Source organism: Pongo pygmaeus, chromosome 22 (genome assembly GCF_028885625.2).
Source record: "Pongo pygmaeus isolate AG05252 chromosome 22, NHGRI_mPonPyg2-v2.0_pri, whole genome shotgun sequence".
Taxonomy (NCBI): Eukaryota; Metazoa; Chordata; class Mammalia; order Primates; family Hominidae; genus Pongo; species Pongo pygmaeus.
The window spans coordinates 6,487,124-6,631,302 of record NC_072395.2 but is presented as its reverse complement, the minus strand read 5'-3'; positions in this window follow the sequence as shown (position 1 = coordinate 6,631,302).

The following is a 144,179-nucleotide window of genomic DNA, read 5'->3' as shown; positions in this document are numbered from 1 at the left end:
AATGGAATGTGGAATAGTATGGAATGGAATGGAATGTGGAATGTATTGGAATGAATGGAATGTGGAATGCAATGGAATGGAATGGAATGGAATGCGTAATGGAACGTGGAATGGAAAGTGCAACGGAATGTGGAACGGAATGTGGAATGAAGTGTGGCATGGAATGGAATGGAATGTGGAATGGAAGATGGAAAGGAACGTGGAATGGAATGGACTGACACGTCGAATGGAAGGTGGAATGGAAAGTGGAATGAAAGGTGGCATGAAATGTGGAAAGGAATGGAATAGAAGTTGGAAAGGAATGTGGAATGGAATGTGGAAAGGAATGCACTGGAATGTGCAAAGTATTGTAATCGAATGTTGAAAGAATTATGGAATGGAATGTGGAATGGAATGTGGAATGGAATGGAATGGAATGGAATGGAATGTGGAATGCAGTGGAATGGAATGTGGAATGGAATGGAATGGAATGTGGAATGGAATGTGGATTGTAATGCAATGTGTAATGGAATGTGGAATGGAGTGGAATGGAATGTGGAATGGAATGTGTAATGCAATGTGGAATGGAATGTGGAATGGAATGGAATGGAATGTGGAATGGAAAATGGAATGGAATGGAATGGAATGTGGAAGGGAATGTGGTATGGAATGTGGAATGAAATGGAATGGAATGTGGAATGGAATGTGGAATGGAATGTGGAATGGAATGAAATGGAATGTGGCCTGGAATGTGGAATAGAATGTGGAATGGAAGGTGGAATGCAATGTGGAGTGGCATGTGGAATTCAACGGAATGGATCATGGAATGGAATGTGGAATGGAATATGGAATGAAACGTGTTATATAACGGAATGGAATGTGGAATGGAACGTGGAATGGAATGAAATTGAATGTGGAATGGAACGTGGAGTGGAAAGTGGAATGAAACTTGGAATGGAATGGAATGGAATGGAATGTGGAATGGAATATGGAAAGGAACATGTTATGGAATATGGAATAGAACGGAATGGAAAGTAGAATGGAATGTGAAATGGAATGTGGAATGGAATGGAATGGAATGTGTAATGGAACGTGAAATGGAATGTGGAATGGAATGGAATGGAATGTGGCATGGAATGTTGAATGGAATGGAATGGAATGTGGAGTAAAATGTGGAATGGAATGGAATGGATTGCGGAGTGGAATGAATGCAATGGTAAGGAATAAGGAATGAAATGGAATGGAACAGGAAATGGAATGTGGAATGGAATGTGGAATAGAACTTTTAATTTAAGGTGGAATGGAATGGAATGGAAAGTGTAATGGAAAATGGAATGGAATGGGGAATCGATTGTGGAATGGAATGTGGTAGGGAAAAGAATGGAATGTTGAATGGAATGGAAAGGAATGTTGAATGGAACGGAATGGAATGTGTAATTGAATGTGGAATGGAATGGAATGGAATGAGGAATAAAATGTGTAATGAAATGGAATGGAATACGGAATGGAATGGAATGGAGAGAAATGCGGAATTTAATGGAATGGAACATGGAATGGAATGTGGAATTGAATGTGGAATGGAATATGGAATGAAATGCAATGGATTGTGGAATGGAATGGAATGGTATGAAATGTGGAATGGAATCGATTGGAATGAGGAATGGAATGGGATGGAATGTGGAATGTAAAGGAATGGATTGTGGAATGGAATGGAATGGAATGTGGAATGGAATGGAATGGAATGGAGTGGAATGTGAAATGGAATGCCACAGAATGTGGAATGAAATGGAAAGTGGAATGGAATGTGGAATGGAATGGAATAGAATGTGGAATGGAATGTGGAATGGAACGGAATGGAATGTGGAATGGAACATGAAATGGAATGTGGAATCTAAAGTGAAATTGTATGTGGAATATAATGGATTGTAATGTGGAAAGCATTGTGGAATGGATTGTGGAATGGAGTGGAATGGAACGTGGAATGGAATGTGGAATGGAACGTGGAATGGAATGTGAAAAATAATTTGGCATGTAAAAGAATGGAATGTGGAAAGGAATGGAATGGAACGTGGAATGGAATGGAATGGAATGTGGAAAGGAAAGTGGAATAGAATGGAATGGAATCTGGAATAGAATCTGGTATGGAATGGAATGAACTACGGAATGGAATGGAATGGTATGTATGCAATGAGGAATGGAATGCAATGGAATAAGGCATGGAATGTGGATTTCAATAGACTGGAACGTGGAATGGATGGTGGAATGGAATGTGGAAGGGAACGGAAAGGAATATGGAATGGAAGGGAATGGCTGCGGAATGGAATGTGGCATGGAATGGAATTGAATATGGCATGAAATTCAATGGAAAGTGGAATGCAAAATAATGGTGTGTGGAATGGAAGAGAATGGTATGGAATGTGGAATGTAGTTAAATAGAAAGGAAAGGAATGTGGAATGGAATGGAATATAATGAGGAATGGAATATGGAATGGAATGGAATGTGGAATGTTTTGGAATGGAAAGTGGAATGGAATGGAATGGAATGTGGAAGGGTTTGGAATGGAAAGTGGAATGGAATGGATTGGAATGTGGAATGGAATGTGGAATGGAGTGGAATGGAATGTTGAGTGGAATGTGGAATGGAATGGATTAGAATGCGGAATGGAATGTGGAATGGAATGTGGAATTGAGTGGAATGGAAAGTGGAAAGGACTGTGCAAAGGAATGTGGAATGGAAGGTGGAATGCAACTTGAAATGGAATGGAAAGTAATGTGGAATGCAAAGTGGAATGGAATGCGGAATGGAACGTTTAATGGAATGTGGAATGTAGCGTGCAATGGAAAGGAATGGAATGCGGAATGGAATGAAATGGAATGTGGAATGGAATGGAATGGAATGTGGAATGGAATGGAACGGAATAAGGAATACAATCTGGAATGGAATGGAATGGAACACGGAATGGAATGGAATGGTATGGAATGTGGAATGGAATGGAATGGAATCTGGAATGGAATGTGGTTTGGAATGTGATAGAACATGTAATGGAATGGAATGGAATGGTATGGAATGTGGAATGGAATGGAGTGGAATGAGGAATGGAATGGAATATGGAATGGAATGGAATGTGTAAGGGAATGGAATGGAATTTGAAATGGAAGGGAATGGATATGGAATGGAATGTGGAATAGAATGGATTGGAATGTGGAATGAAATTCAATAGACTATGGAATGGAAAGGAATGGAATGTGGATTGGAAGGGATTAGTATGGAATGTGGAATGGAATGCAATTTAATTGAATGAAATGTGGAATGGAATGGAATGGAATGCAGAATGGAATGGAATGTGGAATGGAATGGAATGGATTGTGGAATGGAATGTGGAATGGAATGGAATGCTATGTGGAATCGAATGTGGAAGGGAACGAGGAAAGGAATGGAGTGGAATGTAGAATGGAATGTGGAATGGAATGGAATGCTATGTGGAATCGAATGTGGAATGCAATGAGGAAAGGAATGGAGTGGAATGTAGAATGGAATGTGGAATGGAATGGAATGGAAAGTGGACTAGAATGAAATGGAATGTGAAATGGAATGTGGAATCGAATGTGGAATGGAATGGAATGGAATGGAATGCAATGGAATGCGAAATGGAATGCAAAATGGAATGCGAAATGGATCGTGAAAAGGAATGGAATGGAAGGTGGAATGGAAGTTGGAATGCAATGTGGAATAGAAGTTGGAAAGTAATGTGTAATCGAATGGAAAGGAATGTGGAATGGAATGAGGAATGGAATGGAATGGAACATTGAATTGAACGTGGAATGGAATGGAATGGAAGTTGGAATGGAAGGGAATGAAACGTAAAACGGAATGTGGAATGGAACGTGGAGTGCAATGTGGAATGGAATGTGGAATGGAAAGGAATCGAATGTGTAATTGAATGGAATGGAATTTGGAATGCAATGTGGAACGGAACGTGCAATGGCAAGTGGAATGGAACATGGAATGGAACGTTCAATGGAACGTGGAATGGAATGGGCACTGAAATGTGGTGTGGAATGCAATTGAATGTGGAATGGACTGTGGAATGGAATGGAATGGAATGTGGAATGGAATAGAATCGAGTGTGGAATGTAAAGGTATGGAATGCTTAATTTAATAGAATAGTATGGAATTTGGAATTAAATGGAATGGAATGTGGAAGGGAATGTGGAATGGAATGCAATCTGTAATGGAATGGAATGGAATGTGGAATGGAATGGAATGTTGAATGCGGAATGTAATGCAATGGAAAGTGGAATGGAATGGAAAGGAATGCAAAGTGGAATGGAATATAGAATGGAATGTGGAATGGAATGTGGAATAGAATGTGGAATGGAATGGAATTGAATGTGGAATAGAATGGAATGCAATGGTATGTGGAATGGAATGTGGAATGGAGTGGAAAGGAATGTGGAATGGAATGGAATGGGAAGTGGAATGCATTGAAATCGAATGGAATACGAAAAGGAATGTGAAATGGAATGTGAAATGGAATGTGGAATGGAATGTGGAATGGATTGAAATGCAATGTGGAAAGCAAAGGAGTGGAATGTGGAATGGAATGGAGTGGAACCTGGAATGGTATGGAATGGAACGTCAATAGGAAAGTGGAATGGAATGTGGAATGGAACGTGGACAGGAATGTGGAATGGAATGGAATGGAACGTGGAATGGAAAGGAAGGGAATGGGGAGTGGAAAGGAAATGAAGGGAATATGGAATGTAATGTGGAATAAAATGGTATGGAATGTGGAATGGAAAGGAAAGGAATGTTGAATAGAAAAGAAGGGAAAATGGATCAGAATGCGGAATGGAATGGAATGGAAAGTGGAATGGAAAAGAAGGCAATGTGGAATGGAATGTGGAGTGGAATGGAATTTATTGTGGTATGGAAAGGAACATGGAATGGAATGGAATGGATTCTGGTATGGAAAGGAAAGGGGAATGGAATGGAATGGAATGTGGATTGGAATGGAATGGAATGTGGAATGGAATGGAATGGAATGGAATCCGAAATAGAATGCGAAGTGGAATGCGGAATGGAATGTGGAATCCAATGTGGAATGGAATGGAATGGAATGCAATGGAATGCGAAATGTAATGCAAAATGGAATGCGAAATGGAACATGAAAAGGAATGGAATGCAAGGTGGAATGGAAGTTGGAATGCAAGGTGGAATAGAACGTGGAAAGTAATGTGTAATGGAATGGAATGGAATGTGGAATGGAATGAGGAATGGAATGGAGTGGAACATTGAATTGAACGTGGAATGGAATGGAATGGAAGTTGGAATGGAAGGGAATGAAACGTAAAACGGGATGTGGAATGGAACGTGGAGTGCAATGTGGAAGGGAATGTGGAATGGAAAGGAATGGAATGTGGAATGGAATGGAATGGAATTTGGAATGCAATGTGGAACAGAACGTGGAATGACAAATGGAATGGAACATGGAATGGAATGTGCAATGGAACGTGGAATGGAATGTGCACTGAAATGTGGTGTGGAATGCAATTGAATGTGGAATGGAATGTGCAATGGAATGGAATGGAATGTGGAATGGAATAGAATGGAGTGTGGAATGTAAAAGAATGGAACGCTTAATGAAATAGAATAGTATGGAATTTGGAATGGAATGGAATGGAATGTGGAAGGGAATGTGGAATGGAATGCAATCTGTAATGGAATGGAATGGAATGTGGAATGGAATGGAATGTTGAATGCGGAATGTAATGCAATGGAAAGTGGAATGGAGTGGAAAGGAATGCAAAGTGGAATGGAATATAGAATGGAATGTGGAATGGAATGTGGAATAGAATGTGGAATGGAATGGAATGGAATGGAATGTGGAATGGAATGTGGAATGGAATGGAATTGAATGTGGAATGGAATGGAATTGAATGTGGAATAGAATGGAATGGATTGGTATGTGGAATGGAATGAGGAATGGAGTGGAAAGGAATGTGGAATGGAATGGAATGGGAAGAGGAATGCATTGAAATGGAATGGAATACGAAAAGAAATGTGAAATGGAATGTGAAATGGAATGTGGAATGGAATGTGGAATGGAATGAAATGGAATGTGGAAAGCAAAGTAGTGGAATGTGGAAAGGAATGGAGTGGAACATGGAATGGTATGGAATGGAATGTCAAAAGGAAAGTGGAATGTAATGTGAAATGGAACGTGGACAGGAATGTGGAATGGAATGGAATGGAACGTGGAATGGAAAGGAAGGGAATGGGGAGTGGAATGGAAATGAAGGGAATGTGGAATGGAATGTGGAATAAAATGGAATGGAATGTGGAATGGAAAGGAAGGGAATGTTGAATAGAAAGGAAGGGAATATGGATCAGAATGCGGAATGGAATGGAACGGAAAGGGAATGGAAAAGAAGGGAATGTGGAATGGATTGTGGAATAGAATGGAATGCATTGTGGTATGGAAAGGAACGTGGAATGTAATAGAATGGATTGTGGTATGGAAAGGAAAGTGGAATGGAATGTAATGGAATGTGGATTGGAATGGAATGGAATGTGGAATGGAATGGAATGCAATCCGAAATAGAATGCGAAGTGGAATGCGGAATGGAATGTGGAATCAAACGTGGAATGGAATGGAATGGAATGCAACGGAATGCGAAATGGAATGCGAATTGGAATGTGGAATGGAATGGAATGGAATGTGGAATGCAATGGAATGGAACGTGGAAAGGAATGTGGAATGGAAAGTGGCATGGAATCTGGAATGGAATGGAAAGAAATGTAGAATGGAATGGAATGGAATGAGGAATAGAATGCAATGGAATGGAATGTGGAATGGAATGGAATGGAATTTTGAATGGAATGTGGAATGGAATGGAATGGAATATGGAATGGAATGTGTAATTGAATGGACTGGAATGTGGAAAGGAATGTAATGTAATATGTAATGGAATGTGGAATGGAATGTAGAATGGAACGTGGAAAGGAACGTGGAATGGAACATGGAATGGAATGTGGAAAGAAATGGAAAGGGATGTGCAATATAACGTGGAATGCAATGGAAAGTAATGCAGAACGGAAATTAATAGAATTTGGAAATGAATGGAATGCTACAGAATGTGGAATGGAATGGGATGGAATGACATGGAATGTGGAATGGAATGGAATGGAATATGGAATGGAACGGAATGGAATGTGGAATGGAATGAAATTCAATGTGGAATAGAATGGAATGGAATGGAATGTGGAATGAAATGGAATGGAATGCAATGGAATGCGGTATTGAATGGAATGAAATATGGAATGCAATGGAATGCAATGGAACGTGGAATTGAATGGAATGGAATGTGGAATAGAATTGAATGGAATGTGAATTGGAATGTGGAATGCAATGGAATGGAATGTGGAATGGAAGCTGGAATGCAACAGAACGGAATGTGGAATGGAATGTGTAATGGAATGTGGAATGGAATGGAATGGAATGTGGAATGGATTGTGGAATGCAATGTGGAATGTGACGGAATGTAATGTGGAATGGAGCGTGGAATGGAAAGAGGAAAGGAATGGAATGGAATGTGGAATGGAATGTGTAATGGAATGGAATGTAACGGGGAATGGAAAGTGGAATGTAAAGTGGAACGGAATATGGAATGGAAAGGAAATGAATGGAATGGAATGGACAATGGAAGGGAATGGAACATGGAATGGAATGAGGAATGGAATGGAATGCAATGGATTGTGGAATGTGATAGAATGCAATGTGGAATGGAAAGAATGGAAAGCGGAATGGAATGGAATGATATGGAATGTCGAATGGAATGGAATGGTATGGAATGTGGAATGGAATGGAATGGAATGGAATGGAATGGAATGGAATGGAATGGAAAGGAATGTGGAAAGGAATGGAATGGAATGTGGAATGAAATGGAATGGAATGTGGAATGGAATGGAATGGAATGTGGAATGGAATGGAATGCAAAGGAATCTATGGAATGGAATGTGAAATGAAATGTGGAATGGAATGGAATTTTGAATGGAATGTGAAAGGGAATGTGAAATTCAATGTATAATGGAATGTGAAACGGAGTGAAAATAACCTGGAATGGAATGGAATGGAACACGGAATGCAATGGAATGGAACGCGGAATGGAACGTAGAATGGATCATGGACTGGAACGAGGAATGGAATGTGGAGTGAATGTGGAATGGAAAGGAATTGAATGTGGAATGAAATATGGAATGTAATGTAATAGACTGTGGAATGGAAAGAGGAATGGAACGGAATGGAACGGAATGGAATGTGGAATGGTATGTGGAATGGAATTCGGAATGGAATGTGGAATAGAACGGAATGGAATGGGGAATGGAATGTGGAATTTAGCGTTGAATTGAAAGTGGAGTTGAATGGAATGGAATGTGGAATGGAATGCAGAACGGAATGGAATGGAATGTGGAATGGAATGAAATGGAATGAGGAATGGAATGTGGAACGGAATAGAATGGAATGTGAAATGCAATGTGGAATGTAATGTGTAATGGAATGGAATGTGCATTAAAAAGTGGAATGGAACGCAGAATGGAACGTGGAATGGAATGTGGAATGGAATGGAATGGAATGGAAAGTAAAATGGAATGTGGAATGGAATGTGAAACGAAATGTGGAATGGAATGTGAAACGGAGTGAAAAGGAACGTGGACTGGAATGGAATGGAACATGGAATGCAATAGAATGGAGAGTGGAATGGAAGAGGGAATGTAACATTTGACGTAATGTGGAATGCAATCTGGAGGGAATATGGAATGGAATGGAATGGAATGTGGAATGGAATGTGGAATGGAATAGAAAGGAATGTGGAATGGATTGAGGAATGGAACGGAAAGGAATGTGGAATGACATGTGGAATGGAATGTGGAATGTAATGTGGAATAGAACAAAACCGAATGTGGAAGGGAACGTGGAGGGGAATGGAATGGAACGTTGAAGGGAATGGGAAATGGAATGGAATGGAATGTGGGATGGAATTTGGAATGGAATGTGGAATGGAATGGAAAGGAATGTGGAGTGGAATGTGGATTGGAATGGAATGGAATGTGGAATGGAATGAAATGGAATGAGGAATGGAATCGGGAACAGAATGCCATGGATTATGGAATGTAATGTGGAATTGAAGGTGGAATGGAATGTGAAAAGAATGTGGGATGGAATGGAATGGAATGTTAAATGGAGTGGAATGCAATGTGGAATGATATGTGGAATGGAAAGGAATGGAATGTGGAACTGAAAGTGGAAAGGAATGGAATAGAATGTGGAATGGAATGACGAATGGAGTGTGGAATGCAATATGGAACAGAATGTGCTATGGAATGAGCAATGGAATGTGAAATGGAATGGAATGGAATATGGAATGGAATGTGGAAATGAATGTGGAATGGAATGGAATATACTGTGGAGTGGAATGGAATGGAATATAGGGTGGTATGTAATCGAATAGAATATGGAATGGAATTGAATCGAACGTGGAAGAGAATGTGAAATGGAATGTAGAAAGTAATTGAATGGAATGTGGAATGGAATGGAATGGAATGTGGAATAAAATGAAATGGAATGGAATGTGGAATAGAATGGAATGGAATTGAATGCAATGTTGAATCTAAAGGAATGGAATGTGTAATGCAATGTAATGGAATGGAATGTGAAATTGAATGGAATGTAATGCGCAATGGTATGGAATGGAAAGTGGAATGGAATGGAATGAAATGTGGAATGGAATGGAATGGAATGGAATGTGAAACGGAATGAAACGTGGAATGGAATGGAATTTTGATTGCAATGGAATGGAATGCGTAATGGAATGGAATGGAATGGAATGGAAAGTGAAACAGAATGTGGAATGGAATGTGAAATGGATTGTGGAATGGAATGGAAAGTGAAACGGAATGTGGAATGGAATGTGAAATGGATTGTGGAAAGGAATGTGAAATTGAAAGTGGATTGCAATGAAATGGAAGGTGGAATGGAATGGAATAGAATGTGGAATGGAATGAGGAAAGGAATGGAATGGAATGTCGTTGGAATGTGGAATGGAATGTGGAATGGATAGTGGAATGAAATGAGGAATGTAATGCGTAATGGAACGTAATGGAATGTGGAATAGAATGTGGAATGTATTGTGGAACGGAAAGTGGAATGGAAAATGGAAGGGAATGGAATGGAACGTAGAATGGAATGTGAAATGGAATGGAACGTGGAATGGAATGGAATGGAATATGGAGTGGAATGGAATGGAATGTGGAATGGAGTGCAATGGAATGTGGAATGGAATGAGGAATTGAATGGAATGTGGAATGGAATGGAGCGGAACGTAGAAAGGAATTTTGAGTGGAATGTTGAATGGAATGTGGATAGAAACGGAATGGTATGCGGAATGGAATGTAGAGTGGAATGGAATGGAATGTGGCATGGAATGCATTGGAATGTGGAATGGAATGGAATGGAATAGAATGGAATATGGAATGGAAAGGAATGTAATGTGGAATGGAATGTGGAATGTAAAGTTTAATGGAATGGAATGGAATGTGGAATAGAACGTGGAATGGAATGGAATGGAACATGGAGTGGAACGTGGAATGGAACGTGGATGGGAACGTGGAATGAAATGAAAAGAGAAATGGAATGTATGGGAATATGGAATGGAATGTGAAATGGAATGTGGAATGGAATGTTGAATGGAATGGAAAGGAATGTGGAATGGAATGTGGAATGGATTGTGGAATGGAATGTGGAATGCAATGTGGAAGGGAACATGGAATGGAAAGGAACAGGAGGTGGAATGGATCATGGAATGGAATGGAACGGAAGGTGGAATGGAATGGGGAATAGAATGTGGAATGGAATGGAATGGAATGTGGAATTTAATGTGGAATGGAATGGAATGGAATGTGGAATGTAATATGGAATAGAATGTGGAATCGAATGTGGAATGGAATAGAAGGGAATGTGGAATGGGATTGATTGGATTGTGGAAAGGAACGTGGAATAGAATTTGAAATGGAATGTGGAGTGGAACGTGGATTGGAACTTGGAATTGAATGTAGAATAGAAGGTGGAATGGAACGTGCAATGCCATGGAATGGAATGTGGAATGTAATGTGCAATGGAATGAATAGGAATGTAGAACGGAATGTGTAATAGAATGGGCAATAGAATGGAATGGAATGTGGAATGGAATGGGGATTGCAATGTAATGGAACATGGAATGGAATCGAAGGTGGAATGGAATGCAGACTGGAATTCAATAGGATGGGGAATGGAATGTGGACTGGAATGTAATGGAATCTGGAATGGAATGCTATGGAATGTGGAATGGAATTGAATGAAATGGAATGGAACGTGGAATGGAATGTGAAATGGAATGTAGAATGGAACGTGGAATGGAATGTGGAATGGAATGTTGAATGGAAAGTTATGGGATGTGGAAAGGAATATAAAGGAATGTGGAATAGAATGGAATGGAATGCGGAATGGAATGTGGAATGGAATGCAACGGAATGTGGAATGGATTGCGGAAAGGAATGTGGAATGGAATGTTTAAGGGAATGGAATGCAATATGGAATGGAATGGAATTTACTGGTATGGAATGCGGAATAGAATGAAATGTAATGTGGAATGGAATGTGGAATGGAATGCAATGGAACGTAGAATGGAATGTGGAATTGAACGTGGAATGGAACATGGAAGGCAACGAAGAATGGAACTTGGAATGATATGTGGAATGGAATGTAATGGAATGTGGAATGGAAGTGAATGGAATGGAATGGAATGTGGAATGGAATGTAATGGACTGTGTAATGGAATTAATGGAATATGGAATGGAATGCAAAGGTATGGAAACTGGAATTGAATGGATTGCAATGGAATGTCAAATGGAATGTACTGGAATATGTAATAGAATGGAAAGGAATGTGAAGTGGAATTGAAAGGAATGTGGAATGGAATGGAATGAAATGTGGATTTGAATTTAATAGAATCTGGAATGAAATGGAAGGGAATGGAATGGAATGTGGAATTAAATGGAATGGAATTTGGAATGGAATGCAACAGAATGTGGAATCGAATGGCACGGAACGTGGAATGGAATGTGGAATGCAATGGAATGTTAAGAAAAAAGCAATTGAAAAGAATGGAATGTCGAATGGAATGGAATGGAATGTGGAATGGATTGGAATAGAACGTGGAATGGAATGCGGAATGGAAGGGAATCAAATGTGGAATGAATTGGAATGGAAAGCAGAATAGAATGTGGAATGGAATGTTTAGTGGAATGTGGAATGGAATGCAATGGAATGTGAAATAAAATGGAAGGGAATGCAATTTAATGCGGAATGGTAAGAAATGGAATGTGGAATGCAAAGGAATTGAATGAAATGTGGAATTCAATGGAATGGAAAGTAGAAAGGAATGGAATGGAATGTAGAATGGAATGGAATGGATCTTGGAAAGGAATGTGAAATGGAATGTGGAATGGAATCTCGAATGGAATGGAATAGAATGAGGAATAGAATGCAATGGAATGGTATGTGGAATGGAATGTGGAATGTAATGTGCAATGCAACGGAATGGAATGTGGAACGGAACGGGAGGTTGGATGGAATGGAACGGAATGTGAATTGCGTTGGAAAGGAATGTGGAGTGGAATGCGGAATATAATGGAATGGAATGTGGAATGGAATGGAATGGAATTTGGAATGGAATGTGGAATGGAATGAAATGGAATATGGAATGGAATGTGGAATGGAATGGAATGGAATGTGGAATGGAATGCAATGGAATGGTATGGAATGTGGAAAGGAATGAAATGTAATACGTAATGGAATGTGGAATGCAACATAGGATGGAACGTGGAAAGGAACGTGCAATGGAACATGGAATGGAATGTGGAAAGAAATGGAAAGGGATGTGCAGTATAATGTGGAATGCAATGGAATGTAATGCGGAATGGAAATTAATAGAATGAGGAAATGAATGGAATGCTAAGGAATGTGAATGGAATGGAATGGAATGAAATGGAATGTGGAATGGAATGGAATGGAGTATGGAATGGATCGAAATGGAATGTGGAATGGAATGAAATTCAATGTGGAACAGAATGGAATGGAATGGAATATGGAATGGAATGGAATGGAATGGAATGAGGAATTGAATTTAATGAAATGAGGAATGCAATGGAATGCAAAGGAACATGGAATGGAACAGAATGTTGAATAGAAAGGAATGGAATGTGGATTGGAATGTGGATTGCAATGGAAAGGAATGCGGAATGCAAAGTGGAATGAAACAGAATGGAATGTGGAATGGAATCTATAATGGAATGTGGAAAGGAATGGAATGGAACGTGGAATGGATTGTGGAATGCAATGTGGAGTGTAACGGAATGTAATGAAGAATGGAAAGTGGAATGGAAAGTGGAATGGAATGGAATGGAATGTGGAATGGAATGTGTAATGGAATGGAATGGAATGAGGAATGGAAAGTGGAATGGAACATGGAATGGAAAGGAATGCAATGGAAAGGAATGTACAATGGAAATGAATGGAATGTGGAATGGAATGTGGAATGGAATGGAATGCAATGGAATGTGGAATGTAATAGAATGGAATGTGGAATGGAAAGAATGGAAAGTGAAATGGAATGGAATGGTATGGAATGCGGAAAGGAATGGAATGGTCTGGAATGTGGAATTAAATGGAATGGAATGTGGAATGGAATAGAATGGAATGTGGAATGGAATGGAATGGAACGTGGAAAGGAATGGAATGGAATGTGAAATGGAATGTGGAATGGAATGGAATGTGCAATGGAATGTGAAAGGGAATGTGAAATGCTATGTGGAATGGAACGTGAAACGGAGTGAGAAGGAACGTGCAATGGAATGGAATGGAACATGGAATGCAATGGAATGGAACGTGGATTGGAACGTGAAATGGAACTTGGAGTGGGACGTGGAATGCAATGTGGAGTGAATGTGGAATGGAAAGGAATTGAATGTGGAATGAAATGTAATGGACTGTGGAATGGAATGGAATGTGGAATGACATGTGGAATGAAATGTGGAATGGAATGTGCAATAGAATGGAATGGAATGTGGAATGGAATGTGGAATGGAACGTGGAATTGAACGTGGAGTGGAATGGAGTGGAACGTGGAAAGGAATGCAGAATGGAATAGAATGGAGTTTTAAATGGAATTTGGAATGGAATGTGGAATGGAATGGAAAGGAATGTGGAATGAAATGTAGAGTGGAATGGAATGGTTTGTGGAATGGAATGAAATGGAATGAGAAATGGAATATTCTACGGAATAGAATGGAAAGTGTAATGGAATGTGGAATGGTATGTGGAATGGAATGGAATGGAATGTGGTATGGAATGGAATGGGATGGAAAGAAAAATGGAATGTCGAATGGAATGTGAAATGAAATGTGGAATGGAATGTGAAACGGAATAAAAAGTAACGTGAACTGGAATGGAATGGAATATGGAATGTAATAGAATGGAAATTGGAATGGAACGTGGAATGGAACATGTAATCGAACGTGGAATGGAATGTGGAATGGAAAGGAAAGCACTGTGGAATGGATTGAGGAATGGAACGGAAAGGAATGTGGAATGGCATGGGTAATGGAATCTGGAATGCAATGTGGGATAGAATGTGGAATAGAAAGAAAGGGAATGTGGAAGGGAAAGTGGAGGGGAATGGAATGGAAATTTGAAGAGAATGCAAAATGGAATGGAAAGGAATGTGGAATGGAATTTGGAATGGAATGGAAAGGAATGTGGAGTGGAATGTTTAGTGGAATGTGAAATGGATTGTGGAATGGAATGTGAAATTGCAAGTGGATTGGAATGAAATGGATCATGGAATGGAATGTAATGTAATGTGGAATGGAATGAGGAATGGAATGGAACAGAATATCGTTGGAATGTGGAATGGAATGTGGAATAGATAGTGGAATGAAATGAGGAATGGAATGTGTAATGGAACATAATGGAATGTGGAATGGAATGTGGAATGGAAAGTGGAATGGAAAGTGGAATGGAAAATGGAAGGGACAGGAATGGAACGTGGAATGGAATGTGGAATGGAATGGAACGTGGAATGGAATGGAATGGAATGTGGAATGGAATGTGCAATCGAATGTGGAGTGGAATGGAATGGAATGTGAAATGAAATGTGGAGTGGAATGGAATGAAATGTGGAATGGAATGCAATGGAATGAGGAATGGAATGAGGAATGGAATGGAATGTGGAATGGAATGGAATGGAATGTGGAATGGAATGTTCAGTGGAAAGTGGAATGGAACGTTGAGTGGAAAGTGGAATGGAATGTGGATAGATACGGAATGGATTGTGGAATGGAATGTGGAGTGGAATGGAATGGAATGTGGAATGGAACGCATTGGAATGTGGAATGGAATATGGAATTGAATGGAATGGATTGTGGAATTGAAAGTAATGTAAAGTGGAATGTAATGTGGAATGGAATGTGGAACGGAAAGTGTAATGGAATGGTATGGAACGTGGAATGGAATGTGGAACGGAATGGAATGGAACGTGGAGTGGAATGGAATGTGATATGGAATGTGGAATGGAACGTGGAATGGAATGTGGAATGGAATGTTGAATGGAAAGTTATGGGATGCGGAATGGAATGTAATTGAATGTTGAATAGAATGGAATGGAATGCGGAATGGAATGTGGAATGGAATGTAACGGAATGTGGAATGGAATGTGGAATGTAATGCAATGGAACGTGGAATGGAACGCGGAATTGAACGTGGAATGGAACATGGAATGGAACGAAGAATGGAACATGGAATGATATGTGGAATGGAATGGAATGGAATGTTGAATGGAAGGGAATGGAATGGCATGGAATGTGGAATGTAATGTAATGGAATGTGTAATGGCGTGAATGGAACATCGAAGGGAATGGAAAGGTATGGAAACTGTAATGGAAAGGAATGGAATGGAATGGGATGTGAAATGGAATGTACTGGAAGGTGGAATAGAATGGAATTGAATATGAAATGGAATTGAATGGAATGTGGAATGGAACGGAATGGAAAGTGGATTGGAATGGAATAGAATGTGGAATGAAATGGAATGAAATGGAATGGAATGTGGAATTGGATGAAATGGAATGTGGAATGCAATTCAACAGAACATGGAAGGAATGGAACGTGGAATGGATTGTGGAATGGAACAGAATAAATGGTGGAATGGAATGTGGAATGGAATGTGGACTGGAATGGAATGAAATATGGAATGGAAAGTGGAATGGAATGTGCAATGGAATGTGGAATTGAATGTGGAATGTAATGCAGAAAGGCATGGAATGGAAAGTGGACTGGAAAGTGGAATGGAATGGAATGGAATGCCATGTGGAATGGAGTGGAATGTAATGTGGAATACAATGTGGAATGGAATGCAATGGAATGATATGTGTAATGGAATGTGAAATGGAATGGAATGCAATCTGGAATGGAATGTAATCGAAAGTGGAATGGAATGTGGAATGGTATGGAGTGGAATGTGGAATGGAATGTAGACTGGAATGGAAGGGAATTTGGAATGGAAAGGAATGTGGAATGGAAAGTGGAATGGAATGGAAAGGAACGTGTGATGGAACGGAAGGGATTGTGGAATGGAATGTGGAATGCAATGTGCAACGTAATATGGAATGGAACGGAATCCAATGTGTAATGGAATGTGGAATGGAAAGGAATGGAATTCAATATGGAATGGAAGGGAAGGTGGAATGGAATGGAATGTGGAATGGAATGGAATGGAATGATATGCAAAGGAATAGAATCGAATATGGAATGAAATGGAATGGAATATGGAATGGAATGTGGAATGGAATGGAATAGAATGTGAAATCCAATGTGGAATAGAATGTGAAATGGAAACTGCAATGGAATGCAATCGAATATGGAATGGAGTGGAATGCAATGGAATGCAAAATGGCATGCAACGGAATGTGGAATGGAATGGAATGGAATGGAATGGAATGTGGAATGGAATGGAATGGAATGGAATGGAATGTGGAATGGAATGGAATGCGAATATAATGTGGAATGAAATGGAATGGAATCCAGACAGGAATTGAATGGAATGGAATGGAATGGAATGTGGAATGGAACGTTGAATGGAACGTGAAATAGAATGTGGAAAAGAATGGAATTGAATGAGGAATGGAAGGCAATGGAATGTGGAATGGAATGTACAATGGAATGGAATGGAATGTGGAATGGAATGTGGAATAGAATGTGGAATGGAATGCAATGGAATCTGGAATGGAATGGAATCGAATATGCAATGGAGTGGAATGCAATTGAATGCAGAATGGTATGAAATGGAATGTGTAATGGAATGGATTGTGGAATTGAATGGAATGGAAAGTGGAATGGATAGAAATGGAATGTGGAATGGAATGGAATGGAAGGTGGAATGGAATGTCAAATTTAATCTGGAATGGAATGTGAAATGGAATGAAATGGAACGTGAAAAGGAATGGAATGGAACGTGCAATGGAATGGAATTGAACGTGGAATGGAATGTGGAATGGAACGTGGAATGTAATGGAATGGAATGTTTAATGTAAAGGAATGGAATGTGGAATGGAATGGAATGGAATATCGAATGTAAAGTGGAATGGAATGTAATGGAACATGTAATGGAACTCCGAATGGAACCTCTAAAGGAACGTTGAATGGAAAGTGAAATGGAATGGAATGGAACGTCAAATGGAAAGTAGAATGGAACGTGGAATGGAATGGAATGGAACGTGGAAGGCAATGTGGAATGGAATGTGTAATGTAATGGAATGAAGCGTGGAATGGAATGGAATGGATTGTGTTATGGAATGTGGAATAGAATGGAAAGGAATGTGGAATGGAATGCGGTATGAGATGTCGAATGGAATGTGTAAGGTAATGTGGAATGCAATCTGGAATGGAAAGTGGATTGGAATGTGGAATGAAATGGAATGGAATGTGGAATGGATTGGAAAGGAATGTGGAATGTAATGTGGAATGGAATAAAATGGAATGTGGAATGATATCTGGAATGCAATGGAAGGGAATGTGCAATGTTATGTGGAAAGAAAAGCAATGGACTGTGGAATGGAATGTGGAATGGAATGTGGAATGAAATGGAATGGAGTGTGGAAAGGAATGTGGAATGGAATGGAATGCAATGGAATGTGGAATGGAAAGTGGAATGGAAGCTGGAATGGAACGTGGAATAGAATGGAATGGAACACTGAATGGAATGTGGAATGGAACGTGGAATGGAATGTGGAATGTTACGTAGAATCAATGTGCAATGGAATGTGTAATAGATCGTGGAATGGAATGGAACGGAATGTGGAATGGAATGTGGAATAGAATGTGGAATGGAATGCAATGGAACCTGGAATGGAATGGAATCAAATATGGAATGGAGTGGAATGCAATGGAATGCAGAATGGTATGCAATGGAATATGGAATGGAATGGAATGGAATATGGAATGGAATGGAATGGAATGGAATGTGGAATTAAATGGAATGGAAAGAAGAATCGATTGAAATGGAATGTGGAATGGAATGGAATGGAATGGAAGGTGGAATGGAATGTGAAATTGAATCTGGAATGCAAGGTGAAATGGAATGAAATTGAACGTGAAAAGGAATGGAATGTAACGCGCAATGGAATGGAAAGGTATGTTGAATGGAACGTGGAATGGAACGTGGAATGGAACGTGGAATGGAATGGAATTGAATGTTGAATGGAAAGGAAGGGAACGTGGAATGGAATGGAATGGAACGTGGAATGGAACGCCAAATGGATCCTCTAATGGAACGTAGAATGGAAAGTGAAATGGAATGCAATGGAACGTCGAAAGTAAAGTAGAATGCAAGGTGGAATATAATGGAATGGAACGCGGAATGCAATGTAGAATAGAATGTGGAATGGAATGGAATGTAGCGTGGAATGGAATGGAATGTGTTATGGAATGTGGAATAAAATGGAATGGAATGTGGAATGGAATGTGGTATGGGATGTCGAATGGAATGTGAAAGTGAATGTAGAATGCAATATGGAATGGAATGTGGATTGGAGTGTCGAATGAAATGGAATGGAATGTGGAATGGAAGGTGGAATGGATTGGAAAGGAATGGGGAATAGAATGTAGAATGGAATGAAATGGAATGTGGAATGATATCTAGAATGGAATGGAATGGAATGTGGAATGTTATGTGGAATGAAATGGAATAGAATGTGGAATGGAATGTGGAGTGGAAGGGAATCGAATGTGGAACGGAATGTGGAATGGAATGGAATGGAATGGAATGTGGAATGGAATGTGGAATGGGATGTGGAATGGAACGTGGAATGGAGTGGAAAGGAATGTGGAATAAAACATGGAATTGAATGGAAAGGAACATGGATTGGAATGAGGAAAGCAAAGTGGAAAGGAATGTGGAATGTTACATGGAATGCAATGTGCAATGGAATGTGGAATGGATCATGGAATGGAATGTGGAATGAAATGTTGAACGCAACCTGGAATGGAATGGAGCAGAATATGGAATGGAACTTGAACGGAATGGAATGTGGAATGGAACATGGAATTGAACGTGGAATGGAACGTGGAACTGAACGTGGAATGGAACGTGGAATGCAATGTGGAATGGAACTTGGAATGGAATGTACAATGGAATGTGGAACGGAACTTGGATTGGAATGCAATGGAAAGTGGAATGGAACGTGGAATGGATTGGAATGTAACGTGCATTGGAACATGGAATGAATGTGGAATGGAACGTGGAATGCAATGTGGAATGAAATGGAATGGAATGTGGAATGGAATATGGAATGGAATATGGAATGTAATGGAATGGAATAGAGTAGAATGCGGAATGGAATGTGTAAATGAATGTGGAATGATATGGAATACAGTGTGGAATGGAGTTTGGAATGCATGGAATGAAGTTTGCAATGGAATGTGGAATGGAAAGTTGAATGGAATGTTGAATGGAATGGAAGGTGGAGTGGAATGTGGAATGGAATGCAGTGGAATGTTGAAATGGAATGGAATGGAATGTGGAATGGAATGTTGGATGCAATGGAATGCAATGTGGAATGGAATGTAATGGATGTGGAATGGAATGCAATGTGTAATGGAATGTAATGGAAGGTGGAATGGAATATTTCAAGGAATGTGGAAAGAAATGTGGACTGCAACATGGAATGGATCGTGAAATGTAATGGAATGGATCATGGAATGGAAAGTGGAAAGCAACTAGAAATGGGAGGTGGAATGAAGCAAGGAATGGAATTGAATGGAAAGTGGGATGGAATGTGGAATGGAATGGAATGGAATGTGGAATGGAATGTGGCATGGAATGGAATGGAAGGTGGAATGGAATGTGGAATGGAATGCAATGGAATATGGAATGGAATGGAATTGAAGGTGGAAAGGAATGGAATGGAATGAGGAATGGAATGTGGAATGGTATGTGCAATGGAATGTGGAATGGAACATGGAATGGAATGGAATGGAAAGTGGAATTGAAAGTGGAATTGAATGGAAAGGATCGTGGAATAGAATGTGGAATGGAATGTGGAATGGAACGTGGAATGGAATGGAATGGAATGTGGTAAGGAATGTGGAGTGGAATTTGGAATGGAATGGAATGGAATGGAAAGTGGAATAGAATGTGGAATGGAATGGAATGCAAAGTGTAATGGAATGTGGAATGGAATGGAATGGAATGAGGAATGGAAAGTGCAATGGAATGCAGTGGAATGTTTAAAGGACTAGAATGGAATGTACACTGGAATGTTAAATGGAATGTGTACTGACACGTGGAATGGAAAGGAGTGCAATGTGGAATGCAATGTGGAATGGAATGTGAAATGGAAAGAAGAATAAAATGCAATGTGGAATGCAACGTGGATTGCATTGGAAAGGAACGCGGAATGGAACGTGGAATGGAATGTGGAATGGGAAGCGGAATGGAATGGAGTTGAATGTGGAATTGATCGTGGAATGGAATGGAATGGAACGTGGAATGGAAAGTGGAACGGAATGTGGAATGGAACGTGGAATAGAATGTGCAATGGAATGTAGAATGGAATGTGGAATGGAATGGAATGGAATGTGGAATGGAATGTGGAATGGAATGTGGAATGGAATGTGTAATATAACGTAATGGAATGTGGAATGGAATGCGGAAAGGAACGTGGAATGGAATGTGGAATGGAACGGAATGAAATGTGGAGTGGAATGTGGAATGGAATGTCTAATGTAATGGAATGGAACGGAATCGAATATGGAATGGAATGTGGAATACAACGTGCAATGGAAAGAGGAATGGAACATGGAATGGTATGTGGAATGGGATGTGCAATGCAACCTGGAATTGAAAGTTGAATGGAATGGAATGAAACGTGGAATTGAACGTGGAATGGAATGCAATGGAACGTGGAATGAGACGTGGAATGGAACTTAGAAAGGAATGTGAAGTGGAACGTAGAATGGAATGTGGAAGGGAATGTGGAATGGAATTGAATGCAATGGAATGTGGAATGCAATGTGCAGTTTATCATGGAATTGAATATGGAATTGATGGTGGAATGGAAGGTGAAATGGAATGTGGAATGGAATATGGAATGGAACGTGAAATTGAATGGAAAGGAATGTTGAATGGAACGTGGAATGGAATGGATTGAGGAATGGAATGTGGAAAGGAAAGTGGAATGTAATGGAATGGAATGTGGAAAGGAATCTGGAAGGGAAAGTGGAATGGAATGGAATGGAATGTGGATTGGAACGTCGAAAGGAAAGGAATGGAATGTGGAATTGAAAATGGAATGGAACGAGGAATGTTATGTAGAATGGAAAGGGCAATGGAATGTGGAATGGAATGTGGAATGGAATGGAATGGAAACTGGAATGGAACTTGGAAATTATGTAATGGAACAAGGATTGGAATGTGGAATGGAATGTGGAATGGAACGTAGAATGGAAAGTGGAATGGAAAGGAATGGAATGTGGAAAGGAATGGAATAGAACTTGGAATGCAATATAGAATGGCATGTGGAATTGAACGTGGAATGAAATGGAATGGAATGTGGAATAGAATGGAATGGAATCTCTAATGGAAATTAAATAAACGTGGAATGGGGTGTGGAATGAAATTGAATGGAATGTGGAATAGAATGGAATGGAATCTGGAATGGAAATTAAATGAACGTGGAATGGGGCGTGGAATGGAACATAGAATTCAACGTGGAATGGAGCGTGGAATGGAATGTGGAATGCAATGGAATGGAATGTGGAATTGAATGGAATGGAATGTGGAATGGAAAGGAATGCAATGTGGAATGGAACATCGAACGGAATGTAACAGAACTTGGAATAGACTGTGGAATGGAATGAAAGGGAATGTGGAATGAAATGTGGAGTGTAATGGAATGGAATGTGGAACGGAATGGAATGGTATGTGGAATGGAATGTAGAATGGAACCGAATGTAATGTGGAATGGACTTTAATGGAACGTGAAATGGAATGGAATGGAATGTGATAAGGAATGTGGAATCGAATTTGGAAAGGAATGGAATGAAATGGAATGGAATGTGGAAAGCAAAGTGGAATGGAATGTGGAATGGAATGGGATGGAATGTGGAATGGAATGGAATGTGGAATGGAATGGAATGAGGAATGGAATGTGGAATGGAATGCAGTGCAATGTCTAATGGACTGGAATGGAATGTACACTGGAATGTTAAATGGAAAGTGGAGTTGCACGTGGAATGGAACGGAGTGCAATGTGGAATGGAATGTGGAATGGAATGTGAAATGGAAAGAGGAACAAAATGCAATGTGGAATGGAACGTGGATTGCAATGGAAAGGAACGAGGAATGGAACGTGTAATGCAATGTGGAATGGAAAGCGGAATGGAATGGAGTGGAATGAGGAATGGATCATGGAATGGAATGGAATGGAACGTGGAATGGAAAGTGGAATGGAATGTGGAATGGAATGGAATGCTATGTGAAATCGAATGTGGAATGGAACGAGGAAAGGAATGGGGTGGAATGTAGAATGCAATGTGGAATGGAATGGAATGCTATGTGGAATCGAATGTGTAATGGAACGAGGAAAGGAATGGAGTGGAATGTAGAATGGAAAGCGGAATGGAATGTGGAAAGGAACGTGGTGTAGAATGTGCAATGGAATGTAGAATGGAATGTGGAATGGAATGGAATGTGGAATGGAATGTGGAAGGGAATGTGGAATGGAATGTGTAATGTAATGTAATGGAATGTAACGGAAAGTGGAATGGAATGTGGAAAGGAATGTGGAATGGAATGTGGAATGGAATGGAATGAAATGTGGAGTGGAATGTGGAATGGAATGTGGAATGCAATGGAATGGAACGGAATGGAAAGTGGAATGGAATGTGGAATAAAACTTGCAAGGGAAAGTGGAATGGAACATGGAATGGAACGTGGAATGAGACATGGAATGGAACTGAGAAAGGAATGTGAAGTAGAACGTAGAATGGAATGTGGAATGGAATGTGGAAGGGAATTTGGAATGGAATTGAATGGAATGGAATGTGGAATGCAACGTGCAGTTTATCATGGTATTGAATGTGGAATTGATCGCGGAATGGAAGGTGAAATGGAATGTGGAATGGAATATGGAATGGAACGTGAAATTGAATGGAAAGGAATGTTGAATGGAACGTGGAATGGAATGGATTGAGGAATGGAATGTGGAATGGAAAGTGGAATGTAATGGAATGGAATGTGGAAAGGAATCTGGAAGGGAAAGTGGAATGGAATGGAATGGAATGTGGAATGGAACGTGGAAAGGAAAGGAATGTAATGTGGAATGGAATGTGGAATTGAAAATGGAATGGAACGGGGAATGAAATGTGGAATGGTAAGGGCAATGGAATGTGGAATGGAATGGAATGGAAACTGGAATGAAACTTGGAAATTATGCAATGGAACAAGGATTTGAATGTGGAATGGAATGTGGAATGGAACGTGGAATGGAACGTGGAATGTAATGGAAAGGAATGTAGAAAGGAATGGAATAGAACTTGGAATGCAATGTAGAATGGAATGTGGAATTGAAGGTGGAATGAAATGGAATGGAATGTGGAATGGAATGGAATGGAATCTGGAATGGAAATTAATTGAACCTGGAATGGGGCGTGGAATGGAACATGGAATTCAACGTGGAATGGAACGTAGAATGGAATGTGGAATGCAATGGAATGGAATGTGGAATTGAAAGTAATAGAATGTGGAATGGAAAGGAATGCAATGTGGATTGGAACGTGGAATAGAATGGAATGCAACTTGGAATAGAACGTGGAATGGAATGAAAGGGAATGTGGAATGAAATGTGGAGTGTAATATAATGGAATGTGGAACGGAATGGAATGGTATGTGGAATGGAATGTAGAATGGAACCGAATGTAATGTGGAATGGACTTTAATGGAATGTGGAATGGAATGGAATGGAATGTGGTAAGGAAAGTGGAATGGAATTTGGAATGCAATGGAATGGAATGTGGAATGGAATGTGGAATGGAATGTGCAATTGATTGTGGAATGGAATGTGGAATGGAACGGAATGGAAGGTGGAATGGAATGTGGAATGGAGTGTGGAATGGAACTTGGAATGGAATGCAATGGAATGTCGAATGGAATGTGGAATATTAAGGAATGCAAAGTGGAATGGAAAGTGGAATGGAATGAAATGGAATGTGGAATGGAAAGGGGATTGGTATGTGGAATGAAACTTGAAATGGAAAGGAATCGGATGCGAAATGGAATGGAAAGGAATGTGGAATGCAACCTGGAAAGGAATGAGGAATTGAACGTGGCATGGAATGTGGAATGGAAAGTGCAATGCATCTGAATGGAATGTGGAATGGAATGAGGAATTGAGTGTGGAATGGAACGTGGAAAGGAATGGAATTGATTGTGGAATGGAACTTGCAATGGAACGTGGAATGGAATGGAATGGAAAGTGGAATGGAAGTTAAAATTGAATGGAATGGAATGGAATTGAATGTGGAATGGAATGTGGACTGGAATGTGGAATCGAATGGAATGAATTGTGGAATGAAATGTGGATTGGAATGGAATGGAATGTGCAATGGAATGGACTGGAATGTGCAATGGAATGTGGAATAATATTTACTGGGAAGTGTAATGGAACTTCGAATGGAATGGAATGGGATCCAATGGAATGTGGAAAGGAAAGGAATGGAATTTGGAAAGGAATGTGGAATGGAATGTGGAATGGAAGTTGGAATGGAATGGAATGGAATGGAATAGAATGGAATGTGGAATGGAATGTGGACTGGAATGTGGAATCGAATGGAATGAATTGTGGAATGAAATGTGGATTGGAATGGAATGGAATGTGAAATGGAATGGACTGGAATGTGCAATGGAATGTGGAATAGAATTTACTGGGAAGTGGAATGGAACTTGAATGGAACGGAATGGAATGCAATGGAATGTGGAAAGGAAAGGAATGGAATTTGGAATGGAATGTGGAATGGAATGAAATGAAATGTGAAATGCAAAGTTGATTTCAATGGAATGGAATGTGGAACGGAAAGGAATGAACTGCGGAATGGAATGTGGAATGGAATGTGGAATGGAATGTGGAATAAATTGGAATGGAATGGATTGAAATTTGAAATGGCATGTGAATTGGAAAATAGTGGAATGTGGAAATGGAATGTGGGAAGAAATGCAATGGTACGAAATTGGAATGTGGAATGGAATGTGGAATGGATTATGGAATGGACTGCGGAATGGAATGTGGAATGGAAATTGGTATGGAATGGAATGGAATGGAATGTGGAATGCAATGTGGAATGGAATGTGAAATGGAATGGAATCAAATGGAATGTGGTATGGAATGGATTGGAATGGAATGGAATGTGGAATGGAATGGAATGGAATGTGGAATGAGATGTGGAATGGAATGGGATGGAATGTGGAATGGAATGGAATATGGAATGGTATGTGGAATTCAATGTGGAATGCAACATGGAAAGGAAAGTGGAAAGTAATGTGGAATGCAATGTGGAACGGAATGGAATGAAATGTGGAATGAAACGTGCATTGGAATATAATGGAATGTTTAATGGAAGAGAATGGAATGTGGAATGGAATTTAATGGAAATTGGAATGGAACGTGCATTTGAATGGAATGGAATGGAATGGATTGTGGAATGGAATGGAATGGAATGTGGAATGGAATATGGAATGGAATGGAATGGAATGTGGAATAGAATGTGTAATGCAACGCAATTGAATGTGGAATGAAATGTGGAAAGGAATGTGGAATGAAAGGTAGAATGTATTGTGGAATTGAAAGGAATGGAACTTGAAATAGAATATGGAATGGAATGGAAGGGAAAGTGGAATGGAATGTGGAATCCAATGGAATGGAATGTGGAAAGGAAACGATTGCATGTGGAATGGAATGTGGAGTCTGAAGGAATGGAATGTGGAAAGGAAAGAAAAGCATGTGGAAAGGAACGTGAAATGGAATGGAACGTAACGTGAAATGGAAAGTGGAAAGGAATGAAATGGAACTTGGAATGCAATGTAGAATGGAATGTGGAATGGAACGTGGAATGGAATGTGGAAGGGAATGGAAAGGAATTTGGAATGGAATGGAATAGAATGTGGAATGGAGAGGAATGGAACGTGGGATAGGACGTGGAATGAAACATGGAATGCGAAATGGAATGGAAAGTGGAATGGAATGTGGAATGGAATGGAATGGAATGGAATGGATTGTGAAATGGAATGGAATGAAATGTGTAATGTAATGGAATGGACTGGAATGTGGAATTGAATGGAATGGAGTGGAAGGGAATGCGGAATGAAATGGAACGGAATGTGGAATGGAATTTAATGGAATGGAATGGAATGTGTAATGGAATGGAATGCAATGGAAGGGAATGTGGATTTCAATGGACTGAAATGTGGAATGGAATGGATTGGAATGTGGAATGCAAAGGAATGGAACGTGGAATGGAATGTGGAACGGAATGTGGAATGCATAGTTTAATGGAATGGAATGGAATGTGGAATGGAATCGAATGGAATGTGGAATGCAAAGGAATGGACTGGAAGTATGAATTGAATGGAATGGAATGGAATGGAATGGAATGGAATTGAATGAGGAATGGAATGGAATGCAATGGAATGGAATGTGGATTTGAAAGGAAAGGAATGTGGAATGGAATGAATTGGAATGTGGAATGTAATGGAATGGAACGTGGAATGGATTGTAATGGAATGGAACGTGGAATGGAATGTGGAATGGAATGTGGAATGGATTCTTTAATGGAATGGAATGAGGAATTGTATGTGGAATGGACTCTTTAATGGAATGGAATGAAATGTGGAATAGAATGGAATGGAATGGAATGTGGAATGGAATGTGGAAAGGAATGTGGAATGTAATGGAATGGAATGTGGAGTGGAAAGGAATGGAATGGAAAGGAAATTGAAAAAGAATGTGGAACGGAATGTGAAATGGAATGTGGAATGGAATGTGGAACAGAATGAAATGGAACGTTGAATGGAATGGAATGGAACGTAGAATTGAATGGAAAGGAAAGTGGAATTTAACGCGGAATGGAACATGGAATGGAATGTGGAATGGAATGTAGAATGGAATGTGAAATGCAATGGAATGGAATGTGGTATGAAACGTGAAATGGAATGCAATGGCATGTGGAATGGAAAGTGGAATGTAATGCAATGGAATGAGAATGGAATATGGAATGGAATGAAATGGATTGTGAAATGGAATGTGGAATGGAATGGATTGGAAAGTGGAATGGAATGTGTAATGGAATGCGGAATGGAATGGAATGGAATGTGGAATGGAATGTGAAGTGGAATGTGGAATGAAACGTGGAATGGAACGTGGAATTGAACTTGTAATGCAATTTGGAATGGAACGCAATGGAATGTGGAATGGAATGGAATGGAAGGTGCAACGCAATTTGGAATACAATGAAATGGAAGGTGGAATGGAATGGAATGTGGAATGGAAAGTGCAGTGGAATGGAATGTGGAATAGAATGTGGAATGGAATTGAATGGAATGTGGAATGGAACGTCTAGTTGAAGGTGAAACGAAAAGTGGAATGGAATGGAATAGATCGTGGAATGGAATGTGGAATTGAATGGAATGCAATGTGGAAAAAATGTAATCGAATGTGGAATGGAATGTGGAAAGGGATGGATTGTAATGTGGAATGGAATGTGGAATGGAATGGAAAGGGATGTGGAAGGAAATGCAGAATGGAATGTGGAATGTAACGTAGAATATAATGGAACGGAATGTGAAATGAAATGTGGAATTTAATAGAATGGAATGTGGGAGAGAATGTGGAATGGAATGGAATGGAATCTGGAATGGAATACGGAGTGAAATGTGGAATGGAATGGAAAGGAAAGGAATGAAACGGAATGGAATGTGGAATAAAATGGAATGGAATGTGGAATGGAATGGATTAGAAAATGGAATGTAATGTGGAATGGAATGCGGAATGGAATGGAATGGAATGTGGAATGGAATGTGAAATGGAATGTGGAATGAAACGTGGAATGGAACGTGGAAGTGAATTTGTAATGCAATTTGGAATGGAAAGCAATGGAATGTGGAATGGAATGGAATGGGAAGTGCAAACCAATTTGGAATACAATGAAATGAAAGGTGGAATGGAATGGAATGTGGAATGGAAAGTACAGTGGAATGGAATGTGGAATGGAATGTGGAATGGAATTGAATGGAATGTGGAATGGAACGTCTAGTGGAAGGTGAAATGAAACGTGGAATGGAATGGAATAGATCGTGGAATGGAATGTGGAATTGAATGGAATGCAATGTGGAAAAAATGTAATCGAATGTGGAATGGAATGTGGAAAGGGATGGATTGTAATGTGGAATGGAATGTGGAATGGAATGGAATGGATTGTGGAAGGGAATGCGGAATGGAATGTGGAATGTAATGTAGAATATAATGGAATGGAATGTGAAATGAAATGAGGAATTTAATAGAATGGAATGTGGGAGAGAATGTGGAATGGAATGGAATGGAATCTGGAATAGAATGCGGTGTGAAAGGTGGAATGGAATGGAAAGGAAAGGAATGGGATTTGGAATGGAACGTGGAATGTAATGTCGAAAGGAATGGAATGGAACATGCAACGGAATATGGAATGGACTGAAATGTAATGTGGAAAGGAATGCAATGAAATGAGGAATAGAACGTGGAATGGAAAGTGGAATGGAATTTGGAATTCAATGGGATAGAATATGGAAGGGAATGTTGAATGGAATAGAAAGGAATGTGTAATGGAATGCGGAATGGAACGTGGACATTAATGTGGAATGGAATGGAATAGAATGTGGAATGGAATGTGCAATGGAATTTATAATGGAATGGAATGGAATATGAAATAGAATGCGGAGTAGAATGGAATGGTGTAAGGAACGGAATGCAATGGAATGTGGAATGGATTGTGGAATGGAATGTGAAATGGAATGCGGAATGGAAAGGAATGTTATGTGGAATGGAATGTGGAATGGAATTTGCAGTGGAAAGTGGAATGGAATGGAAAGGAATATGGAATGTAACGTGGAATGAAATGGAATGGAACGTGCAATGAAACGTGGTATGTATAGTTTAATGGAACGTGGAATGGAATGTGGAATGGAATGGAATGGAATGCGAAATGGAATGGAACGGAATGTGGAATGGAATGTGAAATGGAATGTGGAATGGAATGCATAATGGAATGGAATGGAATGTGGAATTGAATGTTGAATGGAATGGAATGGAATGTGTAATGGAATGTGAAATGGAATGTGGAATGGAATGTGGAATGGAATGTAATGGATTGCGGAATGGAATGTGGAATGCAATTTGGAAGGGAACCTGGAATGGAATGGAATGTGGAATGGAAGGGAATGGAAAGTGGAAAGGAAAGTGGAATCGAATGAAATGGAATGTGGAAAGTAACGGAATGGAATGTGGAGTGGAATGTGGAATGGAAGGTGGAATGGAATGGAATGGACTGTGGAATGAAATGGAATGGAATGATATAGAATGTGGAATGGAATGTGGAATGGATGTGGAATTGAATGTGCAATGGAATGGAATGGATTGTGGAATGGAATGGAATGGAATGGTATGGAATGTGGAATGGGATGGAATGGAATGTGGAATGGAACGTGGAATGGAACGTGGAATGGAACTTGGAATACCAGGTGGAAGGGAATAGAATGGAATGTGGTACAGAATGTGGGATGGAAAGGAATGCAAAGTGGAGAGGAATGTGGAATGTAATGGTATGGAATGTGGAATGCAACGTGAAATGTAAAGGAATGTGAAACGGAATGAGTAATGGAATGTGGAATGGAATCTGGAATGCATCGTGGAATGGAATGGAACAGACAATGGAATGTGGAATGGCATGTGGAATTGAATGTGGAATTTATCGTGGAATGGAAAGTTGAATGGAATGGAATGGAACGTGCAATGGAATGTGGAATGGAATGGAATGGAATGTGGAATGGAATGTGGAACGGAACGTGAAACGGAATGAAATCGAATGGAAAGTGGTATGGAAGGGATTGGAAGGGAATGGAATGTGGAATGGAAGGGAATGGAATGTGGAATGGAATGTGCAATAGAATGAAATGTAATGCGGATTGCAATGTGCAACTGAATGGAATGGAAAGGAATGGAAGGTGGAATGGAATGGAATGGAAGGTGGAATGGAATGGAATATGGAATGGAATGAAATGGAATGTGAGATGGAATGGAATGTTGAATGGAATGCAATATGGAATAGAAAGGAATGGAATGTGGAATGGAAAGGTATGTGAAATGAAAGATGGAATGGAATGGAATGGACTGTGGAATGGGATAGAATGTGCAATGTAATGTGGAATGGAATGGAATGCAATGTGTAATGGATTGGAATGCGGAATGGAATTTAGAAATTAAAGAAATGAAACATTGAATGGAATGAGGAATGGAATGTGAAATGTAATGTGGAATGGAACGTGAAATAGAAAGGAATGGATTGTGGAATGGAACGTGGAATTGAATGGAATGGAACGTGGAATGGAACATGGAATGGAACGTGGAATGTGGAAAGGAACGTAATGGAATGAAGAATTGAATGGAAGGTAAAGTGGAATGGAATATGGAATTGAATAGAATGGAATGTGGATTGGAATGGAAAGGAATGTCAAATGGAATGGAATGGAATGGCATATGGAATGGAAAGTTGAATGGAATGGACTGGAATGTGGAATGGAATGGAATGGAATGTGGAATGGAAAGCAATGGATCGTGGAGTGGAACATGGAATGGAATGTGGAATGGAATATGGAATGGAATGGAAAGGAACACGTAATGGATTGGAATGGAATGTGGAATAGAATGGAGTGGAATGGAATTTGGAATAGAATGGAATGGAATGGAAGGTGGAGTGGAATGTGGAATGGAAGGTTTTGTAATTTGGAATGGAATTGAATGTGGAATGGAATGGAATGGAATGTGGAATGGAATGTGGAATGTAACGAGGAATGGAATGGAATGCAAATTGTGGTGGAACGTGGAATGGAAAGAGAGGAACATGGAAAGGAATATGGAATGAAATTTGGAACGGAACGTGGAATGAAATGGAAAGGAACGTGTAATGGAACTTGAAATGGAATGTGGAATGGAACGTGGAATGGAATGGAATGGAATGTGGAATGCAATGTGGAATGGAATGGAATGGAATGTGGAAAGGAATGTGGAATGGAATGTGGAATAGATCGGAATGGAATGTTTAATGGAATGTGGAATAGAATGTGAAATGTAATGTGGAATATAATGTGGAATGGAATGTAATGGAATGTGGAATGGAACGTGGTATGGAATGTGGAATGGAAAGTGTAATGGAATGGAATGGAATGTGGAATGGATGGTGGAATGGATTGGAAAGGAACATGGTATGGCACTTGGAATGAAACATGGAATGGAAAGTGGAATGGAATGTGGAATGGAACGTGGAATGGAATGTGGAATTGAATATAGAATGCAACGTGGAAAGCAATGGAATTGATCGTGGAATGGAACATGGAGTGGACTGGAATGGAACGTGGATTTGAATGTGGAATGGAATGTGGAATAGAAAGTGGAATCGAATGTGGAATGGAATGTTCAATGGAAACGAATGGAATGTGGAAAGCAATGGAATGGAATGTGGAATGGGATGTAATGTGGACTGGAATGGTATGGAATGGAATGGAATGAGGAATGGAATTTGGAATGGAAAGTGGAATGGAATGGAATGGAACGTCGAATGGAAAGTGGAATGGAACGTGGAATGGAAGGTGGAATGGATGGTGCAATGAAACTTGGAATGGAATGGAATAGAAGGTGCAATGGAATGTGAAATGGAATTGAACAGAATGTGGAAAGGAATGTAACCGAAAGTGTAATGGAATGTGGAATGGAATGGATGGAATGTCGAATGGAATGTGGAATGGAATAGAATGGAATGGATTGGAACGTGGAATGGAATGGAATGGAATGTGGAAGGGATTGTGGAATGGAATGTGGAATGTAATGTGGAATGTAATGGAATGGAATGTGGAAAGGGATGGGGAATGGAATGAAATGGAATGTGGAATGGAATGTGGAATGGAATGTGGAATGGAATGTGAAATGGAATGTGGAATGAAATCTGGAATGAAATGGAAGGGTACGTGGAATATCATATGGATGGGAATGCAACGGAATGTGGAATGGAATGTGGAATTGAATGGAATGGAATGTGGAATGAAATGGAATGGAATGTAGAATGGAATGGAATGGAATGTGTAATTGAATGTGGAATTGAATGGAATGAGGAATAGAATGTGGAATGCAATGGAATGGAATGTGGAAAGGATTGGAATGGAATGAGGAATAGAATGTGGAATGCAATGGAATGGAATTGAGAATGGAAAGTAATGGAATGGAATTTGGAATTGAATGTGGAGTGGAATGGAATGGAATCTGGAATAGAATGCGGAATGCAATGTAATGGAATGCGGAATGCAATGGAAGGAATGGAATGCAATGTGGAATAGAATAGAATGGAATATGGAATGGAAATTGGAATGTGGAATTTAACGTGGAACGAACAGGAATGGAAGGGAATGGAATGTGAAATGGAATGTGGAATTGAATGCAATGTGGAATGTATTGGAATGGAATGGAATGTGAAATGGAACGTGGAAGGGAACGTGGAATGGAATGTGCAATGGAATGTTGAATGGAATGTGGAATGAAGTGTGGCATGGAATGGAAAGGATTGTGGAACGGAAGTTGGAATGGAACGTGCAATGGAATGGAATGCAACGTCGAATGGAATGTGGAATGGAACATGGAAAGGAAGGTGGAATGAAACGTGGAATGGAATGGAATAGAAGGGGGAATGGAATGTGGAATAGAATGTGGAATGGAATGTAACGTAATGTGGAAAGGATTGTAATCGAAAGTGGAAAGGATTCTGGAATGGAAAGTGGAATGGAATGTGGAATGGAATGTGGAATGGAATGGAATGTTGAAGAGAATGTGCAATGCAATGTGGAATGCAATCTGGAATGGAATTGAATGGAATGTGGAATGAAATGTGTAATGGAATGGAATGGAATGTGGAAGGGAATGTGGAATGGAATGTGGAATGAAATGGAATGGAACGTGGAATGGAATGTGGTATGGAATGGAATGGGAAGTGGAATGGAATGTGGAATGGAGAGTGGAATGAAACGTGGAAAGGAATGGAATGGAATGTGGAATTGAATGTGGAATGCAACATGGAATTTAAGGTGGAATGGAATGGAATTGAAAGTGTAAAGGAAAGTGGAATGGAATGTGGAATGGAACGTGGGATGGAATGTGGAAGGGAAAGTGGTATGGAAATGAATGGAATGTTGAATGAAATGGAATGGAATGTTGAATGGAATGAAATGGAATGTGGAATTGAATGTGGAAAGGAATGGAATGCAATGAGGAATAGAATGTGGAATGCAACGAAATGGAATGCAGAATGTAATGGAATCTGGAATAGAAGGTGGAATGGATTGGAATGGAACGCGGAATGGCATGGAATGGAATGGTATGGAATGTGGAATGGAATGGAATGCAATGTGAAATTGAATGGAAAGGTAAATGGAATGACACGTGGAATGGAATGTGGAATGTGGAATTTAATGTGGAATGGACAGGAATGGAATGGAATGAGGAATGGAATGTGGAATGGAATGTGAAGTGGAATGTGGAATGAAATGTGGAAAGGAATGGAATGAAATGTGGAATGGAATGTGGAATTGAAATGAATGGAATGTTCAATGGAGTGGAATGGAATGGAATGGCATGAGGAATAGAATGTGGCATGGAAAGGAATGGATTGGAATGTGGAAAGGAATGGAAAGGAATTTGGAATTGAATGTGGAGTGGAATGTAATCTGGAGTAGAATGCGGTATGGAATGAAATGTGGAATGGAATGGTATGGAATGTGGAAAGGAATGGAATGGAATGTGGAATGGAATGCAAAGGAACATGGAATGGAATATGAAATGTGGAATTTAATGTGGAATGGACAGGAATGGAATGGAATATGAAATGTGGAATTTAATGTGGAATGGACAGGAATGGAATGGAATGGAATGTGGAATGGAATGTGGAATGTAATGGAATGGAAAGGAATGTGGAATGGAATGGAATGGAATGGAATGGAATGCGGAAAAAACGTGGAATGGAATGTGGAATGGAATGTGGAATGAATTGTGGCAAGGAATGCAATGGATTGTGGAATGGAAGTTGGAATGGAACGTGGAATGGAATGGAATGGAACTTCGAATGGAAAGTGCAATGGAATGTGGAATAGAAGTTGGAATGAAACGTGGAATGGAATGGAATAGAAGGTGGAATGGAATGTGGAATAGAATGGAATGGAATGTGGAAAGAATGTAATCGAATGTGGAATGGAATGTGGAATGGAATGGAATGGAAAGTGGAATGGAAAGTGAAATGTAATGGAATGGTATGTGGAAGGGAATGTGGAATGGAATGTGGAAGGGAATGTTGAATGGAATGTGGAATGGAATGGAATGCAATGTGGAATGGAATGGAATGTAATGTGGAAGGGAATGTGAAATGCAATGTGGAACAGAATGGAATGGAATGAAATGGATTGCTTAATGGAATGAATGCAATGGTAAGGAATATGAAATGAAATGCAATGGAACGTGCAATGGAATGTGGAATGGAATGTGGAATGCAACATGGAATTTAAGGTGGAATGGAATGGAATGGAAACTGTAATGAAAAGTGGAATGGAATGAGGAGTGGAACGTGGAATGGAATGTGGAATGGAATGTGGTATGAAAATGGATGGAAAGTTGAATGGAATGGAATGGAATGTTGAATGGAATCGAATGGAATGTGGAATTCAATGTGGAATGGAATGGAATGGAATGAGGAATAGAATGTGGAATCCAATGGAATGGAATGCGGAATGGAATGGAATGGAATGGAATGCGGAATGGAATGGAATGGAATGTGGAATTGAATGTGCAGTGGAATGGAATGGAATCTGGAATAGAATGTGGAATGAAATGAAATGGAATGCGGAATGGCATGAAACGGAATGGCATGGAATGTGGAATGGAATGGAATGCAATGTGAAATGGAGTGGAATGGGAAATAGAATGGAACGTGCAATGGAATGTGGAATGTGGAATTTAATGTGGAAAGGACAGGAATGGAATGGAATGGAATATGGAATTGAATGTGGAATGGAATGGAATGGAATGTGGAATGGAATGTGCAATGGAATTGAATGGAATGCGTAATGGAATGTGGAATGGAATGTGCAGAGGAATGTGGAATGGAATGCGGAATGAAATGTGGAAAGAAATGGACTGGAATGTGGAATGGAATGTGGAATGGAAATGAATGGAATGATCACTGGAATTGAATGCATTGCGGAATGGATTGGAATGGAATATGGAATTGAAAGTGGAATGGAATGGAATGGAATGAGGAATACAATGTGCAATGGAAAGGAGTGGAATGGAAATTGGAAAGGAATGGAAAGGAGTTTGGAATTGAATGTGAAGTGGAATAGAATCTGGAATAGAAAGTGGAATGTAATGGAATGGATTCCGGAACGGAATGGTATGTAATGTGGAAAGGAATGGAATGTAATGTGGAAAGGAATGGAATGGAACATGGAATGGAACGTGGAATGGAATATGGAATGTGGAATTTAATGCGGAATGGATAGGAATGGATCGGAATTGAATGTGGAATGGAATGTGGAATGGAACAGAATGGAATGTGCAATGCAATGGAATGGAATGGAATGGAAAGGAATGGAATGCGGAATGAAACGAGGAATGGAATGTGGAATGGAATGTGGAATGAATTGTGGCACGGAATTCAAAGGAATGTGGAATGGAAGTTGGAATGGAACGTGGAACGGAATGGAGTGGAACTTCGAAAGGGCAGTGGAAAGGAACGTGGAATAGAAATTGGAATGAAACGTGGAAAGGAATGTAATAGAAGGTGGAATGGAATGTGGAATGGAATGTGGAATGGAATGGAATGGAATGGAACGTGGAAAGGAATGTAATCAAATGTGGAATGGAATGTGGAACGGAATGAAATTGAAAGTGGAATGGAATGTCTAATGGAATGGAATGGAATGTGGAATGGAATGGAATGGAATGGAATGGAATGTTGAATGGAATGGAATGGAATGTGGAAGGGAATGTGGATTGGAATGGAATGGATTGTGGAAGGGAATGTGGACTGGAATGTGGAGTGGAATGGAATGGAATGAGGAATGGAAGGTGGAATGGAATGGGGAACGGAATGGAAAGGAATGTGGAATGGAATGTGGAATAGAATGTGGAATGGAATGGAATGGAATGTGGAATGCAATGGAATGGAATGTGGAGTGGAATGGAATAGAATGTGGGATGGAATGTGGAATAGAATGTGGAATGGAATGGAATGGAATGTGGAATGGAAAGTGGAATAGAATGGAAAGGAATGTGGAAGGGAAGGTGGAATGGAATGTCGAATGCAATGTGGAATGGAATGGAATGCAATGTGGAATGGAATGGAATGGAATGTGGAATGGCATGTGGAATGGAATGGAATGGAATGGAATGTGGAATTGAAGTTGGAATGGAATGGAATGGAATGGAACAGAATGTGGAATGGACTGGAATGGGATGTGTAATGGAATGGAATGGAATGTGGTATGGCATGTGAAATTTAATGTAATGTTGTGGAATGTGGAATTGAAGTTTGAATGGAATATAATGGAATGTGGAATGGAATGTGAAATGGAATGTACTGCAATGTGGAATGTATTGTGGAATGGAATGGAATGCCATGTGGAATGGAATGGAATGGAGTGGAATGTGGAATGGAAGGTGGAATGGAATGGACTGGAATGTGGAATGGAATGTGGAATGGAATGGAGTGCAACATGGAATGGAAGGTGGAATGGAATGGAAAAGGATGTTGAATGGAATGGAATGAAACGTGGAATTGTACATGGAATGGAAGGAGGAACGGAACACCGAATGGAACATGGAATGGAACGTTTAATGAAAGGTGGAATGGAATGGAATGGAACGTGCAATGGAACTTGGACATGAAGGAGCAATGGAACATGGAATGGAAATTTGAATGGAAAGTGGAAAAGAATGGAATGGAATGTGGAATGGAATTGAATGGAATGCGTTATGGAATGGAATGGAAAGTGGAATGGAAAGGAATGGAATGTGGAATGGAAAGGAATGGAATGTTTAACGCAATGGAATGGTATGGAATGTGGAATGGAATGGAATGTGGAATGGAATTGAATGGAATGCGTTATGGAATGGAATGGAAAGTGGAATGGAAAGGAATGGAATGTGGAATGGAAAGGAATGGAATGTTTAACGCAATGGAATGGTATGGAATGTGGAATGGAATGGAAAATAATGGAATGGAATGGAATCGAATGGAATGTGCAATGGAATTGAATTGAAATTGAAATGGAACAGAATGGAATGTGGAATGGAATGAAATGTAAAGTCGAATGGAATGGAAGGGAATGTGGAATGGAATGAAACGGAATAGAATGGAATATAATGGAATTTGGAATTGAACGTGGACTTGAAGGGAATGGAAAGTGGAATGAAACTTGGAATTGAAAGTGGAATGGAACGTGGTATGGAATGTGGATTGGAACATGCAAAGGAAAGTGAAACGGAATGTGGAATTGAACGTAGAATGGAAGCTGGAATGGAACGTGGAATGGAATGTGGAATGGAATGTGGAATGGAATGTGGAATGGAACGTGGAATGGAATGGAATGGAATGTGGACTGGAAAGTGCAATGGAATGGAATGCAATGTGGAATGGAATGTGTAAAAGAATGGGCAATAGAATGGAAAGGAATGTGGAAGGGAATGTGGATTGGAATGTAATGGAATGTTGCATGGAATGGAATGGAATGTGGAATGGAATGCAGACGGGAATTCAATGGGATATGGAATGGAATGTGGACAGGAATGGAATAGAAAATGGAATGGAATGATAAGGAATGTGGAATGGAATTAAATGGAATGAAATGGAAAGTGGAATGTAATGGAAAGGAATGTGGACTAGAATGGCATGGAACGTGGAACAGAATGTGAAATGGAATGTGAAATGGAAGGTGGAATGGAAGGTGGAATGGAATGTTGAATGGAAATTTATGGGATGTGGAATGGAATGGAATGGAATGTGGAATAGAAGGGAATGGAATGCGGAATGGAATGTGGAATGGAATGCAACGGAATGTGGATTGGAATGTGGAATGGTATGGAATGGAACGTGGGATGGAATGGAATTTAATGGTATGGAATGGGGAATGGAATGGAATGGAATGTGGAGTGTAATGTGGAATAGAATGCAATGGAAAGTGGAATGGAACGTTTAATAGAACGTGGAATGGAACGTGGAGTGGAACGTAGAATGGAACATGGAATGAAATGTGGAAAGGAATGGAATGGAAAGTGGAAAGGATGTGAATGGAACGGAATGGAATGCGGAATGGAATGTGGAATTGAACAGAATGGAACGTTGAATGGACTGTGCAAAGAATGTGGAATGGAACATGGAATGGAACGTGGAATGGAATGGAAAGCAACGTGGAATGGAAAGTGGAATGGAATGTGGAATGGAACATTTAATGGAATGTCGAATGTAGTGTGGAATGGAAAGGAATGGAATGTGGAATGGAATGAAATGGAATGTGGAATGGAATGGAGTGGAATGGAATCTGGAATGGTAAATGGAATGGAATGTGATAGAAAGTGGAACGGAATGGAATGGAATGGTATGGAATGTGGAATGGAATGGAATGGAATATGGAATGGAATGGAATGGAATGGGGAAGGTAATGGACTGGAATCTGTAATGGAAGGGAATGGATGTGGAACAGAATGTGGAATAGAATGGAATGGAATGTGGAATGAAATTCAATGGACTGTTGAATGGAAAGGAATGGAACGTAGATTGGAAGAGATTGGTATGGAATGTGGAATGGAATGCAATTTAGTGGAATGGAATGTGGAATGGAATGGAATGGAATGCAAAATGGAATGGAATGTGAAATGTAATGGAATGGATTGTGGAATGGAATGTGGAATGGAATGGAATGGAATGGAATGGGATGTGGAAAGGAATGTGGAATGGAACGAGGAAAGGAATGGAATGGAACGTAGAATGGAATGTGGAATGGAATGGAATAGAAAGTGCAATGGAATGTAATGGAATGTGAAATGGGATGTGGAATGGAATGTGAAATGGAATGTTTAATGGAACGTGGAATGGAAAGGAATGGAACGTGGAATGGAATGGAATGATACCTGGAGTGGACCGTCTAATGGAACGTGGAAGGGCATATGGAATGGAAGGTTGAACGGAATGGAATGGAAGGTGGAATGGAACTTGGAATGCAATGTGGAATAGAATGTGGAATGGAAAGTGGAATGCAATGGAACGGAATGTGGAACGCAATGTAATGGAAGTTGAAATGGAAGGGAATGAAACGTAGAATGGAATGTGGAATGGAACGTGTAGTTCAATGTTGAATTGTATGTGGAATGGAAAGGAATGGAATGTGGAATGGAACGTGGAATGGAAAGTGGAATGGAAAGTGGATTGGAACGTGCAATGAAACGTGGAATGGAATGTGATGTGGAATGCAATTGAATGTGGAATGGAACATGGAATGGAATAGAATTGAACGTGGAATGGACTAGAACGGGGTGTGGAATGGAAGGGAATGGAATGCTTAATGGAATGGAATAGTATGGAAATTGGAATGCAATGGAATGGAATGTGGAATGGAAAGTGGAATGGAATGGAATATGTAATGGAATGGAACGGAGTGTGTAATGGAATGGAAAGTGGAATGCGGAATGTAATGGAATGGAATGTGGAATATAATGGAATGGAATGCAAAGTGGAATGGAATACGGAATGGAATGTGGAATAGAATGGAATGGAATGTGGAATAGAATGGAATGGAATGGAATGTGGAATGGAATCCAATGGAATGTGGAATGGAATAGAATGGTATGTGGAATGCAATGGCAAGTAGAATTCAATGGAATGTGGAATAGAATGCAACGTGGAATGGAATGGAATGGAATGGAATATGGATTGGAATGGAAGGGAATGTGGAATGGAATGGAATGGAATGGAATGTGGAATGGAATGTTGAATGGAATGGAATTTGTGATGGAATGGAATGGAATGTAGAATGAAATGGAATGTGGAATGCGGAATGTAATGTAATGGAATGTGGAATGGAATGGAATGCAAAGTGGAACGGAATATGGAATGGAATTTGGAATGGAATGTGGAATACAATGTTGAATGGAATGGAATGCAATGAAAATTGGAATGCAATATGGAATGGAAAGGAATGGAATATGGAATGGAAAGGAATGGAATATGGAATGGAATGGAATGTGATGTGGAATGCAATCGGATGTGGAATTCAATGCAATGTGGAATGGAATGCAACGTGGAATGGAATGGAATGGAATATGGATTGGAATGGAATGGAATGTGGAATGGAATGGAATGGAATGGAATGCGAAATGGAATGTGAAATGCAATGTGAAATGGAATGTTGAATGGAATGTGGAATGGAATGAAATGGAGTGTGGAAAGCAAAGGAGTGGAACATGGAATGCAATGGAATGGAACATCAAATGGAAAGTGGAATGGAACGTGGAATGGAACGTGGAAAGTAATGTGGAATGGAATGCAATGGAATGTGGAATGGAAAGGAAGGAAATGTGGAATGGAATGTGGAATGGAATGGAATCGAATGTGGAATGGAAAGGAAGGGAATATGGAGCAGAATGCGGAATAGAATGGAAAGGAACGTGGGATGGAAAGGAAGGGAATGTGGAATGGAGTGTGGAATGGAATGGATTGGAACGTTTAATGGAATGGAAAGGAACGTGGTATGGAATGTGGAAAGCAATGGAATGGAAAGTGGAATGGAATGTGCAATGGAATGAGGAATGCAATGTGGAATGGAACGTGGAATGGAATGGAATTGAATGTGCAATGGAACGTGGAATGGGATGGAATGGAACATGGTATTGAACGTGGAATGTAACGTGGAACGGTAAGGGGCATGGAACATGGAATGGAATGTGTAATGGAATGTGGAATGGAACGTGGAATTGAATGTGGAATGGAATGCGTAATGGAACATGGAATGGAATGGAATGGAATGTGGAATGGAGTCTGGAATGGAATGGAATGGAACGTAGAAGGGAACGTGGAATGGAACGTGGAATGGAATGTGGAATAGAACTTGGAATAGAATGTACAATGGAATGTGGAATGTAATGGAATGGAAAGTGTAATGGAACGTGGAACGGAATGGACTGAAACTTAGAATGGAACGTGGAATGGAATGGAATGTGGAATGGAATGTGGAATGCAATGGAATGGAAAGTGGAATGGAATGTGGAATGCAGTGGAATGGAATATGCAATGGAATAAGGAATTGAATGTTGAATGAAACGTGGAAGGGAACGTGGAATGGAATTGAACGGAATCTGGATTTGAATGTGCAGTAGTATGGAGTGAAGTGTGGAATGGAATGTGGAATGGAATCTGGAATGGAATGGAAGGTTGAATGGAATGTGGAATGGAATGTTTAAATGGAATGGAATGGAATGTGGAATGGAACGTGGACTGTAATGGAATGCACTGTGTAATGGAATGGATTGGAATGTGGAATGGAATGTTTAATGGAATGAGGAATGAAATGTGGAGTGGAAAGTGGAATGGAACGTGCAATCGAATGGAATTTGAGGTGTCATGGATCGTGGAAGGGAATGGAATGGAACATAGAAGGGAATGTGGAATGGAAAGAAATGGAATGTCGAATGGAATGGATTGGAATGTGGAATGGAATTGTGGAATGGAATGGTAGCTGCAATGGAATGGAATGGAATGTGCAATGGAACGTGTAATGTTAAGAGGAAAGGAATGGAATGAAAAGTGGAATGGGACGTGGAATGTAATGTAATGGAAAGTGTATTGGAATCTGGAATGGAATGTGGAATTGAATGTGGCATGGAACGTAAAATGGAACGGAATGGGATGTGGAATGGAATGTGGAATGTAATGGAATGGAATAGAATGGAAAGTGGAATGGAATGTGGAATGGAATGTGGAAAGCAATCTGGAATGGAATGAAATGGAATGTGGAATGGAATGAAATGGAATGTGGAAAGGGAATTGGAATGGAATGTAAAATGGAACAGAATGCAATGTGAAATGTAATGTGGAATGGAATGTGCAATGGAAAGTGGAAAGGAATGGAATGGATTGTGGAATGGAGCGTGGAATTGAGTGGAATGGAAAGTGGAATGGATCGTGTAATGGAATGTGGAATGGAACCAGAAATGGAATGTGGAAAGGAATGTGGGAAGGAACGGAATGGAATGTGGAATGGAATGTGTAAAGGAACATTTAATGGAATGGAATGGAACGTGGAATGGAATGCTATGGACCTTCAAAGGAAGGTGGAATGGAACGTGGAATGGAATGTAGAATGAAATGTGCAATGGAATGTGGAAAGTAACGTGCAATGTAATGGAATGGAAAGTGAAATGGAAACTGGAATGGAATGGAATGGATAGCGGAATGGAATCCGGAATGGAAAGTGGAATGCAAACTGGAATGGAACGTGGAATGGAACGGAATAAAATGTGGAACGGAATGCGGAATGGAATGGAATGGCATGTGGAATGGATTGGAATGGAATGTGGAATGGAATGTGGAAACAGTGGAAAGTGGAATGCAATGTGGAATGAAATGTGGAATGGAATGGAATGGAAGGTGGAATGGAATGGAATGCAATGTGGATTGGAATGAAATGGAATGTGGAATGGAATGGAAAGTGAAGTGGAATGTGGGATGAAGTGAAATGAAACGTGGAAAGGAATGGAATGTAACGTGGAATGGAATAGAATGGAACATGGAATGGAACGTGGAATAGAACGTTGAATGGAAAGTGGAATGGAATGTGGAATTGAATGGGATGGAATATGGAATGGAATGTGGAATGCAATGGAAAGGAATGTGCAATGGAATTTGGAATGGAACGGAATGTAACTTGGAATTGAATGTGGAAATTAATGTGGAATGGAATGTGTAACGGAACGTGGAATTGAATGTGGAATGGAATGGTTTGGACTGTGGAATGGAATGTGGAATGGAACGTGGAATGGAACGTGAAATGAATGTGGAATGGAATGGAATGGAATGTGGAATGGAAGGTGCAATCGAATTTGTTATGGAATAGAATGGAAAGTAAAATGGAATGTGGAGTTGAATGGAATGGTATAAGGAATGGAAGGCAAAGGAATGTGGAATGCAACGCGGAATGGAATGGAATTGAATGAGGAATGGAATGTGGAATGGAAGAGAATGGAATGTGGAATGGAATGTTTAACGGAATGTTGAATGGAATGTGGAATGCAAAGGAATGTTATGTGGAATGGAATGTGGAATGGAAAGTGCAATGGAAAGTGGAATGGAATGGAAAGGAACGTTAAAAGGAACGTGGAATGGAATGCAATGCAAAATAGAAAGGAACGTGGAATGTCCCTTTTAATGGAACGTGGAATGGAATGTGGAATGTAATGGAATGGAATGTGGAATGGAATGGAATGCAATGTGGAATGGAAAGGAATGAAACTTGAAATGGTACGTGGAATGGATCATGGAATGCAAGGTGGGATGGAACGTGGAATGGAATGTGGAATGGAATGGAATGGAACGTGGAATGAAATGGAATGGGATGTTGAATGGAATTGAATGGAGTGGAATGTGGAATGGAATGGAATTGAATCGAATGCGAAATGCAATGGAATGGAATGTGGAATGGAAGGGAATTGAATGGAATGGAATGTGGATTGGAATGGAATGGAATGTGGAATTGGATGGAATGGAATGAGGAAAGGAATCGATTGGAATGTGGAATGCAATGGAATGGAACATGGAATGGAATGTGGAATGGAATGTAGAGTGGATTGTGCAATGGAACGGAATAGAAAGTGGAATGGAATGGAAGGGAATGTTTAATGAAATGTGGAGTGTAATGGAATGGAATGTGGAACGGAATGGAATGGAATGTGGAATGAAAAGTGGAATTGAAAGGAATGTAATGTGGAATGGAAAGTGGAATGACATGGAATGGAATGTGGAATGGAACATGGAATGTAATCGAATGGAAAGTGGAATGGAAAGTGGAATCGAATGTGGAATGGAATGTGGACTGGAATGGAATGGAATGTGGAATGGAATGTGGCAGGGAATTACATGAAATGTGGAATGGAAAGTGGATTGGAATATGGAATGGATTGCGGAATGTAATGTGAAATGGAATGGAAAAGAATGTGGAATGGAATGTGGAATGGAGAGTGGAAAGCAAAGTGGAACGGATTGTGGAATGGAACATGGAATGGAATGCGATGGAATGTGGAATGCAACGTGGAATGCTATGGAATTGAATGTGCAATTGTATGTGGCATGGAATTGAATGGAAATATGAATGGAATCTGGAATGGAATTTGGAATGGAAGTGAATGCAATCTGGAAAGGAACGTGAAATGTAGTGGAATTGAACATGGAATGGAATGTGGAATGTAATGTGGAATGTAATGTGGAATTGAACTTGGGATAGAAAGTGGAATGAAATGTGGAATGGAACGGAAAGGAATGTGGAATGGAATGTGGAATTGAGTGTGGAATGGAAAGTGGAATGGAATGTGTTGGAATGAGGAAGGGAATGTGGAATGTAATGTGGAATGGAATGGAATGTGGAATGGAATGTGGAGTAGAATGTGGAATGTGAGGTGGAATTGAATGGAATGGAATCTGGAATGTAATGGAATGGAATGTGGAAAGGAATGTGGAAAGGAATGCAATGGAATGTGAAATGAAACCGAATGGAATGTGGAATGGAATGTGGAATGGAAAGTGGAATAGAACGGAATGGTATGTGGAACGGAATATGGAATGGAGTGGGGAATGGAATGTGGAATGGAACAGAATGCAATGTGGAAAGGAATGTGGATTCGAAAGTGGAATGGAATGGAATGGATTGCAGAATTGAATGGTATGGAATGGTATGGAATGTGGAAAGGAATGGAATAGAATGTGAAACGGAACGCGCAATGGAACGTGGAATGGAACGTGGAATGCACCACGGTATGGAATGGAATGGAATGTGGAATGGAATGTGGTATGGAATGGAATGGACTGAGGAATGGAATGTGGAATGGAATGTGGAATAGAATGTAAAGGAATGTGGCATGCAATGTGGAATGCACTGTGGAATGGAATGGAATGGATTGTGGAATGGAATGTGTAATGGAATGGAATGGAATATCAAATGGAATGAGGAATGGAATGTGAAATGGAATGTGGAATGGAAAGTGGAATGGAATGTGGAATGACTCGTGGAATTTAACCTGGAATAGAATGGAATGCAACGTGTAACGGAATGTGGAAAGGAAAGGAATGGAATGTGGAATGGAATGTTTAATGGAATGTGGAATGGAATGGAGGGGAATGTGGAATGGAATGTGGAATCAAAAGGAATGGACTGTGGAATGGAATGTTGAATGGAATGTGCTACGGAATATAGAATGGAATGGAATGGATTGTGGAATGGAATGTGGAATGGAATATTGAATGGAACGGAATGAAATGTGGAATGTAATGTGGAATGGAATGTGGAATGGAAAGTGGAATGTGATGTAATGGAATGTGGAATGAAAGGAGGAATGGAATGGAATGGAAGGTGGAATGGAACGGGTAATGGAACTTGGAAAGGAATCTGGAATGGAATGTGTAATGGAACGTGGAGTGGAAAGACGAGTGGAGTGTGGAATGGAATGTGAAATGCAACGTGAAATGGAATGCAGTGGAGCATGGAATGGAACGTGGAATGCAACGTGGAATGGAATGGAATGGAACATCGAATGTAATGTGGAGGGGAATGTGGAAAGGAATGGAACGTGGAAAGGAATGGAAAGGAATGTTGAATGGAATGCAATGGAATGTGGAATGGAATGCAATGGAATGTGGAATGGAATGGAATTGTATGTGAAATGGAATGTGGAATGGAATGTGGAATCGAACGGAAAGCAAAGTGGAATGGACTCGAATGGAACGTTGAATGGAAGGTGGGATGGAATGGAATGGAATGTGGAATGGAATGTGGAATGGAAGGGAATGGAATGTGGAAAGGAATGTGGAATGGAATGGAATGTAATGAGGAATGGAATGTGGAATGGAATGTGGAATGGAACGGAATGTAATGTGGAATGGAATGTTGAAAATAACTGGAATGGAATGGAAAGTAACGAGGAATGGAACTTGGAATTCAACGGAAAGGAACGTGGAATAGAAAGGAATGGAATGTGGAATGGAATGTGGAATGGAATGGAATGGAATGTGGAATGGAATGGAATGGAATGTGGAATGGAATGTGGAATGGAATGGAATGGATTGTGGACTGGAACGTGCAAAGGAACCTGGAATGGAATGGAATGAAAGGTGAAATGGAATGTGCAACAGAATGTGGAATGTAATGTGGAATGGAATGGAAAGGAACATGGAATGGAATGGGGTAGAATGTGGAAAGGAATGTGGAATGGAATGCAATGGAATGAGGAATGCAACGGAATGGAATGTAGAATGGGATGTGGAATAGGATGTGGAATGGAAGGGAATGGAATGTGGAAAGGAGTGTGGAAAGGAATGGATAGGAATGTAGAATGGAATGGAATGGAATGTGGAAAAGAATGTTGAAAGGAAAGTGGAATGGAATGGAATGAAATGTGGAATGAAATGTGGAATTGAATCATATAGAATGTGGAATGGAATGTGGAATGGAATGTGGAAAGGATTTCCGAATCGAATGGAATGGCTTGTGGAATGGAAAGGAATGGAATGTGGAATGAAATGGAATGGAACGTGGAAAAGAATGTGGAATGGAAAGTGGAATTGAACACAGAATGGAATGGAATGGAATGGAATGCGGAATGGAATGGAATGGAATGTGTACTGGATTGTGAAATGGAATGGAATGTAATGTCAAATGGAAAGTGGAATGTAATGTCAAATGTAATTTGGAATGGAATGTGAAATGGAATGTGGAATGGAATGTGGAATGGAATGTGGAATGGAATGTGGAATGGAATGTGGAATGGAAAGTGGAATGTATCGTGGCATGGAAAGTGGAATAGAATGGAATGGAAAGTGGAATGTATCGTGGCATGGAAAGTGGAATAGAATGGAATCGAAAGTGGAATGGAATGTGCAAAGGAATGGAATGGAATCTGGAATGGAATATTTAATGGAATGTGGAAAGGAATGGAGTGGAATTTGTAATGTAATGTGGAATCGAAAGGAATGGAGTGTGGAATGGTATGTTGAATGGAACGTGCAACGAAATGTGGAATGGAATGTATTAGAAAGTGGAATGGATTGTGAAATGGAATGTGGAATGGAACGGAATGTAATGTGGAATCGAATGTGAAATGGATTGTGGAAAAGAAAGTGGAATGTAATGGAATTGAATGTGGAATGAAACGAGGAATGGAATGGAATGGAAGGTGGAATGGAACATGGAATGGAATGTGGAATGGAATGTGTAATGGAAAGTGGAATTGAATGTTGAATGGGATGGAATGGAATCTGTACTGGAATGTGGAATGCAATGTGGAATGCATTGTGGAATGGAATGTCGACTGGAGTGTGGAATGGAATGTGGAATGGAACGCAATGGATAGTCGAATGGAATGTGGAATCGAATGTGGACGGGATCTTGAAATGCAATGGAATATAATTTGGAATGAAACGTGGAATGGAATGGAGTGGATGATGGAATGGAACATGGAATGGAACGTGGAATGGAATGGAATGTGACAAGGAATGTAAACTGGAATGGAATGTGGTAAGGAATGGAACGTGGAAAGGAATGGAAAGGAATGTGGAATTGAATGCAATGGAATGAGGAATGGAATGGAATAGTATGTGAAATGGAATGTGGAAAGGTATGTGGAACGGAATAGAATGGATAGTGGAATGGAATGGAAAGAAACGTGGAATGGAATGTGGAATGTACTGGAATGGAATGTGGAATGGAATGGAAGGGAATGTGGAATGGAATGTGGAATGGAATGTGGAATGGAACAGAATATAATGTGGAATGGAATGTGGAATGGAATGTGGAAAGGTAAGTGGAATGGAATGGAATGGAACTTGGAAGGGAATGTGGAATTCAATGGAATGGAATGTGGAATGGAATGGAATGGAATGTGGAATGGAATGTGGAACGGAATGGAATGGAAGGTGGAATGGATCGAATAGAACGTGGAAAGGAAACTGGAATGGAATGGAATGGAAGATCAAATGGAATGTGGTATAGAATGTTTAATGAAATGTGGAATGGAATGGAAAGGAACGTGGAATGGAACAGAGGAGAATGTGGAAAGGAATGTGCAATGGAATGCAATGGAATGAGGAATGCAAGGGAATGGAATGTAGAACGGAATGTGGAATGGAATGTGGAATGGAACTGAATGGAATGTGGAATGGAGTGAGGAATGGAATGGAATGGGATGTGTAATGGAATGTTGAAAGGAAAGGGGAATGGAATGGAATGGAATGTGAAATGGAATGTGGAATGGAGTGTGGAATGGAATGTGGAATGGAATGTGAAATGGAATGTGGAATGGAGTGTGGAATGGAATGTGGAATGGAATGTGGAAAGGAATGTGGAATTGAATGGAAAGGCATGTGGAATGGAAAGGAATGGAATGTGGAATGAAATGGAATGTAAATTGGAATAGAATGTGGAATGGAATGTGGAATGGAAAGTGGAATGGAATGGAAAGGAATGTAGAATGGAACGGAATGGAATGGAATGGAATAGGAATGGAATGGAATGCAAAGTGGTATGCTATGGGATGGAAAGAAATAAGCAATTGAATAGAATGGAATGTGGAGTGGAAAGCGAATGGAATGTGAAATGGAATGGAATAGAACGTCAAATGGAATGTGGAATGGAATGGAGTGTAGTGTGGAAAGAAATGGAATAGAAAGCGGAATAGAATGTGGAATGGAATGTGGAATGGAATGGAATGGAAAGTGGAACGAAATGGAATGGAAAGCGGAATATAATGTGGAATGGAATGTGGAATGGAATGTTTAGGAATGTGGAATAGAATGGAATGGAGTGCAATTTAAGGCAGAATCGTATGGAATTGAAAGTGGAATTCAATGGAATTGAATGATATGCGCAATTCGATGGAATTGAATGTGGAATGCAATAGAATGGAATGTGGAATGGAATGGAATGGAACGTAGAATCGAATGTGGAAATGAATGTGGAATGGAATCTGGAATGGAATGGAATGGAATGTGGAATGTAATGGAATGGAATGTGTAATAGAATGCAGTGGAAAGGAATGTGGAATGGAATGTGGAATGTAACGTGGAATGGAATGGAATGGAATGGAATGTGGAATGGCATGGAAGGTTGGATGGAATGGAATGGAATGTGGATTGGAATGGTGTTGAATGTGGAATGGAATGTGGAATGGAATGGCATTTGGAATGGAAAGTGGAATGGAATGGAATGGAATATGGAATGGAATGTGGAATGGAATGGAATGGAATGTGGAATGGAATGCAATGGATCTGTATGGAATGTGGAAAGGAATGGAATTGAATATGTAATGGAATGTGGAATGGAACATAGAATGGAATGTGGAATGGAACATAGAATGGAATGTGGAAAGGAATGGAATGGGAAGTGGAACGGAATGCGGAACGGAAAGTAATGGAATGTGAAAAGGAATGGAATGCTATGGAATGTGGAATGGAATGCAATAGAATGAAATGGAATGTGGAATGGAATGCAATGGAATTTGGAATGGAAAAGAATGGAATGTGGAATGTAATGAAATTAAATTTGGAATAGAATGGAATGGAATGGAATGGAATGGAATGTGGAATTGAAAGGAATGAAAAGTGGAATGCAATGGAATGGAATAGAACGTGGAATGGAATGGAAGAGTATGTGGAGTAGAATGGAATGTAATGTGCAATAGAATGGAATGGAATGTGGATTGGAATGTGGAATGCAATGGAATGGAATGTGGAATGGAATGTGGAATGCAACGGAATGGATTGTGAAATGGAATGTGGAATGGAACGCAAAATGGAATGGAATGTGGAATGGAACATGGAATGCAATGTGGAATGGAACGGAATGTAATGTGGAACGGAATGTGGAAAGGAAAGTGTAATGGAATGGAAAGGAATGTGGAATGGAAAGTGTAATGGAATGGAATGGAATGTGGAATGGAATGTGTAATGAAATGGAATGGAACGTGGAATGGAAAATGGAATGGAAAGTGGAACAGAACTTGGAATGGAAGGGAATGGAATGGAATGGAATAAACAATGGAAGGGAATGGAAAGTGGAATGGAATAAACAATGGAAGGGAATGGAAAGTGGAATGGAATTTGTAATGGAATGGAATGCAATGGAATGTGGAATGGAATGGAATGGAATGTGGAATGGAAATAATGGAAATCAGAATGGAGTGGAATGGTATGGAATGTGGAATGGAAAGGAATTGTATGGAATGTGCAATTAAATGGAATGGAATGTGGAATGGAATGGCATGGAATGTGAAATGAAATGTGTAATGGAATGTGAAATGCAATGTGGAATGGAAAGTGGAATGGAATGGAAGGGAACGTGCCTTGAAATGTGGAATGGAACGCGGAATGGAACGTGGAATGCAATGTCGAGTGGAATAAATGGAATGTGGAATGGAATGGAATGGAAAGGAATGGAAAGTGAAGTGGAATGTGGAATGCATTGTGAAATGGAATGTGGAATGAAATGTGAAACGTAAAAAAAGGAACGTGGAATGGAAAAGAATGGAACATGGAATGCAATGGAATAGAATGTGGAATGGAACGTGGAAAGGAACTTGGAATGGAACTTGGAATGGAACGTGGAATGGAATGTGGAGGGAATGTGGAATGGAATTTAATGGAAAGTGGAATGGAATGTGAAATGGAATGGAATGGACTGTGGAACGGGTTGAGGAATGGAATGGAATGGAATGTGGAATGCAACGTGGAATGGGACGTGGAATGGAATGGGCAAAGGAATGTGAAATGGAACGTGGAATGGAATGGAATATAAGGTGGAATGGAATGTGGAATTGAATGCAGAATGGAATGGAATCTGCAATAGAAGGTGCAATGGAATGGAATGTGAAATGGAACGTGGAATGGAATAGAATGGAATGTGGAATGGAACTTGGAATGGAACGTGGAATGGAACAATGAACAGAATGTGGAACGCTGCGTGGAATGTAATGTGCAATGTAAAGTAGAATGGAATGGAATGGAATGTGGAGTGGAATGAAATGTAATGTAACGTGGAATGGAATGTGGAATGGAATGGAATGGAATGTGGAATAGAATGTGGAATGGAATGGAATGGAATGTGGATTGGAATGTGGAATGGAATGTGGCATGGAATGGAATGTGGAATGGGAATTGGAATAGAATGGAATGGAACTTGGAATGGAAGGTAGAATGGAACGTGAAATGGAATGTGGGATGGAACTTGGAATGGCATGGGCAATGGAAGGTGGAATGGAATGTGGAATGCAATGGAATGGAAAGTGGTATGGAATGTCTCATGGAAAGTGGAATGGAATTTGGAATGGAACGTGGAATGGTATGTGGAATGGAATGTGGAATGGAAAGTGGATTGTAATGGAATGGACTTTGGAATGGAATGGAATGGATTGTGGAATGGAAGGTGGAATGGAATGTGGAATGTGACGTGGAATGGAAAGGAATGTAATGTGGAATGGAAGGGAGTGGAATGTGGAATGGAAAGGAATGGAATGTGTAATGGAATGTGGAATGGAATGGAATGGAATGTGGTACAGAAAGTGGAATGGTATAAAATGGAATCCGGAATTGAATGGAATTTAATGGAATGCAATACGAAATGGAACATGGAATGGAACGTGGAATGGAATGTGGAATGGAACAGAAAAGAATGAGAATGGAAGGTAACAGAATGTGGAATGGAATGTGGAATGGAATGGAATGGAACGTGGAAAGGATCGTGGAAAGGGATGGAATGGAACGTGGAATGGAATGTGGAATGGCACGCGGAATGGAGTGAGGAATGGAAAATGGAAAGGAATGTGCAATGGAACGTGGAAAGGAATGGAATGCAAAGTGGAGCAGTACGTGGAATGGAATGGAAAGGAAAGTGGAATACAACATGGAATGGTATGTGGAATGGAATCCAGAATGGAATGGAAAGCAATGTGGAATGGAATGAGGAATGGATTGTGTAATGGAATGTGGAATGGAATGTGGAAAGGAATATGGAAAGGAATGTGGAATGGAAAGGAATGAAATGTGGAATGAAATGTGGAATGGGACGTGGAATGGAATGGAATGAAATGGATTGTGGAATGTAATGTGGAATGGAATGTGGAAAGAAAGTGGAATGCAATGGTATGGAACGTGGAAAGGGATGTACTGGAACGTGGAATGGAAAGTGGAATGGAAAGCGGAATGGAATGTGGAATGGAACGTCGAATGGAAAGTGGAATGGAATGGAATGCGCAATGCAATGGAATGGAATGTGGAATGGACTGTGGAATGAAATCTGGAATGGAATGGAATGGAAATTGGAACGGAGTGGAATCGATTGTTGAATGAAAGATGGAATGCAATGGGTAATATAACATGGAATGGAAAGGAATGTAATGTGGAATGGAAAGGAATGGAATATGGAATGGAAAGGAATGGAATGTGGAATGGAATAGAATGTAATGTAGAATGAAATGTGGAATGGAATGGAATGGAATGTGGAATAGAATGTGAAATAGAATGGAATGGAATCCGGAATGGAATGGAATGCAATGCAAAATGTAACGTGGAATGTAAGGTGGAATGGAAAGTGGAATGGAACGTGGAATGGAATGTGGAATGGAATGTGAAATAGAATGGAATGGAATCCGGAATGGAATGGAATGCAATGCAAAATGTAACGTGGAATGTAAGGTGGAATGGAAAGTGGAATGGAACGTGGAATGGAATGTGGAATGGAACGTGGGATGGAATGTGCAATGGAATGTGGAATGGAACGTGGGATGGAATGGAATGGAATGTGGAAGGGAACGTGGAATGGAATGGAATGGAATGTGGAATGGTATGTGGAATTGAAAGTGGAAGGTAATGGAATGGAATGTGGAAAGGAATTTGAATGGAATGGAATGGAATGGAATGCGGAATGGAATGTGGAAAGGCATTTGGAATGGATTGTGGAATGGAATGGAAAGGAATTTGGAATTTAATGTGGAAGGGAAAGTGGAATGGAAAGTGGAATGGAATGGAGTGGAACGGCATGGATTGTGGAATGGAATGTGGAATGGAATGTTGAATGGAACGTGGAATGGAATGGATTGGAACGTGGAATAAAACATGCAAAGGAACGTGGAATGGAAAGTGGAATGGAATGTGGAAGGGTATGAAATGAAATGTGGAATGAAATGTGGATTGGAATGGAATGCAATGTGGAATGGAATGGAAAGGAATGCGGATTAGAATTTAATGTAAAGTGGAATGGAACATTTAACGGAATTGAATGCAATGGATTGTGGTATAGAATGGAATGGAATGTGAAATGGAAACAAATGCAATGTGGAATAGAATATAATGGAAAGAGCAATGGAGCGTGGAATGGAATGTAATGGAATGGAAAGAATGGAATGTGGTATGGAATGGAATGGAATGTGGAATGGAATGTGGAAAAGAATGGAATGAAATATGGAATGGAATGTGGATTGGAATGGAATGGAGCGAGGAATGGTATTGTATGGACTGCGGAATGGAAGGTGGAATGGAATGTGGAATGGAATCTGGAATGGAATGGAAAGGAAAGTGTATTGGCATGTGAATTGGAATGCAATGGAACGTGGAATGGAATGTGAAATGAAATGCAATGGAATGAGAATGGAACGTGGAATGGAATGCGGAATGGAATGTGGAATGGACTGCGGAATCGAATGTGGAATTGAATGTGGTATGGAATGGAATGGAATGGATTTTGGAATGGAATGTGAATTGGAATACAAAGGAATGTGGAAAGGAATGTGGAATGAAATGCAAGGAAATGAGAATGGAATGTGGAATGGAATGTGGAATGGAATGTTGAATGGAGTCGAATGGAATGTGGAACATAATGTGGAATGGAATGGAATGGAATGTGGAACTGAATGGAATGCAAAGTGGAATGGAACGTGGAATGGAACATGGAATGGAAAGTGGAATCGAACATGGAATGGAACGTGGAATGGGACGTGCAATGGAATGTGGGATGGAAAGTGGAATGGAAGGGAGTGGAATGGAACGGAATGTGGAATGGAATGTGTAATGGAATGTTGAATGAAATGGAATGCAATGTGGAATGCAATATGGAAATGAATGCGGAGAGGAACGTTGAATGGAATGTAAAGGAATGTGGAATGGAAAGTGGAATGGAATGGAAAGGACAGTGGAACGGAAAGTGGAATGAAATGGAAAGCAACGTGGTTTGGAACGTGGAATGGAACATGGAATGGATTGGAATCAAACGTGGAATGGAATGTGGAATAGAACGATTAATAGAAAGAGGAATGGAATTTGGAATGGAATGGAATGTGGAATGGAATGGAATGGAATGTGGTATGGAATGGAAAGGAAGGTGGAATGGAATGTGGAAAGGAATGTGGAATGGAATGGAATGCAATGTGGAGAGGTATGTGAAATGGAATGTGGAATGAAATGGAATGGAAATTCGAATGGAATGGAATGGAATGTGGAATGGAATGGAATAGAATGTATAATGGAAAGGAATGGAATGTGGAATGGAATGGAATCATATGGAAGGAGGAATGGAAAGGAATGGAATGTGGAATAGAATGAAACGGTATGGAATGCGGAATGGAATGAAATGGAATGGAATGTGGAGTGGAATGGAATGGAATGTGTAATGGAGTTGACAGAATGTGGAATTTAACGGATTGGAATGAAATGTGGAATGAAATGGAATGGAATTGAATGCAGAATGGAATGTAATGGAATGTGGAATGGAAGGGAATGGAATAGAATGGAATGTGGAATGGAACGGAATGGACTGTGGAATCGAATGTGGAATGGAATGTGCAATGGAATGTGGAATCGAATGTGGAATGGAATGTGCAATGGAATGTGGAATGGAATGGAATGGAACGAAATGGATTGTGGAATGGAAAGTGGAATGGACTGTGGAATGGGACGTTAAATGGAATGGAATGGAACGTGGAACGGGATGGAATGGAATGAGGAATGGAACATGGAATGCAACGTGGAACGGAACATTGAATGGAACGTGAAATGGAATGTGCAATAGAACGAGGAATGGAACGTGGAATGGAAAGAATGGAAGGGAAAGGATCGTGGAATGGAAAGTGAAATGGACTCTGGAATGGAACGTGAAATGGAAAGTGGAATGTATTGGAAGGGAATGTGGAATGGAATGTGGAACGGAATGTGGACTGTAATGCCAGGCAATGTGGAATGGAATGTGGAATGGAATGGAATGGAAAGTGGGATGGAATGTGGAATGGAATATGGAATGGAACGTGGAATGGAATGGAATGTAACATTCAATGGGATGTGGAATGGAATGGAATGGAATGTTGAATAGAATGTAGTATGGAAATGAATGGAATGAAGAATGGAAAGGAATGGAATGGTTTGGAATATGGATTGGAATGGAATGGAATGTTATATAATGTTTAATGGAAGGTGGAATGGAAAGTATTGGAAAGACGAATCGAATGTGGAATGGAAGGTGGAATGGAAAGTATTGGAAAGACGAATGGAATGTGGAATGGAATGTGGAATGGAATCGAATGGAATGTGGAATGGAAAGTGGAATGGAATGGAATGGAATGTGGAATGGAATGGAATGGAATGTGGAATGGAATGGAATGGAATGTGGAGTGGAATGTGGAATGGAATGGAATGGATTGTGGAATGGAGTGTGGAATGGAATGGAATGGAATGTGGAATGGAATAGAATGGAATGTGGAATGTAATGTGGTGTGGCGCGTGGAATGGAATGGAGTGCAATGTGGGATGGAATGTGGAATGGAATCTGGAAAGGAAAGTGCAATGGAATAGAATGGAACAGAATGGAAAGTGGAATGGAATGTGGAATGGAATATGGAATGGAACGTGGAATGGAATGGAATTGAACGTGGAATGCAATGTAGAATGGAATAGGGAATGGAACGTGCAAAGGAATGGAAAGGAACATGGAATGAAATGTGCAATGGAATGTGGAATGCAAAGTGAAATGGAAAGGAATTGAAAGTGGAGTGGAACGTGGAATAGAATGGAATGAAATCTGGAATGGAACGTGGAATGGATTGTGGAATGGAATGTGGAATGGATGGTGGAATCGAACGGAATGGATTATGGTATAGAATGCGGAAAGGAATGTGGAAGAGATAGTGGAAAGAAATTGAATGGAATGTGCAATGGAAAGTGGAATGGAATGTAAAGGAACGTGGAATGGAACTTGTAATGGAAAGTGAAATGGAACGTAGAATTGAATGTGAAATGCAGCATGGAAGGTAATTTAGAATGGAACGTGCTATGGAACGCAATATAATGTGGAAAGCAAAGTGGAATGGAATGGAATGTGGAATGGAATGGAATAGAATGTGGAATGGGATGGAATGGAATGTGGAATGGAAAGTGGAATGGAATGGAAAGGAAAGTGAAATGGAATGGAAGGGATTGTAGAAAGGAATGTGGAATGGAATCTGCAACCGAATCTGGAATAGAAAGGAATGCAATGTAGAATGGAATGTGGAATGGAATGGACTGGAATTCCATATGCAATGGAACGGAAAGTGGAATGGAATGGAATGGAATCTAATGTGGAATGGAATGGAATGGAATGGAATGCAAAGGAATGGAAACCAGTGTGAAATGAAATGGAATGGAATGTGGAACAGAATGTGGAATGCAATGGAAAGGAATGTGGAATGGAATGTGGAACGAAATGCAATGGTATTTGAAATGGACTGTGGAATGAAACGGAATGGAATAAGGAATGGAATGTGTAATGGAAAGGAATGGAATGTAGACTGGAATGTGGAATGGAATGGAATGTGGATTGGAATGTGGAATGGAATGGAATGTAATTTGGAATGGAATGGAAAGTAATAGAACCTGGAATGGAATGTGGAATCGAACGTGGAATGGAATGGAATGGAAAGTGGAATGGAATGGAATGTGGAATGGAATGTGGAATGGAATGGAATGGAATGCAATGGAATGGAAAGGAATGTGGAATGAAACGGAATGGAATGTGAAATGGAATGTGGAATGAAACCTGGTATGGGAGGTGGAATTGAGCATGGAATTGAATGAGCAATGGAATGCGGAATGGAACGTGGAATTGAATAGAATGGAAATTGGAATGGAACGTTCCAGAATAGAATGTGGAATGGAAAGTGGAATGGAATGTGGAATGGAATGTGGAAAGGTAAGGGGATTGGAAAGTGGAATGTAATGTGGAATGGAAAGGAATGGAATGTGGAATGTAATGGAATAGAATGTGGAATAGAATGTGGAATGGAATGGAATGGAACACGGAATGGAATGGAGTGGAATGCTATGGAATGTGGAAAGGAAAGTAGAATGGAAAGTGGCATGGAATGTGGAGTGCCATGGAATGGAATATGGAATGGAATGAGGAATGGAATGAAATGTACATTGGAATGTGGAATTGATTGTGGAATGGAAAGTGGAATGGAATGTGTAATGGAAAGGAAAGGAATGTGGATTGGAATGTGGAATGAAATGGAATGGAATGTGGAATGGAATGTGGAAAGGAATGGAAAGTAGAATGTAATGTGGAATGGAATGGAATGTAATTTTTAAAGGTAATACAATGGAATGTGTAATGGAATGTGCAGTGAAATGGAATGCAACGTGGAATGCAATGTGGAATGGAATATAATGGAATGTGGAATGGAAAGTTAATGGAAAGAGGAAGGAAATATGTAGTGGAATGTGGAATTGATCGTGGAAAGTTATGGAATGGATCATGGAATGGAACGTGGAATTATAGGTGGAATGGAGCGTGGAATGGAATGGAATGCAACGTGGAATGGAATGGAATGGAAAGTGGAATTGAATGGAATGGATCGTGGAATGGAAAGTGGAATGCAACGTGGAATGGAATGTGGAATGGAACGTAGAATGGAATGGAATGCAATGTTGAGTGGAATGCGGAATGGAATGTAAAACGGAATGGAATGGAATGTGGAATGCAATGTTAAATGGAATGGACTGGTATGTGCACTGGAATGTGGAATGGAATAGAATAGAATGTGGAAAGGGGAAGAATGGAATCTGGAATGGAATGGAATGGAATGGGGAATGGAATGTGGAATGGAATGCATTTGAAAGTGGAATGGAATGTGGAATAGAATGTTGAAAGAAATGTGGAATGGAATGGAATGGAATGGAATGTGGAATGGAATGTAGAATGGAAATTGGAATGGCACGTGGAATGGAACGGAATGGAATGTGGAAATGAATGTTTAAAGGAACGTGGAATGGAATGGAATGTGGAATGGAATGTGGAATGGAATGTGGAATCAAATCTAATGGAATGTGGAATTGAAAGTGGAAAGGAACGTGGAATGGAATGGAATGTGGAATGGAACGTGGAATGCAATGTAATGGAATGTGGAAGGGAATGTGGAATGGAAATTGGAATGGCATGTGGAATGGAACGGAATGGAATGTGGAATGGAATATTTAAAGGAAAGTGGAATGGAATGAAATGTAACGTAGAATGGAAAGTGGAATGGAATGGAACGGAATGTGTAATGGAATTTTCAATCGAATCTTGGAATGTGGAATGAAATGCAATGGTATGTGCAGTGGCATGTGGAATGGAATGGAATGGAATGGAATCGAATTTGGAATGGAACGGAATGGAATGTGGAATGGAATGGAATAGAATGCGGAATGAAATGGAATGGAACGGAATGGAATGTGGAATGGAATGGAATAGAATGCGGAATGCAATGGAATGGAATGTGTAATTCAATGTGGAATGGAATGGAATGGAATGGAATGGAATATGGAATGGAATGGAATGGAATGGAATGGAATGGAATGGAATGGAATGGAATGTGGAATGGAATGGAATGGAATGTAGAATGCAGTTGAATGGAATGTGGAATGGAATGGAGTGTAACGTGGAATGGAATGTGGAATGGAATGCAATGGAATGTGGAATGGATTGGAATGCAATGTAGAATGGAATAGAATGGAGTGCAGAATGGAATCGAATGGAATGTGGAATGGAATGTGTAATGGAATGGAATGGAATGTGGAATACAGTGGAATGGAATGTGGATACGAATGTGGAATGGAATGGAATGGAATGTGGAAAGGAATGCTGAATGGAATGCAGAATGGAATGGAATGCAATGTGGAATGGAAAGTGGAATGGAATGTGGAATGGAACTTGGAATGGAATGGAATGCAAGGTGGAAAGGAACATGGAATGGAATGGAATGGAACATGGAAAGGAACGTGGAATGGAAAGTGGAATGGAATGTGAAATGGAACGTGGAATGCAATGTGGAATAGAATGGAAAAGAACGTGGAATGGAATGTGGAATGGTATGGAATGGAATGGAATGTGGAATGGAACGTGGAATGAAATGTGGAATGGAATTTGGAATGGAACGTGGAATGGAATGGAATGGAATGTGAAATGCAACTTGAATGGAATGGAAAGTGGAATGGAACATGGAATGGAATGTTGAATGGAACTTGGCGTGGATTGTATAATGGAATGTGGAATTGAAAGTGGAATGGATTGGAATGGAATGTTGAATGGAATGTGGAATGGAATGGAATGGAACTTCGAATGGAAAGTGGAATGGAATGTGGAATGGAACGTGGAATGGAACGTGGAATGTAATGGAATGGAATGTGCAATGGAATGTGCATTTGAATGTTGAATGGATTCAGGAATGCAACGGAATGGAATGTGGAATGGAATGTGGAATAGAATGGAGTGTGGAATGGAATGTGGAATTGAATGTGGAACAGAAAGTGGAATGGAATGGGGAATGGAATGCAATGGAATGAAGAATGGAATATGGAATCTTATGGAATGGAGTGAGGAACGGAGAGTGGAATGGAAAGTGGAACTTAATGGAAGGTAGAAAGGAATGTGGAATGGAATAGACTGGAATGTTTAAATGAAATGGAGTGGAATGTGGAATGGAATATGGATTGCAGTGGAATGCAATGTTGAATGGAATGAAATGGAACGTGGAATGTAATGTTTAATGGAATGTGGCATGAAATCTGCAGTGGAACTTGGAAGGGAACGTGGAATGGAATGGAATGGAACGTGAAACGGAACGTGGAATGGAATATGGAATGGCAGGTGGAATGGAACGGAATGGAATATGGAATGGAATGGATTGGAATGTGTAATGGAATGTGGAATGGAACGGAACGGAATGTGGAATGGAATATGGAATGCAATGGAATGGAATGTGGAATGGAATGTGAAATGGAATGGAATGTGGAACGGAATGGAATTTGGAATGGAATGGAATGTGGAATGAAATGTGGAAAGGAATGTGTAATGGATTGTGGAATGGAAAGGAAAGAAATGTGGAATTTAATGTAGAATGGAAAGTGGAAAGGAAAGTGGAATGGAATAGAGTGGAAAGGAATGGATTGTGGAATGGAACGTGGAATTGAATGTGGAATGGAAGGAGGAATGCAATGGTTTGGAACGTGGGATGGGATGGAATGCAATGTGGAAAGGAAGGTGGAATGGAATGGAATGGAACGTGGAATAGATCAGGGAATGGAATGTGGAATGGAAAGTTGAATGGAATATGGAATGGAAATGTGCAATGGAATGTGGAATGGAAAGTGGAATGGAAAGGAATGGAAAGTGGATGGAATGCTGAATGGATTGGAATGGAATGTGTAATGGAAATTGGAAAGGAATGGAATGGAATGTGGAATGGAAAGTAGAATGGAACGTGGAAGGGAACATGGAATGGAACGTGGAATGGAAAGTGTAATGGAATGTGGAACGGAAAGTGGAATGGAAAGGAATGGAATGTGGAGTGGAATATGGAATGTAATGGAATGGAACGTGGAATGGAATGTGGAATGGACTGTGGAATAGAAAGTGTAATGGAACGTGGAATGCATTGGAATGGAATGCGGAATGGAATGTGGAATGGAATGTGCAAAAGAAAGGGGAATGTAATGGAATTGAACGTGCAATGGAACGTGGAATGGAATGGAATGGAAAGTGGAAAGGAACTTGGAATGAAACGCGGAATGGAAAGTGGAATGGAATATGAAATGCAGCATGGAATAGAATTTGGAAAGGAATGTGGAAAGGAATGGAATAGAATGTGGAATGTAATGGAATAGAATGTGGAACGGAATGTGGAATTGAATGGAATGGAATGTGGAAGAGAATGTAGAATGGAATAGAATGGAATGTGGAGAGGAATGAAATGGAATGGTATGGAATGTGGAATGGAACGTGGAATTGAATGCAATGGAACATGAAATGGAACTTGGAATGGAACATGGAATGTATACTGGAATTGAATGAGGAATGGAATGGAATGGAATGTGGGAGGAAATGTGGAATAGAATGCAATGGAATGAGAAAGAATGAGGAATGAAACGGAACGGAATGTGGAATATATGTGGAATGGAATGGATCAGAATGTGGCATGGAATGTGGAATGGAATGTGGAATGGAACTGAATGGATCTTGAATGTAATGTGGAATGGAATGTGGAAAGGAATGGAATGGAATGTGGAATGGAATGTGGAATTTAATGTGGAATGGGATGGAATGCAATGTGGAATGGAACATGGAATTAAATCGACTGGAATGTGGAATGGAAAGTGGAAGGGAATGTGGAATGGAATGTGGAATGGAATGTGGAATGGAATATGGAAAGGAATGGAACGGAATGTGGAATGCAAAGTGAAAAGGAATGTGGAATGGAATTTAATGGAATGTGGAATGGATAGTGGAATGGAATGTGGAATGGAATGCGGAATGGAAATTGAAATGGAATGGAATGCAATGGAACGTGGACTGAAAGTTGAAATGTAATGGAAATTAAGATGGAATGTAACATGGAAAGGAACGTGGAATAGAACGTGGAATTGAACATGGGATGGATTGTCGAATGGAGTATGGAATGGAACGGAATGGAATGTGGAATGGAATGTGGAAACGAGTGTGGAATGGAACGTGGAATTGAATGGAATGGAATGTGGAATAGAACGTGGAATGGAATGAAATGGAATGGAATGGAATGGAATGGAATGAAATGTGGAATGGAATGGAAAGTAATGGAATAGAATGTGGAATTGAAAGGAATGGAATGTGGAATGGAATGTGGAATGGAATGAAATGAAATGTGGAATGAAATGTGGATTGGAATGGAATGAAATGTGGAATGGAATGGAATGGATTGTGGAATGGAAAGGAATGCAATGTGGAATAGAATTTAATGGAAAGTAGAATGGAACGTAGAATGGAATGTAATGGAATGGAAAGAATGGAATGTGGTATGGAATGGAATGGAAGGTGGAATGCAATTTGGAATGGAATGTGGAAAAGAATGGAATGAAATATGGAATGGAATGTGGATTATAATGGAATGGAATGTGTAATGGAAAGGTATGGTCTGCGGAATGGAATGTGGAATGGAATGCGGAATGGAATCTCGAATGGAATGCAATGGAAAGTGTATTGGCATGTGAAAAGGAATGCAATGGAACGTGGAAGGGAATGTGGAATGAAATGCAGTGGAATGAGAATGGAAGGTGGAATGCAATGCGGAATGGAATTTGGAATGGACTGCGAAATGGAATGTGGAATGGATTGTGGAATGGAATATGGAATGAAATGGAATGGATTCTGGAATGGAATGTGAATTGGAATGCAATGGAATGTAGAATGGAATGTGGAAGGAAATGCAACGAAATGAGAATGGAATGTGGAATGGAATGTGGAACGGAATGGAATAGAATGTGGAATAGAATGTGGAATGGAATGGAATGGAATGTGAAATGGAATCGAATGGAATGTGGAATGCAACATGGAATGGAATGTGGAATGGAACGTCGAATCAAACATGGAATGGAACGTGGAATGGGATGTGCAATGGAATGTGAAATGGAAAGTGGAATGCAATGGAGTGGAATGTAACAGAATGTTGAATGGAAAGTGTAACGGAATGTTGATTAAAGTGGAATGAATTGTGGAATGGAATATGGAATTGAATGTGGAGAGTAACGTCGAATGGAATGGATAGGAATATGGAATCTAAAGAGGAATGGAATAGAGTGGACAGTGGAATGGAAAGAGGAAAGAAATGTAGAGGAACGTGGATTGGAACGTGGAATGGAACATGGAATGGATTGGAATCAAACGTGGAATGGAATGAGGAATAGAACGAGGAATAGAAAGTGGAATGGAATGTGGAAAGGAACGGAATGTGGAAAGGAATGTGGAATAGAATGGAATGTGGAATGGAATGGAAAGGAATGAGGAATGGAATGAAATGGAAGGTGAAATGGAATGTGGAAAGGAATGTGTAATGGAATGGAATGAAATGTGGAATGGTATTTGAAACGGAGTCTGTAATGGAATTGAATGGAAAGTCGAATGGAATGGAATGGAATGTGGAATGGAATGTGCAATGGAATGTGGAATGGAACGTGGAATGGAAAGGAATGGAAAGGGGAGTGGAATGTTAAATGGAATGCGGAATGGAATGCCAGGCAATGTGGAATGGAATGTGGAATGGAATGGAATGGAATGTGAAATGGAATGTGGAATGGAATATAATGGAATGTGGGATGAAATCTGGAATGGAATGCAGAATGGAACGGAATGGAATGTGGAATGGAAAGTGGAATGGAATGTGGAATGGAATGGAGTGGAAAGGAATGGATTGCGGAATGGAATGTGGAATTGAATATGGAATGGAAGGAGGAATGGAATGGTGTGGAACGTGGAATGGGATGGAATGCAATGTGGAATGGAAGGTGGAATGGAATGGAAAGGAACGTGGAATAGATCATGGAATGGAATGTGGAATTTAAAGTGGAATGGAACGTGGAAAGGAACGTGCCATGGAATGTGGAATGGAAAGTGGAATGGAAAGGAATGGAAAGTGGATGGAATGTTGAATGGATTGGAATGGAATGTGCAATGGAATTTGGAAAGGAATGGAATGGAATGTGGAATAGAATGTGGAATGGAATGTAATGGTATATGGATTGGCATAAAATTGAATGGAAGGGAAGGTGGAATGGAATGGAATTTAGTGTGGAATGGAACTTGGAATGGATTTTAACGGAACGTGGAATGGAACGTGGAAGGGAACCTGGAATGGAACGTGGAACGGAATGTGTAATGGAATGCGGAATGTAAAGTGGAATGGAAAGGAATGGAAAGTGGAGTGGAATATGGAATGTAATGGAATGGAACGTGGAATGGAATGTGGAATGGACTGTGGAATAGAACGTGAAATGGAACGTGGAATGGAATGTGGAATGGACTGTGGAATAGAACGTGAAATGGAACGTGGAATGTATTAGAATGGAATGTGGAATGGAATGTGGAATGGAATGTGCAAAAGAAAGGGGAATGTAATGGATTGGAATGTGCAATGGAACGTGGAATGGAATGGAATGTAAAGTGGAAAGGAACTTGGAATGAAATGCAGAATAGAAAGTGGAATGGAATATGAAATGCAGCGTGGAATAGAATGTGGAAAGGAATGTGGAAAGGAATGGAATAGAATGTGGAATGCAATGGAATAGAATGTGGAAAAGAATGTGGAATGGAATGGAATGGAATGTGGAAGAGAATGTGGAATGGAACAAAATGGAATGCGGAGTGGAATGAAATGGAATGGTATGGAATGTGGAATGGAATGGAATGGAATGTGGAATGGAACGCGGAATGGAATGGAATGGAACGTGGAATGGAACCTGGAATGGAACGTGGAATGTATACTGGAATTGAATGAGGAATGGAATGCAAAGGAATGTGGGAGGAAATGTGGAATAGAATGCAATGGAATGAGAATGGAATGTGGAATGAAATGCAACGGAATGTGGAAGGTATGTGGAATGGAATGGATCAGAATGTGGCATGGAATGTGGAATGGAATGTGGAATGGAAATGAATAGATTGTGGATTGGAATGTGGAATGGAATGGAATGGAATGTGGAATGGAACATGGAATTAAATCGACTGGAATGTGGAATGGAAAGTGGAAAGGAATGTGGAATGGAATGTGGAATGGAATGTGGAAAGGAATGGAACGGAATGTGGAATGCAATGTGAAATGGAATGTGGAATGGAATTTAATGGAACGTGGAATGGATAGTGGAAAGGAATGCGGAATGGAACTTGGAATGGAATGGAATGCAATGGAATGTGGAATGAAATTTGAAATGTAATGGAAAGGAACATGGAATGTAACATGGAAAGGAACGTGGAATGGAACGTGAAATTGAACGTGGGATGGATTGTCGAATGGAGTATGGAATGGAACGGAATGGAATGTGGTATGGAATGTGGAAACGAGTGTGGAATGGAACGTGGAATTGAACGGAATGGAATGTGGAATGGAACGTGGGATGGAATGAAATGGAATGGAATGGAATGGAATGAAATGTGGAGTGGAATGGAAAGCAATGGAATGGAATGTGCAACTGAAAGGAATGGAATGTGGAATAGAATGAAATGAAATGTGGAATGAAATGTGGATTGGAATGGAATGAAATGTGGAGGGCAATGGAATGGAATGTCGATTAGAATTTAATGGAAATTGGAATGGAACGTGGAATGGAATGAGGAATTGAACGTGGGATGGATTGTGAAACGGAATATGGAATGGAACGGAATGGAATATGGAATGGAATGTGGAATCGAGTGTGGAACGGAATGTGGAATTAAATGGAATGGAATGTGGAAAGGAACGTGGAATGGAATGAAAAGGAATGGAATGGAATGGAATGGAATGGAATGAAAAGTGGAATGTAATGGAAAGGAATGGAATGGAATGTGGAATTGAAAGGAATGGAATGTGGAATGGAATGAAATGAAATGTGGAATGAAATTTGGATTGGAATGGAATGAAATGTGGAATGGAATGGAATAGATTGTGGAATGGAAAGGAATGCAATGTGGAATAGAATTTAATGGAAAGTGGAATGGAACATGGAATGGAATGGAATGGAATGGAAAGAATGCAATGTGGTATGGAATGGAATGGAATGTGGGATGCAATTTGGAATGGAATGTGGAAAAGAATGGAATTAAATATGGAATGGAATGTGGAATGGAATGGTATGGTCTGCGGAGTGGAATGTGGAATGGAATGTGGAATGGAATCTGGAATGGAATGGAATGGAAATTGTATAGGCATGTGAAAAGGAATGCAATGGAACGTGGAAGGGAATGTGGAATGAAATGCAGTGGAATGAGAATGGAATGTGGAATGGAATGCGGAATGGAATTTGGAATGGACTGCGGAATGGAATGTGGAATGGAATGTGGAATGGAATATGGAATGGAATGGAATGGAATGGAATGTATTCTGGAATGGAATGTGAATTGGAATGCAATGGAATGTGGAATGGAATGTGGAAGGAAATGCAACGAAATGAGAATGGAATGTGGAATGGAATGTGGAATGGAATCTGGAATGGAATGGAATAGGATGTGGAATAGAATGTGGAATGGAATGGAATGGAATGTGGAATGGAATGGAATGGAATGTTGAATGCAACGTGGAATGGAACGTGGAAAGGAACGTCGAATCAAACATGGAATGGAACGTGGAATGGGATGTGCAATGGAATGTGAAATGGAAAGTGGAATGGAATGGAGTGGAATGCAACGGAATGTTGAATGGAAAGTGTAACGGAATGTTGAATGAAGTGGAATGAATTGTTGACTGGAATATGGAATTAAATGTGGAGAGGGACGTCAAGTGTAATGGATAGGAACATGGAATGGAAAGTAGAACCGAATAGAGTGGACAGTGGAATGGAAGGTGGAAAGAAATGCAGAGGAACATGGATGGGAACGTGGAATGGAACATGGAATGGATTGTAATCAAACGTGGAATGGAATGAGGAATAGAACGAGGAATAGAAAGTGGAATGGAATGTGGAAAGGAATGGAATGTGGAAAGGAATGTGGAAAAGAATGGAATGTGGAATGGAATGGAAAGGAATGTGGAATGGAATGAAATGGAAGGGGAATGGAATGTGGAAAGGAATGTTTAATGTAATGGAATGCAAGGTGGAATGGTATGTGTAACGGAATATGTAATGGAATGGAATGGAAAGTCGAATGGAATGGAATGGAATGTGGAGTGGAATGGAATGGAATGAAGAATGGAAAGGAATGGAATGTGGAATGGAATGGAATGGAAGGTGGAATGGAATGTGGAATGCAATGGAATGGAATTTGGAATGGAATGGAATACAAAGTGGAATAGAAAAGAATGCAACATGGAATGGGACGTGGAATGAAACATCGAATGTGACATGTAATGGAAAGTGGAATGGAATGTGGAATCGAATGGAATGGAATGGAATGGAATGGAATGGATTGTGGAATGGAATGGAATGGAATTTGGAATGCAATGGAATGGACTGGAATTTGGAATTAAATGGAATGGAATGGAATGGAATGCGGAATGCAATGGAATGGAATGTGGAATGGAATGGAATGGAATGGAATGTGGATTTAAATGAAATAGAATGCGGAATGGAATAGATTGGAATCTGGAATGCAAGGGAATGGAACGTGGAATGGAATGTGGAATGGAATGTGGAATGGATTATTTAATGGAATGGAATGGAATGTGGAATGAAATGGAATGGAATGTGGAATGCAAAGGGATGGACTGGAATTTGCAATTGAATGGAATCGAATGGAATGCAGTGCAGAATGCAATGGAATGGAATGTGGAATGCAATGGAATGGAATGGAATGGAATGGAATCCAATGGAATGGAATGTGGAATAAAATGGAATGCAATGGAATGGAATGTTGGTTTGAATGGAAAGGAAACTGGAATGGAATGGATTGGAATGCAGAATGCAAAGGAATGGAACGTGGAATGGAATGTCGAATGGAATGTGAAATGGATAGTTTAACGGAACGGAATGGAATGTGGAATAGAAAGGAAAGGAATGGAATGTGGAATGCAATATGGAAGGGAATGTTGAATGGAATGCAACAAATTGTGCAAAGAAATGTGGATGGGAATGGAATGGAATGTGCAATGGAATGGACTGGAATGTGGAATGGAATGTGGAATGGAAAGGAATGGAAAGTGGAATAGAATGGAAAGGTATGGAATGTGGAACGGAATGGAATGCAATGGAATGGAATATGGAATGAAATCGAATGGAATGTGGAATGGAATGAATGGAATGTGGAATTTAACGGAATGAAATGGAATGTGGAACGGAATGGAGTGGAATGGAATGCAGAATGGAATGTGGCATGGAAGGGAATGGAATAGAATGGAATGGGGAATAAAACGGAATGGACTTTGGAATGGAATGTGGAATGGAATGTGGAATGGAACGTGTAATGGAATGTGGAATGGAGTGTGGAATGGAAAGTGGCATGGAATGTGGAATGGAATGGAATGGAATGTGGAATGGAATGCGGAATGCAATGTGGAATGGAACGGAATGGAAAGTGGAATGAAATGTGGAATGGAATACGGAATGGAAAGCAATGGAAAGTGTGAAGGAATGTGAAATGGAATGTGGAATGGAACGTGGAATGTAATGGAAAGGGACGTGGAATGGAACGTGGAAAAGAATGGATTGGAACGTGGAATGTAATGGAAAGGGACGTGGAATGGAACGTGGAAAAGAATGGATTGGAACGTGGAATGGAATGGAATGCAACGTTGAATGGAACGTGGAATGGAACATGGGATAGAACGTGGAATGGGATGTGAAATGCAATCTGCAAAGAAAAGTTGAATGGAATGGAAAGGAATGGGGAATTGAAGGTGGAATGGAATTCAATGGAACGTGGAATGGAACGTAGAAAGGAATGTGAAATGGAACGTAGAATGGAATGTGGAATGGAATCCGGAAGGGAATGTGGAATGTAATGGAATGGAATGGAATGGAATGGAATGTGGAATGCAACGTGCAATGTATCATGGAATTGAATGTGGAATTCATCGTGGAATGGATGGTGAAATGGAATGTGGAATGAAATATGGAATGGAACATGAGATTTAATGGAATGGAATGTTGAATGGAATGTGGAATGGAATGGAATGAGTAATGGAATGAGGAATGGAATATGAAATGGAATGTGGAATGTAGTGGAACGCAGTGTGGAAAGGCATCTGGAAAGGAAAGTGGAATGGAATGTAATGGATTGTGCAATGGAACGTAGAATGGAATGTGGAATGGAATGTGGAATTGAAAATGGAATAGAACGAGGAATGTAATGTGGAATGGAATGGGCAATGGAATGTGGAATGGAAGGTGGAATGGAACGGAATGGAAAGTGGAATGGAACTTGGAAAGTATGGAATGGAACAAGGATTGGAATGTGGAATGGAATGTGGAATGGAAAGTGGAATGGAACGTGGAATGGACTGGAATGGAATGTGGAAAGTAATGGAATAGAACTTGGAATGCAATGTAGAATGAACGGTGGAATAGTAGGTAGAATTGAACGCGAAATGAAATGGAAAGGAATGTGGAATGGAATGGAATGGAATCTGGAATGGAAATTAATTGAACGTGGAATGGGACGTGGAATGGAACACAGAATTCAACGTGGAATGGATGAAGGAATGGAATTTGGAATGCAATGGAAGGGAAAGTGGAATGGAATGGAATGGAATGTGGAATGGATCATGGAATGGAAAGTGGAATGCAATGGATTGGAATATGCAATGGAATGGAATGGAATGTGGAATGGAAAGGAATGCAATGTGGAATGGAACATGGAATGGAATGAGGAATGCAATGGAATGCAACGTGGAATGGAAAGTGGAATGGAATGGAATGGAACATCGAATGCAACGTAGAATGGAATGTGGAATGGAAAGTGGAATGGAACATTGAATGGAATGGAATGGAACGTTGAATGGAATGGAATGGAAGGTGGAATGGAATGTGGAATGCAATGGAATGGAATTTGGAATGGAATGGAATGCAAAGTGGAATAGAAAAGAATGGAACATGGAATGGGACGTGGAATGAAACATCGAATGTGACGAGTAATGGAAAGTGGAATGGAATGTGGAATCGAATGGAATGGAATGGAATGGAATGGAATGGATTGTGGAATGGAATGGAATGGAATTTGGAATGCAATGGAATGGACTGGAATTTGGAATTGAATGGAATGGAATGGAATGGAATGCGGAATGCAATGGAATGGAATGTGGAATGGAATGGAATGGAATGGAATGCGGATTGCAATGGAATGGAATTTGGAATGCAATGGAATGGAATGGAATGAGGAATGGAATGGAATGGAATGGAATGGAATGGACTGTGGATTTAAATGAAATAGAATGCGGAATGGAATAGATTGGAATCTGGAATGCAAGGGAATGGAACGTGGAATGGAATGTGGAATGGAATGTGGAATGGATTATTTAATGGAATGGAATGGAATGTGGAATGAAATGGAATGGAATGTGGAATGCAAAGGGATGGACTGGAATGTGCAATTGAATGGAATCGAATGGAATTCAGTGCAGAATGCAATGGAATGGAATGTGGAATGCAATGGAATGGAATGGAATGGAATGGAATCCAATGGAATGGAATGTGGAATAAAGTGGAATGCAATGGAATGGAATGTGGGTTTGAATGGAAAGGAAACTGGAATGGAATGGATTGGAATGTGGAATGCAAAGGAATGGAACGTGGAATGGAATGTCGAATGGAATGTGGAATGGATGGTTTAATGGAATAGAATGGAATGTGGAATAGAATGGAATGGAACGGAATGTGGAATGCAATGTGGAAGGGAATGTTGAATGGAATGAAACAAATTGTGCAAAGAAATGTGGATGGGAATGGAATGGAATGTGCAATGGAATGGACTGGAATATGGAATGGAATGTGGAATGGAAAGGAATGGAAAGTGGAATAGAATTGAAAGGTATGGAATGTAGAACGGAATGGAATGCAATCGAATGGAATATGGAATGAAATCGAATGGAATGTGGAATGGAATGAATGGAATGTGGAATTTAACGGAATGAAATGGAATGTGGAACGGAATGGAGTGGAATGGAATGCAGAATGGATTGTGGAATGGAAGGGAATGGAATAGAATGGAATGTGGAATAAAACGGAATGGACTTTGGAATGGAATGTGGAATGGAATGTGGAATGGAACGTGTAATGGAATGTGGAATTGAGTGTGGAATCGAAAGTGGCATGGAATGTGGAATGTAATGGAATGGAATGTGGAATGGAATGCGGAATGCAATGTGGAATGGAACGGAATGGAATGTGGAATGAAATGTGGAAAGGAATACGGAATGGAAAGCAATGGAAAGTGTGAAGGAATGTGAAATGGAATGTGGAATGGATCGTGGAATGTAATGGAAAGGGACGTGGAATGGAACGTGGAAAAGAATGGATTGGAATGTGGAATGGAATGGAATGCAACGTTGAATGGAACGTGGAATGGAACATGGGATAGAACGTGGAATGGGATGTGAAATGCAATCTGCAAAGAAAAGTTGAATGGAATGTAAAGGAATGGGGAATTGAAGGTGGAATGGAATTCAATGGAACGTGGAATGGAACGTAGAAAGGAATGTGAAATGGAACGTAGAATGGAATGTGGAATGGAATCCAGAAGGGAATGTGGAATAAAATGGAATGGAATGGAATGGAATGGAATGTGGAATGCAACGTGCAATGTATCATGGAATTGAATGTGGAATTCATCGTGGAATGGAAGGTGAAATGGAATGTGGAATGAAATATGGAATGGAACGTGAGATTTAATGGAATGGAATGTTGAATGGAATGTGGAATGGAATGGAATGAGTAATGGAATGAGGAATGGAATATGAAATGGAATGTGGAATGTAATGGAACGCAGTGTGGAAAGGCATCTGGAAAGGAAAGTGGAATGGAATGTAATGGATTGTGCAATGGAACGTAGAATGGAATGTGGAATGGAATGTGGAATTGAAAATGGAATAGAACGAGGAATGTAACGTGGAATGGAATGGGCAATGGAATGTGGAATGGAAGGTGGAATGGAACGGAATGGAAAGTGGAATGGAACTTGGAAAGTATGGAATGGAACAAGGATTGGAATGTGGAATGGAATGTGGAATGGAAAGTGGAATGGACCGTGGAATGGACTGGAATGGAATGTGGAAAGTAATGGAATAGAACTTGGAATGCAATGTAGAATGAACGGTGGAATAGTAGGTAGAATTGAACGCGAAATGAAATGGAAAGGAATGTGGAATGGAATGGAATGGAATCTGGAATGGAAATTAATTGAACGTGGAATGGGACGTGGAATGGAACACAGAATTCAACGTGGAATGGATGAAGGAATGGAATTTGGAATGCAATGGAAGGGAAAGTGGAATGGAATGGAATGGAATCTGGAATGGATCATGGAATGGAAAGTGGAATGCAATGGAATGGAATGTGCAATGGAATGGAATGGAATGTGGAATGGAAAGGAATGCAATGTGGAATGGAACATGGAATGGAACGAGGAATGCAATGGAATGCAACGTGGAATGGAAAGTGGAATGGAAAGTGGAATGGAATGGAATGGAACATCGAATGCAACGTAGAATGGAATGTGGAATGGAAAGTGGAATGGAACATTGAATGGAATGGAATGGAACGTTGAATGGAATGGAATGGAAGGTGGAATGGAATGTGGAATGCAATGGAATGGAATTTGGAATGGAATGGAATGCAAAGTGGAATAGAAAAGAATGGAACATGGAATGGGACGTGGAATGAAACATCGAATGTGACGTGTAATGGAAAGTGGAATGGAATGTGGAATCTTATGGAATGGAATGGAATGGAATGGAATGGATTGTGGAATGGAATGGAATGGAATTTGGAATGCAATGGAATGGACTGGAATTTGGAATTGAATGGAATGGAATGGAATGGAATGCGGAATGCAATGGAATGGAATGTGGAATGGAATGGAATGGAATGGAATGTGGAATGGAATGGAATGGAATGGAATGTGGATTTAATGAAATAGAATGTGGAATGGAATAGATTGGAATCTGGAATGCAAGGGAATGGAACGTGGAATGGAATGTGGAATGGAATGTGGAATGGATTATTTAATGGAATGGAATGGAATGTGGAATGAAATGGAATGGAATGTGGAATGCAAAGGGATGGACTGGAATTTGCAATTGAATGGAATCGAATGGAATGCAGTGCAGAATGCAATGGAATGGAATGTGGAATGCAATGGAATGGAATGGAATGGAATGGAATCCAAAGGAATGGAATGTGGAATAAAATGGAATGCAATGGAATGGAATGTGGGTTTGAATGGAAAGGAAACTGGAATGGAATGGATTGGAATATGGAATGCAAAGGAATGGAACGTGGAATGGAATGTCGAATGGAATGTGGAATTGATGGTTTAATGGAATAGAATGGAATGTGGAATAGAATGGAATGGAATGGAATGTGGAATGCAATGTGGAAGGGAATGTTGAATGGAATGCAACAAATTGTGCAAAGAAATGTGGAAGGGAATGGAATGGAATGTGCAATGGAATGGACTGGAATGTGGAATGGAATGTGGAATGGAATGGAACGGACTGGATTGAAACGTGGAATGCCATGTGAATTGGAATGCAGTGGAATGTGGAATGGAAAGTGGAAAGAAATGCAATGATATGAAAATGGAATGTGGAATGGAATGTGGAATGGAATTTGTAATGGACTGTGGAATGGAATGTGGAATGGAATGTGTTATAGAATGGAATGGAATGGAATGTGGAATAGATTGTGAATTGGAATGCAATGCAATGTGGAATTTAATATGGAATGAAATGCAGTAGAATGAGAATGTAATGGGGAATGTAATGTGGAATGGAATGTCGAACGGAATGTGGAATGGAAAGTGGAATAGAATGGAATGGAATGTGGAATCAAACATGGAATGAAATCTAATGGAACGTGGACAGGAAAGTGGAATGGAATGTGGAATGGAATGGAAGGGAATGTGGAATGGAATGGAATGGAATGTGGAATGGGATGTGGAATGGAATAGGATGGAATGTGGAATGGAATGTGGAATGGAATGGAATGTGGAATGGAATGTGGAATTCAATGTGGACAGGAACGTGGAAAGGAAAGTGGAATGGAATGTGGAATGCAATGTGGAATGGAATGGAATGAAATGTGGAATGAAACGTGGATTGGAACGGAAAGGAATGTGGGATGGAATAAAATGGAATGTGGAATGGAATTTAATGGAAATTTGTATGGAACGTGTATTAGAATGGAATGGAATGGAATGGAATGGAATGTGGAATGTAATGGAAAGGAATTTGGAATGGAATATGGAATGGAATGCAATGGAATGTGGAATGGAATGTTTAATAGAATGTGGAATGGAATGTGGAATGGAATGCAATGAAATGCGGAATGAAACATGGATGGCAATGGAATGGAAAGTGGAATGGAATGATATGGACTGCGGAATGGAACGTGGAATGGAATGAGTAATAGAATGTGGAATGGAATGGAATGGATTGGAATGGAATGTGGAATGACATGTGAGTTGGAATGCAGAACGAAAAGCAAAGGAATGTGGAACGAAATTCAATGGATTGAGAATGGAAAATGCCATGGAAAGTGGAATGGAATGTGGAATGGACTGCCCAATGGACTGCAGCATGCAAAGTGGAATGGAATGGAAAGGATTGGAATGTGGAATCGAATGTGGAATGGAATGGAATGGAATGTGGAATGGAATGTGAATTGGAATGTAATGGAATGTGGAATGGAATGTGTAATGAAATTCAATGGAATGAGAAACGATTGTTGAATGGAATGTGGAATGCAATATGGAAAGGAATAGAATGGATTGTGGAATGAAATCTGGAATGCAATGGAATGGAATGTGGAATGGAAAGTGGAATGGAATGTGGAATGGAATGGAATGGAAACTGGAATGGAATGTGGAATGGTATGTAACGGAATGTAGAATGGAATGTGGAATGAAATGTGGAATGGAACACATTGGAATGAGGAATGGAATGTGGAATGGAATATGGAAAGGAAAGCAATGGAAAGTGTGAAGGAATGTGAAATGGAATTTGGAATGGAACGTGGAATGTAATGGAAAGGGACGTGGAATAGAACGTGGAAAAGAATGGAATGGAACGTGGAATGGAATGGAATGCAATGTGGAATGGAATGAAAAGGAATGTGGAATGGAATGTGGAATAGAATGTTGAAAGGAAAGCGGAATTTAATGGAATGGAATGTGGAATGGTACGGAATGGAATTTGGAAAGGAATGTGGAATGAAATGCAATGGAATGGGGAATGGAAAGGAATGGAATGTGGAATGGAACGCAATGGTATGTGGAATGGAATGTGGAATGGAGTGCAGACTGGAAAGTGGAATGGAACGGAATGTGGAATGGAATGTTCATTCGAAAGTGGAATGGAATGGAATGGATTGTGTAATGGAATGTGTGATTGAATGGAAAGTACGGTGGAATGGAATGTGGAATGGAATGTGAATGGAATGGAATGGAATGTGGCATGCAATGTGAAATGGAATGTCGAATAGAATGGAATGGAATGTAGAATGGAATCTCAAATGTAATGTGGAATGGAACGTGAAATGGAATGTGGAATGGAATGTGGAATGGATTGTGGAAAGAATCGTGGAATGGAATGTGGAATAGAATGGAATGGATTGTGTAATGGAATGTGGAATGGAATGCAATGGAGTGTGGATTGCAATGTGGAACGGAACGGAATGTAATGTGGAATGGAATGTAGAATGCAAAGAGGAATGGAAAGTGAAAAGGAATGTCGAAAGGAATGGACTGTGGAATGGAAAGTAGTGGAATTCGGGATGGAATGTGGAATGGACTTTAATGGAATGTGGAATGGAAAGTGGAATGAATTGTGGAATGGATTGTAGAATGAAAGGTGGAATGCATCGTGGGATTGAATGGAATAGAACTGGCAATAGAATGTGGAATGGAATGGAAGGGAATGCGGAATGGAAAGTGGAGTGGAAAGGAATGGGATGTGGAAGGGAATGGAATGCAATGTGGAATGGAGTATGGAATGGAAAGGAATGTACTGTGGAGTGGAATGTGGAATGGAATGTGGAATAGATAGTGGAATGGAATGGAATGGAATGTGGAATGGAATGTGGATTGGAACAGAATGGAATGTGGAATGGAATGTGGAATTGAGTGTGGAATGGAACGTGGAATGTAATGGAATGGAATGTGTAATGGAACGTGTAATGGAACGTGGAATGGAATGCAATGGAAAGTGGAATGGAAAGTGGAATGGAATGGAATGGAATGTGGAATGGAATGTGAAATGGAATGTGGAATGGAAAGTGAAATGGGATGTGGAAAGGAATGGAATGGAGTGTGGAATGGAATGTGGAATGGAGTGTGTTATGGAATGGAATGGAATGCTGAATGGAATGTGGAATGGACTTTAATGGATTGTGGAATGGAAAGTTGAGTGGAATGTGGGTTGGATTGTGGAATGCATCGTGGAATTGAATGGAATGGAATGTGGAATGGAACGTGAAATGGAAAGGAATGGAACATGGAATGTAACGTGGACTACAACATGGAATGGATTGTGGAATTGAATGTGGCATGGAATGTGGAATTGAAAGGGGAATGGAACGGAATGGAATGTGGAATTGAATGTGGAATTGAGTGTGGAATGGAACGTCGAATGGAATGGAGTGCTATGTGGAATGAAACGTGAAATGGAATAGAATGGAATGGAATGGAATGTGGAAAGGAATTGACTGGAATGTGGAATGAAATGTGTAATGGCATGGAATGGAATGTGGAAGGGATTGTGTAATGGAATGTGGAAAGTAATGTGGAATTGAATGGAATAAAATATGAAATGAAACGTGGATTTGGATGGAATGGAATGCGGAATGGAATGGACTGGAAAGTGGAATGGAATGTGGAAAAGAACTTAATGGATAGTGGAATGGAACGTGGTATGGAATGAAATGTAATAGAATGGAATGTGGAATGGAATGGAATGGAATGTGGAACGGAAAGGAACGGAACGTGGAATGGAGTGTGGAATGGAATGAGGAATGGAATCTTTAATGGACTGGAAAGCAATGTGGAATGGAATGGAATGTGGAATAGAATGCAATGGAATGGAAAGCGGAATGGAATGTGGAAAGTAATGTCGAATTGAATGGAATGGAATGAGGAATCTAATGAAATGTTATGTGGAATGGAATGGAGTGGATTGTGGAATGGAATGGAAGGTTGGATGGAATTGAATGGAATGTGGATTTGAATGCAATGGAATGTGGAATGGAATGTGGAATGTAATGGAATCGAATGTGGAATGGATTGCAATGGAATGGTATGGAATGTGGAATGGAATGGAATGGATTACGTAATGCCATGTGGAATGGAACGTAGAATGGAACGTGCAATGGAATGTGAAATGCAATGGAAAGGGATGTGGAATGGAGTGTGGAATGCAATTGGATGGAATGTGGAACGGAAAGAAATGGAATGTGGAAAGGAATGGAATGCTATGGAATGTGGAATGGAAAGGAATTTAATGAAATGGAATGTGGAATGAAATGGAATGGAATTTGGAATGGAACGGAACGGAATGTGGAATGGAATGAAATGGAATGTGGAATAGAAGGGAATGGAAAGGAATGTGGAATGAAATGTAATGGAATGGACTGGAATTCGGAATGGAATGCAAAGTATTGTGAAATGCAATGGAATGGAATGGAAAGTGGAATGGAATGGAATGGAATGTGGAATAGAATGGAATGGAATGTTGATTGAAATGTGGAATGGAATGGAAAGGAATGTGGAATGGAATGTGGAATGGAATGTGGAATGGAATGGAATGGAATGTGGAATGCAATGTGGAATGGAATGTGAAATGTTATGAAAAGGAACATGGAACGTAATGGAATGGAACATGGAATGCAATGGAATGGAACGTGGAAAGGAACGTTGAGTAGATCTTGAAATGGAATGTGGAGTGGAACGTGGAATGGAACGTGTACTGGAATAGAATTGAAAGTAGAATGGAATGTGGAATGGAATAGAGAGGATTGTGGAATGGAATTTGCAATGGAATGTGGAATGAAATGGAATGAGGAATGGAATGTGGAACAGAATGGAATAGAATGTGCAAAGGAAAGTAAAAAGGAATGTGGAATGGAATGTTGACTGGAATGTGAAATAGAATGTGGAATGGAATGTGGAATGGAAGGGCATGGAATGTTGAATGGAATGGAATGGAATAGAATTCAAAATGAAATGGAATGTCGAATGGAATGTGAAATGGAATGTGGAATGGAGTGCGAATCGGAATGAAAAGGAACGTGGAATGGAATGGAATGGAACACGGAATGCAATGGAATGGGAAGTTTAATGCAACGTGGAATGGAACACGTTATTCAACATGGAATTGAACGTGGAATGGAATATGGAGGGAATGTGGAATGGAATGGAATGGAATGTGGAACAGAATGTGGAATGCAATGGAAAGGACTGTGGAATGGAATGAGGAATGGAATGGAATGGAATGTGGAAAGGCATGTGGAATTTAAAGTGGAATGGAATGTGGAATAGAACCGAATGGAATGTGGAATGGAATGTGTAGAGTAATGGAATGGAAAGTGGAAGGGAATAGGGAATGCAATGGAATGGAATGTGGAATGGAATTTTGGAATGGAAAGTTGAATGGACTGGAATGGAATGTGGAATGGAATATGGAGTGGAATGGAATGGATTGTGGAATGGATTGAAATGGAATGAGGAATGGAATGTGGAACCGAATGGAATGGAATATGGAATGGAATGTCGAATGGAATGTCAAATGTAATGGAATGGAATGTGAAATGGAATGTTGAATGGAAAGTGCAATGGAATGGAATGGAACGTGCAATGAATAGTGGAATGGAACGCAGAATGGAATGCGGAATGGAAAATGGAATGGAATGGAATTGAATGCGGAATGGAATGGAATGGAATGTGGAATGGAATAGAATGGAATGTGGAATGGAATGTGGACTGGAATAGAATGCAATGTGGAATGGAATGTGGAATGGCATGGAATAGAATGTGGACTGGAATGTGGAATGGAATGTGGAAAAGAATGGAATAGAATGTGGAATAGAATGGAATGGAATGGAATTTGGAATGGAATGTGGAAAGGAATGGAATGTGGAATGTAATGTGGAATGGAATGAGGAATAGAATGGAATGGAATGTGGACTGGAATGGAATGGAATGTGGAATGGAATGGAAAGTGAAGTGGAATGTGGACTGGAATGTGAAATGGAATTTGGAATGCAATGTGTACGGGAATGTGGAATAGAGTGAAATGAAACGTGGAAAGGAATGGAATGTTATGTGGAATAGAAGAGAATAGAAAGTGGAATGGACCGTGGATTAGAACGTGGAATGGAAAGTGGAAAATAATTTGGAATTCAATGGGATAGAATATGGAATGGAATGTTGAATTGAATTGAAAGGAATGTGTAATGGAATGTGGAATGGAATGGAATGTAATGTGGAATTTAATGTGGAATGGAACGTGTAATGGAATGTGGAATTGAATGTGAAATGGAATGAAATGGAATGAGGAGCGGAATGCGGAATGGAACGTGGAATGGAAGGTGGAATGGAATGTGTAATGGAATTTGTTATGGAATGGAATGGAATATGGAAGGGAACGTGGAGAAGAATGGAATGGAATGAGGAATGGAATGTGGAATGGAATATGAATGGAATGAGGAATTTAATGTGGAATGGAAATTGGAATGGAAAGGAATGTAATGTGGAATGGAATGTGGAATGGAAAGTGCAGTGGAAAGTGGAATGGAATGGAAAGGTATGTGGAATGGAAAGTGAAATGGAATGGAATGGAACGTGGAATGGAACGTGGTATGTAACATTTAATGGAACGCGGAATGGAATGCTTAATGTAACGGAATGGAAAGTGGAATGGAATGTGGAATGGAATGGAATGGAATGTGGAATGGAATCTGGAATGGAATGGAATGGAATGTGGAATAGAATATGAAATTGAAAGTGTAATGGAATGAGGAATGGAATGTGGAATGGAATTTGGAAGGGAAGCTGGAATGGAATGGAATGTGGAATGGAAGGGAACGGAGTGTGGAATGGAATGTGGAATGGAATGTGGAAAGGAATGGAATGGATTGTGGAATGGAATAGAATGCAGTGATATAGAATGTGAAATAGAATGTGGAATGGAATGTGGAATTGAATGTGGAATGCAATGGAATGGTTTGTGGAATGGAATGGAATGGAATGTGGAATGTACTGTGGAATTGAATGGAATGTAATGTGGAATGGAATGGAATGGAATGTGGAATGTAAGGAATGGAATGTGGAATTGAATGTGGAAAGGAATGTGGAATTGAATGTGGAATGGAATGGAAAGGAATGATGATTAGAATGTGGAGTGCAATGGAATGGAAAGCAGATTGGAAAGGAATGGAATGGAATGTGGAAAGGAATGGAATGGAATTTGGAATTGAATGTGGAGTGGAATGGAATGGAATCTGGAATAGAAGGCGGAATGCAATGGAATGGAATGTGGAATGCAATGGTATGGAACGTGGAAAGGAATGGAATGCAATGTGGAATGGAGTGGAATGGAACATGGATTGCAACGTGGAATGGAATGTGGAATGTGGAATTTAACGTGGAATGGACAGGACTGCAAGGCGGAATGGAATGTGGAATGGAATGGAATGGAATGGAATGTGGAATGTATTGGAATGGAATGTGGAATGTATTGGAATGGAATGGAATGTGGAATGAAACGGAATGGAATGGAATGGAATGAGGAATGGAATGCGGAATGGAAAGTGCAATGGAATGTGGAACGGAATGTGGAATGAAGTGTGGCATGGAATGGAATGGAATGTGGAATGGAAAGTGGAATGAAACGTGGAATGGAATGGAATAGAAGTTAGAAAGGAATACGGAATGGAATGTGGAATGCAATGGAATGGAATGTGAAAAGCATTATAATCGAATGTTGAATGATTTGTGGAATGGAATGTGGAATGGAAAGTGGAATGGAATGGAATGGAATGGAAAGTGGAATGCAATGGAATGGAATGGGGAATGGAATGGAATTTAATGTGGAATGAAATTTGCATTGTAATGGAATGTGGAATGGAATGCGGAATGGAGTGGAATGGAATGTGGAATGGAATGTGGACTGCAATGTGGAATGGAATGTGGAATGGAATGTGGAATGGAATGGAATGGAATGTGGAATGGAAAGTGGAATGGAAAGGAATGGAATGTGGAAGGGAATGTGGAAATGAATGTGGAATGGAATGTGGAATGGAATGGAATGGAATGTGGAATGGAATGGAATGGAATGTGGCCTGAAATGTGGAATAGAATGTGGAGTGGAATCTGGAATGCAATGAGGAGTGGCATGTGGAATTCAAAGGAATGGATCATGGAATGGAATGTGGAATGGAATATGGAATGAAACGTGTTATATAACGGAAAGGAATGTGGAATGGAACGCGGAATGGAATGTGGAATGGAATGAAATTGAATGTGGAATGGAACGTGGAGTGGAAAGTCGAATGAAACGTGGAATCGAATGGAATGGAATGTGGAATGGAATATGGAAAAGAACATGTTATGGAATGTGGAATAGAACGGAATGGAAAGTGGATTGGAATGTGAAATGGAACGTGGAATGAAATGGAATGTAATGTGAAATGGAATGTGGAATGGAATGGAATGGAATGTGGCATGTAATTTTGAATGGAATGGAATGGAATGTGGAGTAGAATGTGGAATGGAATGGAATGGATTGCGGAATGGAATGGAATGTGGAATGTATTGGGATGGAATGGAATATGGAATGAAACGGAATGAAATGGAATGGAATGAGGAATGGAACGTGGAATGGAAAGTGCAATGGAATGTGGAACGGAATGTGGAATGAAGTGTGGCATGGAATGGAATGGAATGTGGAATGGAAAGTGGAATGAAACGTGGAATGGAATGGAATGGAAGTTGGAAAGGAATACGGAATGGAATGTGGAATGCAATGGAATGGAATGTGGAAAGCATTATAATCGAATATTGAATGAATTGTGGAATGGAATGTGGAATGGAATGGAATGGAATGGAATGTGGAATGCAATGGAATGGAATGTGGAATGGAATGTAATTTAATTTGGAATGGAATTTTCATTGCAATGGAATGTGAAATGGAATGCGGAATGGAGTGGAATGGAAGGTGGAATGGAATGTGGAATGCAATGTGGAATGGAATGTGGAATGGAATGGAATGGAATGTGGAATGGAAAGTGGAATGGAATGTAATGGAATGTGGAAGGGAATGTGGAGATGAATGTGGAATGGAATGTGGAATGGAATGGAATGGAATGTGGAATGGAATGTGGAATGGAATGGAATGGAATGTGGCCTGGAATGTGGAATAGAATGTGGAATGGAATCTGGAATGCAATGTGCAGTGGCATGTGGAATTCAAAGGAATGGATCATGGAATGGAATGTGGAATGGAATATGGAATGAAACGTGTTATATAACGGAAAGGAATGTGGGATGGAACGCAGAATGGAATGTGGAATGGAATGAAATTGAATGTGGAATGGAACGTGGAGTGGAAAGACGAATGAAACGTGGAATCGAATGGAATGGAATGTGGAATGGAATATGGAAAGGAACATGTTATGGAATGTGGAATAGAACGGAATGGAAAGTGGATTGGAATGTGAAATGGAACATGGAATGAAATGGAATGGAATATGAAATGGAATGTGGAATCGAATGGAATGGAATGTGGCATGGAATTTTGAATGGAATGGAATGGAATGTGGAGTAGAATGTGGAATGGAATGGAATGGTTTGCGGAATGGAATGAATGCAATGGTAAGGAATATGGAATGAAATGGAATGGCACATGAAATGGAATGTGGAATGGAATGTGGAATAGAACATGGAATTTAAGTTGGAATGAAATGGAATGGAAAGTGTAATGGAAACTGGAATGGAATGTGGAATGGAATGTGGAATGGAATGTAGTAGGGAAATGAATGGAATGTTGAATGGAATGGAATGGAATGTTGAATGGAATGGAATGGAATGTGTAATTGAATGTGCAATGGAATGGAATGGAATGAGGAATAGAATGAGGAATGAAATGGAATGGAATACAGAATGGCATGAAATGGAAAGGAATGCGGAATGGAATGGAATTGAATGCGGAATGGAATGGAATGGAATGTGGAATGGAATAGAATGGAATGTGGAATGGAATGTGGACTGGAATAGAATGCAATGTGGAATGGAATGTGGAATGGCATGGAATAGAATGTGGACTGGAATGTGGAATGGAATGTGGAAAAGAATGGAATAGAATGTGGAATAGAATGGAATGGAATGGAATTTGGAATGGAATGTGGAAAGGAATGGAATGTGGAATGTAATGTGGAATGGAATGAGGAATAGAATGGAATGGAATGTGGACTGGAATGGAATGGAATGTGGAATGGAATGGAAAGTGAAGTGGAATGTGGACTGGAATGTGAAATGGAATTTGGAATGCAATGTGTACGGGAATGTGGAATAGAGTGAAATGAAACGTGGAAAGGAATGGAATGTTATGTGGAATAGAAGAGAATAGAAAGTGGAATGGACCGTGGATTAGAACGTGGAATGGAAAGTGGAAAATAATTTGGAATTCAATGGGATAGAATATGGAATGGAATGTTGAATTGAATTGAAAGGAATGTGTAATGGAATGTGGAATGGAATGGAATGTAATGTGGAATTTAATGTGGAATGGAACGTGTAATGGAATGTGGAATTGAATGTGAAATGGAATGAAATGGAATGAGGAGCGGAATGCGGAATGGAACGTGGAATGGAAGGTGGAATGGAATGTGTAATGGAATTTGTTATGGAATGGAATGGAATATGGAAGGGAACGTGGAGAAGAATGGAATGGAATGAGGAATGGAATGTGGAATGGAATATGAATGGAATGAGGAATTTAATGTGGAATGGAAATTGGAATGGAAAGGAATGTAATGTGGAATGGAATGTGGAATGGAAAGTGCAGTGGAAAGTGGAATGGAATGGAAAGGTGTGTGGAATGGAAAGTGAAATGGAATGGAATGGAACGTGGAATGGAACGTGGTATGTAACATTTAATGGAACGCGGAATGGAATGCTTAATGTAACGGAATGGAAAGTGGAATGGAATGTGGAATGGAATGGAATGGAATGTGGAATGGAATCTGGAATGGAATGGAATGGAATGTGGAATAGAATATGAAATTGAAAGTGTAATGGAATGAGGAATGGAATGTGGAATGGAATTTGGAAGGGAAGCTGGAATGGAATGGAATGTGGAATGGAAGGGAACGGAGTGTGGAATGGAATGTGGAATGGAATGTGGAAAGGAATGGAATGGATTGTGGAATGGAATAGAATGCAGTGATATAGAATGTGAAATAGAATGTGGAATGGAATGTGGAATTGAATGTGGAATGCAATGGAATGGTTTGTGGAATGGAATGGAATGGAATGTGGAATGTACTGTGGAATTGAATGGAATGTAATGTGGAATGGAATGGAATGGAATGTGGAATGTAAGGAATGGAATGTGGAATTGAATGTGGAAAGGAATGTGGAATTGAATGTGGAATGGAATGGAAAGGAATGATGATTAGAATGTGGAGTGCAATGGAATGGAAAGCAGATTGGAAAGGAATGGAATGGAATGTGGAAAGGAATGGAATGGAATTTGGAATTGAATGTGGAGTGGAATGGAATGGAATCTGGAATAGAAGGCGGAATGCAATGGAATGGAATGTGGAATGCAATGGTATGGAACGTGGAAAGGAATGGAATGCAATGTGGAATGGAGTGGAATGGAACATGGATTGCAACGTGGAATGGAATGTGGAATGTGGAATTTAACGTGGAATGGACAGGACTGCAAGGCGGAATGGAATGTGGAATGGAATGGAATGGAATGGAATGTGGAATGTATTGGAATGGAATGTGGAATGTATTGGAATGGAATGGAATGTGGAATGAAACGGAATGGAATGGAATGGAATGAGGAATGGAATGCGGAATGGAAAGTGCAATGGAATGTGGAACGGAATGTGGAATGAAGTGTGGCATGGAATGGAATGGAATGTGGAATGGAAAGTGGAATGAAACGTGGAATGGAATGGAATAGAAGTTAGAAAGGAATACGGAATGGAATGTGGAATGCAATGGAATGGAATGTGAAAAGCATTATAATCGAATGTTGAATGATTTGTGGAATGGAATGTGGAATGGAAAGTGGAATGGAATGGAATGGAATGGAAAGTGGAATGCAATGGAATGGAATGGGGAATGGAATGGAATTTAATGTGGAATGAAATTTGCATTGTAATGGAATGTGGAATGGAATGCGGAATGGAGTGGAATGGAATGTGGAATGGAATGTGGACTGCAATGTGGAATGGAATGTGGAATGGAATGTGGAATGGAATGGAATGGAATGTGGAATGGAAAGTGGAATGGAAAGGAATGGAATGTGGAAGGGAATGTGGAAATGAATGTGGAATGGAATGTGGAATGGAATGGAATGGAATGTGGAATGGAATGGAATGGAATGTGGCCTGAAATGTGGAATAGAATGTGGAGTGGAATCTGGAATGCAATGAGGAGTGGCATGTGGAATTCAAAGGAATGGATCATGGAATGGAATGTGGAATGGAATATGGAATGAAACGTGTTATATAACGGAAAGGAATGTGGAATGGAACGCGGAATGGAATGTGGAATGGAATGAAATTGAATGTGGAATGGAACGTGGAGTGGAAAGTCGAATGAAACGTGGAATCGAATGGAATGGAATGTGGAATGGAATATGGAAAAGAACATGTTATGGAATGTGGAATAGAACGGAATGGAAAGTGGATTGGAATGTGAAATGGAACGTGGAATGAAATGGAATGTAATGTGAAATGGAATGTGGAATGGAATGGAATGGAATGTGGCATGTAATTTTGAATGGAATGGAATGGAATGTGGAGTAGAATGTGGAATGGAATGGAATGGATTGCGGAATGGAATGGAATGTGGAATGTATTGGGATGGAATGGAATATGGAATGAAACGGAATGAAATGGAATGGAATGAGGAATGGAACGTGGAATGGAAAGTGCAATGGAATGTGGAACGGAATGTGGAATGAAGTGTGGCATGGAATGGAATGGAATGTGGAATGGAAAGTGGAATGAAACGTGGAATGGAATGGAATGGAAGTTGGAAAGGAATACGGAATGGAATGTGGAATGCAATGGAATGGAATGTGGAAAGCATTATAATCGAATATTGAATGAATTGTGGAATGGAATGTGGAATGGAATGGAATGGAATGGAATGTGGAATGCAATGGAATGGAATGTGGAATGGAATGTAATTTAATTTGGAATGGAATTTTCATTGCAATGGAATGTGAAATGGAATGCGGAATGGAGTGGAATGGAAGGTGGAATGGAATGTGGAATGCAATGTGGAATGGAATGTGGAATGGAATGGAATGGAATGTGGAATGGAAAGTGGAATGGAATGTAATGGAATGTGGAAGGGAATGTGGAGATGAATGTGGAATGGAATGTGGAATGGAATGGAATGGAATGTGGAATGGAATGTGGAATGGAATGGAATGGAATGTGGCCTGGAATGTGGAATAGAATGTGGAATGGAATCTGGAATGCAATGTGCAGTGGCATGTGGAATTCAAAGGAATGGATCATGGAATGGAATGTGGAATGGAATATGGAATGAAACGTGTTATATAACGGAAAGGAATGTGGGATGGAACGCAGAATGGAATGTGGAATGGAATGAAATTGAATGTGGAATGGAACGTGGAGTGGAAAGACGAATGAAACGTGGAATCGAATGGAATGGAATGTGGAATGGAATATGGAAAGGAACATGTTATGGAATGTGGAATAGAACGGAATGGAAAGTGGATTGGAATGTGAAATGGAACATGGAATGAAATGGAATGGAATATGAAATGGAATGTGGAATCGAATGGAATGGAATGTGGCATGGAATTTTGAATGGAATGGAATGGAATGTGGAGTAGAATGTGGAATGGAATGGAATGGTTTGCGGAATGGAATGAATGCAATGGTAAGGAATATGGAATGAAATGGAATGGCACATGAAATGGAATGTGGAATGGAATGTGGAATAGAACATGGAATTTAAGTTGGAATGAAATGGAATAGAAAGTGTAATGGAAACTGGAATGGAATGTGGAATGGAATGTGGAATGGAATGTAGTAGGGAAATGAATGGAATGTTGAATGGAATGGAATGGAATGTTGAATGGAATGGAATGGAATGTGTAATTGAATGTGCAATGGAATGGAATGGAATGAGGAATAGAATGAGGAATGAAATGGAATGGAATACAGAATGGCATGAAATGGAAAGGAATGCGGAATGGAATGGAATTGAACGTGGAATGGAATGTGGAATTGAATGTGGATTGGAATGTGGAATGAAATGCAATGGATTGTGGAATGGAATGGAATGGTATGAAATGTGGAATGGAATGGATTGGAATGTGGAATAGAATGAGATGGAATATGGAATGGAAGGGAATGGATTGTGGAATGGAATGGAATGTAATGTGATGGAATGTGGAATGGAATGGAATGGAATGGAGTGGAATGTGAAATGGAATGCCACAGAATGTGGAATGGAAAGGAATGGAATGTGGAATGGAACATGAAATGGAATGTGGAATGGAACGTGAAATTGTATGTGGAATATAATGGATTGTAATGTGGAAAGCATTGTGGAATGAATTGTGGAATGGAATGGAATGTGGAAGGGAAAGTGGAATGGAATGTGGAATGGAACGTGGAATGGAATGTGGAAAATAATTTGGCATGTAAAAGAATGGAATGTGGAAAGGAATGGAATGGAATGTGGAATGGAGTGGAATGGAATGTGGAAAGAAAGTAGAATAGAATGGAATGGAATCTGGAATAGAATCTGGTATGGAATGGAATGAAATACGGAATGGAATGGAATGGTATGTATGGAATGGGGAATGGAATGCAATGGAATAAGGCATGGAATGTGGAATTCAATAGATTGGAACGTGGAATGGAGCGTGGAATGGAATGTAGAATGGAATGTGGAAGGGAATGGAAAGGAATATGGAATGGAAGGGAATGGATGCGGAATGGAATGAGGAATGCAATGGAATTGAATATGGCATCAAATTCAATGGAAGGTGGAAGTCAAAGTAATGGTGTGTGGAATGGAAGGGAATGGTATGGAATGTGGAATGGAGTTAAATAGAATGGAAAGGAATGTGGAATGGAATGGAATATAATGTGGAATGGAATGGAATATGGAAACGAAAGGAATGTGGAATGGTTTGGAATGGAAACTGGAATGGAATGGAATGGAATGTGGAATGGTTTGGAATGGAAAGTGCAATGGAATGGATTGGAATGTGGAATGGAATGTGGAATGGAGTGGAATGGAATGTGGAGTGGAATGTGGAATGGAATGGATTGGAATGCGGAATGGAATGTGGAATGGAATATGGAATTGAATGGAATGGAAAGTGGAATGGACTGTGCAAAGGAATGTGGAATGGAAGGTGGAATGAAACTTGAAATGGAATGGAAAGTAATGTGGAATGGAAAGTGGAATGGAATGCGGAATGGAACGTTTAATGGAATGTGGAATGTAGTGTGCAATGGAAAGGAATGGAAGGTGGAATGGAATGAAATGGAATGCGGGATGGAATGGAATGGAACGGAATAAGGAATACAATCTGGAATGAAATGGAATGGAACACGGAATGGAATGGAATGGTGTGGAATGTGGAATGAAATGTTATGGAATCTGGAATGGAATGTGGAGTGGAATGTGAGAGAACATGTAATGGAATGGAATGGAATGATATGGAATGTGGAATGGAATGGAGTGGAATGTGGAATGGAATGGAATGGAATTTGTAAGGGAATGGAATGGAATTTGTAATGGAGGGGAATGGATGTGGAATGGAATGTGGAATAGAATGGATTGGAATGTGGAATGAAATTCAATAGACTATGGAATGGAAAGGAATGGAATGTGGATTGGAAGGGATTGGTTTGGAATGTGGAATGGAATGCAATGTAATGCAATGGAATGTGGAATGGAATGGAATGGAATGCGGAATGGAATGGAATGTGGAAAGGAATGGAATGGATTGTGGAATGGAATGTGGAATGGAATGGAATGCTATGTGGAATCGAATGTGGAATGGAACGAGGAAAGGAATGGAGAGAAATGGAGAATGGAATGTGGAATGGAATGGAATGGAAAGTGGAATGGAATGGAATGTAATTGAAAGTGAAATGGAATGCGGAATCGAATGTGGAATGGAATGGAATGGAATGCAATGGAATGCGAAATGGAATGCAAAATGGAATGCGAAATGGAACGTGAAAAGGAATGGAATGGAAGGTGGAATGGAAATTGGAATGCAACGTGGAATAGAATGTGGAATGTAATGTGTAATGGAATGGAATGAAATGTGGAATGGAATGAGGAATGGAATGGAATGGAATATTGAATTGAACGTGGAATGGAATGGAAAGGAAGTTGGAATGGAAGGGAATGAAACGTAAAACGGAATGTGGAATGGAACGTGGAGTGCAATGTGGAATGGAATGTGGAATGGAGAGGAATGGAATGTGGAATGGAATGGAATGGAATTTGGAATGCAATGTGGAACGGAACGTGGAATGGCAAGTAGAATGGAACGCGGAATGGAACGTGGAATGGAATGTGCACTGAAATGTGGTGTGGAACGCAATTGAATGTGGAATGGAATGTGGAATGGAATGGAATGGAACGTGGAATGGAATAGAATGGAGTGTGGAATGTAAAGGAATGGAACGCTTAATGTAATAGAATAGTATGGAATTTGGAATAGAATGGAATGGAATGTGGAAGGGAATGGGGATTGGAATGCAATCTGTAATGGAATGGAAAGGAATGTGGAATGGAATGTTGAATGAGGAATGTAATGCAATGAAAAGTCAATGGAATGGAAAGGAATGCAAAGAGGAAGGGAATATAGAATGGAATGTGGAATGGAATGTGGAATACAAAGTGGAAAGGAATGGAATGGAATGGAATGTGGAATGGAATGTGGAATGGAATGGAATTGAAAGTGGAATAGAATGGAATGGAATGGTATGTGGAATGGAATGTGGAATGGAGTGGAAAGGAATGTGGAATGGAATGGAATGGGAAGTGGAATGCATTGAAATGGAATGGAATACGAAAAGGAATGTGAAATGGAATCTGAAATGGAATGTGGAATGGAATGTGGAATGGAATGAAATGGAATGTGGAAAGCAAAGGAGTGGAACGTGGAATGGAATGGAGTGGAACGTGGAATGGAATGGAGTGGAACGTCAAAAGGAAAGTGGAATGGAATGTGGAATGGAACGTGGACAGGAATGTGGAATGGAATGGAATGGAACGTGGAATGGAAAGGAAGGGAATGGGGAGTGGAATGGAAATGAAGGGAATGTGGAATGGAAAGTGGAATAAAATGGAATGGAATGTGGAAGGGAAAGGAAGGGAAAGTTGAGTAGGAAGGAAGGGAATATGGATCAGAATGCGGAATGGAATTTCAATGGAAAGTGGAATGGAAAAGAAGGGAATGTGGAATGGAATGTGGAATGGAATGGAATGGATTGTGGTATGGAAAGGAACGTGGAGTGGAATGGAATGGAATGGATTGTGGTATACAAAGGAAAGTGCAATGGAATGGAATGGAATGTGGATTGGAATGGAATGGAATGTGGAATGGAATGGAAAGGAATGGAATGGAATCCGAAATAGAATGCGAAGTGGAATGCGGAATGGAATGTGGAATCGAATGTGGAATGGAATGGAATGGAATGGAATGGAATGCAAAATGGAATGCGAATTGGAATGTGGAATGGAATGGAATGGAATGTGGAATGCAATGGAATGGCACGTGGAAAGGAATGTGGAATGGAATGTGGCATTGAATCTGGAATGGAATGGAAAGAAATGTAGAATGGAATGGAATGGAATGAGGAATAGAATGCAATGGAAAGGAATGTGGAATGGAATGGAATGGAATTTGGAATGGAATGTGGAATGGAATGGAATGGAATATGGAATGGACTATGGAATTGAATGGAATGGAATATGGAAAGGAATGTAATGTAATATGTAATGGAATGTGGAATGGAATGTAGAATGGAACGTGGAATGGAACATGGAATTGAATGTGGAAAGAAATGGAAAGGGATGTGCAATATAACGTGGAATGCAATGGAATATAATGCAGAACGGAAATTAATAGAATTTGGAAATGAATGGAATGCTACAGAATGTGGAATGGAATGGGATGGAATGACATGGAATCTGGAATGGAATGGAATGGAATATGGAATGGAACGGAATGGAATGCGGAATGGAATAAAATTCAATGTGGAATAGAATGGAATAGAATGGAATGTGGAATGAAATGGAATGGAATGGAATGGAATGCGGTATTGAATGGAATGAAATATGGAATGCAACGGAATGCAATGGAAAGTGGAATGGAATGGAATGGAATGTGGAATAGAATGGAATGGAATGTGGATTGGAATGTGGAATGCAATGGAATGGAATGTGGAATGGAAACTGGAATGCAACAGAACGGAATGTGTAATGGAATGTGTAATGGAATGTGGAATGGAATGGAATGGAATGTGGAATGGATTGTGGAATGCAATGTGGAATGTGACGGAATGTAATGTGGAATGGAAAGTGGAATGGAAAGATGAAAGGAATGGAATGGAATGTGGAATGGAATGTGTAATGGAATGGAATGTAACGGGGAATGGAAAGTGGAATGGAAAGTGGAACGGAACATGGAATGGAAAGGAATTGAATGGAATGGAATGTACAATGGAAGGGAATGGAATGTGGAATGGAATGTGGAATGGAATGGAATGCAATGGATTGTGGAATGTGATAGAATGGAATGTGGAATGGAAAGAATGGAAAGCGGAATGGAATGGAATGATATGGAATGTCGAATGGAATGGAATGGTATGGAATGTGGAATGGAATGGAATGGAATGGAATGTGGAAAGAATGGAATGGAATGTGGAATGAAATGGAATGGAATGTGTAATGGAATGGAATGGAATGTGGAATGTAATGGAATGCAAAGGAATCTAATGGAATGGAATGTGAAATAAAATGTGGAATGAATGGATTGTTGAATGGAATGTGAAAGGGAATGTGAAATTCAATGTGGAATGGAATGTGAAACGGAGTGAAAATAACCTGGAATGTAATGGAATGGAACACGGAATGCAATGGAATGGAACGCGGAATGGAACGTAGAATGGATCATGGGCTGGAACGTGGAATGGAATGTGGAGTGAATGTGGAATGGAAAGGAATTGATTATGGAATGAAATATGGAATGTAATGTAATAGACTGTGGAATGGAATGAGGAATGGAACGGAATGGAATGTGGAATGGCATGTGGAATGTAATTTGGAATGGAATGTGGAATAGAACGGAATGGAATGCGGAATGGAATGTGGAATGGATCGTTGAATTGAAAGTGGAGTTGAATGGAATGGAAAGTGGAATGGAATGCGGAATGGAATGGAATGGAATGTGGAATGGAATTTGGAATGGTATGTGGAATGGAATGGAATGGAATGGGGAAAGAAATGTAGAGTGGAATGCAATGGAATGTGGAATGGAATGAAATGGAATGAGGAATGGAATGTGGAACGGAATAGAATGGAATGTGAAATGCAGTGTGGAATGTAATGTGTAATGGAATGGAACGGAATGTGCATTCAATAGTGGAATGCAACGAAGATTGGAACGTGGAATGGAATTTGGCATGGAATGGAATGGAATGAGGAATTGAATGGAATGGAATAGAAAGTAAAATGGAATGTGGAATGGAATGTGAAACGAAATGTAGAATGGAATGCGAAACGGAGTGAAAAGCAACGTGGACTGGAATGGAATGGAACATGGAATGCAACAGAATGGAGAGTGGAATGGAACAGGGAATGGAATATGTGACGCAAAGTGGAATGTAACCTGGAGGGAATATGGAATGGAATGGAATGGAATGTGGAATGGAATGTGGAATGGAATGGAAAGGACTGTGGAATGGATTGAGGAATGGAACGGAAAGGAATGTGGAATGACATCTGGAATGGAATGTGGAATGTAATGTGGAATAGAACAAAACGGAATGTGGAAGGGAACGTGGAGTGGAATGGAATGGAACGTTGAAGGGAATGCGAAATGGAATGGAATGGAATGTGGAATGGAATGTGGAATGGAATTTGGAATGGAATGTGGAATGGAATGGAAAGGAATGTGGAGTGGAATGTCGACTGGAATGGAATGGAATGTGGAATGGAATGAAATGGAATGAGGAATGGAACCGGGAACGGAATGCCATGGATTATGGAATGTAATGTGGAAATGAAGGTGGAATGGAATGTGGAAAGAATGTGGGATGGAATGGAATGGAATGTGAAATGGAGTGGAATGCAATGTGGAATGATATGTGGAATGGAAAGGAATGGAATGTGGAATTGAATTTGGAAAGGAAGGTGGAAAGGAACGGAATAGAATTTGAAATGGAATGTGGAATGGTGTGTGGAATGCAATGTGGAACAGAATGTGCTATGGAATGTGGAAAGGAATGTGAAAGGAATGTGGAATCGAACGGAATGGAATGTGAAATGGAATGGAATGGAATGTGGAATGGAATGTGGAAACGAATGTGGAATGGAATGGAATATACTGTGGAGTGGAAATGAATGGAATATAGGGTGGTATGTAATGGAATAGAAGATGGTATGGAATGGAATCGAACGTGGAAGAGAATGTGAAATGGAATGTAGAAAGTAATTGAATGTAATGTGGAATGGAATGGAATGGAATGTGGAATAAAATGAAATGGAATGGAATGTGGAATAGAATGGAATGGAATTGAATGAAATATTGAATCTAATGGAATAGAATGTGCTACGCAATGTAGTGGAATGGAATGTGAAATTGAATGGAATGTAATGTGGAATGGAATGGAATGGAATGTGGAATGGAATGGAATGAAATGTGGAATGGAATGGAATTGAATGGAATGTGAAACGGAATGAAAAGTGGAATGGAATGGAATGTTGATTGCAATGGAATGGAATGCGTAATGGAATGGAATGGAATGGAATGGAAAGTGAAACGGAATGTGGAATAGAATGTGAAATTGATTGTGGAATGGAATGTGAAATTGAAACTGGATTGGAATGGAATGGAACGTGGAATGGAATGGAATAGAAAGTGGAATGGAATGAGGAATGGAATGGAATGGAATGTCGTTGGAATGTGGAATGGATAGTGGAATGAAATGAGGAATGTAATGCGTAATGGAACGTAATGGAATGTGGAATAGAATGTGGAATGTAATGTGGTGTAATGAGGAATGGAAAGTGGAATGGAAAATGGAAGGGAATGGAATGGAACGTAGAATGGAATGTGAAATGGAATGAAACGTGGAATGAAATGGAATGGAATGCGGACTAGAATGTGCAATGGAAAGTGGAGTGCAATGGAATGGAATGTGGATTGGAATGTGGAGTGGAATGGAATGGAATGTGGAATGGAATGCAATGGAATGTGGAATGGAATGAGGAATGAAATGGAAAGTGGAATGGAATGGAATGGAACGTGTAATGGAACGTTGAGCGGAATGTGGAATGGAATCTGGATAGAAACGGAATGGAATGCGGAATGGAATGTAGAGTGGAATGGAATGGAATGTGGCATGGAATGCATTGGAATGTTGAATGGAATGGAAAGGAATAGAATGGAATATGGAATGGAAAGGAATGGAATGTGGAATGGAATGTGGAATGAAATGTTGAATGCAAAGTATAATGGAATGCAATGGAAGGTGGAATGGAACGTGGAATGGAATGGAATGGAACATGGAGTGGAACATGGAATGGAACGTGGAAGGGAACGTGGAATGAAATGAAAAGAGAAATGGTATGTATGGGAATTTGGAATGGAATGTGAAATGGAATGTTGAATGGAATGTTGAATGGAATGGAAAGGAATGTGGAATGGAATGTGGAATGGATTGTGGAATGGAATGTATAATGGAATGTAGAAGGGAACATGGAATGGAAAGGAACGGGAGGTGGAATGGATCATGGAATCGAATGGAACGGAAGGTGGAATGGAATGGGGAATAGAATGTGGAATGGAATGTGGAATGGAATGGAATGGAATGTGGAATTTAATGTGCAATGGAATGGAATGGAATGTGGAATTTAATGTGCAATGGAATGGAATGGAATGTGGAATGAATTATTGGATAGAATGTGGAATGGAATAGAATGGAATGTGGAATGGGATGGATTGGATTGTGGAAAGGAACGTGGAATAGAATTTGAAATGGAATATGGAGTGGAACGTGGAATGGAACTTGGAATTGAATGTAGAATAGAACGTGGAATGGAACGTGCAATGCCATGGAATGGAATGTGGAATGTAATGTGCAATGGAATGAATAGGAATGTAGAAAGGAATGTGTAACAGATTGAGCAATAGTATGGAATGGAATGTGGAATGAAATGGGGATTGTAACGTAATGGAACGTGTAATGGAATAGAAGGTGGAATGGAATGTAGGCTGGAATTCAATGGGATGTGGAATGGAATGTGGACTGGAATAGAATGGAATGTGGAATGGAATGCTATGGAATGTGGAATGGAATTGAATGAAATGGAATTGAACGTGGAATGGAATGTGATATGGAATGTGGAATGGAACGTGGAATGGAATGTGGAATGGAATGTTGAATGGAAAGTTATGGGATGTGGAAATGAATGTAAAGTAATGTGGAATAGAATGGAATGGAATGCGGAATGGAAAGTGGAATGGAACTCAATGGAATGTGGAATGGATTGCGGAATTTAATGTGGAATGGAATGTTTAAGGGAATGTAATGGAATCTGGAATGGAATGGAATTTACTGGTATGGAATGCGGAATGGAATGAAATGTAATGTGGATAGGAATGTAGAATGGAATGCAATGGAACGTAGAATGGAAACTGGAATTGAACGTGGAAGGGAACATGGAAGGGAACGAAGAATGGAACATGGAATGATATGTGGAATGGAATGGAATGGAATGCGGAATGGAAGGGAATGGAATGGAATGGAATGTGAAATGGAATGGAATGGAATGTGTAATGGAATTAATGGAATATGGAATGGAATGGAAAGGTATGCAAACTGTAATGGAATGGATTGGAATGGAATGTCAAATGGAATGTACTGGAATATGTAATAGAATGGAATGGAAAGTGAAGTGGAATTGAAAGGAATGTGGAATGGAATGGAAAGAAATGTGGATTTGTATGGAATAGAATGTGGAATGAAACGGAATGGAACGGAATGGAATATGGAATTGAATCGAATGGAATTTGGAATGGAATGCAACAGAATGAGGAATGGATTGCCACGGAACGTGGAATGGAATGTGGAATGCAATGGAATGGAAAGAAAAAGCAATTGAAAAGAATGGAAGGTGGAATGTAATGGAATGGAATGTGGAATGGATTGGAATAGAACGTGGAATGGAATGCGGAATGGAACGGAATCAAATGTGGAATGAATTGGAATGGAAAGCAGAATAGAATGTGGAATGGAATGTTTAGTGGAATGTGGAATGGAATGGAATGGAATGTGAAATACAGTGGAAGGGAACGCAATTTAATGCGGAATGGTAAGAAATGGAATCTGGAATGCAAAGGAATACAATGAAATGTGGAATTCAATGGAATGGAAGGTGGAATGGAATGCAATGGAATGTAGAATGGAATGGAATGGAACGTGGAAAGGAATGTGGAATGGAATGTGGAATGGAATCTCGAATGGAATGGAATAGAATGAAGAATAGAATGCAATGGAAAGGTATGTGGAATGGAATGTGGAATGTAATGTGGAATGCAATGGAATGGAATGTGGAATGGAACGGGAGGTTGGATGGAATGGAACGGAATGTGAATTGGATTGGAACGGAATGTGGAGTGGAATGCGGAATATAATGGAATGGAATGTGGAATGGAATGGAATGGAATTTGGAATGCAATGAGGAATGGAATGAAATGGAATATGGAATGGAATGTGGAATGGAATGGAATGGAATGTGGAATGGAATGCAATGGAATGGTATGGAATGTGGAAAGGAATGAAATGTAATATGTAATGTAATGTGGAATGGAACTTAGGATGGAACGTGGAAAGGAACGTGGAATGGAACATGGAAAGGAATGTGTAAAGAAATTGAAAGGGATGTGCAGTATAATGAGGAATGCAATGGAATGTAATGCGGAACGGAAATTAATAGAATGTGGAAATGAATGGAATGCTATGGAATGTGAATGGAATGGAAGGGAATGAATTGGAATATGGAATGGAATGGAATGGAGTATGGAATGGATCGAAATGGAATGTGGAAGGGAATGAAATTCAATGTGGAATAGAATTGAATGGAATGGAATGTGGAATGGAATGGAATGGAATGGAATGGAATGAGGAATTGAATTTAATGAAATGTGGAATGCAATGGAATGCTATGGAACGTAGAATGGAATGGAATGTGGAACAGAATGGAAAGGAATGTGGATTGGAATGTGTAATGCAATGGAATGGAATGGGGAATGGAAAGTGGAATGCAACAGAATGGAATGTGGAATGGAATCTGCAATGGAATGTGGAAATGAATGGAATGGAATGTGGAAAGGATTGTGGAATGCAATTTTGAATGTAGCGGAATGTAATGAGGAATGGAAAGTGGAATGGTAAGTGGAATGGAATGGAATGGAATGTGGAAAGGAATATGTGTAATGGAATGGAATGGAATGAGGAAAGGAAAGTGGAATGGAATATGGAATGGAAAGGAATGGAATGGAATGGAATGTACAATGGAAAGGAACGGAATGTGGAATGGAATGTGGAATGGAATGGAATGCAATGGAATGTGGAATGTAATAGAATGGAATGTGGAATGGAAAGAATGGAATGTGGAATGGAATGGAATGGTATGTAATGCGGAAAGGAATGGAATGGTATGGAATGCGGAATGGAATGGAATGGAATGGAATGGTATGGAATGTGGAAGGGAATGGAAAGGAATGCAATGGAATGTGGAAAAGATTGGAATGGAATGTGGAATTAAATGGAATGGAATGTGGAATGGAAAGGAATGGAATGTGGAATGGAATGGAATGGAACGTAAAATGGAAAGGAATGGAATGTGAAATGGAATGTGGAATGGAATGGAAGGTGGAAAGGAATGTGAAAGGGAATGTGAAATGCTATGTGGAATGGAATGTGAAACGGAGTGAAAAGGAACGTGGAATCGAATGGAATGGAACATGGAATGCAATGGAATGGAACGTGGAATGGAACGTGGAATGGAACTTGGAATGGGACGTGGAATGTAATGTGGAGTGAATGTGGAAAGGAAAGGAATTGAATGTGGAATGAAATGTGGAATGTAATGTAATGGACTGTGGAATGGAATGAGGAATGGAATGGAATGGAATGTGGAATGACATGTGGAATGAAATGTGGAATAGAATGTGCAATAGAACGGAATGGAATGTGGAATGGAATGTGGAATTGAACGTGGAGTGGAATGGAATGGAACGTGGAAAACAATGCGGAATGGAATGGAATAGAATTTGGAATGGAATTTGGAGTGGAATGTGGAATGGAATGGAAAGGAATGTGGAATGAAATGTAGAGTGGAATGGAATGGTATGTGGAATGGAATGAAATGGAATGAGAAATGGAACGTGCAACGGAATAGAATGGAATGTGAAATGGAATGTGTAATGGAATGTGTAATGGAATGGAATGGAATGTGCATTGAAAAGTGGAGTGGAACGTGGAATGGAACGTGGAATGGAATGTGGAATGGAATGGAATGGAATGTGGAATGGAATGGAATGGAATGGAAAGAATAATGGAATGTGGAATGGAATGTGAAATGAAATGTGGAAAGGAATGTGAATCGGAATAAAAAGGAACGTGAACTGGAATGGAATGGAATATGGAATGCAATAGAATGGAAAGTGGAATGGAATGAGGAATGGAACATGTAATCGAACGTGGAATGGAATGTGCAATGGAATGGAAAGGACTGTGGAATGGATTGAGGAATGGAACGGAAAGGAATGTGGAATGGCATGTGGAATGGAATGTGGAATGCAATGTGTGATGGAATGTGGAATAGAAAGAAATGGAATGTGGAAGGGAAAGTGGAGTGGAATGGAATGGAAAGTTGAAGAGAATGCGAAATGGAATGGAATGGAATGTGGAATGGAATTTGGAATGGAATAGAAAGGAATGTGGAGTGGAATGTGGAGTGGAATGGAATGTAGTGTGGAATGGAATGAAATAGAATGAGGATTGGAATCGGGAACGGAATGCCATTGATTATGGAATGTAATGTGGAATTGAATGAGGAATGGAATGTGGGAAGAATGTGGATGGAATGGAATGGAATGTGAAATGGAATGGGATGCAAAGTGGAATGATATGTGGAATGGAATGGAATGGAATGTGGAATTGAATGTGGAAAGGAATGTGGAATGGAACGGAATGGAATTTGAAATGGAATGTAGAATGGGGTGTGGAATGAAATGTGGAACAGAATGTGCTATGGAATGTGGAAAGTAATGTGAAAGCAATGTGGAATGGAACGGAATGGAAAGTGAAATGGAATGGAATGGAATGTGCAATGGAATGTGAAATGGAATGGAATGAAATGTGGAATGGAATGTGGAAACGAATGTGGAATGGAATGCAATATGGTGTGGTATGTAATGGAATAGAATATGGAATGGAATGGAATCGAACGTGGAAGAGAATGTGAAATGGAATATGGAAAGTAATTGAATGGAATGTGGAATGGAATGGAATGGAATGTAGAAAAAAATGAAATGGAATGGAATGTGGAATAGAATGGAATGGAATTGAATGGAATGTGGAATCTAATGGAATGGAAAGTGGATTGCAATGTAATGGAATGGAATGTGAAATTGAATGAAACGTAATGTGGAATGGAATGGAATGGAATGTGGAATGGAATTGAATGCAATGTGGAATGGAATGGGATGGAATGGAATGGAATGTGAAACGGAATGGAACGTGGAATGGAATGGAATGTTAATTGCAATGGAATGGAATGTGAAATTGAATGGTATGGAAAGGAATGGAAAGTGAAACGGAATGTGGAATTGAATGTGAAATGGATTGTGGAATGGAATGTGAAATTGCAAGTGGATTGTAATGAAATGGATCGTGGAATGGAATGGAATGGAATGTGGAATGGAATGAGGAATGGAAAGGAATGGAATATCGTTGGAATGTGGAATGGAATGTGGAATGGATAGTGGAATGAAATGAGGAATGGAATGTGTAATGGAACATAATGGAATGTGGAATTGAATGTGGAATGCAATGTGGAATGGAAAGTGGAATGGAAAATGGAAGGGACTGGAATGGAACGTGGAATGGAATGTGGAATGGAATGGAACGTGGAATGGAATGTAATGGAATGTGGAATGGAATGTGCAATCGAATTCGGAGTGGAATGTAATGGAATCTGGAATGGAATGTGGAGTGTAATTGAATGAAATGTGGAATGGAATGCAATGGAATGAGGAATGGAATGAGGAATGGAATGGAATGCAATGTGGAATGGAATGTGGAGTGCAATGGAATGGCATGTGGAATGGAATGTGGAATGGGAATGTTGAATAGTATGTGGAATGGAATGGAATTTAATGTGGAATGGAACGTGGAATCGAATGGAATGTTGAATATTATGTGCAATGGAATGGAATTTAATGTAGAATGGAACGTGGAATGGAATGGAATGGAAAGTGGAATGGAACGTGGAATGGAACGTAGCATGGAACGTTGAATGGAATGTGGAATGGAACGTGGAATGAAATGTGCAGTGGTATGTGGAATGGAACACGGAATGACATGGAATGGAAGGTGGAATGGAACGTCGAATTGATTGGAACGGAAAGTGGAATAGAACGTGGGGTGGAATGTGGAATGGAAGGTGGAATGGAATGCAATAGAACGTGGAACGGAACGCGGAATGGAATGTCGATTGGAAAGGAATAGAAAATGGAATGAAATGGAATGGAATGTGGAATAGAATGTGGAATGGAATGTGGAATGGAATGTGGAATGGAAAGTGGAATGGAATGGATTGGAATGTGGAATGGAATGTAATGAAAAGTGAAATAGAATGGAATGGAATGGCATGGAATGCGGAATGGAATGAAGGAGAATGTGGAATGCAATGCAATGGAATGAGATGTGGAATTGAGTGGAAAGGAATGTGGAATGGAATGGAATGAAATGTGGAATGAAATGGAATGACAGGTCAAATGGAACGAGGAATGGAATGGAATGCAATGTGGAGTGAAACGTGGAATGGAATGTGGAATGGAAAGTGGAATGGAACGTAGAATGGAATGGAAAGCATCGTGGAATAGAATGGAATGGAAAGTGGAATGCAATGTGTAATTGAATGTTAAATGGGACATGGAATGGAATGGAATGCAACTTGGAATGGAATGTGGAATGGAGTAAGGAATGTAATGCAATGGAATGTGGAATGGAAAGTGGAATGGAACGTGGAATAGATTAGAAAGGAAAGTGGAATGCAATGGAATGGAAAGTGGAAAGGAATGTAATGGAAATGTGTATGGAATGTGGAATGGAACGGAATGCACAATGGAATGTTTAATGGAATGGAATGCTGAATGGAAAGTGAAATGGAATGGAATCGAATGGAATGTAGAATGGTATGTGGAATGGAATGTGGAATGTAATGTGGAATGTAATGTGGAATGCAATGTGGAATGGAATGGAATGGAATATGGAATGGAAAGTGGAATGGAATGGAATGGAAAGGAATGTGGAATGGAATGGAATGGAATGTGGAATGGAATGTGGAATGGAATATGGAATCGAATGGAATGGAAAGTGGAATGGAATGTATAATTTAATGGAATGGAATGTGGAATGGAATGCAATGGAACGTGCAATGGAAACTGAAATGGAACGTGGAATGTAATGTGTAATGGAACGTGGATTGCAATGTGGAAAGGAACGTGGAATGGAACATGGAATGGAAAGTCTAATGGAATGTGGAATGGAATGGGAATGGAATGTGGAATGGAATCGATTGTGGAATGGGATTTAATTTGGAATGGAATGTAATGAAATTTCAATGGAATGGAATGGAATTTGGAATGGAAAGGAATGGAGTGTGGAATGGAATAGAATATCGAATAGAGTGGAATTGAAAGGTATCTGGAATGGAATGGAATGGAAAGGAATGGAATGGAAGTTGGAGTGGAATGGAATGAAACTTTTAATGGAACATGGAATGGAACATGTAAAGGAAGGTGGAATGGAATGTGGAAAGGAATGAAATGGAACGTGGAATGAAATGTGGAGCAGAATGGAATGGAATGTGGAATGGGATGCAATGGTTTGTGGAATGGAATGTGGAATGGAATGGAATGTGCAATGGAATGGAATGCAATATGGCATGGAACGTAGAATGTAATGGAATGGGACGTGGAAGGAACGTCTAATGGATAGTGGAAGGGAACGTCGAATGGAACGGAATGTAACGTGGAATGCAATGTGGAATGGAATATGGAATGGAACATGGAATGGAGTGGAATCGAATGTGGAATGGAATGTGAAATGGAATGGAATGAAATGTATTACACAATATGGAACGGAATGGAAAGGAACGTGGAATGGAACGGAATGGAATGTGGGAAGGAATGGAATGGATTGTGGAATGGAATGGAATGCAATGTTATGTAATGTGCTATGGAATGGAATTGAATGTGTAATAGAGTGTGGAATGTAATGGAATTGAAAGTGGAATGGAACGTGGAATGGAAGGTGGAATGGAATGGAATAGAATGGAATGTGGAATGCAATGGATTGGAATGTGGAATGGAATGGAATGGAATATGGAATGGAATGCAAACGAAGGTGGAATTCAATGGAGTGGAATGTGGAATGGAATGGAATGGAATAGAATGTCGACTGGAACGTAGATTGGAAAGTGGAAAAGAATAAGCAAAGGAATGCAATGGAATGGGATGTGGAATGGAATGGAATGTGGAATCGAATGGAATGGAATGGAACGGAGAATGGAATGGAATGTGGAATGGATTGGAATGGAATGGAATGTGGAATGGAAAGGAAAGTGTAACGGATTGGAATGTCTAAAGGAATGGAATGGAATGTGAAATGGAACTTGAATGGAATGGAAATTGGAAGGGAATATTGAATGGAACTTGGAATGGAATGTACAATGGAATGTGGAATGGAAAGTGGAATGGAATGGAATGGAAAGTTGAATGGAATGTGGAATGGAATGGAATGGAACTTCGAATGGAAAGTGGAATAGAATATGGAATGGAACGTGGAATGGAACGTGTAATGGAATGGAATGGGTGGTGCAGTGGAATGTGGATTTGAATGTGGAATAGAATGAGGAATGCAATGGAATGTAATGTGGAATGGAATGTGGAATGGAATGGAATGTGGAATGGATTGTGTAATTGAATGTGGAATGGATCGTGGAATGCAACGTGGAATGGAATGGAATGGAATGTGGAATGGAATATGGAATAGTAAGCATTGGAGTGAGGAATGGAGTGTCGAATGGAATGTTGAATGGAATGGAAAGTGGAATGGAATGTGGAATGGAATAGATTGGAATGTTTAAATGAAATGGAATGGAATGTGGAATAGAATGTGGACTACAATGGAATGCAATGTGGAATGGAATGGAATGGAATGTGGAATGTAATGTTTAACGTAATGTGGCATCTAATCTGGAGTGGAAAGTGGCATGCAACGTGGAATGGAATGGAATGGATCGTTGAATGGTACGTGGAATGGAACATGGAATAGAAGGGGTAATGAAGCATGGAATGGAATGCAATGGAACGTGGAATAGAATGTGGAATAGAATGTGGTATGGAATGGAATGGAATGTGGAATGGAAGGGATTGGAATGTGGAATGGAATGTGAAATGGAACGGAATGGAAAGTGGAATGGAATGTGGAATGTAATGGGATGCAATGTGGAATAAAATGTGGAATGGAATGCAATGGAACGTGGAATGGAATGGAATGCAATGTGGAACGGAACACAATGGATCGTGGAAAGGAATGTGGAATGGAATGTGGAGTGGCACGTGGAATGGAACGGAGTGCAATATGGAATGGAAGGTGAAATGGAATGTGAAATGGAACGTGGAACGGAATGCAATGTGGAATGGAACGTGGATTGGAACGGATTGGAACGTGGAATGGAACGAGGAATGGAACGTGGAATGGAAAGCGGAATGGAATGGAATGTGGAAAGGATCGTGAAAAGGAATGGAATGGAACGTGGAATGGAATGTTGAATGGCACGCGGAATGGAATGTGGAATGGAAAATAGAATGGTATGTGGAATGGAACCCAGAATGGAATGGATAGCAATATGGAATGGAATGAGGAATGGATTGTGTAATGGAATGTGGAAAGGAATATGGAAGGGAAAGTGGAATGGAAAGTAATGAAATGTGGAAGGAAATGTGGAATGGAACGTGGAATGGAATGGAATGGAATGGATTGTGGAATGTAATGTGGAATGGAATGTGGAAAGAAAGTGGAATGCAATGGTATGGAACGTGGAAACGTATATACTGGAACGTGGAATGGAAAGTGGAATGGAAAGCGGAATGGAATGTGGAATGGAACGTCGAATGGAAAGTGGAATGGAATGGAATGGGCAATTCAATGGAATGGAATGTGGAATGGACTGTGGAATGAAATCTGGAATGCAATGGAATGGAATTTGGAATGGAGTGGAATCGATTGTTGAATGAAAGATGGAATGCAATGTGTAATGTAACATGGAATGGAAAGGAATGGAATGTGGAATGGAAAGGAATGGAATATGGAATGGAAAGCAATGGAATGTGGAATGGAATAGAATGTAATTTGGAATTGAATGTGGAATGGAATGGAATGGAATGTGGAATAGAATGTGAAATAGAATGGAATGGCATCCAGAATGGAATGGAAAGGAATGGAATGCAATGTGAAATGGAACGTGGAATGTAAGGAGGAATGGAACGTGGAATGGAACGTGGAATGGAATGTGGAGTGGAACGTGGGATGGAATGTGCAATGGAATGTGGAATGGAACGTGGAATGGAATGGAATGGAATATGGAAGGGAACGTGGAATGGAATGGAATGGAATGTGGAATGGTATTTGGAATTGAATGTGGAAAGTAATGGAATGGAATGTGGAAAGGAATGTGGAATGGAATGGAGTGGAATGGAAGGCGGAATGTAATGTGGAAAGGAATTTGGAATGGATTGTGGAATGGAATGGAAAGGAATTTTGAATTTAAAGTGGAATGGAAGGTGGAATGGAAAGTGGAATGGAATGGAGTGGAACAGAATGGAATGTGGAATGGAATGTTGAATAGAACGTGGAATGGAATGGATTGGAACGTGGAATAGAACATGGAAATGGAATGTGGAATGGAAAGTGGAATGGAAAGTGGAATGGAACGTACAATGGAATGTGGAATGGAAAGTGGAATGGTAAGGAATAGAAAGTGGATGGAATGCGGAATGGAATTGAATGGAAAGTGGAATGGAATGTGGAATGGACTGTGAAAGGAACTTGACATGGAACGTGTAATGTATTGTAATGGAATGTGGAATGGAATGTGGAATTAAATGTGGAATGGAATGCAAGGCAATGTGTATTGGAATGTGGAATGGAACGGAAAGGAATGTCCAATTGAATGTGGAAAGGAAAGTTGAATAGAAAGTGGAATGGTATGGAATGAAATGTGCAATGCAACGTGGAATGGAATGGAACAGAACACGGAAAGGAACTTGGAAGGGAGAGTGGAATGGAACGTGGAATGGAACGTGGAATGCAGCATGGAATGGAATGTGGAATGGAATGTGGAATGGAATGCAATGAAATATGGAATAAAATGGAATGGAATGCGGAATTGAATTTGTAAAGGAATGGAATGCAATGTGGAATAGAATGTGGAATGGAATGGAATGGAATATGGATAGGAATGAAATGGAATGGAGTGAAACATGGAATGGAACCTGGAATGGTATATGGAATGGAACGTGGAATGGAATGTGCAATGGAATGCGAAATGGAACGTGGAATGCAAAGGAATGGAAAGTGGAGAGGAATGTGGAATGTAATGGAATGGAACGTGGAATGGAATGTAGAATGGACTTTGGAATAGAACGTGAAATAGAACGTGGAATGTATTGGAATGGAATGTGGAATGGAATGTGCAATAGAAGGTGAATGGAATGGAAAGGAATGTGCAATGGAACGTGGAATGGAATGGAATGAAACGTGGAATGGAACTTGGAATGGAACGTGGAATGGAAAGTGGAATGGAATGTGAAATGCAGCATAGAATAAAATGTGGAATGGAATGTGGAATGGAATGGAATAGAATGTGGAATGGAATGGAATGGAATGTGCAATGGAATGTGGAATGGAATGGAATGGAATGACGAAAGGAATGTGGAATGGAATACAATGGAATGCGGAGTGGAATGAAATGGAATGGTATGGAATGTGGAATGGAATGGAATGGAATGTGGAATGGAACGTGGAATGTAATGGAATGGAAGGTGGAATGGAATGTGGAATGCAAAATGGAATGGAACGTGGAATAGAACGTGTAGTGGAATGGAATGGAATGTGGAATGGAATGAGGAATGTAATGTGGAATGGAATGTTGAATGGAATCGAATGGAATGTGGAAAGGAATGCGGAATGGAATGGAATAAAATGGAATGGAATGTGAAATGGAATGTGGAAAGGAATGGAATGGATTGTTTAAATGGAATGGAATGGAATGTGGAATGGAATGTGGAATGAAATGGAATGCAAAGTGGAATGGAATGTGAAATGGAATGGAATGGAATGTGAAAACGAATGTTTAATGGAAAGTTGAAAGGAATGTGGAATGGAATGTGGAATGGAATGTGAAATAGAATGTGGAATGGAATGTGCAATGTAACACAGTGAAATGTGGAAAGGAAAGTGGAATGGAATGTGGAATGAAACGCAATGGAATGTGCAATGGATTATGGAATGGAATGTGTAATGGAATGTATAATGCAATGTAATGTTATGCAGAATGGAAAATGGAATACAATGAAATGGAACGTGGAATCGAACTTGGAAAGAAACCTCTAATGGAACGTGGAATGGATTGTGAAATGTAATGTGGAATGCAAAGGAATGCAATGTGGAATGGAATGGAATGGAATGGAATGGAAACTGGAATGGTGTGGAATGGAATTTGGAACTGAATGTGGAATGGAAAGAAATGGAATGACAATAGAATGCTGAATGGAATGTAACGGAATGCGGAATGGAAAGGAATGGAATGGTACGGAATGTGGAATGCAGTAGAATGCAATGTGGAATGGAATGGAATGGAACATGGAATGTAAAGTTTAATGGAATGTAGAATGGAATGGAAAGGAATGTGGAATGGGTGGGAATGGAATGTGGAATGGAATGGAATGGAATGGAATGGATTGGAATGTGGGATTGAATGAATTAGAATGTAGAATGGAAAGGAATGCAATGAGGAATGGAATGGAATGGTTTAGAATGAGGAATGGAAAGCAATGGAAGGTGAAATAGAATGGAAAAGTGTGGAACGTAGAATGGAATGGAGTGGAATGGAAAAGAACGTGGAATGGATTGGCATGGAATGTGGAATGGAATGGTATCGAATGTGTAATTTAATGGAATGCAATGGAAAGTGGAATGGAATGGAATGTGGAATATAATGTAGAGGAATGTAGAATGGAAGGGAATGGAATGTGGAATGGAATGCAATGGAATGGAATGTTTAATGGAAAGAAATGGAATGTGGATTAGAAAGGAATTGTTTGGAATGTGGAAGGGAATTGAATGGAATGAAATGTGGAAAGGAATGTGAAAAAGAATGGAATGGAACGTGGAATGGAATGGAAAGGAATGTGGAATTTAATGGAATGGAATGGAATTTGGAATGGAATGGAATGGAAAAGAATGTGGACGTGAATGGAATGGAATGGAATGCGGACTGGAATTGAATGGAATGTGGAATGGAAGGGAATGGAATGGAATCGAATGTGGAATGGAATGGAATGGAGTGGAATGTGGAACAGAATGTGGAACGTAATGTGAAATCGAATGTGGAATGGAATGTGGAACACAATGAAACTGAACGTGGACTGGAATGGAATGGAACGTGGAATGGAATGGAATGAAACTTGCAATGGAACAAGGAATGGAACATGGAATGTAAAGTTGAATTGAATGAGGAATGGAATGGAATGGAATGTGGGATGAACTGTGGAATAGAATGCAATTGAATGATAATGGAATGTGGAATGGAATGGAATGGAATATGGAATGTATGTGGAATGGAATGGATCGGAAAGTGAAATGGAATGTGGAATGGAATGTGGAATGGAACTGAATGGATTGCGGAATCGAATGTGGATTAGAAGGTGGAATGGAATGTGGAATGGAATGGAAAGGAATCTGGAATGGAATATGGAATTAAATCGATGGAAACATGGAATGGAAAGTGGAATGGAATGTGGAATGGAATGTGGAAAGGAATGGAATGGAATGTGGAATGCAATGTGAAATGTAATGTGGAATGGAAACTAATGGAACGTGGAATGGATAGTGGAATGGAATGTGGAATGGATTGTGTAATGGAATGTGGAATGGAGCAGAATGGAATGTGGAATGGAATGTGGAATGGACTGTGGTATGGAAATTGGAATGCAATGCAATGGAATGTGGAATGGAACGTGGAATGTAATGGAATGGAATGTGGAATGGAAAGTGGAATTCAATGGAATGGACAAAAAATGGAATGTGGAATGGAACTTGGAATCGAATGGAATGCAATGAAATGTGGAATGGAACTTGAAATGGAATGGAAAAGAACATGGAATGTAACGTGGAAAGGAACGTGGAATGGAATGTGGAATTGAACGTGGGATGTAATGTCAAATGGAATGTTGAATGGAATGGAATTGAATGTGGAATGGAATGTGGAATTGAGTGTGGAAAGGAACATGGAATTGAATGGAATGGAATTTGGAAAGGAACATGGAATGGCATGAAATGGAATGGAATGGAATGAAATGTGGAATGAAATGGAAAGAAATGGAATGGAATGTGGAATTGAAAGGAATGGAAAGTGGAATGGAATGTGGAATGGTATGAAATGAAATGTGGAATGAAATGTGGATTGGAATGGAATGGAAGGTGGAATGGAATGGAATGGAATGTGGATTAGAATTTAACGGAAAGTGGAATGGAACGTGGAATGGAATTGAATGCAATGGATTGTGGTATAGAATGGAATGGAATGTGAAAAGGAAAGGAATGCAATGTGGAATAGAATTTAATGGAAAGAGGAATGGAGCATGGAATGGAATGGAATGCAATGGAAAGAATGGAATGTGGTATGGAATGGAATGGAATGTGGAATGAAATGTGGAAAAGAATGGAATGAAATATGGAATGGAATGTGGATTGGAATGGAATGGAATGTGGAATGGAATTGTATGGACTGTGGAATGGAATGTGGAATGGAATCTGGAATGGAATGGAATGGAAAGTGTATTGGCATGTGAACTGGAATGCAATGGAACGTGGAATGGAATGTGAAATGAAATGCAATGGAATGAGAATGGAACGTGGAATGGAATGCGGAATGGAATGTGGAATGGACTGCGGAATCGAATGTGGAATTGAATGTGGAATGGAATGGAATGGAAAGGATTTTGGAATGAAATGTGAATTGGAATACAAAGGAATGTGGAATGAAATGAAACGATATGAGAATAGAATGTGGAATGGAATGTGGAATGTAATGTTGAATGGAGTGGAATGGAATGTGGAATATAATGTGGAATGGAATGGAATGGAATGTGGAATTGAATGGAATGCAATGTGGAATGGAACGTAGAATGGAACGTGGAACGGAACATGGAATCAAACATGGAATGGAACGTGGAATGGGACGTGCAATGGAATGTGGAATGGAAAGTGGAAAGGAAGGGAGTCGAATGGAACGGAATGTGGAATGGAATGTGTAATGGAATGTTGAATGAAATGGAACGCAATGTGGAATGGAATATGGAATTGAATGTGGAGAGGAACGTTGAATGTAATGGAGAGGAATATGGACTGGAAAGTCGAATGGAATTGAATGGACAGTGGAACGGAAAGTGGAATGAAATGGAAAGGAACGTGGTTTGGAATGTGGAATGGAACATGGAATGGATTGGAATCAAACGTGGAATGGAATGTGGAAAAGAACGATTAATAGAAAGTGGAATGGAATTTGGAATGGAATGGAATGTGGAATGGAATGGAATGGAAAGTGGTATGGAATGGAATGTGGTATGGAATGGAATGGAAGGTGCAATGGAATGTGCAAAAGGAATGTGGAATGGAGTGGAATGAAATGTGGAGAGGTATGTGAAATGGAATGTGGAATGAAATGGAATGGAAAGTCGAATGGAATGGACTGGAATGTGGAATGGAATGGAATAGAATGTATAATGGAAAGGAATAGAATGTGGAATGGAATGGAATGGTTTGGAAGGAGGAATGGAAAGGAATGGAATGTGGAATAGAATGAAACGGTATGGAATGTGGAATGGAATGGAATGGAATGGAATGTGGAGTGGAATGGAATGGAATGTGTAGTGGAGTTGACGGAATGTGGAATTTAACGGAATGGAATGAAATGTGGAATGAAATGGAATGGAATTGAATGCAGAATGGAATGTAATGGAATGTGGAATGGAAGGGAATGGAATAGAATGGAATGTGGAAAGGAACGGAATGGACTGTGGAATGGAATGTGGAATGGAATGTGGAATGGAATGTGAAATGGAATGTGGAATGGAATGGAATGGAACGAAATGGATTGAGGAATGGAATGTGGAATGGACTGTGGAATGGAAAGTTTAATGGAATGGAATGGAACGTGGAATGGGATGGAATGGAACGAGGAATGGAACATGGAATGCAACGTGGAACGGAACATTGAATGGAACCTGCAATGGAATGTGCAATGGAACGAGGAATGGAACGTGGAATGGAAAGAATGGAAGGGAAAGGATCGTGGAAAGGAAAGTGAAATGGACTGTGGAATGGAAAGTGAAATGGAAAGCGGAATGTATTGGAAGGGAATGTGGAATGGAATGTGGAATGGAATGTGGACTGTAATGCCAGGCAATGTGGAATGGAATGTGGAATGGAATGGAATGGAAAGTGGGATGGAATGTGGAATGGAATATGGAATGGAACGTGGAATGGAATGGAATGTAACATTCAATGGGATGTGGAATGGAATGGAATAGAATGTGGAATAGAAAGTGGTATGGAATTGAATGGAATGCAGAATGGAATGGAATGGAATGGTTTGGAATATCGATTGGAATGGAATGGAATGTGGAATGGAATGTTATATAACGTGTAATGGAACATGGAATGGAAAGTATTGGAAAGACGAATGTAATGTGGAATGGAATGTGGAATGGAATCGAATGCAATGTGGAATGGAAAGTTGAATGGAATGGAATGGAATGTGGAATGGAATGGAATGGAATGTGGAATGGAATGGAATGGAATGTGGAGTGGAATATGGAATGGAATGGAATGGATTGTGGAATGGTATGTGGAATGGAATTGAATGGAATGTGGAATGGAATGGAATAGAATGTGGAATGGAATGGAATGGAATGTGGAATGTAACGTTTTGTGGCACGTGGAATGGAATGGAGTGCAATGTGGAATGGAATGTGGAATGGAATCTGGAAAGGAAAGTGCAATGGAATAGAATAGAACGAAATGGAACGTGGAATGGAATGTGGAATGGAATATAGAATGGAACGTGAAATGGAATGGAATCGAACGTGGAATGGAATGTGGAATGGAATATGGAATGGAATGTGCAATGGAATGGAAAGGAACATGGAATGAAATGTGCAATGGAATGTGGAATGCAAAGTGAAATGGAAAGGAATTGAAAGTGGAGTGGAACGTGGAATAGAATGGAATGAAATCTGGAATGGAAGGTGGAATGGATTGTGGAATGGAATGTGGAACGGATGGTGGAATCGAACGGAATGGATTATGGTATAGAATGTGGAAAGGAATGTGGAATAGATAGTGGAAAGAAATTGAATGGAATGTGCAATGAAAGGGGAATTGAATGTAAAGGAACGTGGAATGGAACGTGAAATGGAAAGTGGAATGGAACGTAGAATTGAATGTGAAATGCAGCAAGGAATGTAATTCAGAATGGAACGTGCTATGGAATGCAATGGAATGTGGAATCGAATTTGGAATGGAATGGAATGTGGAATGGAATGGAATATAATGTGGAATGGGATGGAATGGAATGTGGAATAGAAAGTGGAATGGAATGGAAAGGAATGTGGAATGGAATGGAAGGGATTGTCGAATGGAATGTGGAATGGAATGTGCAACGGAATCTGGAATGGAAAGGAATGCAATGGAGAATGGAATGTGGAATGGAATGGACTGGAATTCCATATGCAATGGAATGGAAAGTGGAATGGAATGGAATGGAATCTAATGTGGAATGGAATGGAATGCAATGGAATGCAATGGAATGGAAAGCAATGTGGAATGAAATGGAATGGAATGTGGAACACAATGTGGAATGCAATGGAACGGAATGTGGAATGGAATGTGGAATGAAATGCAATGGAATTTGAAATGGACTGTGGAATGAAATGCAATGGAATGAGGAATGGAATGTGTAATGGAATGGAATGGAATGTAGACTGGAATGTGGAATGGAATGGAATGTGCTTTGGAATGTGGAATGGAATGGAACGTAATTTGGAATGGAATGGAAAGTAATAGAACGTGGAATGGAATGTGGAATCGAAGGTGGAATGGAATGGAATGTGGAATGGAATGGAATGGAATGTGGAATGCAATGTGGAATGGAATGGAATGGAATGCAATGGAATGGAGTGGAATGTGGAATGAAACGGAATGGAATGTGAAATGTAAAGTGGAATGAAACCTGGAATGGGAGGTGGAATTGAGCATGGAATTGAATGTGCAATGGAAAGCGGAATGGAACGTGGAATTGAATAGAATGGAAATTGGAATGGAGCGTTCCAGAATGGAATGTGGAATGGAACTTGGAATGGAACGTGGAAAGGAATGTGGAATGGTAAGTGGATTGGAAAGTGGAATGTAATGTGGAACGGAAAGGAATGGAATGTGGAATGTAATGGAATAGAATGTGGAATAGAATGTGGAATGGAATGGAATGGAACATGGAATGGAATGGAGTGGAATGCTATGGAATGTGGAAAGGAAAGTGGAATGGAAAGTGGAATGGAATGTGGAATGCCATGGAATGGAATATGGAATGGAATGAGGAATGGAATGAAATGTAAATTGGAATGTGGAATTGATTGTGGAATGGAAAGTGGAATGGAACGTGGAATGGAACATGGAATGGAAAGGAAAGGAATGTGGATTGGAATGTGGAATGAAATGGAATGGAATGTGGAATGGAATGTGGAAAGGAATGGAAAGTAGAATGGAATGTGGAATGGAATGGAATGAAATTTTTAAAGGTAATACAATGGAATGTGTAATGGAACGTGCAGTGAAATGGAATGCAACGTGGAATGCAATGTGGAATGGAATATAATGGAATATGGAATAGAAAGTTAATGGAAAGAGGAATGAAATATGTAGTGGAACGTGGAATTGAACGTGGAAAGTTATGGAATGTATCATGGAACAGAACGTGGAATTATAGGTGGAATGGAGCGTGGAATGGAGTGGAATGCAACGTGGAATGGAATGAAATGGAAAGTGGAATGGAATGGGATGGATCGTGGAATGGAAAGTGGAATGCAACGTGGAATGGAATGTAGAATGGAACGTGGAATGGAATGGAATGGAACGTGAGTGGAATGTGGAATGGAATGTGAAATGGAATGGAATGGAATGTGGAATGCACTGTGAAATGGAATAGACTGGTATGTGGCCTGGAATTTGGAATGGAATAGAATAGAATGTGGAAAGGGGTGGAATGGAATCTGGAATGGAATGCAATGGAATGGGGAATGGAATGTGGAATGGAATGGATTTGAAAGTGGAATGGAATGTGGAATAGAATGTGGAAAGAAATGTGGAATGGAATGGAATGGAATGGAATGTGAAATGGAATGTTGAATGGAAATTGGAATGCCATGTGGAATGGAACGGAATGGAATGTGGAATGGAATGTTTAAAGGAACGTGGAATGGAATGGAAAGTGGAATGGAAAGTGGCATGGAATGGAATGGAATGTGGAATGGAATGTGGAATCAAATCTAATGGAATGTGGAATGGAAAGTGGAAAGGAACGTGGAATGGAATGGAATGTGGAATGGAACGTGGAATGCAATGTAATGGAATGTGGAAGGGAATGTGGAATGCAAATTGGAATGGCATGTGGAATGGAACGGAATGGAATGTGGAATGGAATGTTTAAAGGAAAGTGGAATGGAATGAAATGTAACGTGGAATGGAAAGTGGAATGGAATGGAACGGAATGTGTAATTTAACCTGGAAACGAATCTAATGGAATGTGGAATGGAATAGAATGATATTTGCAGTGGCATGTGGAATGGAATGGAATGGAATGGAATAAAATGTGGAAGGGAACGGAAAGGAATGTGGAATGGAATGTGGAATGGAACGTGGAATGGAATTGAATGGAATGTGGAATGGAACGTGGAATGGAATGGAATGGAACTTGTAATGGAACGTGGAATGGAACGTGAAATGCAATGTGGCATGGAACATGGAAGGGCATGGGCAAAGCAATGTGGAATGGAAAGTGGAATGTAATGGAATGCAAAGTGGAATGGAATGTGGAATGGAATGGAATGGAACGTGAATGGAATGTGGAATGGAATTGGGAATTGAACATGGAATGGAACGTGGAATGGAATGGAATGGAATGGAATGTGGAATGGAATGTGGAAAGGAATGGAAAGGAACTTGGAATGGAATGCAATGGAATGTGGAATGGAAGATGGAATGGAATTTGGAATGGAATGTGGAATGGGAAGGAATGGAATGTGGAATGGAACGAAATGGAATGTGGAATTTAATGGAATGGAATATGGAAAGGAATGTGGAATGGAATAGAATGGAACGTGGAATAGAATTTGGAACGGACTGGAATGGAATCCAGAATGGAATGGAATGGAATGGAACGCGAAATTGAACGTGGAATGGAACACGGAATGGAATTTGGAATGGAATGGAAAAGAATGTGGAATGGAAGGTAATGCAATCTGGAATGGAATGTGGAATGGAATGGAATGGAATGTGGAATGGAATGGAAAATAATGTGGAATGGAAGTTAATGTGGAATGGAATGTGGAATGGAACATGGAATGGAACGTGGAATGGAATGGAATGGAATGGAATGTGGAAAGGAATGGAATGGAATGTGGAAAGGAATGGAATGGAACTTGGAATGGAATGCAATGGAATGTGGAATGGAAGATGGAATGGAATTTGGAATGGAATGTGGAATGGGAATGAATGGAATGTGGAAAGGAATGAACTGGAATGTGGAATTTAATGGAATGGAATATGGAAAAGAATGTGGAAAGGAATAGAATGGAACGTGGAATAGAATTTGGAATAGACTGGAATGGAATCCAGAATGGAATGGAATGGAATGGAATGGAATGGAATGGAATGGAACACGAAATTGAACGTGGAATGGAACACGGAATGGAATTTGGAATGGAATGGAAAAGAATGTGGAATGGAAGGTAATGGAATCTGGAATGGAATGTGGAATGTAATGGAAAATAATGTGGAATGGAAGTTAATCTGGAATGGAATGTGGAATGGAACATGGAATGGAACGAGGAATGGAATGGAGTGGAATGTAGAACGGAATGTGGAATGGAATGTGGAATGGAATGTGGAATGGAAAGTGGAATGGAATGCAACGGAATGGAATGGAATTGAATGTGGAATGTTATGGAATGGAACGTGGAATGCAAAGTGCAAAGGAATGGAATGGAATGTGAAATGGAACGTGGAAAGGAATGTGGAATGGAAAGTGGAATGGAATGTGGAACGGAATGTGAAATGGAATGGAATGGAGTGAGGAATGGAATGAGGAATGGAATGTGGAATGGAATGAAATGCTGTGGAATGTGGAATGGAATTTGGAATGGAATGCAATGGAATGTGCAAGGGAAAGGAAATGAAAGTGGAATGGAATGGAATGGAATGTGGAAGGGTATCGAATGGAAATTGGAATGGAATGGAATGGAATGGAATGGAATGGAATGTGGAATTGAATGGAATGGAATGCAAAGCAGAATGGAATGGAATGGAATGTGGATTGGTTTTGAATGGAATGGAATGAAATTGGAATCGAATGTGAAATGGAAGGTGGAATGGAAATTGGAATGGAATGGAAATAAATGGAACGTGTAATGGAATGGCATGGAACGTGGAATGGAACGTGGAAATGAACGCAGAATGGAATGTAGAAAGGAACGTGGAATGGAATGGAATGGAATGTTGAATGAAATGGAATGGAATGTCGAATATAATTTGGAATGGAATGGAAAGGACTTCAGAATCAAATCAAATGGAATGAAATGGAATGGAAAGGAATGAAATGGAATGGAACGTGGAATGAAAGGGAATGGAAAGTGGAATGGAACATGGAATGGAACGTGGAATTGAATATGGAATGGAATGCAATGGAATGTGGAATGGAAGGGAATAGAATGTGGAAAGGAATGTGGAATTGAATCGAATGGAATGCAATGGAATGTGGAATGGAATGGAATGTGGAATGGAATGCGGAATAGAATGTGGAATGGAATGGAATGCAATGGAATGTGGAATGGAATGTGCAATGGAATGGAATGGAATGCGCAAGGGAATGGAAACGAAAGTGGAATGGAATAGAATGGAATAGAATGAAATGTGGAATGTTATCTAATGTAAAGTGGCATGGAATGGAATAGAATGGAATGGAATGGAATATAATGGAATGTGGAATTGAGTGAAATGGAAAGCGGAATGGAACGGAATGGAATGGAATGGAATGGAATGGAATGGAATTGGAAAGCAATGTGAAATGGAATGTCGAAACGAAAGTGGAATGGAATGAAATGGAACGTGGAAAGGAATGGCATGGTACGTGGAATGGAATGGAATGGATCGTGGAATGGAACGAGGATTGGAACGCGGAATGGAACGTGGAATGGAATGTGGAATGGAATGTGCAATGGAATGGAATGGAAAGTTGAATGGAATGGAATGGAATGTAGAACGGAATGGAAAGGACTGTGGAATGGATTGAGGAATGGAACGGAAAGGAATGTGGAATGACATGTGGAATGGAATGTGGAATGTAATGTGGAATGGAATGGAATGGAAAGTGGAATGGAATGAAATTGAATGTGGAATGGAATGGAATGAAATGTGGCATGTAGTGTGGAATGTAACGGTATGGAAAGTGGACAGGAATCTAGAAAGGAAACTGGAATACAATGGAATGGACTGTGGAAAGGAATGTGGATAGGAATGTGGAATGGAACGTGGAATGCAATGGAAAGAAACGTGGAGTGGAAAGTGGAATGGAATGTGGAAAGGAAAGTTTAATGCAATGTAGAATGTAATGTGGAATTGAAAGTAATGGAAAGTGGAATGGAATGGAATGGTATGTGGAATGGAATGGAATGTGGAATCCAATGGAATGGAATGTGGAATACAATCTGGAATGGAACAGAAAGAAAGACGGAATGGATTGGAAAGGCATAGTATGGAATGTGGAATGGAATGGAATGCAATTTGGAATGGAATGGGGAATGGAATGGAATGGAACGTGGAATGGAATGTGGAAGGGAATGGAATGAAATCTGGAATGGAAGGGAATGGAGGTGGAGTAGATTGTGTAATAGAATGGAATGGAATGTGGAATGAAATTCAATGGAATGTGGAATGGAAAGCAATGGAATGTGGATTGGAAGGGATTGGTATGGAATGTTGAATGGAATGCAGTGGAATGGGATGGAATGTGGAATGGAATGGGATGGAATGTGGAATGGAATGGAATGTGGAATGGAATGGAATGGATTGTGGAATGGAATGTGGAATGGAATGGAATGTTATGTGGAATGGAATGTGGAATGGAACAAGGAAAGGAATGTAGTGTAATGCAGAATGGAAGGTGGAATGGAATGGAAAGGAAAGTGGAATGGAATGGAATGGAATGTGAAATGGAATGTGGAATGCAATGGGAAATGGAACGTTTAATGGAATGTGGAATGGAAAGGAATGGAACGTGGAGTGGATCGTCTAATGGAACGTTGAACGGAACATGGAATGTGACATGGAATGGAATGGAATGGAAGGTGGAATGGAACTTGGAATGCAATGTGGAATGGAAGGTGGAATCGAATGTAGAATGGAATGGAATGGAACATGGAATTGAAAGTGGAATGGAATGGAAGGGAAGGTGGGATGCAAGGGAACGAAAGGTAGAATGGAATGCAATGGAATGTGTAATGTAATGTGGAAAGGAACGTGGAATGGAAAGTGGAATGTAACGACGAAACGAACGTGCAATGGAACGTTGAATGGAATGTGGAATGCAATGTCATGTGTTATGCAATTCAATGTGGAATGGAATGTGGAATGGAACGGAATGGAATGTGGAATGGAATGGAATGGAGTGTGGAATGGAAAGCAATGGAATGCTTAACAGAATGGAATAGTATGGAATTTGGAATGGAATGGAATGGAATGTGGAATGGAATGTGGAATGGAATGTGGAATGGAATAGAATGTAAAGTGTAATGTAATGGAATGGAAAGTGGAATGGAATGGAATGTGGAATGTGGAATGGAATGGAATGGAATGTGAAATGGAATGGAAGGGAACGGAACGTGGAATGGAATGTGGAATGAAATGTGGATTGGAATGTGGAATACAATGTGGAATAGAATGGAATGGATTGGAATGTGGAATGGAAAGTGGAATGGAATGGAATCGAATGTGGAATGGAATGGAATTGAATGTGGAATGCAATGGGATGTGGTATTCAATGGAATGTGGAATGGAATGCATCGCAGAATGGAATTTAATGGAATATGGATTGGAATGGAATGGAATGGAATGGAATGGAATGCGAAATGTAATGTGGAATGGAATGTGAATTGGATCGTGGAATGGGATGAAATGGAATGTGGAAATCTAAGGAGTGGAACGTACAATGGAAAGGATTGGAACGTCAAATGGAAAGTGGAATGGAAAGTGGAATGGAATGTGGAAAGGAATGGAATGGAATGTGGAATGGAATGTAGAATGCAATGTGGAATGGAACGTGGAAAGGAATGGAATAGAATGTGGAATGGAATGAAGAATGGAATGTGGAATGCAATGGAATGGAACATGAAATGGAATGTGCAATGCAATGTGAAATGGAACGTGGAAAGTAATGTGGAATGGAATGAAATGGAAGGTGGAATTTAATGCAAAGTAATTTAATGGAACGTGGAATGGAATGTGGAAAGGAATGTGGAAAGGAATAGAATGGAATGTGAAATGGAATGGAATGGTATGTAAAATGGAATGGAATGGAATGTGGAATGGAATGGAATGGAATGTGCAAAGGAATGTGGATTGGAATCTGGAATGTAATGGAATGGAATGTGGAATGTAATGTGCAACGGAATGTGAAATGGATTGGAATGGAATGTGGAATGGAATGGAATGTGGAATGGAATGTGGAAAGGAATTTGGAATGAAATGTGAAATGGAATGGAACGGAATGTGGAATGGATTGTGGAATCAAATGGAATGGAATGTGGAATGGAATTTGGAATGAAACCTGGAATGGAATGGAATGGAATGTGTAATGTATTGTGGAATCAAATGGAATGGAATGTGGTATGGAATGGAATGGAATGTGGAATGGAATGTGGTATGGAATGAAATGGAATGTGGAATGGTAGGTATAATGGAATGGAATGGAATGTGGAATGGAATGTGGAATGGAATGGAATGGAATGTGGAATGGAATGTGGAATGGAATATGGAATGAAATGTGGAATGGAATTCAGTGGAATTTGGAATGAAAGTTGAAAGGAATGTGGAATGGAACGTGGAATGGAATGTGCAATGCAACATGGAATGTAACATGGAATGTAATGTAGAATGGAAAGTGGAATTGAATGTGGAATGCAACGGAATGGAAATTGGAAAGAAACTTGTAATTGAATGGAAAGGAAGGTGGAAAGGAATGTGGAATGGAATGTGGAATGGAAAGTGGAATGAAATGTGGAATGGAAAGGAATGGTATTTGGAATAGAATGGAGTGGAATGTGGAATGGTATAGAATGGATTGTGGAATACAATGGAATGCAATTTGGAATGGAATGTGGAATGGAATGGAATGGAAAGTGGAATAGAATGTAATGGAATGGTATGGAATGTGGAACGGAATGTAATGAAATATGTAATGGCATGTGGAATGGAGTGAAGAACGGAACGTGGAAAGGAACTTGGAATGGAACGTGGAATGAAATGTGGAAGGAATGTGGAATGGAATGGAATGGAATGTGGAGAAGAATGGGGAAAGGAAGACAAAGGACAGTGGAATGGAATGAGGAATGGAATGTATGGAATGTGGAATGGGATGTGGAATGGAATGGGGAACAGAACGGAATGGAGTGAGGAATGGAAAGTGGAATAGAACAGAATGGAATGAGGAATGGAATGTAGAATGGAATGTGGAATGGAACGTGGAAAGGAATGGAATGGAATGTGGAATTTAATGGAAAGGAATTTGGTATGGATTTTGGAATGGAATGTGTAATGGAATGGAATGGAATGTGGAATGGAATGTGGACTGGAATGGAATGGAATGTGGAATGGAGTGAAATGGAATGAGGAATGGAAAGTGGAACGGAATGGAATGGAATATGGAAAGGAATGTTTAATGGAATGTGAAATGGAAGGTGGAATGGAATTCAATGGAAGGTGGAATTCAATGGAATGAAACGTACAATGGAAAGTGGAATGCAATGGAATGAAACGTGCAATGGAAAGGGGAATGGAACACGGAATGCAACGTGGAATGGAATGTGGAATGCAATGGAATGGAATGTGGAATGGAATGGAATGGAAAGTAGATGGGAATGTGCAATGGAATGTGGAATGGAATGTGGAAAAGAATGGAATGGGGAATGGAATGTGGAAAGGAACGTGGAATGTAATATAATGGATTGTGGAATGGATTGTGGAGTGGAATGTGGAAAGTAATAGAATGGAATGGGGAATGGAATGTGTAATGGAATGGGGAAGAGAATGTGGAATAGAATGGAATGGATTGTGGAATGGAATGAGGAATGGAATGGAATGGAATGGGGAGTGTAATGTCAAATGGAATGGGGAATGGAATGTGGAACTGAATGGAATATAATGGGGAATGTAATCTGGAATTGAATGTAATGGAATGTGGAAAGCAATGCTGAATGCAATGTGGAATGGAATGGAATGGAATTTGGAATGCAAAGTAGAATGTAATGGAATGGAATGTGGAATGGAATGCAATGGAATGAGGACTGGAATGTGGAATGGAATGGAATGGAATGTGGAATAGAATGGAATGGAATGTGGAATTGAATGGAGTGGAATGTGCAATGAAATGTGAAATGAAATGGAATGGAATGTGTAATAGAAAGTGGAATGGATCGTGGACTAGACCGTGGAATGCAATATGGAATGGAATGTGGAATGGAATGTGGAAAGAAATGTAATGGAAAGAGGGACGGAATTCTGAATGGAATGGAATGTGGAATGGAATCGAATGAATGGAATGTGCAATGGAATGGAATGTGGAATGAAATGGAATGGAATGAGGAAGGGAATGTAGAATGGAATGCAATGTGGACAGGAGTGGAATGGAATGTGGAGCGGAAAGGAATGTTGAATGGAATGGAATGGAATGAGGAAGGGAATGTAGAATGGAATGCAATGTGGACAGGAATGGAATGGAATGTGGAATGGAATGGAATGGAATGATGAAGGGAAGGTAGAATGGAATGCATTGTGGACAGCAATCGAATGGAATGTGGAATGGAATGAGGAATGGAATGTGAAATGGAATTTAATGTGGAATGGAATTTATTGGAATGGAATCCAATGGAATGGAATGGAATGGAATGTGGACTGGAATGGAATGGAATCTGAAATTGTGTGTGGAATAGAATTGAGTGGAATGTGGAATGGTATGTGGAATTGAATGGAGTGGAATGTGTAAAGGAATGTGAAATGGAATGGAATGGAATGCGCAATGGAAACTGGAATGGAACGTGGACTAGAACGTTTAATGAAATATGGAATGGAATGTGGAATGGAATGGAATGGAACGTAGAATGGAATGAAATGGAACGTGGTAAGGAATAGAATGGAATGAGGAAGGGAATCTGGAATGGAATAGAATGTTAAATGGAATGGAATGGAAAGGAATGTGGAATGGAATAGAATGTGGGACGGAATCGAATGTGGAATGTAATGTGGAATTGAATGGAATGGAACGTGGAACTGAATGGAAGGTGGAATGGAAAGGAAAGTGGAACAGAACGGGTTGCGGAATGGAATGCAATATGGAATGGAATGGACAGGAAAGGACAGTGGAATGAAATGGAATGGAATGGAATGTGGAATGAATTGGAATGGAATTTAGTGGAACTTGGAATGGAATGGAATGGAACGTGGAATGGAATGGAATGCAACGTGTAATGGAATGGAATGGAATGTGGAACGGAATGGTTTGGAATGGAATGTCGAACGGAATGGAAATTTGAATGGAATGGAATGGAACGTGGAATGGATTAGAATGGAACACGGAATGGAATGGAATGGAACGTGGAACGGAATGAAATGTGGAATGGAAAGTAGCAGGGAACGTGGAAAGGAATGGAATGGAAAGGAATGGAATGTGGAATGGAACGTGGAATGGAATGCAATTGAATGTGGAATGGAATGGAATGTAATATGGAATGGAATGGAATGCATTGTAATGGAATGTGGAATGGAATGGAATTGAATGTAGAATTGAATGGAATTGAATGTGGAATAGAATGGAATGGAATGCAATGTGGAAGGTAATGGAATGCAATGTGGTATAAATGAAACGGAATGTTTAATGTAATGGAATGGAATGGAATGTGGAATGGATTGGAATGTGGATGGAATGGAATGTGGAGTCGAATGGAATGGAATATGGAATGGAATGTGGAATGGAACGAGGAAAGGAATTCAGTGGAAAGTAGAATGGAATGTGCAATGGAATGTAATGAAATGTGGAATGGAATGGAATGGAATGTGAAATGAAATGTGGAATGGGATGTGAAATGGAATGTGAAATGGAATGTGGAATGGAATGGAACGGAACATGGAATGGATTGGAGTGGACCGTGAAGTGGATCGCGGAATGGAACTTGGAATCGAACATGAAATGGAACGTGGAATGGAATGGAATTGAACGTGGAATGGATCATGGAATGGAACTTGGAATTGAATGTGGAATGCAATGGAATGAAATGTGGAATGGAATTTGGAATGAAATGGAAGCGAACATGGAATGGAAAGTGTAATGGAATTAAATGGAAGATAGAATGGAAGGGAATGAAATGTGGAATGGAAAGTGGAATGGAACATGGAGTGGAATGTGGAATTGAACGTGGAATGGAAAGGAATGGAATGTGGAATGGAATGGAATGGAAAGTGCACTGGAAAGTAATGGAATGTGGAATGGAAAGGAATGGTATGGAATTTGGAATGCAATGGAATGGAATGCATAATGGAATGGAATGGAATATGGAAGGGAATGCAATGGATTGTGTAATGCAATGTAATGGAATAGAATGTGGAATGCGGAAAGGAATGAAATGGAATTTGGAAAGGAATGGAATGAAATGGAACGTGGAATGGAATATGGAATGGAACGTGGAATGGAATATGGAAAGGAATATGGAATGGAATGTGGAATGGAATGTGGAATAGAATGTGATATGGAATGGAGTGGAATGCGAAATGGAATGCGAAATGGAATGTGAAATGGAATGAGGAATGGAAAGTGGAATGGAATGAAATGGAACGTGGAATGCAAAGGAGAGGAAGGTGGAAAGGAAAGAAATGGAAAGTCAATTGGAAAGTGGAATGGAACGTGGAATGGAATGTGAAATGGAACGTGGAATGGAATGTGGAATAGAATGGAAAAGAACGTGGAATGGAATGTGGAATGGTATGGAATGGAATGGAATAGAATGGAATGTGTAATGGTAAGGAACGGAATGTGGAATGGAATGTGGAATGGAAAGGAATGCACTGTGGAATGGTGTGGAAAGTGGAATGGAATGGAAAGGAATGTGGAATGGAATGGAATGGAATGCAATGGATTGCTAAATGAAATGCGAAGTGGAATGATGAATGGAATGTGGAGTGGAACGTTGAATACAATGAAATGAAAGGTGGAATTGAATGGAATGCAACGTGGAAAGTTATGGAATGGAACGTGGAATGGAACGTGGAATGGAATGTGGAAGGTAATGTGGAAAGGAATGCAAGGGACTGTGGAATGGAATGTGGAATACAATGGAGTGGAATGTGGAATGGGATGTGGAATGGAACGTGGAATGGAAAGTGGAAAGGAACGGAACGGAACGTGGGGTGGAATGTGGAATGGAATAAAACGTAATGTGGAATGGAATGAAGAATTGAATGTGGAATGGAATGGAATGGAACGTGAAATGTAATGTGCAATGGAATGTGAAATTGAACGTGGAAAGGAATGTAGAATGGAATAAAATGGAAAGTGGAATGTAACTGAATGGAATTTAATGGAAAGTGGAATGGAACGTGGAATGGAATGCGGAATGGAATGGAATGAAATATGGAATGGAAAGTGGAATGGAAAGGAATGGCATGTAAAATGGAATGGAATGGATTGTGGAATGGAATGTGGAATGGAATGGAATGGAATGTGCAAAGGTATGTGAAATGAAATGTGAAATGGAAACTGGAATGGAATGGAGTGGAATGTGGAATGGAATGTGGAATAGAACGGAATGGATTGTGGAATGGAATGTGGAATGGAATTTGGAATGGAATGTGGAATGGAATTGAATGGAATGTGGAATGGAACGCGGAGTTGAACGTGGAATGGAATGGAATTGGGATGTGGTATGAAATGGAATGGAATGTGGAATTGAATGTGATATGGAATGGAATGGAAGGCGGAATTGTATGTATAATGGAATGGAATGGAATCTGGAATGGAATGAGGAATGGATTGGAAAGGAATGTGGAATGGAATGTGGAATGGAAGATGGAATGGAATGGAATGGAAAGTGGAATGGAATGTGGAATTGAATGTTGAATGGAATGTAGAATCAAATGCAGCGGAATGTGGAATGCAACGTGGAATAGAATGGAATGGAACGTGGAATGGAAAGGGGAATGGAAAGTGGAATGGAACATGGAATTGAATGTGGAATAGAATGTGGAATAGAACGTAAAATGGAATGGAATGGAACGTGACATATAATATGCAATGGAATGTGAAATCGAACGTGGAAAGGAATGTGGAATGGAATAAAATGGAAAGTGAAATGTAATTCAATGGAATTAAATGGAAAGTGGAATGGAACGTAGAATGGAACGTGGAATGGAATGGACTGAAATATGGAATGCAATATGGAATGGAAAGGATTGGTATGTAAAATGGAATGGAATGGAATTTGGGATGGAATATGGAATGGAATGGAATGAAATATACAAAGGGAAGAGGAATGAAATGTGGAATAGAAAGTGGAATGGAATGGAATAGAATGTGGAATGGAATGTGGAATGGAAGTTGGAATGGAAAGTAATGGAACGTGGAATGGAATTTGGAGTGGAATTTGGAATGGAATATGGAATGGAATGGAATAGAATGTGGAATGGAATGTGGAATGGAATGTGGAATGGTTTGGAATTGGAATGTGGTATGGAATGGAACGGAATGTGGAATGGAATGTGGCATGGAATGGAATGGAAAGTGGAATTGTATGTATAATGCAATGGAATGGAATGTGGAATGGAATGTGGAATGGATGGGAATGGAATGTTTAATGGAATGTGGAATGGAAGATGGAACGGAATGGAATGGATTGTTGAATGGAATGTGGAATGGAAACGGGAATGCAACTTGGAATGGAATAGAATGGAACAAGGAATGGAATGCAATGGTACTTGGAATGGAATGTGGAATGGAACGTTTAATGGAATGTGGAATGAAATGTGGAATGCAAAGGAATGGAATTTGGAATAGAATGGAATGGAATGTGGAATAGAATGGAATGGAATTTGGAATGGAATGTGGAATGGAATTTAATGGAATGTGGAATAAAATGTAATCGACTGGTATGGAATGTGGAAAGGAATGGAATGGAATATGAAATGGAATGTGGAATGAAATATGAAATGGAATGTGGAATGGAACGTAGAATGGAACGTGGAATGGAATGTTTAATGGAATGGACAGGAATGGGGAATGGAATGTGGAATTCAATGGAATGGAATGGGGAATGGAATGGAATGGAAAGCGAAATGGAAAGTAATGAAATATGGAACGGAATTGAATGCTATGGAACGTGGATAGGAATGGAATGGAATGGATTGGAAAGGGACTTGGAATGGAAAGGAACGGAATGTGGAATGCAATGAAATGAAATATAATGTGGAATGGAATGGAATGGAATTGAACGTGGAATGGAATGGAATCAAATGGAATGGAAAGCGGAATGGAATGCAATGAAATGTGGAATACAATGGAATGGAATGGAACGTAGAATTGAATGGAATGGAATGTGCAATAGAATGGATTGGAATGTGGAATGGAATGTGGAATGCGATGGAATGGAATGTGAATTGGAATATGGAATGGAATGTGGAAAGTAATGGAGTGGAATGTGGAATGGAATATGTAAAGCAAAGTAAAGGGAACGGAATGTAATGTGGAATGGAATGTGGAATGGAATTTGTAATGGAATGGAATGGAATGTGGAATACAATGTGGAATTCAATGTGGAACGGAACGTGGAATGGAACGTGAAATGGAACACAGAATGGAATCTAATGGAATGGAAAGGAATCTGGAATGGAAGGGAAAGAATGTTGAATGGAATGTGGAATGGAATGGAATGCAATGGAATGTGGAATGGAATGGAATGGTATGGAATGTTGAATGTAATGTAATGGAATGGAATGGAATGTGGAATAGAATGGAATGGAATGTGAAATGGAATGGAATGGAATGTGGAAAGAATGGAAAGGAATGTGGATTGGAATCTAAAGGAATGTGGAATGGAATGGAATCGAATGCAATGGAAAGTGAAATGGGATGTGGAAATGAATCTGAAATGGAATGTGGAATGGTATGTGAAACAGAAAGAAAAGGAACGTGGAGTGGAATGGAATGGAACATGGAATGCGATGGAATAGAATATAGAATTGAAAGTGGAGTGAAACTTCGAATGGAACATGGAGTGAAATGTGGAAGGAATGTGGAAAGGAATGGAATGGAATTTGGAATGGAATGTGGAAAGGAATGGAATGGACTGTTGAATGGAATGAGGAATGGAATGGAATGGAATGTAGAGGGGAATGTGGAATGGAATTAGGAATAAAACCGAATAGAATGTTTTATTCTATGGAACGTGAAATGGAACGTGAAATGTAACGTGGAAGGCAATGGAATAGAACGTGGAACTTAATGTGGAATGGAATGGAATGGAATTTAGAATGCATTTTGGAATGGAAATTGGAATGGAATGGAATGGAATGTGGAATGGAATGTGGAGTGAAATGGAACGGAATGTGGAATGGAATGAAATGGAATGAGGAATGGAATGTGGAATGGAATGGAATGGAATGTGGAATGGAATGTTGAATGGAATGTGGAATGGAATGTTGAATGGAATGTGGAATGGAATGTTAAATGGAAAGTGGAGTGGAATGGAATGGAATGTGGAATGGAAAGTGGAATGGAATGGAATGGAATGTGGAATGGAAAGTGGAATGGAATGGAAAGAAACGTGCAATGGAAAGTCGAATGGAACGTGAAATGGAAAGTGGAATGGAATGTGGAGTAGAATGTAATGGAATGTGGAATGGAAAGGAATGGAAAGTGGAATCGAATGTGGAATAGAATGGAATAGAGTCTGGAATGCAATGGAATGGAATGTGGAATTGAATGGAATGGAATGTGAAATGAAATGTGAAATGGAATGTGAAATGGAATGTGGAATGGAAGGTGGAAAGGAATGGAATGGAACTTGGAATGGAATAGAATGGAACGTGGAATGGATCGTGGAAAGGAACGTGGAATGGAACGTGGAGTGGAATGGAATGGAATGTTTAATGGAACGTGAAATGGAATGTGCAAAGGAATGTGTAATGTAGTGGAATTGAATGCGGAATGGAAAGGAATGGAATGTGGAATGGAATGTAACGTGCAATGGAAAGGAATGGAATGTGCATTGGAATGGAATAGAATATGGAATGTAATGTAAAGGAATGGAATGGAATATTAAATGGCAGGTGACATGGACTTCGGAAAGGAATGTGAAACGGAATGTGAAATGCAATGTAGAATGGAATGAAATGCAATGTGGAATGGAAAGTAATGGAACGTCTAATGGAATGGAATGCAACGTGGAATGGAATGCAGAATGGAACATGGAATGGAATGTGGAATGCAATGTGTAATGGAACGTAGAATGGAACGTGAAATGAAATGCGGAATGCAATGTGAAATGGAACGTGGAATGGAATGGAATGGAATGTGGGGTGGAATGTGGAATGGAATGGAATTAAATGTGGAATGGAATGTGGAATGGAATGGAAGGGAATCAAATGTCATATGGAATGTGGAAAGGAATGTGAAATAGAATGTTGAAGGGAATGTGGAATGGAACGTGAAATGGAATGTGGAAAGGAATGTGAAATGGAATGTGGAATGGAATACCGATTGGAATGAAATGGAAAGTGGAAAGGTATGGATCGGAATGGAATTTAACGTGGAATGGAACGTGGAATGGAATGTGAAGTGGAATGGAAGGGAATGTGAAATGGAATATAGAAAGGAATGTGAAATGCAATGTGGAATGGGATGTGGAATGGAATGGATTGGAAAGTGGAATGGAATATAATGGAATAGAATTTAATGTGGAATGGAACATGGAATGGAATGTGGAATGCAATCGAAAGGAAAGTGTAATGGAATTTGTAATGTAATGAAATGGAATATGGAATGGAATGTGGAAAAGAATGTGGAATTGGAAGTGGAATGGAGCGTGGAATGGAATGGAATGCAATGGAAAGGGGAATGGTATATGTAATGAAATTTAATAGAATGTGGAATGGAATGAATAATGGAAAGGAATGGAATGTGGAATGGATTTGAATGGAATGTGAAATGGAATGTGGAATGCAAGGTGGAAAGGAATATGGAATGGAACATAATGGAACGTGGAATGGAATATGGAATGGAATGGTATGGAATTGAAAGTGGAATGGAACATTGAATGGAATGTTGAATAGAATGTGGAAAGTAATGGAATGGAATGAGGAATGGAAGGCAAAGGAATGTGGAATGGAATGGAATGGAATGTGGAATGGAATGTGGAATAGAATGTGGAATGGATTGGAATGGAATCTAGAATGGAGTGGAATCGAATGTGGAATGGAGTGGAATGCAATGGAATGCAGAATGTTATGCAATGGAATGTGGAATGGAATGGAATGGAATGGAAAGGAATGAAATGTGGAATTTAACGGAATGGAAAGTGGAATTGAAATGCAATGTGGAATGGAATGGAATGGAATGGAAGGCGCATTGGAATGTGAAATTGAATCTGGAATGGAAAGTTCAATGGAATGAAATGGAACGTGAAAACGAATGGAACGGAACGTGCAATGGAATGGAATGGAACTTGGAATGGAATGGAATTGAATGTTGAATGGAAAGGAATGGAATGTGCAATGGAATGGAATGGAATATGGAAAGTAACATGGAATGGAAAGGAATGGAACGTGGAATGGAACGCGGAATGGAACTTCTAATGGAACGTAGAATGGAACGTGAAATGGAAAATAGAATGGAGCGTGGAATGGAATGGAATGGAAAGTGGAATGCAATGTGGAATGGAATGTTGAATGTAATGGAAAGTAGCGTGGAGTGGAATGGAATGGAATGGAATGTGTTATGGAATGTGGAATAGACTGGAATGGAATGTGGAATGGAATGTGGTATGGGATGTCGAATGGAGTGTGAAAGGGAATGTGGAACGCAATGTGGAATGGAATGTGGATTGGAATGTGGAATGAAATGGAATGCAATGTGGAAAGGAAGGTGGAATGGATTGGAAAGGAATGTGGAATGGAATGTGGAATGGAATGAAATGGAGTGTGGAATGATAGCTGGAATGGAATGGAAAGGAATGTGGAATGTTATGTGGAATGAAATGGAATGGAATGTGGAATGGAATTGAATGGAATGTGGAACGGAACGTGGAATGAGATGTGGAATAGAAGGTGGAATGGAGTGGAATGGAATGTGGAATGGAACGTGGAATTCGACGGAATAGAACATGGAATGGAATGTGGAATGGAACGTGGAATGGAATGTGGAATGTTACGTGGAATGCAATGTGCAATGGAACGTGGAATGGATAGTGGAATGGAATGTAGGGTGGAATGTTGAATGGAAAGTGGAATGGAATGGAATAGAACGTGGAATGTAACTTGATTGGAATGGAATGTGGAATGGAACATGGAATGGAATGTGAAATGGAATGGATTGGAAAGTGGAGTGGAATATGGAATGGAACTTGGAATGGAATTGAATGGAATGTGGAATGGAACGTGAAATGGAATGGAATGGAACATGGAATGTAACTTGGAATGGAACGAGGAATGGAATGTGGAATTGAACGTGGCGTGGAATGTGGAATGGAATGTGGAATGGAACGGAATGGAATGTGGAATGAAATGTGAAATTGAGTGTGGAATGGAATGTGGAATGGAATGGAATGGAATGTGGAATCCAATGTGGAATGAAACGGAATGGAATGTGGAATGGAATGGAATGGAAAGTGGAATGGAATGTGGAATGGTCTGGAATGGAATTTGGAATGGAAGGTGTAATGGAATGGAATGAAATGTGGAATGAAATGTGGGTTGGAATGAAATGGAATGTGGAATGGAATGGACTGGAATGTGGAATGGAATGTGGAACAGGATTTAATGGAAACTGGAATGGAACATGGAATGGAATGGAATGGAATTAAATGGAATGTGGAATGGAATGGAATGGAATGTGGAATGGAATGTGGAATGGGAAGTGGAAGGTAATGGAATGACATGTGGAATGGAATGTTGATTGGAATGGAATGGATTGTGGAAGAGAACGGAATGGACATCGGAATGGAATGTGGAATGGAATGTTTAATGGAATAGGGAATATAATGGAATTTAAATTGGAATAGTATGTGCAATGGCATGTGAATTGAAATGCAATGGAATGTGGAATGGAATGTGGAATGAAATTCATTGGAAAGACAATGGAATGTGGAATGAAATGTGGAATGGAATGTGGAATGGACTGTGGAATGGAATTTGGAATGGAATGTGGCATGGAATGTGGAATGGAATGGAATGTGTAATGGAATGTGGAAAGGAATGTGGAATGGAATGTGGAATAGAACGGAATGGAAAGTGGAATGGAACATGGAATGGAATGCGGAATGGAATGTGTAATGGAACTTGGAAAGGAATGGAATGGAAAGTGGAATATAACATGGAATGGAATGGAATGGAACGTGGAGTGGAATGTGGAATGGATCGTGGAATGTAAAGTGGAGTGGACTGTGGAATGGAATGGAAAGTGTAGTGGAATGTGGAATGGAAGGGAATGTGGTTAGGAATGTGGAATGAAATGTGGAATAGAAAGTGGAAACCAAAGAGGAATGGAATGTGTAATGGAAAGGAATACAGTTTGAAAAGGAATGGAATTGTACGTGGAATGGAATGGAATGGAATGTGGAAATTAATTAAATGGTATGTGGAATGGAATGGAATGGAATCTGGCATGGAATGTGGAATCGAATGGAGTGGAAAGTGGAGTCGAATGTGGAATGGTAAGGAATAGAATGCGGAAAGGAATGTAATGCAATGGTAAGGAATATGGAAAAGAAAGGAACGGAATGTGGAATGGAATGTGGAATGGAACATGGAATGGAAGGTGGAATGGAATGGACTGGAAAGTGGAATGGAACGTGGAATTGAAAGTGGAATGGAACGTGGAATGGAAAGTGGAATGGAAGGTGGAGTGGAAATGAATGGAATGTTCAATGGAATGGAATGGAATGTGGAATGGAATGGAATGGATTGTGGAATTGAATGTGAAATGGAATGCAATGGAATGAGGAATACAATGAGGAATGCAATGCAATGGAATGCGGAATGGAATGGAATGGAATGGAATGTGGAATGGAATGGAATGTGGAATGGAATGGAATGTGGAATGGAATGGAATGTGGAATGGAGTGCAATGGAAAGTGGAATCGAATTGAATGGAATGTGGAATTGCTTCTGAAATGGAATGGAAAGGAATCTGGAATGGAATGGAATGGAATGCGGAATGGAATGGAATGGAATTGTATTGAATGTGGTATGGAATGGAATGCAATGTGAAATGGTATGGAATGTGGAATGGAATGTAATGCAATGTGGAATGGAATGTAATGGAACATGGAATGGAAGGTGGAATGGAATGTGGAATGGAAAGGAATGGAATGAGAAATGGAATGCGGAATTGAAAGAATGAAAAGGAATGGAATGGAAAGTAGAATGGAATTGAATGGAATGTGGAATAGAATGTGGAATTGAATGGAATGGAATCTGGAATAGAATATAGAATGGAATGGAATGGAATGGAATGTGGAATGGAATGGAATAGAATGTGGAATGAGATGCGTAATGGAATGTGGAATGAAATGTGGAAAGGTATGGAAAGGAATGTGCAATGGAATGTGGAATTCAATGGATTCGAATGTGGAATGCACTGTGGAATGGAATGTGAAATGGAATGGGACGGAATGGAATGCAATGCAGAATGGAACGTGGAAAGGAATGGAATCGAATGCAATGTGGAATGCAACGTGCAATGTATCGTGGAATTGAATGTGGAATTGATCAGGGAATGGAAGTGAAATGGAATGTGTAATGGAATGTGGAATGGAATATGGAATGGAACGTGAAATTGAATGGAATGGAATGTTGAAAGGAACGTGGAATGGAATGGAATGAGGAATGGAATGTGCAATGGAATGTGGAATGTAATGGAATGGAATGTGGAAAGGAATCTGGAAAGGAAAGTGGAATGGAAAGTGGAATGGAATGGAATGGAAGGTGGAATGGAATGTGGAATTGAAAATGGAATGGAACGAGGAATGTAACATGGAATGGAATGGGCAATGGAAAGTGGAATGGAACGTGGAATGGAACGGAATGGAAAGTGTAATGGAACTTGGAAAGTACGGAATGGAACAAGGATTGGAATGTGCATTGGAATGTGGAATGGAACTTTGGAAGCATGGAATGGAACAAGGAGCGGCATGTGGAATGCAATGTGGAATGGATCGTGGAATGGAACGGGGAATAAAATGGAATGGAATGTGGAAAGGAATGGAATAGAACTTGGAATTCAGTGTATAATGGAATGTGGAATGGAAGGTGGAATTGAACGTGGAATGAAATGGAATGGAATCTGGAATGGAATGGAATGGAATCTGCAATGGTAATTAATTCAACGTGGAATGGGATGTGGAATGCAACATGGAACACACCGTGGAATGGACCGTGGAAATGAATGTGGAATGCAATGGATTGGCATGTGGAATGGAATGGAATGGAATGTGGAATGGAAAGGAAGGCAATGTGGAATGAAACGTGGAATGGAACGTGGAATGGAATAGAATGGAAGGAGGAATGTGATGTGGAATGGAATGTGAAGTGTAATGTGGAATTGAAAGTTGAATGGAATGGAATGCAATTTGGAATGGTATAGAATGGAACGTGGAATGGAAAGGAATGGAACTTGGAACTGGACATGGAATGAAACATCGAATGTGACAAGGAATGGAAAGTGGAATGGAATGTGGAATAGAATGGAATGGAATGGATTGTGGAATGGAATGGAATGGAATGTGGAATGCAATGGAATGGACTGGAATGTGGAATTGAATGGAATGGAATGGAATGCGGAATGCAATTGAATGGAATGTAGAATGGAATGGAATGGAAGGGAATTGAAGGTGGAATGGAATCGAATGCATTGGAATGAAATGTGGATTTGAGTGGAATGGAATGTGGAATGGAATGGACTGAAATGTGGAATGCAAAGGAATGGAATGTAGAATGGAATGTGGAGTGGATTGTTTAATGGAATGGAGTGGAATGTGGAATGGAATGGAATGGAATGTGGAATGCAATGGAATAGACTAGAATGTTGAATTCAATGGAATGGAGTGCAGAATGCAATGGAATGGAAGGTGGAATGGAATGGAATGAAATGGAATGGAATGGAATGCAATGGAATGTGGAATGGAATGCAATGCAATGGAATGGAATGAGGATTTCAATGGAATGGAATGTGGAATGGAATGGATTGGAATATGGAATGCAACGGAATGGAACGTGGAATGGTATGTGGAATGGAATGTGGAATGGATTGTTTAATGAAATGGAATGGAATGTGGAATAGAATTGAATGGAATGTAATGTGGAATGGAATGTGCAAAGGAATGCGGAATGAAATGGAATGGAAAGTGGTATGGAAAGGAATGGAATTGAAAGGAAATTGAAAAAGAATGTGGAACGGAATGTGAAATGGAATGTGAAATGGAATGTGTAAGAGAATGAAATGGAACGTGGAATGGAATTGAATGGAACGTGGAATTGAATGGAATGAATTGTGAAATGGAATGTTTATTGGAAAGGAATGGAATGTGGAATGGAATGGAATGGACTGTGGAATGGAATATGGAATGGAATGTGGAATGGAATGGAATGGAATGGACTGAAATGTGGAATAGCATGTGAATTGGAATTCAGTGGAATGTGGAACGGAAAGTGGAAAGAAATGCAGTGGTATGAAAATGGAATGTGGAAAGGATTGTGGAAAGGAATTTGGAATGGACTGCGGAATGGAATGTGGAATGGAATGTGGTATGGAATGGAATGGAATGGAATGTGGAATGGATTGTGAATTGGAATGCAATGGAATGTGGTATGGAATGTGGAATGAAATGCAATGGAATGAGAATTGAATGTGGAATGTAGTGTGGAATGGAATGTCAAACAGAATGTGAAGTGGAGAGTCGAATGTAATGGAATGGAATGTGGAATGGAACATGGAATGAAATCGAATGGATTGTGGAAAGTAAAGTGGAATGGAAGGGGGAATGAAATGTGAAATGGAATGGAAGGGAATCTGGAAAGGAATGGAATGGAAAGTGGAATGGGACGTGGAATGGAATGGGATTGAATGTGGAATGGAATGTGGAATTGAATGTAATGTGGAATGGAATGTGGAATTCAATGTGGAATGGAATGTGGAAAGGAAAGTGGAATGGAATGTGGAATGCAATGTGGAATGGAATGGAATGAAATGTGGAATGAAACGTGGATTGGAATGGAATGGAATGTGGAATGGAATTGAATGGAATGTGGAAAGGAATTTAATGGAAATTGGAATGGAACGTGCATTTGAATGGAATGGAATTAAATGGAATGTGTAAAGGAATGGAATGGAATGTGGAATGCAATATGGAATGGAATGGAATGGAATGGAATGTGGAATTGAATGGAATGGAATGTGGAATGGAATGGAATGGAATGTGGAATGCAATATGGAATGGAATGGAATGATACGTGGAATGGAATGTGTAATAGAATATGGAATGGAATGAGGAAAGTAATGGAATGAAAAGTGGAATAAAACGTGGATTGCAATGGAATGGAAATTGGAGTGGTATGGAATGGACTTCGGAATGGAATGTGTAATGCAATGTGGAATGGAATGTGGAATGGAATGGAATGGTATGGAATGGAATGTGAAATGGCATGTGAATTGGAATGCAATGGATTGTGGAATGGAATGTGGAACAACATGCAATGGAATGTGGAAAGAAATTCAATGGAATGAGAAAGGAACGTGGAATGGAAAGTGGAATGGAATGTGGAATGCACTGCAGAATGGAACATGGAATGTAAAGTGGAATGGAAGGTGGAATTGACTGTGGAATGGACTGCGGAATGGAATGCGGAATGGAACGGAAAGGATTGGAATGTGGAATGGAACGCGGAAAGAAACGACTGGAATGTGGAGTGGAATGGAACGCAACATGAAATGCAGTGCGGAATGGAATGTGGAATGGAATCTGGAATGGATTGGAAAGGAATGTGAAATGGAATGGAATGTGGAATAGAATGTAATGGAATGGATTGTGGAATGGAATGTGGAATGTAAAGTGGAATTGAATGGAATGGAATGTGGAATCTAATGAAATGGAATGTGGAATGGAATGGAATGGAAAGTGGAATGGAAGGGAATGTTGGATGGAATGGAATGGAATGTGGATTTGAATGCAATGGAATGAGAAATGGAATATGGAATGTAATTGAATGAAAAGAGGAATGGAATGCAATGGAATGGTATGGAATGTGGAAAGGAATGGAATGGAATACGTAATGGCATGTGGTATAAAATGGATTGGAATGGAATGGAATGTTGAATGGAAGGGAATGCAATGTGGAATGGAATGTGCAATTGAATGGAATGTAATGTGGATTGGAATGTGCAAGTGAATGGAAAGGAATGGAATGGAATGTGGAATGCAGTGGAATGGAATGTGGAATGGAATGTGAAACTGAATGGAAAGCAATCTGGAATGCAATGTGGAATCCAAAGGAACGGAATGCTGAACAGAAAGTAATGCAGTGTGGAAAAGAATGGAATGCTATGGAATGTGGAATGGAATGGAATGGAGTGAAACGGAATGTGGAATGAAATGGAATGGAATTTGGAATGTAAAGGGATGGAATGTGGAATAGTATGAAATTAAATATGGAATAGAATGGAGTGGAATGGAATGTGGAATGAAATAAAATGGAATGGACTGGAATGCGGAACGTAATGGAATGAAATGTGAAATGCAACGGAAAGGAATGGAACGTGGAATCTAATGTGGAATAGAACGGGATGGAATGTGGATTGGAATGTGAAATGCAATGGAATGCAAAGTGGAATGGAATATGTAACGGAATGTGGAATTGAATGGAGTGGATTGTGGAATGGAATGTGGAAAGCAGTGTGGAATGGAACGGAATGTACTCTGCAATGGAATGTGGAATGGAAAGTGGAACAGAACGTGGAACGGAAAGAATGGAATGGAATGGAATGTACAATGGAAGGGAATGGAATGTGGAATGGAATGTGGAACGGAATGGAACGCAATGGAATATGGAATGCAATGGAATGGAATGTGGAATGGAAAGAATGGAATGCGGAAAGGAATGGAATGGTATGGAATGTGGAATGAATTGGAATGGAATGCAAAGGAATGTGGAATGGAATGGAATATGAAATGCAATGTGGAATTGCATGTGAAATGGAATTATAAGGAACATAGAATGGAGTGGAATGGAACATGGAATGCAATGGAAAGGAACGTGAAATGGATCATGGAATGGAATGTGGAAGGAAACGTGGAATGGAACGTGGACTGGAATGGAATTGAATGTGGAATGGAATGCGGAATGGAAGGGAATAGATTGTGGAATGAAATTTGGTATGGAATGCGGAATGGAATGGAATGGAATGTGGAATGGAATGTAGAGTGGAATGGAATGGAATGTGGAATGGAGTGAAATGGAATGAGGAATGGAATGTGGAACGGAATGAAATGGAATGTGTAATGGAAAGTTGAATGGAATGTGGAATGGAATGTTTAATGTAATGTGAAATGCAACGTGGAATGGAATGCGGAAAGGAATGGCATGGAATGTGGAGTTGAATGGAATGGAATGGAATGGAAATTGAAATGGAATGTGGAATGGAACGTGGAATGGAATGGAATGGAACGTGTAATGGAATGGAACAGAAGGTGGAATGGAAGGGAATGGAATGTGGAGTGGAATATGGAATGGAATGGAAAGGAATGGAATGGAATGTACAATGAAATGGAATGGAATGTGGAATGGAAAGGAATGCAATGTGGAATGGAACGGAGGGGTATGGAATGTGGAATGAAAAGGAAAGGAATGGAATGGACTGTGGAACAGAATAGAATGGAATGTGGAAAGGAATGAAATGGAATGTGGAATGGAATGTAATGGAATGTGGAATGGAAAGAAATGGAATGTGGAATGGAATGGAATGGAATGTGGAATGGAATGGAACGGAATGTGGAATACAATCTGGAAGGAATGGAAAGCAACACGGAATGGAATGGCATGGAATGTGGAACGGAATTGAATGTGGAATGGAATGGAATTGAATGTGGTAGGGAATGGAATGGAATCTGTAATGGAAAGGAATTGATGTGGAATAGAATGTGGAATAGAATGCAATGGAATGTCGAATGAAATTCAATGGACTGTGGAATGGAAAGGAATGGAATGTGGATTGGAAGGGATTGGTTTGGAATGTGCAATGGAATGCAATTTAATGGAATGGAAAGTGGAATGGAATGGAATGGAATGCGGAATGGAATGGAATGTTGAATGGAATGGAATGGATTGTGGAATGGAATGTGGAGTGGAATGGAATGGGTTGTGGAATGGAATGTGGAATGGAACGAGGAAAGGAATGGAGTGGAATGTAGAATGGAATGTGGAATGGAATGGAATGGTAAGTGGAATGGAAAGTAGTGTAATGTATAATGGAATGTGGAATGGAATGGAATGGTAAGTGGAATGGAATGGAATGGAATGTGAAATGGAATGTGGAATGGAATGTGAAAGGGAATGTTTAATGAAAGGTGGAATGGAAAGGAATGGAACGTGGAATGGAATGGAATGGAACGTGGAGTGGATCATCTACTGGAACGTGCAAGGGAACATGGAGTGGAACGTGGAACGAAGTGGAATGGAAGGTGAACTGGAACTCGGAATGCAATGTGGAATAGAACTTGGAATGGAATGTGGAATGGATTGGAATGGAATGTGGAATGGAATCTAATGGAAAATTGAATTGAAATTGGAATGGAATGGAATGGGAATTGGAATGGAAGGGAATGAAACGTAGAATAGAAAGTGGAATGGGAAGTGTAGTGCAATGTGAAATGGAATGTGGAATGCAAAGGAATGGATTGTGGAATGGAATGTAATGGACTTTGGATTGGAATGTGGAATAGAACGTGGAATTGAAAGGGGCATGGAAAGTGGAATGGAACTTGCAATGGAACGTGGAATGGAATGTGAAACGGAATGTGGTGTGGAATGCAATTGAATGTGGAATGGAATGTGGAATGGAATGGAATGGAATGTGGAATAGAATAGAATTGAGTGTGGAATGGAAAGGAATGGAACGCTTAATGGAATGGAATAGCATGGAAATTGGAATGGAATGGAATCAAACGTGGAATGGAAAGTGGAATGGAACGTGGAATGTAACGGGGTATGTAATGGAAAGGAAAGTGAAATGGAACGTGGAATGGAATGGAATGGAACATGGAATGAGATTTGAAATGGACTGCGGAATCGAACGTGGAATGGAACGTGGAATGGAATGCATTGTAATGTAGAATGAAAACTGGAAAGGAATGGAATGGAATGTGGAATGGAATGTGAAATGGAATGTGAAATGCAATGGATTGGAATGTGCAATGGAATGGAATGGAATGTGGAATGGAAAGTGGAATGGAACGTGGAATGGAACGTTTAATAGAATGTGGAAATGAACACGGAATGATATGTGGAATTTAATGTGGATTGGAAAGGAACGGAAAGTGGAATTGAATGAAATAGAATGTGGAATGGAGTGGAATGGTATTTGGAATAGAATGTGGAATGGAATGGAATGGAATACGGAATGAAATGGAATGCGATGGTATGGAATGTGGAATGGAATGTAATGGAACGTGGAATGGAACGTGTAATTGAATGACGAATGGAATGTGTAATGGAATGGAATGGAATGTGAAATGGAAGAGAATGGAATGTGGAATGGAATGTGGAATGGAATGGAATGGATTGGAACGGAATGGAATGTGGAATTAAATGGAATAGAATGTGGAATTGAATGGAATGGAATGGAATGTGTAATGGAATGGAATGGAATGTGGAATCAAACTTAATGGGATGTGGAATGGAAAGGAATGGAATGGAATAGAATGCGGAATGGAATGGAATGGAATGTGGTATGGAGTGTAATGGAATGGAAAGTAATGTGGAATTGAATGGAATGGGAAGTAGAAAGGAATGGAATGGTATGGGGAATAGAATGGGGACTGAAAAGGAATGGAAGGTGGAATGGAATGTGAAATGGAAGGTACGATGGAACACGGAATCTAATGAAATGGAACATGGAATGCAGTGGAATGGAATGGAATGGAATGGAACTTGGAATGGAAAGTGGAATGGAAGGTGGAATGCTATGTGGAATGCAATGGAATGGATTATGAAATGGAATGTGTAATGGAATGTAATGCAACGTCATGTACAATGGAATATGGAATGGAATGGAATGGAATGTGGACTGGAATGTTATGGAAAGTGGAATGGAATGAAATCGAATGGAAAGTGGAATGGAATGTGGATTAGAATGTGCAATGGAATGTGGAATGGAATGGAATGCAATGAGGAATGGAATGTAATGCAATGAGGAATGGAATGTAATGGAATGTGGAATAGAATGGAATGGAATGGAATGTGGAATAGAATGTCAAATGGAATGCGGAATGGAATGAAATGGAAGGTGGAATGGAATGGAATGCAATGTGGAATGAAATATGGAATTGAATGGAATGGAATGTGGAATGGAATATGGAATGGAATGTGGAATGGAGCGTGGAATGGAATGTGGAACGGATCACGAAATGGAATTGAATGCAACGTGGAATGGAACGTGGAATGGATCCATAAATAGAACGTGGAATGGTATTTGGAATGCAATCTGGAATGTAATATGGAACGGATCGTGAAATTGAATGGAATGGAATGTTGAATTCAACGTGGAATGGAATGGAGTGGAACGTGGAAAGGATTGCAGAATGGAATGTGGAATGGAACGCGGAATGGAACTAGGAATGTAATGGAATCGAAAGTGGAATGGAGCGTAGAATGGAATGGAATGGAATGTGCAAAGCAATATGGAAAGGAATGGATTGGAATGTGGAATACAACGTGGAATGGAATGGAATGGAATGTGGAATGGAATGTGGAAAGGAATGGAATGGAATGTGCAATGGATAGTTGAAGGGAATGTGGAATGGAACGTCGAAATGAATGGAATGGAATGCGGAATGGAATGTGGAATGGAATGTGGAGTGGAAGAGAATGTAACATGGAATGGAATGTGGAATGCAATGTGGAAAGGAAAGTGGAGTGGAGTGGAATAGCATGTGGAATTCAACTTGGAATTGAAAGGAATTGAACGTAGAATGGAAAGAGGAATGCAACGTGGAATGTAAAGAGGAAAGGAATGTGGAAAGGAACGCGGAATGCAATGTGGAATGGAATGTGGAATAGAAAGGAATGGAATGGGATGTGGTATGGAATGGAACAGAACGTGGAATGGAATTGAATGCAAAGTGGAATGGAATGTGGAAAGGAACGGAATGGATGGTGGAATGGAATGGAAAGGAATGGTATGGAATGTGCAATGGAATGGTATGGAACGTGGAATGGAATGTGGAATGGAAATTGCAATAAATAGGAATATAATGTGGAATGGAATGGGGAATGGAATGGAATGGAAAGTAGAATGGAATGTGGATTGGAACGTGGAATGGAAGGGGCAATGGAAGGTGGAATGGAACGTGGAATGGATTGGAATCTAAAGTGGAATGGAACTTGGAATGGAACGTGGAATGGAACGTGGAATATAACATGGAATGGAATGGAATGGAACGTGGAGTGGAATGTGGAATGGATCGTGGAATGTAAAGTGGAGTGGACTGTGGAATGGAATGGAAAGTGTAGTGGAATGTGGAATGGAAGGGAATGTGGTTAGGAATGTGGAATGAAATGTGGAATAGAAAGTGGAAACCAAAGAGGAATGGAATGTGTAATGGAAAGGAATACAGTTTGAAAAGGAATGGAATTGTACGTGGAATGGAATGGAATGGAATGTGGAAATTAATTAAATGGTATGTGGAATGGAATGGAATGGAA